Consider the following 144,179-nt stretch of genomic DNA (forward strand, 5'->3'; position numbering starts at 1 on the left):
AATACCCTTCTCCCTCCCTATGATGGTTCTATCACTTCAGAGTAATCTGTTTAGTTTGGGTTCTGCTTCCAACCAGCCATGTGTCCTTGGTTAAATCACTGAACCTCTTTCAGTGCCTCAGTTTCCCTGTATAATGCAGACGCAAAGTACATCAGACTTGAAGTCACAAGGTCTGAGCTCCTGTCCCAGGTTTACTCATTACTACCTCCCTGGCTTTGGACAAATCACTTTATCTCTTTGAGCCCCACCTTTCTAATCTGTACAAAAAGGAATAAGGAGCACTGTTTTCCACAGTTTTTATTGTTTTTATGAGGATTAAATGAGGGGTGTATATATACACACACACACATATATATATACACATAAAGATATATACACACACACACACACGTGATGCTCTTTGTGCACTGTAAAGTTCTGTGTGGCTATAAGAGATTGATATCACGATTGTTGTTTCCAGACCTAGTGATGTCCAGTCTGAGAGGCACAAGCTCTCCCCTTTGCTCCTACCCATTTCTTTGTTACAGTTTTGTACTAAAGCTCCTGAAGATGGATAGAGAGCCACATTCCTTGGCTGCCTATTAAGTCAACAACCACCAGATTTTATTCCTTTCTCAGCTGTTTTGCTTCTCAGGAGATTCCTGTAAGACAGAGGCATTAATATGACATAGATGATTGTAAAAATAGCCTTCCCAGACCTCATAAAGGAACCCATGCTGGGACCCCATACAAGCTTAGTTCCCAAAGCTTAGGTCAGAATTTCTGTGTTTAACTTGTACCCAGAAAGGCATTTTCATAAACAGAAATGAGAATTCTTTCTTGAAAGTTACAACACACTGTTAGAATTAAAAGAAACTAGAAGTAAAAATTAAATAGAAGCTTAAGTAGAAGGGTGTTTTCTTCCATCAGGACTAGTAGGTAAGTAACTCTTCAAACAGCACTTACTACTGAAGAAACCTCATTGAACTCCTTCTCATCTTCTTCCTTTTCTCTCTCTGCCTTTCCTTTTTTCCCTATCTCCCTCCCTTTCTCAGATACCTCTGTACTCACTTTTCAAGAAGGGCTATTGTATACCGCGGGAAAACTTTACAACTTTGCCAAAGCAAACTGATTCTTCATTTTGATCCTGTCTATCATCTCCCAGTTGGCGTGCTTTTACAGTTAAAGACAAAAGCAAAACCAAAGCTGCCTCAAGCCTTTTGCAGCAGGAATCCCAGTTGCAGGAATGAAAAATGCATTTCCCCTCCTCTGCTGTGAATGCCTGCATGCCAGGCTACCCCTCTATCTGCTCAGTTGCTCAGGCAAAGTGGCTTCCATTTTGGGAAGAACTGGCCTTCCTGTATCTATTGTCTTTGGTCTGTTTGCAAAGAGGTTTTGGACTTTTAGGTTGACAAAGCTCTTGGGCTACTTGAGTTGCCAGTCTCCCAGGCAACCTTTTCACCATTTATCCATGAAAAGAACACAAAGATATAAATCCCCTGAAGCATTTAAAGGGATTCTGATCTTATGCACTATCTAGAATCTGGGATTAGGGATGATTGCCTACAGGATCTCTTGAGTCTGAAAGGAACCAATTAGGTGGTTTCTAACTAGATCTTCTAACAACCCTCTCACTTGCCCAGGAAATGCCAACATGCCCTATGTCTGGTCTCAGCAAAGCAGCAAAGATCACCAACTTGTCTACAGAGCACTTCTTCATCTTCCTCAGAACATTCCTCTCTCTCTCTTCCCTTATCATCAGGGTTTATTACACATAGCTTACACATAATAAAACTCAGCAAATACTGTTGATTTCAGAAAAAAAAAAATTCCGATTTGTTTTTTTAAGAACATTGGGTGTAGGGTAAGAGGTGGAGGATTTTCATTCTAAGTCTCATTTCAACTATGAAATTAAAATGTATATAATAAATTTGTCTTTGTGAAAGTGATTTCACTAGAGAGTAGACGGAAGAAGGTTTTGAAGAGCAGGGGAATGCAGGCAGTGCCTCAGGGAAATAGTGAATGGAGGTAAAGTATGTGTCAGTCTTCTTTACTGGAAAGTAATTTGACACTGAAAGATGAGAGATCTATTGTGGATAGGGGCTCTTATCTCATTTTCCCTGTTAGTCTCCGTGAGAGTTGCCCAAAGTATATTCCTTGGGACAGTGATTCTGTGACCAGCATGAGAAACATTTTGGTCAGATGTTCTTGAGAAGCACTCAGTACTGGTTCTCCTTTCCATAGATTTGTAATGTGCTCTAGCCTATCAAAAGTCCTGTACTAAAGAAAACATTTTAACTTAATATTTCCTTAAATGCTGTTCACAGAAAGCCTTCTTTATGTGGTAAAAAATATAAAACCCCATGGATCAAGTATTGGCTAATGTTGGTTTGCATCATCTCTTTCAAGGAGAGTTAAACCATCCCCAGTTTAGGCCATCGTCAAACAACCAGTATCATAATCTGTTACAGAGGAACATGAGGCAGAATTCTGGAACAGGGTCAGATTGAGGACAGATATATAGCCTCCTCCAGGGCAGGGGCAGCCTTCCCAGTCACAGAGCTCCAGGGAAAAGGCCAAGTCAGGAAGCAGGATCTTCAGTGGTATCAGCTCAGCCCAAGAAGACACATCTGAGACAACAGCAGTGCTGACTCTGACACAGCTCCTGCGGTGGCAGATGCCTGGCCTTCTCCACTTACTGACTTGCTTCATGGGAAAGTGAGGAAATGCTTGCTGGCCACAATTCCTTCTGAGGAATATGCAGGAACAATAAGACACATACCAATAGCAAACACAACCTGTTCAGATACCGTGGTAGTCTTTATCACCCTTTGCACCCAGTCAAAACCTTGTAAAAGTATATGTATCTGGAACTGTATTGCCTACCTTTTAACCTGTAAGAGTAGTATGTTTATGTGGTATGTGATTTGAGTGTTTCAGAAAGATACTAGTGAGGCTACTGACAGCCAAACAATCTAAGTCTGCACATAAGAGCAGAGGACAAATACACAAGCACATTCCATAATGGTTCATATTCAAGGAGCTGGGCCAGGGTGCTATTCACATATATGAATAGCAGTTGGCCACCAACCCAGTGGCCTCAGTTGGGCCCTTGCCATTGCCACTGGTATCTCCTTATAGCTGAAATAGCCAAGCTACTCCTGTAACCCTGAAGCACAGGGGTTTCCCACATGAGACACCTCTTGACCAGGATCTCGGCTGATGAAGAAGAGCCCAGAGGATGGGACTTCCCTGGTGGTACAGTGGTTAAGAATCCACTTTCCATTGCTGGGGACACGGGTTCAAACCCTGGTCACAGAACTAAGATCCCACATGCCGCGGGACAACTAAGCCCACGTGCCACAACTACTGAGCCCTAGCACCACAACTAGAGAGCCCATGTGCCACAACTAGAGAGAAGCTCGCGTGCCGCAATGAAGACCCTGCACACTGCAACGAAGAAGACCTGACATAGCCAAAAATAATAAATAAATAAATATTTTTTTTAAAAAAAGAAGAAGAAGAACCCAGAGGAGGAGGGCTTCAGGGAATGGTCTAAGCTCAGCCCAGAGAGTTTTGTTTTTGTCTTTCAGTGTTTAGTAAGGAAATACTATTTGTTTTAAGAGGGCTATCAATGGCTTACAAGTAAAGCATGTATCATCCAGTCTCCTGTCTCCTTCTGGGTATGGTATTTCAATGAACTGTGTTTGTGTATAAAGAAAATGTAAACTTTGTGGCTCCACATCTCATAGGCTTGTTATTATGATGAAGATTTTTTAATTCTTTGTGATCTGCAGAGCTTAGGAGGAAAACCTGAGGTTGATGTATTTGGATGTGTGAAAACACATTTACAGATGGATACAAAGTTGTGATGTTCTTGTGCCAGGAGTGTGAGAGAGTCTGAGTGTGGGGTAAGGGTGCTCACAGTGAATATGTGCCCATAGTATATTCTAGATAGTCTATATATGTTATTTTACTTAAAACTAATTTTATAGAGTAGAAACATAAACTTAGAAAGACAAATGGATGTACCTAAAATTAAAGGCAGTAGAAAGTAAAAAAACTAGGATTTGGACCTGGACCCAGGGCCACATGTTCCTAAGCCCATGCTCTTTCTCCTGCTCAACATGGACTGAATCCAGTTGGATGTTACTTTTTTATGTGTTCAGAGTCCGACCGTGATGATTTGAGGTCAGCTGGTGGTAGCTATGAGTCCTTTTCTTGCCACTCAGTGGCTCTGGTGGTTGGGCTGTTATTCATGGGCTGAATTGTCAGAAAAGCATTGAGAGTAGTCCTGGGAAACTGGGCCTGGCAGTGAGCCACTGGCCTGTTTCTGTCCTGATGGGAGTCTCCTCATGTTCCTTCAGTACATTCTAACTTTGCTGGACTGTGTCTTTTTGCAAAACACTAATTCCTGGAGAGTCCTTGCTTCTAGACATGGATGATATGAAGGTAAGAGATGATATCATTAACCATGGCTCATAATCCAGGGAAGATGCAGAACTTGAGAGACAAAGACTCAGCCTGGAGCTTTGACCCTGACCTATGGTGCCCAGCCAGCATCTCTTATTCCAACCGTGTAAAGTATTTTGAAGACTAAGCTCTTTGGTCCTGTGGCCTTGAGATTTTAGTGTCTGTTGATTTTCTTGGGGGAAGGATCCATGCAAGGGTAAGAGAAGATGGGGCACAGATAAGCATTTAACAAGTCATAGACCGGGAATGTCCTTTGAAGAAAGGTTCTGTTTAATTGAAAGAATTTGAGGTTGATGCTATGACGTTTGACTTTATCTTGATTGAACAATGGACTGAAAACAAAAATTTGCTTGGAATTTGAGGTTAAAAGATAAAGGAACACAACTTGTAATGTGAAATTATCACCTTGAAAATATTAGACTTGTCCAGTGATTTGTCTATTGCTTTTCTCTTAAGAGCAGATGTGTTTTGGGCTTTGACTCTCAGAGTTTATGATAAAATGTTCACTGGACATTCTTATCCACTGAGAAGGAAACTGATCATGTCTTTCTAGATTTTCATTTTAAAAGAAACTTCTCTATCTAACATGGGTCACTTTTCACTGTGCTTACGACTCTCAGAGGAGCTATTCACTCAGGAGAGAAAAAGCATAGATGTGGTCTGAATATGGCCACTGGTCTGATTAATTTCCTTTTGTGTACACATTATTCCTGAGGGCGCTGGTGTGATCACACTATCTGGATATGGGCTTTACTGTTTGGTTGGAGTGTAATAATCTGTGTAAGTTCAGGTTGATTGTAAAAGGCAGGCAAAAAATGTCATGAAATACCCTGTGGCAAGTGTGTAATTCCAAGAGGAAAGTGAGGCATTTACAAAAGAACTGTATGTTTCCCTCCAAAGTGGATTTACAATCCTACCCTCACCTACTAGGTGAGTCCTTTGTGAAGCCACCTGGGCCTTTAGCTTGCTTTGCCCTTTACCACAGATGGATCAAGACCTTTAGGTTTGAGGACTCTATTCCTCTCCCCACAGTGATTCTGATACGCAGTATGCTTTCAAAGTCCTGGTCTAATGCTGGTATGTATTATGCCACAGAAGCAAACCATGGATGGGAAAAGATTTTGCAAGGAAAGAAATGATGCCTTTGGAGAGTTGATTTAACATTTCTGCACTGCCCCATTCATTCATTTGATATTCAAAGTTGTACTTTTCCATAGCCACTGTATACCTTAGATTCTGATAAGTGTTAGAGATAAAAAGATTAATTAGACACTGATCGTAACCTCACAAGGTTAGGATAGGCGAACTGTTACCATGCAGTATAGAATTGTTTACACTGTGCTTAGGTAATACAAAAGAGGGGGCCAGTAGAGATAGTGACTAAGTTGGACCTTTGTTAATATTTTATGAAAATATAAATGAAATAGAACCTGTCAGATACAATTACAGACCATTTCCCCCCTTCTCACTCTCAGTCTTCTCTCTAGTAGAGGAAACTGAGTTTGGAAGGACAAGTTCGAGTTAATCAAATACACCAATGGGAGCAAGTATTCTAGACTGAGAAAATGGTATATATCAGGCATGGAAGTGCCACTAAGGTAAATATGGCTACCAAGTATGGGAGCTTGATGGGGAGGTGGCAAGAGTAGAGTCAGAGAGACAGTTAATGGAGAACATCCATCTTTGGGTTGTCGGTGATGGGGAGCCATGGGGACATATTAAACTTAAGAGAAAGTAACAAGCAGATTTATAGTTTAGAAAGATTATTCTAGCAGAAGGGTAAAGGAGGGAGTGGAGGGACACCACTCTTACATTCTGGATAGGAATACCAAGGCTCTCAAACAGTGGTTCTCTATCCTGGCTGCATATTTGCATCACTTAGGGAGCTTTTAAAATCCTGATGCTGGCCAGGACCAGACGGTTTTACTGGTGAATTCTACCAAATATTTAAAGAAGAATTAATGCCAATTCTCCTCACACTCTTCAAAAAAAATGAAGAGGAGGGTACACTCCCCAAATCATTTTACTAGGCCAGCATTATCCTGATACAAAAGTCAAGCAAGGATGCTATAAGAAAAGAAAACTATAGGTCAATATTCCTGACAAATATAAACTCTCAACAAAATACTAGCAAAATGAATTAAACAGTACATTAAAAGGATCATACACCACAGGCAAGTAGGAGTCATCCTTGGAATGCAAGGATGGTTTGGCATATGCAAATTAATATGTATGATACATCACATTAGTAGAATGAAAGAAAAAATCATATGAGCATATCAATAGATGCAGAAAAAACATTTGAAAAAATGCAACATCCTTTCATGATCAAAACTCTCAGCAAACTGATTCAGAAGGAACATACCTCAACATAATAAAGGTCATATATGACAAGCCGCAGCTAACATCATACTCAGTGATGAAAGGTCGAAGCTTTCCCTCTAAGATCAGGAGCAAGACAAGGGTTTCCACTCTTACCACTCCTGTTCAATATATTATTGGAAGCCCTAGCTAGAATAATCAGGCAATAAAAAGAAATAAAAGATATTCAAATCAGAGGGGAAAGAGTAAAATTGTCTCTATCAGCAGATGGCATGATCTTATACACATAAAATCCCAAAGATTCCACTAAAAACAGTTAGAATTAATAAACAAATTCACTAAAGTTGCAGGATACAGACAAATATTGTATTATCTCACTTATATATGGAATCTAAAAAAAAAGTTTTCCCACTATCATTTATTGAATATACGGTCCTTTCCCCATTGAGTATGATCAACAACATTGTCAACAATTAGTTGACCATATATATTCTGGGGATTATTTCTTGGCATCTATTCTGTTCCATTGGTCTATGTGTCTATTTTTATGCCAATATCATACTGTTTTGATGACTATATTTTCATAGTATAGTCTGAAATCAAGAAGTGTGATTCCTTCAGCTATGTTCTTCTTTCTTAGGTGTTTTTGGGTTATTTTCGGGTCTCTTGTTGTTCCATATGAATGTCAGGATTTTTTTTTTCTATTTCTGTGAAAAACACCATTGGAATTTTGATAGGAACTGCATTGAATCTACAGATGGTTTGGGGCAGTTATAGACATTTTAACAATATTAATTCTTCTGATTTATGAACACAAGAATGTGTTTTCTAAAGAATACATAAAAATGACCAACAGGTAAATGAAAAGGTGCTCAAGATCACTACTTATCAAGGAAATGCAAATCAAAACCACAATGAGATATCAACTCACACTTGTTAGAGTGGCTATCATCAAAAAGACAAGGGATAGCAAGTGTTGATGAGGATGTGGAGAAAAGAAAATCCTTGTGCACTATTGGTGGGAATGTAAATTGGTGCAGCCACTATGGAAAACAGTATGGAGATTCCTCAAAAAATTAAAAATCGAACTACCATAAGGTCTGGCAATCCCACTTGTAGGGTGTATACAAAGGAAATGAAAAGGGATATCTAAAAGAAAAGATATCTGTACTCTCATGTTTAATGCAGCATTATTCACAATAACCAAGCTATGGAAACAACCTTAACTGATTCCATTAAATGGTTAAATGGATCAAGAAGATGTGGTATGTATGTAGAGAGTAGAATATTATTCAGTCACGGGAAAGAAGGAAATCCAGTCATTTGCAAAAATAGATGAAACTTGAGGGCAATATGCTAAGTGAGATAAGTCAAACAGAGAAAGACAAATATGGCACTATATCACTTAGATGTGGAATCTAAAAAAGCTGAACTCATAGAAACAGAGAGTAGATTTGTGGTTACCAGGGACTGGGGGTTGGGGGGATTTGAGGAGATGTTGGCCAAAAGATACAAACTTCAGTTAGAAGATGAATAAATTCTGGAGTTATAATGCACAGCATTGTGATTATTAACAATGCTTAGTGTATATACTTTAAAGTTGCTAAGAGACTAGATCTTAAATGTTCTCACCACAAAGAGAAATGATAATTAGGTGACATAATAGAGATGTTAATGCTCCAGTAGTAACCATACTGCAATATATACATGTATCAAATCAACACGTTGTATAACTTAAACTTCCATAATGCTGTATGTCAATTATATTTCAATTAAAAAGGTGTACAATGTAATGATTGATACATGTATACATTGTTGAAGGATGATTACCGCATGTTAGTTAACACATCCATCAACTCACATAGTTACAGATTGTTGTGTGTGATAATAACTTTTAAAATTTACTCTCTTACATTTCAAATATACAAGACAGTATTAACTATAGTCACCATGCTGCACATGAGATTTCCCAGGACTTATTCATCTTATAACTGGAAGTTTGTGCCATGCACAAACTTTATCTACTTTCAACTATTTCCCCCCACCTACCCCAACCCCTCACCCCTGAAAAACACTAATCTACTCTCTGTTTCTATGAGTTCTGTTTTTTTTTTTAGATTCCAAATATAAGTGAGATCATACAGTATTTGTCTTTCTCTGTCTGATTTATTTCACTTAGCAAAATGCCCTCAGATTTCATCTGTATTGTCTCAAATGACTAAATTTTCTTCTTATAGCTGAATATCTTCTTTATCCATTCATACATTGATACAAACACTTAGGTTGTTTCCATGTCTTGGCTAAGAAGCTCCACTGTTGTGCTATTTAGCTCAATTTGCAATATTGAGGAGAACAAATGCATCTCAAGACAAAAGTCTCCCTGAAGGGCTGCAGGGAACTAGCTAGTGAGAGCTGCAGGACACAAGCTGTTCTCAGAGTGCAGTCACTCAAGCCCCAGGCTGTATGGTAACCGGATTTATTTCCTAGTCATGTAGACAAACTTTATCTGATATACAGGCCTTAGACTCCTCTGAGGAGCTGCTGATTTATTCTTTTTTTAAAAAATCTTTATTGGAGTATAGTTGCTTTACAATGGTGTGTTAGTTGCTGCTGTATAACAAAGTGAATCAGCTATACATATACATATATCCCCATATCTCCTCCCTCTTGCATCTCCCTCCACCCTCCCTAAAGGACTGAGCTGATCTCCCTGTGCTGTGTGGCTGCTTCCCACTAGCTATCTGTTTTACATTTGGTAGTGTATATATGTCCATGCCACTCTCTCACTTCATCCCAGCTTAGCCTTCCCCCTCCACATGTCCTTAAGTCTATTCTCTATGTCTGTGTCTTTATTCCTGTCCTGCCTCTAGGTTCTTCAGAACCTTTTTTTTTTTTTAGATTCTATATATATGTGATAGCATATGGTATTTGTTTTTCTCTTTCTGACTTACTTCACTCTGTATGACAGTTTCAGGGTCCATCCACCTCACTACAAATAACTCAATTTCGTTTCCTTTTATGGCTGAGTAATATTCCATTGTATACATGTGCCACATCTTCTTGATTCATTCATCTGTTGATAGACACTTAGGTTGCTTCCATGTCCTGGCTATTGTAAAGAGTGCTGCAATGAACATTGTGGAACATGACTGTTTTTGAATTATGGTTTTCTCAGGGTATATGCCCAGTTAGTGGGATTGCTGGATCATATGGTAGTTCTGTTTTTAGTTTTTTGAGGAATCTCCATACTGTCCTCCATAGTGGCTGTATCAATTTACATTCCCACCAACAGTGCAAGAAGGTTCCCTTTTCTCCACACCCTCTCCACCATTTATAGTTTCTAGATTTTTTGATGATGGCCTTTCTGACCAGTGTGAGATGATACCTCATTGTAGTTTTGATTTACATTTCTCTAATGATTAATGATGTTGAGCATTCTTTCATGTGTTTGTTGGGAATCTGTATATCTTCTTTGGAGAAATGTCTATTTAGTTCTTCTGCCTATTTTTGGATTGGGTTGTTTGGTTTTTTGATAATGAGCTGTTAGAGCTGCTTGTATATTTTGAAGATTAATCCTTTGTCAGTTGTTTCATTTGCAAATAATTTCTCCCATTCTGAGTGTTGTCTTTTCATCTTGTTTATGGTTTTGTTTTCTGTGCAAAATCTTTGAAGTTTTATTAGGTCCCATTTGTTTATTTTTGTTTTTATTTCCATTTCTCCAGGAGGTGGGTCAAAAAGGATCTTGCTGTGATTTATGTCATAGAGTGTTCTGCCTATGTTTTCCTCTAAGAGTTTCATAGTGTCTGACCTTACATTTAGGTCTTTAATCCATTTTGAGTTTATTTTTGTGTATGGTGTTAGAGAGTGTTCTAATTTCATTGTTTTACAGGTAGCTGTCCAGTTTACCCAGCGCTACTTATTGAAGAGGCTGTCTTTTCTCCATTTATATTCTTGCCTCCTTTATCAAAGATAAGGTGACCATGTGTGTGTGAGTTTATCTCTGGGCTTTCTATCCTGTTCCATTGATCTATATTTCTGTTTTTGTGCCAGTACTATACTGTCTGGATTACTGTAGCTTTATATTATAGTTTGAAGTCGAGGAGCCTTATTCCTCCAGCTCTGTTTTTCTTTCTCAAAATTGCTCTGGCTATTCGGGGTCTTTTGTGCTTCGCTACAAATTGTGAAATGTTTTGTTCTAGTTCGGTGAAAAATGCCATTGGTAGTTTGATAGGGATTGCATTCAATCTGTAGATTGCTTTGGGTGGTATACTCATTTTCACAATGTTGATTCTTCCAATCCAAGATCACCATATTTCTCTCCATCTGTTTGTATCATCTTTAATTTCTTTCATCAGTGTCTTATAGTTTTCTGCATACAGATCTTTTGTCTTCTTAGGCAGGTTTATTCCACAGTATTTTATTCTTTTTGTTGCAGTGATAAATGGGAGTGTTTCATTAATTTCCCTTTCTGATTTTTCATCATTAGTGTATAGGAATGCAAGAGATTTCTGTACATTAATTTTGTATCCTGCTACTTTACCAAATTCATTGATTAGCTCTAGTAGTTTTCTGGTAGCATCTTTAGTATTTTCTATGTATAGTATCATGTCATCTGCAAACAGTGACAGTTTTACTTCTTCTTTTCTGATTTGGATTCCTTTTATTTATTTTTCTTTGACTGCTGTGGCTAAAACTTCCAAAAGTATGTTGAATAATAGTAGTGAGAGTGGGCAACCTTGTCTTGTTCCTGATCTTAGTGCAAATGGTTTCAGTTTTTCACCTTTGAGAACAATGTTGGCTGTGGATTTGTCATATATGGCCTTTATTATGTGAGATAAGTTCCCTCTATGCCTACTTTCTGCAGGGCTTTTATCATAAATGGGTGTTGAATTTTGTTGAAAGCTTTTTCTGCATCTATTGAGATGATCATATGGTTTATATCCTTCAATTTGTTAATATGGTGAATCACATTGATTGATTTGCATATATTGAAGAATCCTTGCATTCCTGGGATAAATCCCACTTGATCATTGTGTATGATCCTTTAAAGGTGCTGTTGGATTCTGTTTGCTAGTATTTTCTTGAGGATTTTTTTATCTATGTTCATCAGTGATATTCGCCTGTAGTTTTTTTTTTTCTTTGTGACACCTTTGTCTGGTTTTGGTATCAGGGTGATGGTGGCCTCATAGAATGAGTTTGGGAGTGTTCCTCCCTCTGCTATATTTTGGAAGCGTTTGAGAAGGATAGGTGTTATCTCTTCTCTAAATGTTTGATAGAGTTCGCCTGTGGAGCCATCTGGTCCTGGGCTTTTGGTTGTTGGAAGATTTTTAATCATAGTTTCAATTTCAGTGCTTGTGACTGGTCTGTTTATATTTTCTGTTTCTTCCTGGTTCTGTCTCGGAAGGTTGTGCTTATCTGAGAATTTGTCTATTTCTTCCAGCTTGTCCATATTATTGGCATATAGTTGCTTGTTGTAATCTCTCATGATCCTTTATATTTCTGCAGTGTCAGTTGTTACTTCTACTTTTTCATTTCTAATTTTATTGATTTGAGTCCTCTCCCTCCTTTTCTTGATGAGTCTGGCTAATGGTTTATCAATTTTGTTTATCTTCTCAAAGAACCAGCTTTTAGTTTTATTGATCTTTGCTATTGTTTCCTTCATTTCTTTTTCATTTATTTCTGGTCTGATGTTTATGATTTCTTTCCTTCTGCTAACTTTGGGGTTTTTTTTGTTCTTCTTTCTCTAATTGCTTTAGGTGTAAGCTTAGGTCGTTTATTTGGGATGTTTCTTGTTTCTTAAGGTAGGATTTTATTGCTATAACCTTCCTTCTGAGAACTGCTTTTGCTGCATCCCTTAGGTTTTGGGTTGTTGTGTTTTCATTGTCATTTGTTTCTAGGTATTTTTAAATTTCCTCTTTGGTTTCTTCAGTGACCTCCTAGTTATTTAGTAGTGTATTGTTTAGCCTCCATGTGTTTGTATTTTTTACACATTTCTTTCCTCTAATTGATAACTAGCCTCATACTGTTGCGGTTGGAAAAGATACTTGATATGATTTCAGTTTTCTTAAATTTACCAAGGCTTGAATTGTGCCCCAAGATATGATCTATCCTGGAGAATGTTCTATGAGCACTTGAGAAGAAAGTGTAATCTGCTGTTTGGGGATGGAATGTCCTATAAATATCAATTAAGTCCATCTTATCTAATGTATCATTTAAAGCTTGTGTTTCCTTATTTATTTTCATTTTGGATGATCTGTCCATTGGTGAAAGTGGGGTGTAAAAGTCCCCTACGGTGATTGTGTTACTGTTGATTTCCCCTTTTATGGCTCTTAGCATTTGCCTTATGTATTGAGGTGTTCCTATGTTGGGTACATAAATATTTACAATTGTTATATCTTCTTCTTGGATTGATCCCTTGATCATTATGTTGTGTCCTTCTTTGTCTCTTGTCATAGTCTTTATTTTAAAGTCTATTTTGTCTGATATGACAATTGCTACTCCAGCTTGCTTTTGATTTCCCTTTGCATGGAATATCTATTTCCATCCCCACACTTTCAGCCTGTATGTGTCCCTAGGTCTGAAGTGGGTCTCTTGTAGACAGCATATACATTGGTCTTGTTTTTGTATCCATTCAGCCAGTCTACGTCATTGGGTTAGAGCATTTAATACATTTACCATTAAGGTAGTTATTGATATGTATGTTCCTATTTCCATTTTCTTAATTGTTTTGGGTATGTTATTGTAAGTCTTTTCCTTTTTCTTGTGTTTCCTGCCTAGAGTAGTTCCTTTAGCATTTGTTGTAGAGATGGTGTGGTGGTGCTGAATTCTCTTAGCTTTTATTTGTCTTTAAAGGTTTTGGGCTTCCCTGGTGGCGCAATGGTTGAGAACCCGCCTGCCAATGCAGGGGACACGGGTTCGTGCCCCGGTCCGGGAAGATCCCACATGCCGTGGAGCAGCTGGGCTTGTGAGCCAGCGCCACTGAGCCAGCGCGTCTGGAGCCTGCGCTCCCCAACGGGAGGACCACAACAGTGAGGAGCCCGCGTATCGCAAAATAAAAATGAAAAAATAAAGGTTTTAATTTCTCCATCAAATCTGAATGAGATCCTTGCTGGGTAGAGTAATCTTGGTTGAAGTTTTTTCCCTTTCATCACTTTAAATATTTCCTGTCACTCCCTTCTGGCTTGCAGTTTCTGCTGAAAGATCAGCTGTTAACCTTATGGGAATTCCCTTGTATGTTAATTGTTGTTTTTCCCTTGCTGCTTTTTATACTTTTTCTTGGTATTTAATTTTTGATAGTTTGATTAATATGTGTGTTGGTGTGTTTCTCCTTGGATTTATCCTGTATGGGAATCTGCACTTCCTGGACTTGATTGACTATTTCCTTTCCCATATTAAGGAAGTTTTCAATTATAATCTCTTCAAATATATTCTCAGTCCCTTTTTAAATTTTCTGTTCTTCTTCTGGGATCCCTATAATTCAAATGTTGGTGCATTTAATGTTGTCCCAGAGGTCTCTGAGATTGTCCTCAATTCTTTTCATTCTTTATTTTTCCCTGCAGTATTTATTTCCACTATTTTACCTTCCAGGTGACTTCTCCATTCTTCTGCCTCAGTTATTCTGCTATTGATTCCCTGTAGAGAATTTTCCATTTCATTTATTGTGTTGTTCATCATAGTTTGTTTGCTCTTTAATTCTTCTAGGTCGTTGTTAAACGTTTCTTGTATTTTCTCCATTCTATTTCCAAGATTTTGGATCATCTCTACTATTGTTACTCTGAATTCTTTTTCAGGTAGACTGCCTATTTCATCTTCGTTTGTTTGGTCTGGTGGGTTTTTACCTTGCTCCTTCATCTGCTGTGTATTTCTCTGTCTTCTCATTTTGCTTAACTTACTGGGTTTGGGGTCTACTTTTCACAGGCTGCTGTTTCGTAGTTCCCGTTGTTTTTGGTGTCTGCTCCCCGTGGGTAAGGTTGGTTCAGTGGGTTGTGTAGGCTTCCTGGTGGAGGGGACTGGTGCCTGTGTTCTGGTTGATGAGGCTGTTTCTTGTCTTTCTGGTGGGCAGGGCCGAGTCCGATGGTGTGTTTTCGGGTGTCTGTGAACTTATTACGAATTTAGGCTGCCTCTCTGCTCATCGGTGGGGTTGTGTTCCTGTCTTGTTAGTTGTTTGGCATAGGGTGTCCATCACTGTAGCTTGCTGGTCGTTGAGTGGAGCTGGGTCTTATCGTTGAGATGGAGGTCTCTGGGAGAGCTTTCACTGTTTGATATTATTTGGGGCTGGGAGGTCTCTGGTGGAGCAATGTCCTGAACTTGGCTCTCCCACGTTAGAGGCTCAGGCGTGACACTGGCCATAGCGCCAATACTGTGTCAGCCACACGGCTCCGAAGAAAAGTGAGGGAAAAGAAAGAAACAAAGAAGGAAAAAATAAATAAATAAAATAAAGTTATTAAAATAGAAAAAATATATTAAAAATTAAAAAAAATTAAAGTAATTTAAAAACAGACAGTCAGAACCCTAGGACAAATGGCCAAAGCAGAGCTATACAGACAAAATCACACAAAGAAGCATACACATTCTCACTCTCAAAAAGAGAAAAAGGAAAAAAAAAAAAGTATATATATATATATATATATATATAAAAGGAAGAGAGCAACCAAATCAATAAACAAATCTACCAATAACAATAAGCTCTAAATACTAAACTGAGGTAACCATAAAACCAGAATCAAATTTGATGCAGAAAGCAAACCCCAAGTCTACAGTTGCTCCCAAAGTCCACTGCCTCAATTTTGGGTTGTTTCATTGTCTATTCAGGTATTCCACAGATGCAGGGTACATCAAGTTGATTGTGGATTTGATCCGCTGCTCCTGAGCTTGCTGGGAGAAATTTCCCTTTCTCTTCTTTTTTTGCACAACTCCTGGGGTTCAGCTTTGGATTTCACACCCCCTCTGCGTGTAGGTTGCCTGATGGCATCTTTTGGGATGTCTGAGGTCTTCTGCCAGCGTTCAGTAGGTGTTCTGTTGGAGTTGTTCCACATGTAGTTGTATTTTTTATGTATTTGTGGGGAGGAAAGTGATGTCCACGTCTTTCTCCTCTGCCATCTTGAAGGTGCCCCTTCTGATCTATTCTTTTGTATCTTGAATCTCATACTTTAAACCATCACCAAACAATATAAGTGACAGAAATATTCACACTGACACTAATACATACAAGCATTTGTTGAAAAATTATTATGTGCCAGACTCTGGGATATGCACTTTACATGCATAATCTCATTAATCATCAAAATCACTCTCTGAGGGGGATTCCCTGGCACTCCAGTGGTTAGGACTCTGTGTTTTCACTGCCAAGGGCCCTGGTTCAATCCCTGGTCAGGGAACTAAGATCCCGCAAGCCAGAAGGCATGACAAAAAAAAATCACTCTCTGAAGAATAATATTGTTATTATCATTTTATAGCACAGCAAACTGAGATGTTGAAAGGTTAGACAGTTTCGCAAGGTCAAAAAGTCAAGGAGCTAGGATTGAATCTAGGAATATGATCTCAGAGTGAGTACTCTTCATTTACTGCCTTTGCAAGCATTGTGGGGTTTTCTTTCTTAGAAATCCAAATATCTGAGTTTACTTCCTTTTACTCCAGGTCAAAGTATTTAAAATTGACTAATGCCACTTGGAACTGAACTAATCATGCTAGGTCCTCAATGCAGATCCGAGGGCACCAGGCCAGCAATGAGGGATGTCCTGGCACCCCTTGAGAGCTTCATACACTGAAGTCAAAGATGCCTTCAGAGCACAGGGAACTCCAAATTTTTAGGCTGGAGCTGGACTTGGGACCAATTAGGCCTTGAAATTAACCTAACCTAGAATAAAATATCTTAAGGAGGCTCATTCTAGCCCACAATCACAGTGTTGCAAGGATATCCTAGTTCTCACAACTTTAGGAGGTTTAATTCTTCAACGCAGTTTTAAAATGGTACTTTAAGGAGTCTTATAAAGCCTGGTGAAAACTCAGTGAAGAGAAGCATGTGTTAATGTAAAATGTTAGTTTGTGCTAGAATTGACCCCTCAAGTTAATCCCTGGTTCTAAGACCTGTTAAGGACCTATAAAGTAGGCTCTAGGTTATGAGGAAGACCTTCACTTTCGACCTTTTTCTTCTAACATCATTTGGGCATTTTATTACCTCTCTCCTTCACTGCTATCCAGAGTCATTAATTATTTCATTATGTATTTCATGCATGCTTAAAATAAAAGGCTCTTCTAATTGGCTCATATGTGAAATTTCTCCAGCTTGAAGGGAGAAGATAAAGTAGGAGACAAAGAGGTTCTCAGGTCGAGGAAAACTCAGAATGGGGACATTAGACAGGCTGGGAACACAGGAGTATAACCTATTAACAATCTTGCTCATTCATGATTTCATGCCATTGACAATTTATCCTAAGATAATGAGCTTTATATTATTTTTAAGTGAAGATCTGTTTTAATAGTCATAGGAGGAAAGTCTCTGAAGAAAATAAATATTACCATGACTATTGTAGGTGCAAGAGAAGCATGTGTCAGTGAACTTTTTAGAGTGGGGGAAAGAAGGCACTTTCATTTTTATTAGAATGAATCTATAGAACCCTTGGCAATCACTTGTCTTGCATTGACCTTGGCATCTAGCAATGATCTAAGTGACTTGATTTCTCTCTGCATCCCTTCTTCTGTCATCTCTCCTAATAATGTTGTGATATGAGAAGTAACAAACAGCACTATAGGCAAGAGCACTGGAAACAAGGCTCAACCTTCCAAATTTAAGATATATCACCAAGTCCATGACACTTAATCATTTTTAATGTGTATCCAAGCACATTGTAATAGCTTATCAATGCCAATGATGTAACTCATGAGAGTAAGTTAAAAATAGCACATGGGCAATTATGCAGCCTTCACTGGACTGTGCATATTATCCTCAGATTGCCCTGACAGCATGCTGTCCTGGAACAATTCCAGAGAAGTCATTTCTTTGTACTCTCTGCCGTCAGAACATCCCAGAAAAGCATGATTTCAGGTTCTGGTAACATGATGCTGCTACTATTATACAAAGCTCAGAGTTCATGGGACTTAGAGATAAGGTAATCAAAACAAACTCACAAATCGCATTTGGTTCATAAAAAGCTGAATCTCTCTAGAATATGCCAGGGATTTACTTTTACATTACTCCACTTCAAGGGAAAATATGCTGAAAACACTTATGTCCATACTATGGATGAATAATGGTACCAAGTGATTCAAATGTCTGTTTCCAGTTTCAGAAGTTCAGAGTTCTTAAGCCTCAAGTAGGATGAACTGATATTCACTCCAATTTTTCAGACCAGGGAGCTGGAGTCCACAAATAGCTCAAGATTCTCTCTGCCCCAGTGAGCAGCTTGCATTTAATAAATGTTCAGTATTAAAAGCATCCAAATGTGTGCTGATCTGAAACAAATCTAGAATGCCTGCTTCTGATCTTTGACTTTGCTTTCTGCAGTGACTTGAGTGATTCTTTTCCTGGCTTTCTCTGTTAGGTAATGCTGGCACTGACCAAAATCTCATTAGAACTCGGTGCACAAGGAATTCACCCAGAGCCTTCCTCAATTTCTCAATATGTAAAATGAAACACACATTTAAATATATCACTTTAACTATTGAAAGTCTGAAGTCTGAAATGCCTAACCATCCCTCTTTTCTCCACCTTTAAAAATCACCAGTTATTTTATGTTGTCTTTTTAATCTAAAAGGAATATTTTTATATTGGATGATAAAACGGTTGATTGTTAAACATCTTTATCGAGGAACAATTTGCATACCAAGATATTCACTCACTTGCAATTCAATGTTCTTAGTAATGTTACAGAGTTATTCAACAATCCCCACAATTTTAGAATATTTTCATTAACTTTAAAAAGAGTCTTCATGCCTATTTGAATTGTCTTTGCATCCTTGTAGGAAATCAGTTGGACATAAATGTAAGTGTTTATTGCTGGACCCCCCAGTTGTATTTCATTGATATATGTGTCTATCCTCAGGCCAGTACCACATAGTCTTACTCCTCTTTTTTTTTTTTTTTTTTTTTTTTTTTTTTGGTATGGAGGCCTCCCACTGTGTGGCTTCTCCCGTGGTGGAGCACAGGCTCTGGATGTGCAGGCTCAGTGGCCATGGCTCACGGGCCTAGCCGCTCTGCGGCATGTGGGATCTTCCCGGACCGGGGCACAAACCCGTGTCCCCTGCATCGGCAGGCGGACTCTCAACTACTGAGCCACAAGGGAAGCCCACCACATAGTCTTGATTGTAATAGCTTTGTAGTAAGTTTTGAAATCGGGAGGTATGAATTCTCCAATGTTGTTTTTTATTTTTTAAGGTCGTTTAGGCTATTCTGAATCTCTTGCATGCTCATATGAATATTAGGATCAGTTTGTCAGTTTAAGAAAAAAAAAGAAGCTGAGATTTAGACAGATTGCATTGAATTTACGGATCATTTTGGGGAGAATTTTCATGTTGATATTAAATCTTTCAGTCCATGAACACTGGATGTCTTTCCATTTATTTAGGTCTTCTTTAATTTCTTTCTATGATATTTTGTACTTTTTAGTATATGACTTATATTTCTTTTGTTACATTTATTCCTAAATATTTTATTCTTTTTAATGCTATTGTAAATGAAGTTGATTTCCTAATATTATTGCCAGACTGTTCATTGCTAGTGTACAGAAATACAATTGTGTTTGTACATTGATTTTGTATTCTGAAAGTTGCTGAACTAATTTATTAGTTAAAATATTTTTCTGCATTTCTCACATTTTTTAATATACAGATTATGTCATCTGCAAATAGAGATAGTTTTACTTCTTCCTTTTCAATATGGATTACTCTTATATATTTTTCTTGCTTAATCACCCTTTTTAGAACCTTCAGTACTGTGTTGAATAAACGTGGCAAGAGTGGACATCTTATCTTGTTTCTGATTTTAAGGGAAAAGCTCTCAGTCTTTCACCATAAAGGATGATGTTAACTGTGGTTATTTTGTAGATATCCCTTACTAGGTTGAGGATGTTCCTTTCTATTTCTAGTTTTCTTAATGTTTTTTAAATAAAAGGATCTTGGATTTTTGTCAAATGTTTTTTTCTGCATCTATCGAGATGATTGTGGTTTTTGCCTTTTATTCAATTAATATGTTGTAATTCACTAATGGATTTTTGTATGTTGAATCAACCTTGCATTCCTGGGATAAAACCCATTTGGTTATGGTATATAATCCTTTTTATATGTTGCTAGTTTGTAGTATTTTGTTGAAGATTTTTGCATCCATTTTCATAAGAGTTATCACTCTATTGTTTTCTTTTATTCTATGTGATTCTGTACCATGTAATGCGTTGGAAAGTGTTCCCTCCATTTCTATTTTTTGGAAGAGCTTGTGAAGCAGTAACGTTCATTTCTCTCTACATATTTGCTAGAATTCACCAGTGAAGGCTTTTGGATCTGGGTTTTCCTTTGTAATGAATTTTAAAATTACACATTTAATCTCTCTGTTATAGATCTATTAAGATTTTCTATTTCATCTTAAGTTAGTTTTGGTGCTTTGTGTCTTTCAAGAAATTTTTCCATTTCATCTAAGTTATCAAATTTGTTGGCATATAGTTCTTTTCAGTATTCCTTTCTAAAGATCAATAAATTGTTCCTTTCTAAATATCAAAGATTATTTCTGCAAGATCATGTTTCTGTTTCATTTCTGACTAGTAATATGGGTCTTCTCTCTCTTTTTTTCCCTTGGTTTGTCAACTTTTTTAATCTTTCCAAAAATCCAACTTTTTATTTAATTGATTTCCTAAATTGTTTTTCTGCTTCATTTTATTTCCATTTTATATGTATTTTCTTTATTTCTGCTCTAATCTTTGTTATTTCCTTCTTATTTCTTTGGGTTTAGTTTGCTTTTCTTTTTCTAGTTCTTAAGATGGATGTTTCGGTTATTGACTGAAATCTTTCTTCTTTTTGTAATACATGTGTTTACGACCATAAATTTCCTTCTGAGAATTGCTTGAGTTGAATCTCATACGTTTGGTACGTTGTGTTTCATTTTAATTCATTTAATTTTTTTCTAATTTCCCTTGTGATTTCTTTGACCCATTAGCTATTTAAGCTTGTGTTGTTTAATTTCCACATATTTTTGAACTCCCCAAATTTCCTTGTTATTGATTTCTAATTTCATTCCATTGTGGTCAAAGAACATACTTTGAATATTACAATCCTTTTAAATTTATTGAAGCTTGTCTTATGGCCTAGCATCTGATCAATCCTGGAGAATGTTCCATGTGTACTTAAGAAATATGTGAATTCTGATGTTTTGGGGTGAATTGTTCTTTAATGTCTTTTTTTGTCTTTAAAATGTTGCTCTAAAATGCAGTTGAAGTTTTATACATTCTTGTTGATCTTCTGAATAGTTGTTCTATTGATTCTTGAAGTCTCCAACCATTATTGTTGAATTATCTATTCTTCTTTTGTCCATTTTTCCTTTATGAATTCAAAGCTCTGTTCTTAGGTGTATATATGTTTATAATTGTTATGTCTTCCTGGTGGATTGATCCTTTTATCATTATAATATGTTAATATGTCATTCTTTATCTCTGTTAACACTTTTTTAAAACTTTAATTTGTTTGATATTAGTACAATGACTCTTGCTCTCTGATGGTTGCTATTCACAAGACATATCTTTTTCTATCACTTTACTTTCAATTTATTTGTAGTTTTAAATCTAAAGATTGCTTTCAGTAGACAGCACATGGTTTTTGGTGAATTTTTAAAAAGCCAATCCAGTATTCTCCTCATTTTATTGAATTGCTTAATTCATTCAAATTTAATGTTATTATTGATATGGTTGAATTTATGTCTGACACTTTTTTTCTCTATGCTTTATCTTTTTATTTCCTCCATTCCTCCTTTACTGTCTTCTTTTGAATTAAGTGAATATTTTCTAGTGTAACATTTCAATTACTTTAATAATTTGTTATTTGTTGTAAGTAAAATAATGGACCCCAAATGATGTCCATGTTCAAATCCCTGCAACCTGTGAATATGTCACCTTACATGGCAAGAGTTAAGGATCTTGAGCTCGGGAAATTATCCTGGCTTATCTGAGCGGGTTCAATGTAATCACAAGGGTCCTTGCTACACCCCTCTTATTACTTCTGGTGGCTGAGGGGGATTTTTAAGATTGTATACCTTCTCTTGATCCTACAAACCCAGGCTGAATGATCCTCCAAACCCAGGCTGAGTGCTTGAAGCCTCCTGTTCGTTTTTCCTAGGGCAGTGCCCTGAAATGGTTAAGTTTGTGTGTCTCCTACTGATGGCCCAGTTTGGCAGTCCACAAGTGAGGCATCCCAACTAGCTCATGGGAAGACTTCTTGATGGAGTCTGCACCACAGGTAATAGAATACATGGCCCTTTGTTGATTTCTAAGCCCTCCTTGCTGTAAGTCCTTGCTGCTCTTCTCTTATCCCAGCCTTTCCCAGCTACTCACTCATGCTGATCCCCCTCAGTATTCTGGATGGGGTGAGAAAGAGGTGGGCCAGTGTCCCGCACAACTGGGGAAGCTAGGCCCTCAGTCACTCTGCTCTCACATTCCCCCATGGGAGGGGTTAAGAGATGAGAGGGTCTCTCCTGGCACTAAACAGTGCCACCTTAGGGGGAAGGGTGATGCAGGTAACATAAAATTGTTCATTTTACCCTCTTCAGTGAGTCTATTCTGTGATCTTTTGCTCCAGTGATGTGCTGGAACTTCTCTGCTGAACTTCTGGACTCCCACAACAATACTCTTATCTGGGGATGGTTATCAAAATCGGTGCTGTGGAGAGATGACAATATAAAACTCCTATTCTGCCATCTTGCTGACATCATCTATACTAGTTTGATTATCAGTCTTTAGGGTGGTGAACATATAGTCTTTGGAATTACTAATCTTTGACCCTGAGTTCAGCTTTCTTATTTCTTTTCAGCTGACAAATATTTTGCCCTCTTCCTGATATTTTAGTTATTGTGTAGTAAGTTTAGCAGTTAGATTTGATTTAATACAAAACCATGGCTGAAATTTAATAAAGTAATATTTGCCTTTTAAGCCACAGATTCTTCCTCACCACCCAAAGAGAGCCAAAGTTAGACCTTCCACCAGCTGCTCCTATTATGAAGGACAGTATAACTTCATAGGAGGTGTTAACAATTCTAAACATAGTGCTAAAGAAATTCATTTTACTCCTCTGTTGGGAGGTGCTGGTGGGAGTAGGGAACCAATTAACAAGGAGAAAGGGGGTAATTATTAAGTGCATAAAAGTTTCCCAAATCAAATTAGCACTTAGCACTTAAACATAGAGGTGCATGGACTTCTCATCTTTAGACATATCACATGTTCCATTTTTAAAATGATGCAATGTCCCCATACTGAGGAGATTTAATTTGTAATTGCAGAAGATTCCCATTCTTATGAGAAAAGTAAAACCCTATTAGTAAAGTCAGTAAATTTGGTAAGTCTATTAAATTCAATCCTGGAAATTACCCTTTTTTCTTTTGTTTTCTCCCCTATTTGTCTATATGCATTAAAAATATATATTTACAGGTTCTCCTCTTGGGTATTTCATTCTTTCTCTGGTTCTGGAAAATTCCTTTGTTATTGTAACATGAAGTCTCCTCTGATTATTTAGATTACTCCTTTCTCATTTGTCTCTGAGTACTATTTTATTACTGTTTTATCTTGAGCCATCATTATAGAGGTCCTTGAGAATTTTCCATCCTTTCTTAAATTTCTGTTCTTTGCTGGATGTTTTTAAGCCTACATTATACAGAAACTTCCCTACCTACCCCCAGGCTGCTTTGTTGTAGCTGGAAAATGCTCCCCAGATGATTGGTATAGGGCTGTTCCTAGTGCTACAAATTTAATTAATCTTTGCTGTTGCCATACTTTCTTCCATGCTTATAGCTAATGACTTCCTGTTGGATAAACTCATGACTAGATCTTTATTTGCTTTCTTGAGTTTTGGAAAGTAAGGGTTCTCCTCTGTGAAGTTCAATTGCTTTCTGAAGACTTCTGGGTTCTGTCAGTGACACAGAATGTGGTTATCTAGTTAAAATTCTGAAAAGCAGTTCTTGAGATCCTGTTGTCCTTTTTAAATATTTGTCATCCTGGGTGAATTTTCATCTTTCAAATAATCAATATGTGTGCCTCTCTGTAATAAAAATATCTGCAAAGAATGTAGCTGCAAAGGGAACTTGGCTTACCAGCCTTCATCCACTTTATTGCCGCAGCTGCACACTTTATCCCAATGTTTGGAGAAAACCCTATTAACCCTCCCTACAGCATACTGACTCCTGAACTAGTCCTAGTCTCCCTTCCTTGCAGTGCCAGTTCGTCTTGGGGAACCCCAGTGGGGAGAAAGGGAAAAGTGAAGAATGTATGTGTCACTGTGTGTAACCTTTCCTAATTCCTGTTGCTCCTCTCACCTACCTCCATGTGCCATTTGGAGGCTGTATCATCACCCATTGTCCTGCTCTCCCTCCCCAAACCATCTCTGTTCTTTACCTCAACATAAGCTCCCACCCAGTGTCTTAACAACCTGAGAGCCTCCTGTGTTAATTAGGTGGGAAACTTTCAATTGCAAATTAAATGTCTTAGAGCAAACTGATAAACAGTACTGGGTATTTCATTTGCTGTCACAGAACTGAAAGGTCCAGGACTATATGGCTTCAGGCCAGTTTGATCCGGGTGCTCATATTCTGTCATTGAAAATCTGCCCCTCTCCAGCTCTATATTCTCATTACAGTAGTCTTACATTTTGACTGTGGAACTTGGCTAGGCAAGTTGTTTTCTCCTTTTTAACCCACAAAGGGAAAATAATTCACTTTTCCCTTGGTCATTGCCCTACAAGCTCATCTACCCTCACCTATGAGCAGAAGAATACTCACTGCTTAAAAGATGGGGAAGATGTATCTTTGAGGCATGGCTGAGTTAGATTTTTTCAAAAGCATTTTCTCACAGAAGTCTTGTACTTATTTACACTTACTTAAGTTCTGCCTTGTTCCAAAACTGATTTAATGTGGAAAAGAAAGATTGTTGTACATGGCACTGAATCTCAAATTGCTTCTGAAACTGTATTTCACATAGTTTATAAGTTAAACAGATTTCTGTGGATGGTCTGCCCAGTGTCTAATCACCATTTTTAACATTTCCTCTAAGGGGCATGGGTCCCAAGTGAAAAATGATTTACAGATGGAATTTTTGAGCACAATCGAGTCAGACTTACAGGGAACTGCCTTTAATTCCTTTCCATGTCAATGGCTAACTGAATTTCACTGGGCATTCTATGTTTGATTTTCTTATTATGTTCGTACAAGTGCCTTATTGAATGAGTATTTGGTCCCCTTTTTCCAAGCCAGATTCTCAGTCTAGATGAATTATATTGTTCCTTTTTTTAGCTAGCTCATTACTTCGGGATTGAAATTTCATGCGTGTACAACACTATTGACTAATTTCTGCTAATGCCCACATGCTTTTTTCCCCCAAATATAAAATACATGAAATATGTATTGCCCAAATACCCTCAAGGCTTATCAGTATGTGGAAATACTGAGTTTACACTAGAATTTACTCACAATTCCTGCTTAGACATTGTCTTCCCTACTCAAGCAGGGACTCAGCATCTCAGAAAAATCTCCTTACCACTGCCACTGCATTACTCATAAAAGTATTCTTGAAAATTCTTAGGGAATATTCTAATATGAGTTTGTAAAGTCTATGTTCCCCTAGAGATCCATTCTTTCACCAAATTTCTCTCTTTTAAGAGAGTGGGCTCTGAAGCTAAACTACCTGGGTTTGAATGCTAGTGCCACCATTTAGCTTGTGACCTTGGGCAAGTTGCTTAACTTCTCTAAACTTGAGCTTGTTATCTGGGAAGTGGTGATTGTTTTAAGAGATAATGCATCTGGAGTTATTGGAGAGTACCTGACATGTGTTAAGTGCTCCATAAACATTAATCTCTACTATTATCCACAGTATCTTCTGCTGCTTCTTCACTGTTTTAAGGTTCTTGCTGAGTATTAAATACATGATTCTCAAAATCTGAAAATCCAGGGGCCATCAGAAGGGTCAGTACCATTGTATATTTATCCCAGAAATGGAGAGAAAGGTCCTGCTTGCATTTGGTTCAAGTGCTTTCCTTGGAGCAGGTTGGGGTCAAGGTGGCTCAAGATCTCTTCTAGTTTTCATCTCTCCTCCGGGCTGTCATGCGTCAAAAGTTACCTTTTTGTGGGCACTCTTCAGCTCATGAAAATCAATCAGTAGGACCTGAAGCCTGAATGGAGATAAGGGTAGGCACTAAAATCTAGTCCAGCCATGTAACAACTTCAGTGACCTCCCTCTACCGTCCATCATGAACTCTGTACATTGGAAGGAACCATTTTGCCCATTGCATATTCTACCCACAACTTGTCTTAATTTTAGTTGTCTGTATATTAAGTGAGTTAGTGGACTGAATTCATGTAATTCAAGTCAGAACCTCTGCACTTGTATAGACAGTTCAGTGTATTTTATTTTATCAATCCTACAAAGCATTCTGCTTTTTTTTTTTTTGCCTTCAGAAAATATTTAAAAACAATTTAGTTAAGTGAAATAACTTGATTATTTCTAGAACAAAAGTGACAATGAATGTATTAAATACATTTAAAAAAACTATTCAAACAATTTAACTTTAGAATAACTATTTTTGACTGACTTAATATTTTATTTATTTTAAACCAGCTACAGGATACGCAATGTCTTATTTTAATATTATTTTAAGATCACCAGAACAAACTAGACCCATGTGAAATCTTTTGTTTTTTGAAATCTTTTTAATGGGTAACTAGCCACTATTGAAAATATTTGGAATATGCTTCAGTTTTTGATGTCTTATCAATTTAGACAAGTGTAGTGTCATGATTATGTAAGAGGACTAGGGGTAGTTTGCCTAGTTCGAATGCTGTTTCTACCATACAGTAGATGTGTATCTTGGGCAAGTTACTTAGCCTCTCTCTATTTTAGTTTCCCCATCTATAAAATGGGGAAAATAATAGTCCAGATGTCATAGAATTGTTGTGAAGATTAAAATAGCTAATATATATTAAGTGGTTACAGTGCCTGGTACATAACAAGTACTCAAAAATTGTTGGCTATTATAGTTAACTATGCCAAAAATAATGGACAAAAAGAACATGATTTTGACTCACTTAATATTTATTAAGCATCCAACTATGTAATAGGAACTGTGCTAGATTAAGGACTAAAAGGCAACTAAGACAAGATTCCTGCCCTCAAGAAACTAATAGTCTTGTGTTCTAAAATTTTTAGATGATTGTCTCCATTAAACATTTCATTCTGGAGAACATTCATGAATGAAGCTTATCAAAGAGATGAAATTTGAAAAGGAAAAATGTATCTCTTCAATAAATGAAGAATTTTCTAAAGTAATCTTTACTGCATAAAGAATTTTTATGCAGTAATCTTTATTTTTTTGTTCAAAATATCTAGATTTCAGGCAAATATGGCTATTTAGGTGAATAGATTTAATGGGATCAAGTGTCTAGGAAGAGTTAATGCAGATGCAGAGAAAGCTCTGTGCTTTATTTCTCCTAGAATTCATTAAAATAATTTTAAAATTAGCCTTTTGAAGATAAACAATTTCCATTTTTAATGCAACCTTTTATAATTAGCATTTTCACACTTATTTAGCATTTTCTTCCTTCAAAGAATAGAAAGCGTTATTTAAACTTGAGTGATACCGCTAAGTTTAAATAACTAGGAACAATACTTTTCTATCTTTTGCATAAAAGGCATATCATTTTCTTAAAATTCATCATCATCAAGAATTCTTAAAATGACACAAATTGGGAAATAATTTAGTTTCCCAATTATTATTGAGAATTTATGAAAAAGACTGCTAGTCAATCTCTTGGGATAAATAGAAGTGAATAGATAGAAAGGGCACATATGTAAGTTTTGAAGAGAAACTGACCTTGTGTCAATCTCTCAACCTTTCCTTAACAGATGAGTGTCATTTGCTGCGTCAGTGGTTTGAAGTCAATAACCATTGATACTTTCCTTTGGGACCTCTTATACTTACAAAGGCAATATTTTAGAATGAGGACACAGTCTGCTGATGAGTAAGTAAGTATCTCTAATGATGATAGGAAGAAATTTTACTTTGAAGCTCTAAAATTCAAAAGAATTATTGCTGCTCTGTTCTTTTTAGTAGCTACTGAACAATAATGGGGCATAATTCCCAACTACACTGAAGGAAAAAAAGGTTATATCCAAAAGGAATTTTAAAATGCTTGTGTTCTGCAATATATTACCCTTGCTCTGTTTGGAGAGCAATTTCAAAATGCTGACCCTGGTAAGAAACTTGGTAGAACAACACCTTTTCAAATTAGCCTGTTCATTTATGTCTAGGTCAGAAAGATGCAGAAGTTTAGTTTTCAGCCCAGATACATTCTCAGATATAAAATGTGTTTTACCCTTTCATTCTACCTTGCCTTTGGAGTCTTTACTATTTGGTTGCTTGCTTTACCTGGGCAAATTATGAACATTGGCCTCATGGTCAGTTAAAATCTGCTGCCATGTGTGGCACACAAGTGTTGACCTTTTAATAATCACTTCTTGGGCTTCCCTGGTGGCACAGTGGTTAAGAATCCACCTGCCAATGCAGGAAACACGGGTTCGAGCCCTGGTCCGGGAAGATCCCACATGCCATGGAGCAACTAAGTCCATGAGCCACAACTACTGAGGCTGCCCTCTAGAGCCCATGAGCCACAACTGCTGAACCTGTGTTCCACAACTACTGAAGCCCATGTGCCCAGAGCCTGTGCTCCGCAACAAGAGAAGCCACCATAATGAGAAGCCTGGGTGCTGCAACGAAGAGTAGCCCCCACCCGCTGCAACTAGAGAAAGGCTGTGTGCAGCAATGAAGACCCAATGCAGCCATAAATTTATATTTTAAAAAATCACTTCTTGGGCTTCCCTGGTGGCGCAGTGGTTGAGAGTCCGCCTGCCAATGCAGGGGACAAGCGTTCGTGCCCCGGTCCGGGAGGATCCCACGTGCCGTGGAGCGGCTGGGCCTGTGAGCCATGGCCGCTGAGCCTGCGTGTCCGGAGCCTGTGCTGCGTGACGGGAGAGGCCACAGAAGTGAGAGGCCCGCATACCGCAAAAAAAAAAAAAAAAAAAAAAAAAAATCACTTCTTTATTCTTTTGTCCTCACATTTTCCTAGTGGCCGTATAGTATATAAGAAAAATGATGGAGGATTTGGATAGCTCCTCAATCTTTGGCATTGAGGTCTTACAGTATTGCCAGACCTTGGTGTTAAAGACAGTTGGACTGGACAACTCATGGGTCTAATCATGAAAGTGTGAATACTAGTTCCAAGTAGGAGCTATCAGAGATGGTGGTAACCCCCAGTTGGATTCCAGGGACCTGGAGATATGGCCCATTGAATATGAACTTGTCTGCTTTTACCTTTGTTTTTTTTTGTTTGTTTGTTTTTTTCATTTATTTATTTATTTTTTGCCAAGGTGAAAGTGATTCCTGTAGCTGAATATACAGTATGTGGCTAAGAGTTCTCTTCGCCCCTAAAAGTTCATTTTATAGTACGTGGTAGAGTTACTGTTTAGGTAGTTTCACCTTTGTGCTTCATCTCTACCCCCAAAGGAATTCCTCTTAAACTGAAACAAAATGGAATTTTTAAAAACTTGATTGGATGATACAGCTACAATATGCTCTGTAGCACCCTGTCAAAGCATTTGTCCTACCATATTGTAACTTAACTTTTTATTTAACTGTTATAACTATATAACTTTTAAAAGTTATAACTATATAACTTTTTATAACTGTCTTCCCCTCCAGACTGTGACCTTCTTAAAGCAGGGATTGTGTTTACTGCTATTTCATCAGTGCCTAGCATAGATTCTGTCATATAGCAAATATTTAATGTTCAATAAGTGAATGAACCAGAATAAAATAAATGAATGAATGAGTACATTTGAAGTAGATCACTTCAAGAGATATTTTGTTAATGTGAACTGCAGAGGTGTCTCCTAAATCCAGTGAGAAAGCATGATCTTTCTCAATCTAATCAATAAATGAACAACTTGAAACACGCATATGGATGCTGTAAGAACCAGTTTCTTGAACCCAGAAGAAGCATCACGGAAGGGTATGAATGTTTTTGGTTTGCAGCCATTGTGTTTTTGAGATAGTTATGTCCTATCCAAAGTGAATATATTTTCCCCTATTATCAGAGTTGGTTTCTGAGTTTGGTTGTTATGAATCAACTCCACAGAGTCTGACCACCTTCTGAGAAGCTGATGAAATTGAGAGCCTGGGGATACCCTGGCAGTCCAGTGGTTAGGACTCCACGCTTCCACTACAGGGGACATGGGTTTGATCCCTGGCCGGGGAACTAAGATTCCGTATGCCACATGGTGCATACAAAAAAAAAAGAAAGAAAGAAAGAAAGAAACTGAGAGCCTGGATCAAGAAACCTTGGCTTAAAGACATATCTGCGTAGCCAGTCAGTATCACTCAGATCCATATGTATTTCAATTCAGAGTGTTTATAAGCACATTAATTTTACACGAGCCTTGTACAGTAAGTCCCCTACATATGAACGACTTCCATTCAGAGAGCAAGTTCATAAGTCCAGTTTGTTCGTAAGTCCAACAAAGTTAGCCTAGGTACCCAACTAACACAATCAGCTACATAGTACTGTACTGTAATAGGTTTATAATACTTTTCACACAAATAATACATAACAAACAAACACAAAACGTAGAGAAAACATTTTTAATCTTACAGCACAGTACCCTGAAAAGTACAGTAGTACAGCACAACAGCTGGCATACAGGGGCTTGCATTCAAGGGAACAGGCAAGAAGCGTTACTGACTGGAAGAGAGAGAGGAGGTGGGAGATGGTAGAGCTGAAGGATTGTCAGCAATGGGAGATGGAAAGCCAGCTGCAATTTTACTCACACCTGACGTTGATGGCACAGGTTCTAGTTCCTTGCTGGATTCAATTCTATCTACCCTCTTGAAAAAATGATCCAGTGATGTCTGGGTAGTAGCTCTTTTTCTCCCACCATAGATGACATGGTAGCACTGGATTGCATTCTGAATGGCTGCTGCCACCTTTGTGTACCATTCCACATTTGGGTCCTGGGCCTCAAAGACTAACAGTGCCTCCTCAAATGAAGAAAATCCCCTTGCCATTTCCTGCATCGTGACTCTCTTCAGTTCTTCAGTTACTTCTTCCTCTTGTCTCTCTTCGTCCTTTATCTGGGCCTCCAATTCCATCAGGTCTTCGTTAGTAAGTTCCTCCTGTTGCACGGCAGCAGTACTGTACAGTAAAGTACACAAAAGCACAACGCTTGTAGAGGATGCACTCATGTGATGATGTATGTACACCAGACACGTGAGCTAACTTACATGATTGGACATGCAAACACATGTATGCATCTTTGAAAGTTTGCAACTTGAAGGTTTGCATGTAGGGAACTTACTGTATGGCATTATTCAATTCAAATCAAATGAATCCAGAGAAATTTAGCTTGAGTTCACCTATAAAATGGCGTTAATCACAATTGGAAGCAAATTCCCATTAAATATGTGTCGATACCCTGATTTCATTCATTATGAGATGTAGTCATCTCATTGACTTCCCATTTTCTTAAGTGAAATGACCAGGTAATAAAACTTGATCTGATTGATTTCATTGGTTTGGCAATTAACTTATGTATATAGTTATGAGGCTCTATAAGAGACTTGCTCAAGGTCAAAATAAAATTTGACTAGTTAGAACAGTCATTTTGAAAAAATTCTTTTTATTCCCTCTTGAGTCCTATAATGAGCATATAAACACAAAACTCTCTGTTTCAGAGATAGGAGCCTCTTGAGGCCAATTCTCTTCCTTTGACTGATAGAAAGGAAATCAACATATACTAAGCAACCACTCTTCACCAAATGATACGTGAGATGAACAGATATAGACCAGGTTGTGCACTACTAGACTTTCACGGAGTCTTACCACTGGACCACCAGGGAAGTCCCAATGTACTACTAGACTTTATATATCTGAGTAGGTGAGCAGCATGCTGTGCTTTCACAATAGGTTTCTCTGTGATTTCTCATATAATCCAAGTTTATTCATTACAGAAAAATATATATATATACGCATATATATATATATACACAAGTATATATTGAGTATCTGCTATGTGTAATCCAGATTTCAAAGATAGCAAATCCTAAATTAAGCTATATAATTAATGCAGTCCTCATAAAATACCAACAATTTGAGACATATGACAAAATGATATTAAATTTAAGTAGGAGGCATAAATATTCGTATCTATTCTTAAATCCAATAGAGCTTATATTATTGTTGGGAGAGACACAAATGTAAGCACACATAAAAGTAAAATATATAAATTTTAGGTGGTGAAAAGTGCTCTGGAGAAAAGTTAAGTATAATAGGTGGATATGGAGTACTATTGGTGGGGCTTTAGTTTTAAATAAGGTCTACAGAGAATACCAATGAAGTCAGTATTATTATTTTCATTTTATCTTACAATTCCAAGATTTGTCCGTGGCTATCTGATATTCAGTAATGGTTCAGTAAGAGTTTGGTTTGGGTACTTGAGATATTTAAATTAAACTCCATCACAACCATCCTGAAATATAAAATCAAACCAACAAAATAAAACAAATGTCTCTGATAACAATTCATGAAATCTCTGTTAAATACCTCATTGGTCAAAAAGAAAATCAAAACCTTGATTGTGCAATGTTTGTAAAATAACAAAAGTAAAAACAGTAAGTTTCAGAACAAATAGGATATATCTACTATTAATTACAGCACAATTCCCATAGTCTTAAACTCTTAATTAAGAAAGATAAAAGGATGAATTAATTATTTAAATCAAGTTTTTGAAAAAGATCAGCAAGTGGGAACTAAGGAAAGTAGAAGGAATTATGTTTTAAAAATGAAAGCATAAATTTATACATAAAGCAGAACCTATAAATGGATTCAAGACCTGGTTCTTTAAAAAAAAAAACATAAAATATATTAGATTTGAAATAAAAATGAGGAAATAAACAACTGCACATAAAGAAAAAAATCAAATTAGTTATAAAGGAGTATCTTATATATTCTCTCTAATTCTATTTGAAAGCGTAGACAAAATAAAATCTTTTCTGATTAAAACATCCCATAAAAACCAGAATTAACTCAAAAAGATGTAGGAAAACTAAATAGTCCCCAAATCCAAGGTAAGAATTGAGAAAAGTGTTAATCCTCAGAAACATCACACTTAGAAGATTTTACATATGAAGTCTTCCAAATACTTTAAAGCTTTAGAAATTAATAATTCTAATTATGTTAAATAATTTTTCTCACATAAAAAGTTTAAACTGATATCAAAATCTGATTAATGATAATAGAAAGGGAAAAACAAAAATGAACCAGTTTATTAACCCATGAACACAAAAATGCAAAACACATTATTGGCAAATAGAATTAGAGCTATATGAAGGATGACTTAATTTTGGAAAAACTAGTGATATAATTTACCATATTAAAAGATGCAGAAAAATATGATCAATTTAATAGACGATAAAAATGCAGTTGCCTTAAAGCAATATTTATTTTTGATATAAAACTTTAAAAATGGAAATGGAAACTTCCTTAGCATGAGATAAATGCATGCCCAATTCAAAAGCAAGCATCAGGCTAAATAGTGAAACAGTAAGATACTCCTGTTACACTCAGGAGAAATACAGATATGCTCTTTTACATCATTATCATTTATTATTTTTCTGGAAATACATTAGATTCATTAGACAAAAAATAAATTTAGATTTATAAATATTGGAAAGTATGGGCTAAATTCTAATTTTGCAAATGATAACAATTTTAAACTTCAAAACCCTAAAAGGATCAACTAAGAACTATTATAAAAATAATTTAGTGAAATAATAGATTAAAAATAAATAACCAAAAAGTGTTCTATATACAAAACTATCAATTTAGAAACACATAGTTTCTATATGTTCTGTATAACAAATGGAAGAAGAAAAGTAGTATTACAAAGATATATTCCAAGAAGATATTCCTGCAGTGAAGAACTACATCTGCATGGTAAATGAACATGAAAATTAGGTATAGAATTCCTTACATGGATATATGTCGTTGTTAATGAATTTCAAGAATGAATAAATAATTATTCAGGCATCAGAAAAAGCTAATCACCTCCAAAAGAGACAAAAATCCAGACAGACCTCAAACTTCTTCATAGCAACACTCCATGCTCAACTATAAATGAGAATTGTCTGCACTGTGCTGTCCAATATGATAATCACTAATTATATATGGCTTTTGAGCTCTTGAAATGTGGCTAGTTCAAACTGAGACATGCTCTGAATATAAAATACATGCTGGATTTTGAAGACAATATAAAAAATTTTTTAAATCTCATTAATCATGTTTTATGTTGATTACATGTTAAAATGATATTTAGACACATTGGGTTGAATAAAATATATTATTAAAATTAAAAAATGTAATGGAATAAAATGTTTAATATACAATATCTGCAAATAATAATGTGTAGAACTAATGTAAAAAAAAAACTAAATCTTTTCAAGGATAGTAAAGAAGTATCAAATAAAGAGAAAGACATACTTTGGGTAAGAATAATCTATGTTAAAAATGTATATTTTTCTCAAATCTGTACATTTAATATACTCCTTTCAAAATACCAGCAAGATTGCTTTGAAGAAAATTTGCAAAATGATACTAAATTTCATTTGAAAAAATAGTGAGATTAAAATGAAAGATTGTAAATGGGAAGAGTAATGTTGGAAAATTAGCCCTACCAGATATTAACATAAAGTATAAAGCTAGAGAACTTTAAAGAGTTGGTCACTGATTTACGAAAAGACTGAAGGGTATGGAAGTAAAAGTCAAAATATATGAAGATTTAATACATGATAAAGGTAGGATTCAAATAAATGGGGAAGGAATGGATTATTTAGTAAACAATGTTCAATAAATTGGCTTAACATTTGAAGAACTAAAGTGAGATCTCTACCTCACTTCTTACACTAAACTGAATTTCAGATGAACCAAACATTATAACATAGAAAATAAAATCATAAAAGCAATGGAGTAAAACATTAGAATATTGCTGTAGTAAAAGCCTTCTAAGCATGGCACAAAATTTGGAAGTCATAAAAGGGAGACTGATAAATTTGAGGACATAAAGATTAAATCCTTCAGTCAAAACAAAAAATTGAAGTCAGAACATGAATAATAACCATGGGAAAAAGTAATCAGAAAAGCATATGAGAAAGGGCTAATTTTATTTTTATGAAAGGGTTCACAAGTTAGCAAGAAAAATAGCTCAACCCTATAGAGATATGAACAAAAACATAAAGAGGTAGTTCACTAGGATGACCTTCACAACACATTTGTAACAACCACACACACAAATTCTGGAAACAGTCTAAATATGTCAATTATGATTCACACAAATCATGAAGTATACTGAAAAAATTTTCCTTTAAAAATGAGGTATGGGCTTCCTTGGTGGCACAGTGGTTGAGAATCCACCTGCCAATGCAGGGGACACGGGTTTGAGCCCTGGTCCAGGAAGATCCCACATGCCGCGGAGCAACCAAACCCATGCCTCACAACTACTGAGCCTGCGCTCTAGAGCCCATGAGCCACAGTTACTGAGCCCTTGCGCCACAACTACTGAAGCCTGCGCGCCTAGAGCCTGTGCTCCGCAACAAGAGAAGCCACCACAATGAGAAGCCTGCGCACCGCAACGAAGAGTAGCCGCCGCTCACTGCAACCAGAGAAAGCCCGCGCACAGCAACAAAGACCCAACACAGCCAAAAAAATAAATTAAATAAAATAATAAAATAAATTTATTTTTTAAAATGAGGTAGATTTTTTAAACTGATATGGAAAAATATCCAAACTACATTATCGTATGAATAAGGGACCTAAAAATATACCCAAATTTATTTTTACCTGTGAAAAAGCAGGGAATTTCTAACAGGTATCTCTATTAACATTGCAGTATAGTGCAAAGTGTAACAAGTCTGTTCTATGATAATAGTTGATTATTTCAAAAGTCATCAAATTAGGGCTTCCCTGGTGGCGCAGTGGTTGAGAATCCGCCTGCCGATGCAGGAGACACGGGTTCGTGCCCTGGTCCGGGAAGATCCCACATGCCGCGGAGCAACTAAGCCCGTGAGCCATGGCCGCTGAGCCTGCGTGTCCGGAGCCTGTGCTCCGCAACGGGAGAGGCCACAACAGTGAGAGGCCCGCATACCGGAAAAAAAAAAAAAAAAAAAAAAAAAAAAAAGTCATCAAATTAGATAGAATTTAAAGGGAAAAGAAAGGGGAAGATAAAGACTGCAATGCACATAATTAAATGCATTATATTGATTTCCTATAAAACTGATTTTGTTATTTTTAAAATAGTATTATGTGAATTTAACATTTTGTTTTGGAGATAGGTATTTTGAAATAATGTAACTCATTGTGTAACTTTATAATAGACCCATATAAAACACGTAAAAGCTAAATTATTCAGTTTGCTATTCCACTGGGTTCCAATACCATATTTTAATGTAAGTATAAAGAGTCTAATTTAAAAACAGAGCCTTTTACAAATTACTGTGTTTTTTTAGCTTCGTGATTAATTTTTCTATAGCTATTCTTCTTTCAGAATAGAAGAATAGTTATCTTAAATTTCTCCGTAGTTGTACCTATTTCATCTTTGTTTCAAAATTTTAAAAAGATAGGAGTAATTCTCATTCCTTCCTTCTTTGTAGAAATATTATTTAAAAAATACTCTGCCTTCAAATATAAATTAAATATAAACCAGAAGAATAAAATTTACTCAGCTATGAATTAATAATAGGTTACTAAGAACTTGAAAATTGATTCAGCACCAGGCTAAGTTTTATCCTTTTCCCCTTTTTTCTCAAATCACTTTTATATAGCCACATTTTAGTGAGCAAATAGAAAGTTTCACAAAAGAAATTATTGTGCTAATTCTGTTGCTAACAGCAGGGCCCTAGGTAGTTTCAACCATTTTAAGTGGCTTCTATTTTTCCACAGGTTATTTGGAATTGGTTTATTATAACCAGGTAGGATGACACTATCCTTCCATTTTCTACCTAAGGACGTGGGGACCCAGTTTAGAAGTTGTCATCACTCTGAGGTGAATCAATTCTAGAGCAGAGTGGGTGCTGGGAGCCCTTCAGTTCTTCCAATTTTCTCTCTGGTTTCAGATTAGCATGGATGCCTCCAACTTGAATCTACCATCACAATTCTTTACTTCAATGACAAAACTCTTGGAAATTGAATAAAAAATTTTAATGAAATGAAGTGAATGTACTTATTTGAGGAAAAAAACACTTTTTTTTTTTTTTGCTGTGACTAATTTTCTCTATTGCCAAATTTTCTGAAGAACATGCATCTGTAAACAAATGTCTGAAAACTTGGTGGGAGAAATTAGTTTGCAAATATCAGAGTTAAAAAAAATTGAATACTTATATCTTTTTCTTCACTAAAAATCTTCCCTAGAGCTAATTCATATTCTAATTAGGATGGTGACTATCCCAGAGGGAAATATATCCCAAACTTGTTTGATCATGGAAGCTATTTTTTTCCCCTATAGAACATCTGTTTAGTAGAACAAATTTGGGTAATACTGATAAGAGCATATCTTTGGACATTAAAAGAAAAGAAGAAGAATTACCTTAATAATTTGACTTACAGCACAAATCTCCTGCTATATTAAAACAAATTTATACTTTAGAAAGTTAATCTGTAATATCACCTTTTATTGGTATAAGAATAACACATTTTATGATTTAAGTTAGAGGCTTCATAACTAACTGATAGAATTACTACACCTTGGAGGTGATGCTATCGAGGACTTTGTTGGCCAAGTTGCTGCTATGCATTTGTTTGAATAGAGCTTTGCTAATCATCGAAGGTGCTGTACATGATGGCTGGGCCTTGTGATGGTCTATAGGCTCTGTCCAAAATTGCAGTCACAGAGGCAGTCTGGATGTGAAGGCTGGCTCTAGAAGCCACGCAATTTACCCACCCTCAAGCAATGATTATTTTAACTATGCAATGAGCAGATGAAAAAGAAAAGTCATTTTCCTATGTGAACACTCAGTTCTGTTCACTCTTGGAAGGCTCAATACGAGTATAGTGATGCCTGTGATCAATTTTAAGCTCTAAGTTCCTTTGTCATTGCTCCTGGTATTGTTAGGGAATTTAAACTGTCACTGTTCTTCTGGTCTGAGGTTTTCCTTAAATAGCCCATTTATTAATGCTTATTTGAGGGAAATTTTAAAATTCTTTTCTATTTTTCCCTCCTGCATATTTGAAGTCAGCTTAACGTTGTGAGGACTCTCAGGCAGTTGAATTATTCTGCTATGTCATTTGGCGGCTTTGTTTTCTGCTTTTTCTACATACCTGTTAAATTTTGTCTAAATGACAGATTGCAGAATTTTATTATTTTATCCAACTGATAATTGCACTGTGTTCTCTTCTCAATTTCTGTGATCTACCACTTTCAATATGTCTACAGAAACCTTCACTCTTTACTGTGTCTTATATGCAGCAAATGGGTGATTCGTTCATATTTGTAAAATTTCTTAGATTCTAAAAACATCTTTGATATGAAGAGGAACAGAATTCCTATTATGATTCAAATAAGCAGAAGGGATATAAATGATCTGAAGCAGGTTTGTAAGTTTAGTTGGTGACTGTCTATGGGATGTAATTTCAGGGATCTCACAACACTAAGATAAAATGACTGAAAACATTCTGTTCTACATAATGGGATGTAGAACAGAATCTGTTCTACAGATTCTGTTTGTCTTAAGCCCTTTGATCAATGTTGAAATGTGCACAGACCTTCAGTTAGATATGTAAACATATTATATATTAAGGATTTCAAGCAAATTGATTTAAGAGGAAGATTGAGTAGGGTAAGAAACTACAGGAGGATTTGGGATAGCTAATGTCGGAAGCCGAGGAGAAGGCCATAGAGGAGAAGAGGCTGGGGACACCGGACACAAACAATTCCCTTTGATAAATGCCAGCTCTGAATATCTCACTAAATCTCCTGAAAAGGAAAATGTGGCCAGTAGTGCCAATGTGGATACACTAAGGAAAAGATGGCTCATAGTGTTGTCACTTTTTAGTCAGAAATGTGATGCATGTTTTAAATTGGGGGATAGGGTATGAGAAAGGAAAGCATCTTTGCTAACACATCGCTGAAACTCTCTCATGGATCTTGGGCTTCTTTTTACTTGAAGCTGGGCGGAATGACTGTGGTGTCTTCCTGAGCTGTCTGAGGGGCTTGGGTTTGGGATTCTTTGAAGCCAGAATCTCTTCTCTCATCCAGAGGTTCTTCCCCTGCCTTAATATCTATACCCCTTGTCACTGAATTTCAGGACTGTATGTTCCAGAGGGAGGTAGGCTGAGAGAAGGAGGCTGGAAGTGATGGAAATGGAAGACTGTGACTCTGTGAGGCTGAGTTTTTTGGACGGGGCCTCAGGGAGGGGATTCTTGTACTCTAACCCCAGGCCTTTAAGGCATAGCTGGTGGCTGCACCTGTTTGGCCTTTATCAAAAACACTGGTGCGCTACACACCACCGGGGTCTTTCTGAGAGGAGGTCAGTAGAAACCCATGCTGTTCTTTACCAAGCTTGTGCCTTTGAACTTGTAGGTATCTACTGATTGTATCAAAATGTCATATGTTCCTCATCTTCAGTTTAAATGTTCCATACCCCATGTGGTATGTTAATTCATGATCAGGTCTCCCCAAAAGAAAATCGATTAGGGTTGAATATACACAAACTAGAAATGCCCTTCTAGAAAAGGTTAGTATGCTTTTCTAGAAGGGCATTTTAGTAACTTTATAACATCACACTCATAGTATCTTAGGGGAAGGAACCTTTGAAATCATGCAGTCCTATTCATTTGGCTCGTAGATGAAGAAGCTGGGGTCTGGATGGGTGAAGTGCCTTACCCAAGGCTTCAGAGCTAGACAGGAACACAAATCTTTGAGCCCCAGCCCCATGCTTTCCCTACTACATCACACTGCCCTTGGTGCCTCTTTGCAGTGACTTACCCCACCTCAAATAAAAAGGCGAAAATGCTTCCCTTAAAGTACTCTAGAATGCCAAGTACTTGCTATAACTATTTGGCATCACCAATCAAAATATGCAAAACAATCACACTTCACTAAGGAAGATCGGCATTAGCTTCAGCATTCGTTACCTATGAAACACTATTGTAATTTATTTGGAATCTGAAAACAAATATTTAAATTTTACTAAAGACATAAAAAAATTGAAAATCTACACAATGAAAGTTGTCCTGAAGAAATATAACATAGGAATCCAAAGAGAAGACATCTGCTTATGTTAGTCCCTGCTTACTCAGCTATCTGCCTACCCACCTGTTCTACTAGTGAGCTTGTTCTTACCATGTCCCCTCCCTGCTCCTTCTTAGCTTGACAGAGGCTTATGAATTCAAGAGGTTGAATTCAGTTTATAGTCCAATAAAGTTCTGCTCTGCATGAGCAAAATGATTCTTTAATTAAATGCACTGTCATGCATATTTCACAGATTATCTTCACTTTTCCTGCTATGACTCTGATCTTCACTGCTTTCAAATCTTGAGATGGTTCTCTTGACTTTTGGTGTCTGATTCAGAAGACAGTCATTCCTCTTAAACCAGTTTACCTTGCTCAAGCCCTCACCTCAGTATTCTACCCTGAAGTGGCCTTGGAGCTTGAAGTACCCTGGGTGAAGATGTTTTGCATAAAGAAGACAATAGATATAGCAACATACTTTAAAACTGTTTAATTTATATTTTTCTAAAGTAATACTCAATGTTGCATATTAGATTCCCTGGGGAAAATATTCAGATTGAGATTTTGTGGGGAGTTTATTGGGAGTGCTCTTGGGAACCACACCTGTGAAAGAATGAAGGAAATAGGATGGCCTGGGGAGAAATTGGAGGCAAAAGAGCTAGGCCTTAATACTCTCACATTAACCAATATTGGATGTGAGTTGCCTCCAGAATTTGGGGGGTGGGGGGTGTCACCTAGGACAGGGAGGCTCTCTTTAGCTTAGATAGCCTTCTTCAGCCCAGGGTGAGGCCCAGAGATAAACTCAGGTAAAAGCATGAGTGGTAGATTGAGTCCAGAGCCCACCATTCATATTGCTCAGATATGTAAGTTTCATATAACACACTCAGGGAACAGCTCCCCCTGTATCCTCTTGGGCTTTTCCTAGGAAAATTACAAGAAAAGTTTAGTGGGATGAACTATAGCTCTAGCTCTTTCAGCTCTCAGGTCTCAAGGTTACAACGTAATGTGTCTGTATTCTACTAACCTTCCTAAGTTCCACTTACATTTGGCTTGTACCTCATAGTCTGGATGGCTTACTTGTTAGGATGACTCAGACCCTAATCTCTGGAGGCTCTGAGCCCTGGATAACATGTTCTTCACAGTACATGCCTGTGAATTTGCCCCTTTATAATCAAAATGGTGTGAGAGAAATGCTGATAAATTTCATCTGGGTGCCACCATGTTCTTCCATGCCTTCATTAAGTAATAGCTGTCCTACTTATTCCTGATGATTAGGCCAATTGTCCTGCCAGGATGTAACTCTTTTCCTTGCCAAGTGGTCTCAGTACAAGAAACATAAAGGGAATGGGCAGCACCCATAGCTTAAATTTCAATGGCACTCTTACTGTGTACCATGATGGAAGCATTCATACCTGGGAACCAGAAGTTTTAAACCTGCAGAGCCCTGTGTTGAAGGGAAGAGAAGCACACATTCCTCAGGTGGGTCACTGGGAGTGAGGGTAAGCTGAGCCACTCCTGTTTCCACCCTTTGTTTCCTGGACCTATTTTTCTATCCATTGGGAAGACAGCACAATTAATAGGTCATTGATTTAGAGTGTTCTATAACATTCTGTAGGAAGAGCCCCTATTTTCCCAGGGTGTTACTTGTGAGCTGGAACTTCAGCTGTGCCTTCATCAGGCCATTCCATTGCTCTACCAGGTCAGCATCTTCTAGAAGGCACAGTAAGCAATAGCACTAGTGGATTGCCTGGTCATGTAACCATTCCAAAGTCTATATAGGATTCTGTGTCAGTGGATCGAACACTGTGTAAGCTCTTGGAGCGTGAGGGTAGATAGGCCCTGCAGGCAGGAAAAGCAAACCCATACTTGGAAAGTATGCTGATGCCATTCAAGATGAGTTGCTGCCATTCCAGTGTAAAAAGAAAACTCCAGTCTGATCAACTAGCCAAATCTTTATCGGAAAGACCTTTTCCATGTTCCTTTACTGAAATTCTGGGGTTTGTTGTTAGGAAAAGAAATTACAACTGGGCCTTTCCTGCTTTTCTTGTGTTCTTATTTTAATTCTTCCACTTATAGCTCTGTAATTTTAGGCTAGTCACTTAACTTCTTTGACCTTAAGATTTTATATCAGTAAGTGCATCATCCTTCTCCTTCTTCTTCTTCTTCACACATTTATTGTGAAAAACCCAGACACTCTACTGATGTAGAAGGGATCGTTTTATAGTGATATCATGTCTAGGGATAAGAGAACAGTACAAAGAGGAGAGCTAGAGAAAAAACAAAACAAAAAACCTTTTCTTTTTTTTTTTTCTTTCAAACTGTGTCCCAATTTGCCTAGTGTCAGGATCATACACATTTTACAGAGAAATAAGAAAAACACAACTCATTGGTTTTGTTTCAGAACAGATGGGGCTGTGCCTGCATAGCAACCAGCAAACGATGGAGAAGGGCAGGTTTCAGATGATGGTCCAGATGCTTGCTGATATTCACAGTGTAAACAAAGCAGCTGGGTGGTTGACTGAGTCCCCCATTCATCACCAAGACCCTTGGCCTTGTGTGGACAAAATTGTAAGTTGATGATGGGGAGAAGAAAAAAAAAAACCCATATAGACAGAAAAACCGAATTATACATAATTCCAGTCTGGTATGTTTGAATGTAAATGTCTCTCTTTGTACTCTCATAATGAGTGCGAGTCTTAGGCAGTCTATTATAACAGCAGGGGCAGCCATAAAGACAGTAGGGATATAAATGATGACAGGAGAAATAGTCTTCTGTTCTACTGCAGATCATCGGAGGGGAGCCTTTTAAAACAGAGTATTCTATGAACATTCCCAAGTTGGTGTGTCTGTACTTATTTCATCTTACACTTTTTCAAACTATGGTCTCTCCAGAAGACATATAAATCATGGCAGTTACTAGAGGAGGAACCCATAGACCCTTGCTTCTTTTCATGGTAGCTGAAAATGACGAGACTGGAAACCCCTTGAGATGTGATGCTCATGAGTGAAAAGCCCCAGGCACCTGCTAAGACTTGAATCAATGCATCCAAATTGCAGAACGGGATGGATGCTTAAGGGATTTTGCTTCATTTATCCCCTACCTTCAACCATGCAGAGAGAGGAGGTAAACCAAATATTCATCCACAGGGAAGAGGAAGTAAGCCTTCTCAGTACCTTTTCTTTCTTCTCCTCTTCTACTTCTATAGCCTTGTGGGAACCTTGGAAATGTGATCGCTTATTTAAAAATTAATTTATCCAGGGTTATGATTAACCAGACATTTATCAGGCAATCTATATTTTCTTTTGAGGTTTTTTCTTCTGAGCTATATTTGTTAATATCAATTATTAAACACACATGAAATGACTTGACTTGAAATACAGTATAACTTTATTGTAAGTATTTGTTGATTATTCATTGTGTGCTTGTATATGTACTAGGCACCCAGGAACCTACAAACTGCCTGGAGAAATAGATCCTGGTACTTGCTGTCTCCTTTTCTCTCATTCACTAATCAACCTCCTGCAGTACAAGCTGATTGGAATTTCTCTTGGCAAGGTCAATGATGACATCTTTGTTGATAAATTCAATAAATAGTCCTTATCTTATTTGAACTCTCACCAGCATTCCACAATGTAGACCAGTTTCTCCTTTTAAAGCCTCTTCCCTGGTTTCTAGGATACCATGCTACCTGGCTTTTCTACTACTTCTCTCTGGTGCCTCTTTTCTGGTCCTTAGCATGTGTCTCCCTCCTCTGCCAATACCTAAAATGTTGGTATTTTCAGGGTTCTTCTTTAGGTGCCCTCCTCTCCTTTTTCCTCCCTCTCCTCTCTCCTCTTTTCATTCTACTCAACTTCCCTGAGTAATGAGAGCCATTCCAATGGCTCTGCAATCACTAATCCCATATGTACCATACAGCCCCTTATATATCTGCTTATTCTTAAATTTATGTTTTCATCTGAATCTTCACACCTGGACACCATCCTGTATATCAAATTGCCCCTTGGATGGCTTGCTTTGCTGTCCTACAGGTACTTCTATTATAATATAATCAAAGAAAAAATCATCTTCTCCCACAAATTTGACTCATCTGTTTTGCATTTTTCACTGAATGGCACTAAAATCCAACCCACATAATAAGCCAGAAATATGGGTGGCATGGTTAACTCTTTCTTCTCCACACATTTGACCAGTTACCGAGTTCTATGAATTTTAACTAAGAAACATTTTAAAATATGTTCACATGCTTCCTTTCCTCTATTAATACCCCAATCTGAGTCCCAACATTTCTCCCCAGATAAAGTCTTCATTTTAACATGCACAATTTGGAAGAGAGGACAGATACAGTCATTTTTAGGAAGAAAGTCTTAACGTTAGCCAAACTGGAATAAACAAGAATTTGTAGAATGGGCCACAGCATTTCTTCATGTTTCTCTTATGAGCACCTTTCAGTTCACATAGAGTCGGCTTCAGATGGAAATTTGAGAAGCTCTTCCATTTCTGATTTCCTCCTCTCTTTTTTATTCCACCAACTATCCCTTTGGTTCTTCTCTAGTACCTTCAACTCAAGTGCCTTAAATTCCTTGAGGTTCTGATAATGGCTCCTGCTTCTAATCTGTCTGAGTGGCTATAGATCCTCTTTGTGTCATAGATGGAGAAATTTTCAGGTATTTCCGATGCTTCAGACCATACACTAGACTACTGTTGTTTTGTCAGCATTGAGTGCCTCTCTTGGCATAACTTTTCTCTGTTACTGTACCACTCAAGTCTTTCTCTCTAGGACTCAGAGGATGAGGGAAGGCAATGTGACTTCAATATTCTGTTAATGGTTCTGCTCGCCTCCTGATTTGCTCCTGTTCAATATTCTCTTCCTTTTGCAGTCAGAATAAGCCTTCTGAAAGGTAGGTCTAATCATATCACTTCCCTACTTCACATTCCCATGGCATCCCGTTACCATTAGGGTAACCATCAACTTCTTAAAATAGACCTGTCTACTTCCTTTCACGTTGTCATTTGCCACACCCTTCTTCTTTCTCTCAGCCCCAGCTAAACTGGATTCTTTCAAGCTCTATGTCATCTAGTTCTCTGTTAGCTCCTGTCCTTTGCACATGCGCTTCCCTCTGTCCCAATGCAGACCTTGGAATCATTGCATCTCATTCTTTGGCTCATCTCTACATCTCCTTCTTTCTACAAGAGATAGGTGAAAATGTGAATTGCAGTCTCATTTGGGTATTTGTTTATATCCTGTTTTATGTTTTGTTTTGTCTGTTGAATCCTCCTAATAGCAGCAAGCCTGAAATTGAATTTCTGGTTTCTGGTGAATAAGAAAAGCGCCTTCTGCCTAGGGAACACTATTCTTTTCTGTGCTCTGTTGGCTGATGATTGGCTTCAGGTGAGTGGCAGGATGTAACTTCCAGCTAGGGTCTTGCCAGGAGGTCTCCCAGCTGTGGGAGTAAAATCAAGGGCCCCTCCTGTGTATGTGCATATGAGGACAGCTATAATGAGCTAGGAACTGGTACTTTATTCTCAGTGTTTTTGTTACAGAGATGTGGATGAGGGATTGTTTTAGCATAAGGAATTAAATACCTGTCAAGATACTCTGCAGCATTAGCATGGAAAAAATTCACTCCTAGAAGTTTTCTGAGCTTAGATTCAATAATAGTTATTGGTATCATTATTTAGTAGGAGAATTTTGATCCTAATTTAAATGTGTGTTGTTTTTCTTTTTCCTGTTAGCAAGAAGGATGTTATTATCTGTTAGATTCAATGGTGGAAGCAAAACAGAAGGAACCAGAAAATACAGCATTGTGAGTTCAAGCAGTAACACTATTTAGGAAAGAAAGCAATCTCAGAAGAAAGAATTGAGTAAACCTGATAGGTTTTCTGATTTATCCTCTTCACAGACGTATTCCTACATCCCTAACCAATTTCATTTTCTCTCTACCTTCTCTATGATATGCCTTAAAATCACTCTAATCCTTAAAGAAGCAGAGTTAGCACAAAGGACTCTCTTTTGGCCAGCTTTATGAATGATTCTCATGATTTTTCCTAGAGGTATGATGGGTCTGAAGGAAATTAGCAACAGAAGACAAAATGGGAGACACCATTTTACATCTAGGAAATGGTTTATTTAAATCCTTACTTTTTTTAAAGTCCATGTTAGCTTCTTTCTTAGGAGGTGTTGGAACATGAAAAGAAATATGAAGAGGTTTTACGCATTTTTCTTCTTTCTTTTTTTTTTTTTTTTTTTTGACTTAACCCTCATTTCAGAAGGTTGTAATGAACTCCGACCCCTCAGCTCTGTTTACCAAGGAGATTCAAGTGATTCTCGAAGCTCCCAACCGGCTCCTGAGAGTTCGGCAGTGTTGAAGTTTTATGTCCAATTTATGATTATATTACACAGAGATACTGAGCTAACACAGGCAATGAAGTCCAGAGGCATTAAGCATGTTCATTTAGGCAGTAATTTCTGTCTTATCTATTAACAACCTTTAATAGAGGGGTTAGCAAGTTGCTAAAATGAGACCGATTCTGGCTTAATTTTATTTCATTTCCCTTGTCTCCGCTTAAATGAAGGGCATTAACTAGCAATAAATTGTCCAGGCCTCTGAGAGAGGGATGGAAGGAGAGAGAAGGAAAGCAAATGTCCAGTTTCTCCCTGAGACTGGACAGACCTCCTCTAGGTAATAGGCATTGGCTCTGTCTTTGTGGGAGAAGCCGCAGTTTTATCTGGAGAGTACAGGAAAATACATAATAAGGGAAGAATACCATATATTGTTTTCATTGCAGTTGAGACAGTCTTGATTGTTGTTCCTGTGCTCCTTAGGCTCGGAACTGGAGGGCTGGGAGCGCGTGCAGCTTGGGAGTAGGATGGAGCATCTGCGTTGTATGTACACAGCATTATGCAAAAGTCTTGTATGCCCACACTTCAGACAATTCTGACAGCTGCTGGGACAAACTATTTTCCAGTATAATTATTTAAAGCCCAAAGCAGTCAGCAATCGTACTTACCATTGTGAATTGTGTTCCAAATCTTATTCTCTCTGAGATATTCATTTTAATGAGCTGAAGATGCTCACTTAAAAAAATAAAAGGTTTTGCATGTAAGCATCTTCAAAAAAATGTTTTTATACTGTATACTAGCCTTACCACATTTCTTCCAGAACATATTTTGATTCCTAAGTTAAATCCAACTATAGCCAAAACTCAGGTTTGCAATATGTCAAAATGCTCTATTACAGGTAGCTCTCAAGACTTTGTTGTCTTGATCCACCAGGAGTAGACTGGATTTTGGAAATTATGGCAAATAGAACCTTAATGATATATGTCTTCAATCTTTCTGAAGATTATAGGTTTCCAGATGAATGAAATGACATGATGATAAAGATGTTTTTCAGCCTAAGTTTTTGAAACCAAGGATGCTACGAAGCAGAGGAAGCTCAGAGAATTGACACTCTTACGGAATCCATCTATCCATTAATTTTAGATTTCTTTGCTCCCTTTAAACTTCTCATTCTTTCTGCCACCTTGTAGGAAATGCTAACCGATGGCACAAATAACTAATGACAGGAGCTAAATGAGGTATCTTTTCCCTTAGTGCTCACTGAGAGTTGTGTACACCTGCATTGTAGCCATAACTTTGCTGTCTTGTAATTGTGTGAGTCTTCCCTCCATACCAGGGCTTGACATACTATGGTCTGCAAACCAAATCCTGACCACTCCCTGTTGTTGTTTTTTCAATAACGTTTTATTGAAACACATCTCTATGCATCTGTTTATGTATTTATTGTCTATGACTGCTTTTGTGCTACAGGGGCAAAGTTGAATAGTTGCACCAGAGACTGTAGGGTGAGACCCCAGTGGGAAGGAAACAAGGAGAATAAGCATGGCATCTTCAGGGATTCAAATCTTAATGCCTGTACTATCTGAGTGATTAAAGAAAAGTCAGTATAGTAAAGCAGAGGAACTGAGTCACCTACAAATTACATCAGCAGAAAGGGTTCCAGGAAAGATATATGCTTAGGGCCACCATTGTAGAGAGCTGAGCCTTTGGGAGAAGATGAAAAAAGCCTGCTTGCTTATAATTTTGGTCCTCTCTTTCAGTGGTAGTAGTCATTAAAGGTCTGAGTATGTCTTTTGCCAGGCAGGGCTTAATGGAGGGTTAACCTCAGCCAAGGTGAGGCCTTGGGGGTGGGGTGGGGATACAGTGGAAGGAAGTAAGGAAGGCTGCTTGACTATCTCTGGGTCAAGCCTCAGGGCTCTTTAAATTCTCTGCTTGTCGGCTTAGGTGGATAGGGGGAAGGTGAGTATTTAGAACAGAAGCCCTGGTTGTGGTAAGGACTGCACATTTGGTCGGTTTGGATCCTGTCATCTCTTGGAAATCACATTGAGGCAGTGAGGATGTGGATTTGGGATGGTACTAATTGAGCTGAGGGAGCCCGAACATCTGCCAGAGCCAGCAATAGGAAACATCAACAGCTGGCAAATGACCTACAAATACTGCCTGTCTGAAATTACAGTAACGATAGCTTTTTCACATAGTGGGTAGTAAATAAAAGAAATTTATCCACTACCCTCCAAAGGTTTTTATGAGAAGAATAACAAGTGACAGTGATCCAAGAAATAATCACTTATTAAAGGGGAATAATGTGCTCAGAATATATTTATAAAATGAATATATTGTAGGGTCACCGAATATACTGACTATGGCAAACACTCAGCCCTCTAACAAAATATTATAGCTTCTGCAGCTAAACATGTACACTAGTTAGCATATATATATATATATATATATATATATATATATAGCAGGGTGTCTCATTGATTTGGCTCAGCATAGAATTTAATTTTCTATTATACATTTTTTTATTTTTAAAGATTAACTAGAGTTCTAACATTATGAGTCTCAACCAGGAGTTTGAAGTATTATAATCAAATGATTTCATAGCCTCAAATAACCTAAAGCTGTTCCCAGATTGTTTATTGATTCTTACTGATATACTTCCTGGTATTGTTATTCTTCTCATCTGCCACTGTTCCTCCAACCAGAGAACACTGTGGCCAATGTATATCCACAAGCAAGCACTGAGAGGAGATAGGTAACCTGGAAAGCTTCATTAAATTTCCAGGACAACAGAGTCAGAATCACTGCACCAGGTTAGTCATTTACTGAAAGGCAAAACGATTTTGCTTTGGATTCTCTGGTTACCACCTCAGGGATCCATAGAAATCTTCTGAGCCCTTTGTTCTCACTCATTCTGTTTTTCTTGAAGGATGAATGCACTAGGTTTGTTTTTATTACAATTTGACTCAGTAAACTCTGAAATTATGGAAAACATATAATTATGGAAGCAAGCAAAGCAATAATCATTTTGTATAAGACACCAAAAGCCTACAACTGTGGCAATTAGTGTGGCACACCCAGCTGAGATTACATTTGCATAGTGTTAATGCCAAAGTGATGCTTCCATGTGGCTCAAAGAATGGAAGGAATTATCATCCAGAATTACTTGCAAATGATAAACTACAGAAAACCAGCAGGGTCTCTTCAGTGACCTGGCAAATTTATGTATCTTCCCTTCTGAAATCATCACTTGCTTTAGGTTTTGTGTGTGAGTGTATGTGTGTGTGTGTGTGTGTGTGTCTACACCAGTGAAGAATGGCTTTCATAATATTTCTACTATGAGTTTTTAAAGCATTGTTCGTTCAGATAAACATCATATACTGTTGTGTTCTCAGAACATCTCTTTAAGGTGAATATGAAGATATTTTTGCTTTCAAATGTCTTCAGTGTTCTAGATAATTCAGGCCTAAGACAGCCTGACGTTGTTATCACTGAGTGACATGAACTCAGCTTCTGATTCACATTTTTTCCCTAGTGCAGGAAAAATCACTTTTTCCCTGCCCTTAACGTCCTCTGTTATTTTTCTATTTTTTATCCTAGCTCTAAATGGATACAATTTTTTAAAATACCAAATTATATTTAGTCTCACTTTACAATAAAGGTGAAGCAGTTTATATCTGAGTCCTTCTCAGCTTTGGTTTAATTACTTTTTAAAGTCTTTGGAAAATAATGTCTGCATACAGTGAGAACCTTTCGTTAATGACAGCAATAGTGAATGCTTAGGAATCTACTGCATCCAGAATACTCTACTGAACCCTGTAAGGAAGCTTGTATATAAGAGGAAACTGAAACTTAAAGAAATTCAAATGATTTATTCAAGGCTACATTGCCTAGCAAGTGTCAGAGCTGGGATTCAAACCCAGGCATTCTGGCCCTAGTGCCTATATACTGAATATTGCTTTGCTAGAGCTTGGCTGCAGTTTTTGCTAGCGTGGTTTTTTTTTTGTTTTTTTGGTTTTTGTTTTTTTGGTTTTTTGTTTTGTTTTGGGGGCTGTGCTGTGCAGAATGCAGGATCTTAATTCCATGACCCCTGCAGTGGAAGTGTGGAGTCTAACCACTGGACAGCCAGGGAATTCCCTTGGCTGCATTTTCTACATGTAGGTGGATGGGAATTTCTGTTTAACTAAGTAGTGGTTGGCATAGCAGATAGGTAAGAGGGTATATGGGCAGGTGGGGAGTATATGTGGGTCTTCGATGCCTTCCAGCCAGTGTGTGCAGAAGGGAGTGTCAGAGGGTTTCTACATAGTTCTATAAAGGTCTTCTAAACCTCATGATCATCCTGGAAAACTTTGAAAGAAATAACAAAGGGAAGCTCTGTAGCTGCTGGATGTCTTGATTTTGTAATCCTAATTAGAAAATATTGTGCTTTTGAGGGATTGATGTTGGTCTTCCAAATTCTCCTTTCGCATCTTCACTGAAACGTGACCAACGTGGTCTAAGGCCAGTTTGTACCTTTGGTAAGTGCACAAAGTCCGCCTTCTGTTTTGACAAGGTCACGTAAGTCTTGGTGGTAGTTGTATTTCTATATAGGCTTATAACCTATTTTCTTGTCTTTTCCATTATATTCCCCTTCTATTCTTATGCTTTTCCCTAGCATGTTTTTATGCAGATGTTGTGCTAAACAGTAGCAAGGGAGTGAAAAGAATCTATAGGTCCTGTGTAGCCACCAGGATAACTCAAGCAGGCTGTCATGCTAGGAGTGCTGGCCATGATGTAGCCAGCCATGCACCAGACATATGGACGTGAGACTAGTCGTGCCTATCAAAGCATGGCCCAATAATGATGACTTAGAGGTCCCACACATGGAGGGCAGTGCACCCGTGCTCCGTGCCACCACAGTCATTTAGGCAGACCTACTTTAATGTCATTGGAAAAGGTAAACAGAAAGTACTCTAGGCTATGGAAAAGGAATGTTGTTCTTAAAAAATGCTATTCAAGATGCCTCCTGGCCAAACCAGTATACTCGTGAAAAGTTTTGTTTCCACTTTCCAGGATTACACAGCTCTTTGTATTGTCCTTGCCATAACATTTTTCAACATGTAGTGGAACTCATGTAAAAATTAAGCTATCTGATATCATGGGATCCTATCTGAGCCCTGTAGCAATTCTGTAATTACCAGTTAGTAAATGCCTGTTCTGCTCTGCACTTGTGTTTACCTGACCATAGGGCTGTAAGAGGCCAGAAGAATATGAAGTATCCTCAAAATAATCCCAGTTTGATATTTACAAAGACAAATCTCATGATATGTTTGTTCCAAACAAATACACACTTTTAACCCTTTAAACTGCACTAAATATTTTTGCCATTCCGACTGAAGCCAAGAAATGAAAAGAACTATAATTTCTTTATTTTTTTATTTTTTTATTTTTTTTTTTTTTCTGTAGTACGCGGGCCTCTCACTGTTGTGGCCTCTCCCATTGCGGAGCACAGGCTCTGGACGCACAGGCTCAGCGGCCATGGCTCACGGGCCCAGCCGCTCAGCGGCATGTGGGATCTTCCCGGACCGGGGCACAAACCCGTGTCCCTTGCATCAGCAGGCGGATTCTCAACCACTGCGCCACCAGGGAAGCCCAAGAACTATAATTTCTTATGGCAGGGAGTTCCCTGGTGGTACAGTAGTTAGGACTCAGTGCTTTCACTGCTGTGGGCCTGAGGTTCAGTATATATATATGTGTATGTGTATGTATATGTGTATATATATGTATGTGTGTATGTGTGTGTGTATACATATATATATATATATATATTTCTTACGGCAGTAGACATTTATCCCTGGGAGTTTTGTATAAATTATTTTTGACAACCTCAACGAGGGAATAAACTTATTTCAAAGAATTTGTAAACCTTGCCTCATGTTTAAAAGCTGGAAATAAGTCACTTTTTTATTTTGGCAACTGAAAAGTTTGGTTTACCTTGTACTCAATTAAAACCAGATCTTTTATGCAAAAGCATTGCTCTGTGATGATTTCTTACACCTATCTGTATTAGTGGTATTGTTTTGTATTGTACTATTTTGAGGAGACAATTTGGTGTCATACCCTTTCAAACTTCTGAATATCTATTTTCGTTTAGTTATCTGGCAGTCTAAAGTGGGGCCCTAATCTAGGCAGTATGTATTTGTCTCTGTAAGTTGTGTAGATCATATAGTTTTTTTTTTTTTTTTTTTTTTGCTTTATATAGAAGTCTATTTATTTGGAACTTTTGTGGCTCTAGTTCTGGAGCATGAAAAGGATTAGTAGAAGCAGGGCCTACTATTAACAAAATTGGAAAAGTCTAGAACTTTACAGTTAAATCCTTTAGCTTTTTCTTTCTTTTCTTATTCATTCAGTAAGGCCCCATCTTACTCATTGAGATACGTCAGTGAACAGAGATATCTGTATATCAGCTTCCTCATAACCTTTTTTTCATTTTTTGCCTTCACTCCCTGTCTCTGTCCCTCTTCTAGGTTCATCATTCACAAAATAGATTTTTTTTTTTTCTGTACGCGGGCCTCTCTCTGTTGTGGCCTCTCCGGTTGCGGAGCACAGGCTCGGGATGCGCAGGCCCAGCGGCCATGGCTCACGGACCCAGCCGCTCCGCGGCATGTGGGATCTTCCTGGACCGGGGCACGAACCCATGTCCCCTGCATCAGCAGGTGGACTCTCAAACACTGCGCCACCAGGAAGCCCCAGAACAGATATTTTTGAGTATCTATAATGTACTAAGTACTACCCTAGTTCCCCGGTGGTTTTGTAGCTTTCTCAAACTGCTTTTAGAGAAGGAATTGCAATAAGTCATATAGTCTGAAATGTGAACTAAAGTCAACTTTAGCTCTCTCTTTCAAGGATAATAAATCTGAAGTCTTATTTGATTATAGAGGTATTGGATTTTACTAATGGAATTTGGTATTAATTAGGAAATGGCTAAATTATTGTTCTTAGTATCTACTGTCTATGGGTAAGTGCATAGCCTCTCTGATATTCACACCTAATCAGAAGCTTGAGTTAAAGGAATTTCAGGAATCTTGCTCTGTTCCACTTTTACTTAACAGGGTGGAAAAGCTGACATTTTATTTATTTATTTACAACTCTATGCCCTTTATTTTATTTATTTATTTATATATATGGAATCTTAAAAAAAAAAAACATGGTTATGAAGAACCTAGGGTCAGGACGGGAATAAAGACGGAGACCTACTAGAGAATGGACTTGAGGACATGGGGAGGGGGAAGGGTAAGCTGGGACAGTGAGAGAGTGTCATGGACATATATATATACACTACCAAAAGCTGACATTTTAAATTGCCAAATACCTCACATCAAATTTGTATGAAGGGCTTCCCTGGTGGCGCAGTGGTTGAGAGTCCGCCTGCTGATTCAGGGGACACGGGTTCGTGCCCCAGTCCGGGAGGCTCCCACATGCCGCGAAGCGGCTGGGCCTGTGAGCCATGTTCACTGGGCCTGCGCGTCCGGAGCCTGTGCTCCGAAATGGGAGAGGCCACAACAGTGACAGGCCCGCGTAACGCAAAAAAAAAAAAAAAAAAAAAAAAAAAAAAAAAAATTGTATCAAAACGCCTGTCAGAACCTGGCTGGTTTTTTGTTTTGCTTTTTTGTTTTGGGTTTTTTTTTTTTTTTTTTTTTTTTTTTTTTGGCTGAGCTCCGTGGCATGCGGGATCTTAGTTCCCAACCAGGGATAGAACCCATGCCCTCTGCAGTGGGAGTGCGGAGTCCCAACCACTGGACCAAGAATCTGGGTTTCCTGACTCTCAATCTGATGAGTTTTACTCTACCATGTTGAGTATGAGGAGAAGCTAAAGCAGAGTGAGCCCAGAGAGAACTAAAAGGTGGAAAATTAGACCCAACCTGGAATTTGTAAGTATTTGTTCTGGACAAGAATAGGCTAATGGGAAACTTCAAAGCTAGCTGCATTTAAGGGTATAAACAGCTTTTACAGTAAGAATTGTGATGACCAATACTATTGATTGAAGGCATAAGAAGAACAAATATATTTAAGTTATACCATGAAGATTTGGGTGAGCTATAAAAAATTCCCTGAAATTAAATGTAAGAAGAAATTTCTGGTAGAAAAGATGGACCTATATTTTTGAGAGATATTGAGATATTTTTTAAAAATAACCTAGATATCTAGGTGTGTTTGTGTGTTTAGTTGTAAACCTGTTCAAATGGAAGGAAGCACATTTTATAAGTCAGGTGAAAGTGGAGGTGGACTTAGAATCCCACTTGCTTGTGGTTCCCTGAATTCTGCAGAGCACAGTCTGAGTGAAAAGCAATGAGCCAGATCATCATTTGGCCAGAATGGATTTATCTTAGGGCAGAGAGTAGCTTTTATGACAGTGCTCCAGCTCTGATATTCCAGGAAAGGCTCTCTGCCTGCATATCAAGAGGTAGTTTGGCAATGTACGTGATATTCGGCAATCATTGACTCATACCCTTTCATTTCAACTAAATTGAATAATCAGTGCTCAACATAAGGCCTTGCACACAGTGGATTCTTGACAAATATTTGCTGAACAAATGCTGTACATTGGTACAGTAGAGAGCTTTAATTCTCTAAATGATATGGTGAGAAGCAGTGACAAGTCAGTGGCACAGAGTAAAATTTGGCTTCCTATCCTCTCTAGACAGTATATTGGATTTCACCCATGAGATGGCTGCCAAAGATATAATTTTCCCAGCTCTGTTTGTGCTTATAGCCTGGGCAGAAGCTGGGATGGCTGCCGCAGCAAAAACATGAGGCACAGACCCAGGGCCAGCCTGACTCAGTCAATATCTTCCCGCTCAGCACCTCAAAAATGTTTCCTGTGTTAATCTCTTTGGACGGTAATGAAGGAACGAAGGATATTTTTAAAGGAGTAACTTATCAATATGAAGCAGATACCCAAGTATGCTCTGGATTGGATGCGGTTTACATCAGAACTTTCAGAATTGATTTTTTTCTTTTCCTGGCCTTATATATATGTGGGGAGGTGATTCCAAGGCATTATGGATTTTTGGATGTTGACAAGTCAATCTACCATTGAATGTGCAGCTTTGGAGAGCAGTAAATAGTTTTCCTGGGTTCACTGACTTTTAGGGGCCTGACAAATATTTTCAGAACTGCCATATAAAGAAGATTGTATCATTATGACAAAAACATTTTGCAATTCCCACACTCCCTGCTCCATCCCCATGAAGTATGTTTTCTCGTTGTGCTTTTATCAGCATATTTTCTTCTCTTTATTTATCATGTAAATAGCATAAAATAACAACCAAGACATAAAGAACAAAGAAGGAAGTTATCTGAAATATCACCACTCAATTATAGAAAATGTCTTAAATTTTCATTTTTCTTTATAGACACTGTGTTATACAAATACTATATAGTGTTAATAAAAATGTAGATAGAATTGTGTCTTCATATGCTAAAATTGATGTTATGTATATTTTCCATGTTGAATGATTTTCATAAGTCATCATATTAGTGGTTATATTCTTTTGGTAGATACATCTTAAGACTTTCTCTATTATTTGATGCTTATTTAGAGAGTTTCCAAGTGTTTCTATGATAAAATCACTGAAATGAGTAATTTAACATATATCATTTTTTCCTTCTTTTAAAAGCACAGCATAGAGATAATCCCTTGCCTAAAGAAATTTACATTTTAGTGACGATAGACATGAAATAAAACAAGTGGGTAACAGTTGCTATAGCAGCTGGGTACAGTGAGAGAATGACAATGGTAAATTCCTAAAGGGTCAGAATGGTTTCTTTCTTTTTTTTTTTTTTTTTTTTAAAATGTATAAAGGAAGTGATGCTGTTACTAAGTCTGGAAAATGTGTTGATTTTAACTAGTTATGTGAAAGCGGAAGGAATTAAAGACATAGGGAAGAGCTTGTGCAAGGGCATGGAAGTCTGGGAAATTCTGGGACCTGTCAGTCATTAGCAACAAGGCAGTATGAAGGAGGCTCAACTCCACTCAGGTGAGACAGAGATGAAGAAGGGCCTGTGCACCCTTCAGAAAAGGTCATGGAGGCTGTATCGAGAAATGGGGGACACAGGAAGGCTTTTGTACCCAGGAGCCCCACAGCGTCCTGCTTGGTATCACCTCAAATTTTGTGTATTGAGCTCTTTCTGGCTTAGAATCCATATGGATTTTCCATATCATGTAGATATTAGCTCTTTGTAAGTCATAGTTGATATTTATTCTTCCTAGTGCATTTTTAAAGTTATTTATTTATTTATTTATTTTTGTCCAGTGTGGTTTTTTTGTATTTAAAAATTTTCAGTTATATCTATCATGAATTCAACACTTTTAAAACAGTTTAATTGTGATGCTTTTCCTTTGTGATTTTTTTTCTTTTGCATTGAAATACAGACAGATTAATTAAGAGGAATTGAAGGGCTAGTGGTAGGGAGTCCAGTTAGGAAGCTATTATGCCAAAGAGATGATGTCCTGAGGGCCTGGAATAATGAAAGGAGCAGCAGGAATGGAAAAGAGGAGATGGATGTAGGAGTTACTACAGAGGTAAACTTTATATGTTTCCATAACCAACTGTAAAATTAGGCAGGGATGTTTGGAGGCTGAGGTTTTAGACAGTGGATAGAAGGAAAGAAAACCAGCATTTTAAGCTTTTACTGTATTTCAGAAAATTTATGTTTAAGCATTCAAAAGAATTTATTGAGTACCTGCTATGAGCCTGACATTGTTCTATGTGCTTGGGATGTATTAGTGGACAAAGCAATGATTCCTGCCCTTGTGTAGTTTACTTTTTAGGGGTGAATACAGATGATAAACAAGCAAAAAATAACCATGGCACATAAGTAAAGTATACAGTACATTAGAAGTCAGTGTGATGGATATTATCTCCTTGCTTCTCTAGATTTATTTTATCTTTTCCTCTTCCTGCTCAGAGCTCTGGAAGTCTGACTTTTACAGATGAATCAATGGGTTCTTTTGCCTTTGGGCCTCCAATTAAGTTTAACCGATGAGAGGCAACAAAAGGAGATCAGAGCCTGGGAGGAAAATGAGTGTTGTTCTCTCCTCCTGCTGGACAAAGTGTTGATAATGGCTGGGCTTATCTGGCAACAGGCTCAACTTCTGTAAGATGCCTTCTCCTACAGGTTTCTCAAGGTTCCAGCAAACTGCTTCTCCCTTCCTCGCTGTTTTAGCCAAGACTGGCACTAGAATTCTGCTGTTTCTCACCCTGATGTGTTTCAACATTTGTAGTTAATTTCCCATTTATTTGCCCAATAGCACCTTCAATACCCTCACACCCCATTTGAGCATACCATTTGTTTTCTACCAACCTTGACTAGTGTAAGTGATAAGTACCAGGTGAAAAAAATATATATAGAGAGAGAGCATGGTAAGGGGGGGTCAGGATTGTCAGAACTGAGAGGATAATTTGAAGTATGAATAGGATGGTTAGTTGGGTTTCATTAAAAATGAGACGTTTAAGCAAAACCTGGAAGGAGTTGAAGGCATCATTCAAGTGGATATCTGGGGTAGGATAATTTCAGGCTGAAAGAGCAACTATAGGTAATGTAGTAAGAACGGTGTGTCCTATTATGTCAAGAAACAGTGGAAGACAGCAGGGCTGGGGCGTAATGAGTGCACTGGCTTGTAATAGTGAAGATCAGAGACCATGCAGGAATTGAAAGTCATTGCAAATAATTTGGCTTTTACTCTGAAACTGGGAGTCACTAAACAGTATTAAACAAAGGAGTGACATGATCTGACATACTGAAACAGGATAGCTTTGGATACCTAGTTAAGAAGAGCTGCAGGGCTTCCCTGGTGGCGCAGTGGTTGAGAGTCCGCCTGCCGATGCAGGGGACACGGGTTCGTGCCCCGGTCCGGGAGGATCCCACATGCCGTGGAGCGGCTGGGCCCGTGAGCCATGGCCGCTGAGCCTGCGCGTCCGGAGCCTGCGCTCCGCAACGCAAGAGGCCACAACAGTGAGAGGCCCACGTACCACAAAAAAAAAAAAAAAAAAAAAAAAAAAAAAGAGTTGCAGGCAGGGAGAGGGATTGAAGGGAGGAGAACTAGTTGGAGATGATCATCATAGTAGTTTTATTGGAAAATGATGACGACTCTATCCCTTGTGATATCAGAGAATGTGGTGCAAATTGGTCAAAGCCTAGGTCTAATTTGGGGTATGAGAGAACAGAAAGATTAAGGGATGTCTCCCTTTAGGTGGACTTCTGTCACTTCAGATAGAGTGCAGGGAGATCAGCTTGGCTTTCGACATGCAGAATTATACATGCAGAGATGTATAATTGCTATCTCCAATTGGAAATCACAAGTAGACAGACAGATATGTGATCTGGAGTAATAAATTGGGAGTCATTATATAGATCTGCAATACAATAGTCCACTTGCCACATGTACTAGCGCATGTAAAGTGCTCAGCAGTCTCATGTGGTTAGTGGTTGTTGTATTAGGTGGTGCACATATAGAATATTTCCACCATAGAAGAAAGTTCTAATGTACAGTGTTAATCTAGATGGTATCTCAAGTAATTAGACTGGACGAAATCACCAAGGGAGTAATAAGAGAAGAAGAGAAAAAACTGAAACCTGGGGCAATAAAATATTAAGGGATCAGACAGGAGATGGAAGCAATAAAGACTTGAAAAGGAGTGGAAGTATAAGGTAAATCAGAAGTATCTGGTTGAAGTGTATCATTTCATCCTCATAACAAAATTAAGGGGCTTCAGTTATTTTCAATACTATTTAGGTGAGGAAACAGGCTCAGAGAGTGAAAGCACATGTTTTCTATCACACAACTAGTTTTGGAAAAGTTGGGATTTGAGACCAGAAAGAATGGAAAGCCCCCTCTGGGAGGGATCTAGCTGTATATAAATATGATGATGGTGATTTCTCTTACACCATGACAGCTGGGGTTTTCTCGCCAAAGACGTCTGTTCTGGTAGATTCAGGATGTTGACTCAGGTCTCAAGGATCCACCCAAACCTGTTGAATGTATTATACTGACAACAGCTGTCTCCAATTATGACCAGATGAGAGAGAGTGTTTGCTTCCCTCCCATCCAGTTTTATTGAAATCTAATTGCTATATAGCATTGTTATAGTTTGAGGTGTACAGCATAACTATTTGATATGTGTATATATTGCAAAGTGATTACTACAGTAAGTTCAGTTGACATCCATAACCTCACATAGTTACAAACATTTTTTTCTTGGGACCAGAACTTTTAAGATCTACTCTCTTAGCAACTTTCAAATATACAAAACAGCACTGTTGATTATAGTCATCATGCTGTACGTTACGTGCCCAGAACTTATTCATCTTATAACTAGATGGTACCTTTTGACAAACTTCACCCATTTTGTCCACCTCTTACCCACCACCTCTGCAACCACCAATCTGTGCTCTGTGTCTACGAGTTTGGTTTTTTTTTTTTATTCCACACAAAAGTGAGTATACAGTATTTGTATTTTTCTGTTTGATTTATTTCATTTAGCACAGTACCCTCCATTATGCATAAGGTCCAATGATGTGTCACAAATGGCAGAATTTTATTCTTTTTTATGGCTGAAAAATATTCCATGGTATATATGTATATATCATGTTTTCTTTATCCACTCATCCACTGATGGACACTTCACTTGTTTTCTGAAAACATGTCTTGGCTATTGTGAACAATGCTGCAATGACCATGGAGGTGCAGATATCTTTTCAAGATAGTGATTTCATTCTCTTTGGATATATACCCAGAAGTGGAATTACTGGATAATATGTAGTTATACTTCAAATTTTTTGAGGAACCACTATACTTTTTCCACAGTGGCTGCATCAATTTATATTCCCACCAACAGTGCACAAATGTTCCCTTTTCTCTACATCTTCACCAACATTTATCTCTTGTCTTTTTGATAATAGCCATTCCAAAAGATGTGAGGTGATATCTCATAGTTTTTATTTCCTTAATGATTAGTGATATTGAACATCTTTTCATGTACCTGTTGGCCCTCTGTATGTCATCTTTGGAAAAATGTCTCTTCAGGTCCTCTGCCCAAAATAAAATCAGATTTTATTTTGCTATTGAGTTGTATGAGTTCTTTATATATTTTGGATATTAACTCCTTATCAGATATATGATTTGCAAATATTTTCTCCCATTCAATAGGTTGCCATTTTGTTGATGGTTTCCTTGGCTGTGCAGAAGCTTTTTAGTATGACGTAATCACACTTGTTTATGTTTGCTTTTGGTGCCTTTGCTTTTGTGTTAAATCCAAAATCCTCTTGTCCAAAATATTATTTACAATGGTAAAGTGTCAGTGTTTGCTTTTGAATGGATCATCTTCCCTAGGTTTGTCACATAAGAGGGTATGTGCTTTATCTTACTGACCCACAAAGTCCTAAGATTGCTACGTAAGGGGCTTAATGTTTTGCCCGATTTGATATTTCTTATTATAAAATCTGTAACATCATTTATGTCTTAGTTTGCATCTCCTTGAAGTCATAGACTGAAATAAGGATTTGGATGCAAGTGACCTATTTGGGAGAAGATCCTGGGAAGCAGAAATGAGAGAGTGAGGAGAATGAAGCAGGGCAAGGAGAAAAGCTAAAAAGGGTTAGTTACCTCCATGGGCAAATGGAGCTTAATCTATGTGGGGTCAGTCTGATTCCTCTGACTCACACTACCCTTAGTCCAGAGTTGACCTTGGGGTAATTACCCATAATTCTGGGCTATGCTTATGTACAATTTAAGTTGTGTTCCCAGCTTCCCCCTGAACCAGAAAAATCAGAGATGTTGCAGCTTGTGTTTGAGGTGAGACACAGACACTGTGCATGAAATTGTCCACTAAAGCCATACTGAAATCACAGGGGTGGGAGGTGGCATGCAGCACTTGTAAATGTGTAATACAGTTGGGAACTAGCATAATTTAGCTGTTGGTAGTTACTAATGAATACAGAATTACATTATCCTCCCTTAAAATGATAATGTAAATATACTGTCTGACACTATCATTTGTCTCTGAGACAAAATAATTACCAATAAAACTTAAAAAGAAACTCTCCACTCTTTCAAATTAGATGCATCATTTTGGAATCAGAGAAATTGGGTTAGAGTGCTAGTTTTGATGCTTATTTTCTCTCTGACTTTTGAGAAGCTAGTTATTATTACTGCACATCAATAGTGTAATCTATATAGTAGAGATAAATGTATTTACCTCATGGGATTATTAGAAGAGTTATAGAATATATACACAAACATACACATACGCACACATATCAGGCATGGAATAGGTACTTAATAATTGTTAGTTTTCCTTTCTTTTGAAAAATTGTATTTATTTAATTCATTTTATTCCTGAGCTCCTTTCTTTTTTTTGAATGCAAATAGAGACATATGTTGATTGGTATCAATGGTGAAAAAACAGAATAAAAGTGATACAAAATTCCATTTGATTAAACAAAGAATATTGGACTTTCATGAATAATTTTGGTATTTAAGTTGTGACAAAATGAAAAAATATATGAACAAAGAAAAATATCATCTTATCCAAATTTTGTACTAAAAATTCATATACTGCAGCCTAATTTTTCTTTTTATGAGATTTTAAAAGATGCAAGAAAAAAAAAGCAAACTGTATTAGGTAGTACACATATAGAATATTCCCACCATAGAAGAAAGTTCTGAGGTACAGTGCTAATCTAGATGGTATTTCAAGTAATTAGACTGGATGAAATCACCAAGGGAGTAATTTCTACTTCCATTTACTGTAATGGGAATATTGTTGATTATAAGCTTTGAATTTTCTATTAAATGTCTTCTTATCTCTTTGCTTTATTGAACACTAATTCCTCATTTTTTGTTTATGACCTTACTATCTAGAGATGAAGAGAGAAAATAAATGCTAACAAGTCTAAATCTTGAAAGGTCAGGGTATTCACACACACAGTATTTCACTTTTCTGAATGCATTAGCCATTATAAGTCTAGTATCTCCGTCAACTTTCAGATATCAAATTGATGTTGTGCCATTTTCTCCCCTGGAGGCAATTTTGAGATCATAAAAGTGTGCAAAGGACAAGAAAATGGGGCCTGGGTGACTCAGAATTGAGAAGATGTTCAGTTCATGGGTAGTGAAAAAGAACCAAAGTGCTGGTTTCACTGGCTGTTTGTTTTTGTAGCACTTCAAGTAATAAAACCATCAACATAAATTCTGGGTTGGTTTTGTTCCCCATTGAACTTTTGCTCTAGGGACTGATGAATCTTTTTGCACAGCTGTGTAAATACTATGCTGCCATTTGGCACAAATGGGAGGTTGGTCTTAGAAATCTTCACTTGTGAAAAATGAAATAAGCACAGGGGACCAGAACAGGTGTGGATTAGGAAAGGAAGAGAGGAGCTGGAGCTCTACAGTCTGAGATTTTTCTGTAATAGATATTTGCTGCTTCTCTTTGCCTAATATATTTTCATTTGGGTACCTGCTCCTTCTCTACATCATAATTTTGGTCAGGCTGTCAGGTACCCTCACTTCTGTCCAACAGAGTAGCTACTAGGGGTCCAACAATTGTAAAATTAGAGGCAATAAGAAAAAAAAACCATCTTGATAAATTTGACTATACAAAATTTTTCAAATGCATAAAAAAATCATAAGCAAAATCAAAGACATTTGATAAATTTGGAGAAAATATTTTCAAGGAATATCATATATAAAGGGTTCATAGCCCTAATTCATAATAAACTTTTAAAATTAGAAGAGGAAAGAAATGTAGTAGAGATTAGCAAGAAGATATAAACAGATAATTCACAATAAAAATAGCTGTTAAACATAAAAACGTTTCCAATTTCTTCACATCTTTGCCAACATTTACCTTTTATTGTTTCGATAACTGCTGTGAGATGGTATCTCATTGTGGTTTTGATTTGCATGTCCCTAATGATTAGTAATATTGAGTATCTTTTCACATATATATATTCATTTATATGGCTTTTTTGGAGAAATGTCTATTCAAGTTCTTTGCTTATTTTAAAATTATTATTATTGTTATTATTATTATTATTGCTATTGATTGTAGCAATGAACCTGGATGAGATTCAAGTGAAATAAGTGAAATAAGTGAGTCACAGTAGGATAAATACTGTATAATCTACTTATATGGGGTACCTAAAAAAGTCAAACTCATAGAAGCAGAGAATAAAACAGTGCTTACCAGGGACCAGGGGAGAGAGAAATGGGCAGTTGTTGTTCAGTGGGTATAAACTTTCAGTTATGCAAGATTAATTAGTTCTAGAGATCTGCTATTCAACATAGCACATACCGGTCAACAATACGTAATGTGCACTTTAAAATTTGTTAAGAGAGTAGATCTTTTATTAAGTGTTCTTACCACAGAACACAAAACAAAACAGAACCAAAAAACCCAAAGGGACACAGAGAAATTTCTGGAGATGATGAATATGGCTATTACCTTAATTGTGGTGATGGTTTCGTGCATATGCATATATCTAAACTCATCAAATTGTATACATTAAATATGTGCAGTTTTTTCTATCTCAATTATACCTCAGTAAACTTATTTGAAAAACAATAAAACAGGACAAAACAGAAACATAAAAAGGCATCCATGCAACTTCAGACATAATTAGAAAACTTAAAATTATACTGTGATACCATTTATAACCTTTCCTAACTGGTGAAAATTAAAAGTATGACCAGATTCTGTTGGCAAGGTTGTGAATCAACCAGCACTCACATATATTGCTGGTGGGAATGCAAATGAACACAACTCTATAGGAGGGGAATTTGTCAACATCTAACAAAAGTATATATTCATTTAACTTTAGACTTAATAATGCCACTTACAGGACTTTTCCTTGAAGATATACATCCAGTAATATAAAGATACATATGCACAAAGTTATTTAGCATTATTTGGAATTGCAGACTATGGAAACATAAGAAATTGGTTAAATGAATTATGATACATCGGCACAGTGGAGTATAATGTATCTTTAAAAAAAAAGAGAGAGGGCTTCCCTGGTGGTGCAGTAGTTGAGAGTCCGCCTGTCGATGCAGGGGACACAGGTTCGAGCCTTGGTCTGGGAAGATCTCACATGCCGCGGAGCAACTGGGCCCGTGAGCCACAGTTACTGAGCCTGCGCATCTGGAGCCTGTGCTCCTCAACAAGAGAGGCCAGGATAGTGAGATGCCTGCGCACCACGATGAAGAGTGGCCCCCGCTTGCCACAACTGGAGAAAGCTCTCACACAGAAAAGAAGACCCAACACAGACAAAAATAAATTAATTAATTTTATTAATTTATTAATTATTAATTTTTAAAAAACTACTATGTAGCAATTTGCAGGATGTATTATCAAATTAAAAAAAAGAAACTTCCCAGGATATATTATGCAGTTGGGATCTCTACAAATTAGTAGGCTATCATTCATGAAAGAAAGAAAGGGAAATAAGAAAAGGTACATATATACACGTTTATTCATTTTAGGGAGAAGAAACACTGAAGACATACAACAAAAACTACTGATATAGACCTTATAGAAAGTAGGTGAAAGTGGCATAGAAGGAAGGGACAATTAAAACAGCATAGAAGGGATGGGGGTAAGACTTCTCTGAATATCATTTTTGCTTCAGTTCTGACCTTTAGAAACATATGAATGCTTCATATACTCACAAATAAATTATTAAAATTAATATGGATATAAGGAACCCAACTTGGAAAACAAACAGAAACAAATGACCCTAAATATATTACAGTAAATAGCATAACCACAGTGAAGGAGAGAAAGAGGAAGAAAAGAATTAACCTAAGTAACTTTGAACAAAAGTATTTTGACAACTATACTCTAAGGCTAAAGATAAAAAGAACTGTACACAAATATTGAACCCCAGTTAGTAGAATTGTTTTTCACAGGGGTATATGTAAGCAATTCTTTTGTGTGTATTCTAGTTACGTGAATAAACAAATATATTGTGCATAATGAGAGCCAGATATGTCTCTGTCCGAGAAAGGAGTTAGAGTTAAGGAGAGGTGGAAGGTTAAAATAAATCTTGTTGCTGTCAAAGCCCTTCAGCCAGAGACCACGAGGAACATTCCTATAATTGACAAGTTTGGTTTATTTTTTGCATTAAGGGAGAATGCACACTATGGGGAACCATGGGGTGTCTCAGAAAATGTTAGAAAGAACCTACCATAGGATCTGGACATTTGTTGGCGCTGAATTGAGTGAAAATCTAAGGAAGTGGGGGTTTTCATTTGGGAACCTGCTCCTTCTCTACCTCATAGTTTTGGTCAAGCTGTCAGGTACCCTGACTTGGTCCAAAAGTTGTAAAATCAGAGGCAATATGAAAAAAAAAAACAAAACTTGATACATTTGACTATACAAAAAATTTTCAAATGCATGAAAAAATCATACGCAAAATCTCATGGTCTCAGAGTAACCTTTTCTACTGTTGATATTATGTGAGATTGTTTATGTTCAACAGGAGGATAATATGGCCTAGCTGTAAGTGCTTGTCCATCGTCAGTAAATTAGAATTGGAGGAATCTGTATGAACTAATGGTTCTTGCACATCAGTATATATTTCTTAGCTCTGACCCTGAAAGGATGTAGAAGCAATGACACACCAGCACAAATAAGCACACCTCTCAACGACATCTTGGTTTCTAAATATTTGTTTCCAATAAAAGAAACGAACTCCTTGGAAAGTGCCTGGTGCTGAGGCTGGAGCCTAGAAATTGCATGATGAGACTAGAACAAAGTGTAGTGTCAGAAGTTAAAGAAATGTTTGGAAAAATGATAGAAATGTATCAAAAAGACACAGGAGCCATCTTGAAGTGACTCTCAATGGCCAAATCTATGGCAATATGAACAGCAAAATAATGTTAGTAATGGATTGTAATCCACACAATAAAATATGAATTGATGAGACTTACTAGTATACATAAGTAATTTAATAAATAGATGGATAAATAAATGGAGAAGGAAGAGAAAACACTTTGTTATAGTTTAATCCAAATGTAGAAGGAATGATAGAAATAGAAATACCACTAAAGGATGTTTTTAGACAAGAATCATCAATGGATGCTAAAATTAGTAATGAGAGACAGGATATTTACATAGTCTCAAATTATCTTCCCATAAGATACAATGGGAAAGTTGTAACTTTATTGTGAAGTACCATGGAAGACACTACCAGTGATAAATAAATTGACATCATGTGTCTCCTAATATGATACACACTGAGAAGGAGATACATCACTTCCCTATTTTTACAAAAAAAATGTATAAACTCAGTTCAATAATGAGAAAATAGTAGACAAATGCAAACTGAAGGACATTCTACAAAATAATTGGTCAGTACCCCTTAAACATATCAAGGTCATGAAAGAAAAAGAAAGAATGGTCCAGATTAAAGTAGACTAAGAAAATATGACAATTAAATAAATGTCTTCCTGGATTATTTTGGAAGAGAAAAAGGATATTACTTATCAGCTGACAAAATTAGAATGAGGTCTTTACACTTGATAATAGTATTTCACCAATATAATTTTCCTGATTATTATGATTCTACTCTTTATTTATTTATTTTGTGGTACGTGGGCCTCACTGTTGTGGCTTCTCCCGTTGCGGAGCACAGGCTCCGGACGCTCAGGCTCAGCGGCCATGGCTCACGGGCCCAGCCGCTCCGCGGCATGTGGGATCCTCCTGGACCGGGGCACGAACCCGTGTCCCCTGCATCGGCAGGCGGACTCTCAACCACTGCGCCACCAGGGAAGCCCTATGATTCTACTCTTTATGAAAGATGTAAGCATTTGGGCAAACTCAGTGATACACACATACATCTTTTGTGTTATTTTTGTACCTTTTAATTTCTAAAAGTACTTAAAAATTAATATTAAAAAATCAGTTTCATTTCTGAAACTTCAAAATGGTAATCGCCCTCTACAGCCTCTAGAAAACATTTCTATGCTTGCCACATGCTCATCCCATTCATGTAGAACACTTTCCTTTGATATTAATGGAATGGACATGAGTTGAAGAAAACAGCATATTTTCAGGAAATGCTATTACTCAGTAAATCTTAGTTTAAAGATTTAAGGTACTCTTAATATAAAAGAAGTGGAAGTCTGCAGATATCATTAAATAATTTATAGTCATCAAACAGAGAAGACTTCAATATTACATTAATAAAATGTTTTATTTTGTTTTTTTTAATAGCATGGGGAAACCCTTTTTCTATGAAACAAAATTTTCCAACATACTTATAATAGATGCTTTGGGGTAAAGGTATGGTAATTTTTTAAATTTAAAACTTTATTTTCCATATTTTTTATGGAGATATAATTTACAAATGCATAAAGTTATGTAACAACCACAATCAAAGAACAGTTCCATCACTGCCAAAAACTCCCTCTGGCTGACCATTTAATCTCATTTAAGTAGAGCTATTATATTTAGCCCTTTGAATTTGGCTTGTTTCACTTCACTCAAAGAATTTGAGAATCATCCATACTGTTACATATATCAGAATCTCATTCCTTTTTATTGCTATTAATAGTATGCATTGTATGGATGTACCACAGTTTATTTGTTTATAAATCACTTGAAGGACATTTGGATAGTTTCCGGTTTGGGCTTATTATAAATGCAGGCACTGTAAAAGTTTGTGTAAAGCTTTTTTGTGTGTGTGAGCATTGCAAAGATGGTAAAGTATGTCTTTAGGGCTTTCACCTTACCTGTTGGTAGCATTCATTCAGGACTGGATATCCTTCACCACCTGTTGACTCTTTATCAGCCAGGCTCTCCATTAGCTCAGCTTGCCTGCCAGAAAATAATTAAATTCAGTAAATATGTGATCCCTTCCTGTGGACTGGTTTATCCAAGTGCCTCAAAGTCCTTTCAGAAATACCATAAACACTATAGGTTACAAATTATAGGCAGAATTTTATATCACACTCAATAATCTCTTCTACTTTCCGTCTCAATTAATAGCATATTCATCTTCCTATTCCTTTTAGAAACCCAAAATCACCTTTCATTTGAACTTTTATTAATATTCTCTATGAAGTTACCAAATGTTGTATAGTCTCTTATTATTTCAGCCTTATCACTTGCCTCCAGATTCACAGTCTACGTTTTCCTCCTGCTTTGTTTATGGTTCTCCTGCTATTCAGTCAGATCATCACAATGACCCAGTCCTTCTACTGCAATATCAGTGGGGTCCAGTCCATGACATTCAAATAAAGATCTTATCATTATTCATCTATAAACAAGTTCCTGACAGTTTCCTGTTCCCCCAATGGATAAAGAGAAAACTCCTTATCATGGTATACAAAGGTCTCCCCAATCTGGTATCAACTATCTTTCCAACCTTATCTTTTGCCCTTGCAGTCAATGTATTCACATTCACAATATTGCTCTTTCCAGAGTTCCCTGTGTTTTGGTCTTTGCATATTGCTGTTGGCTATACCTATAATACTTTCTTTTTCTTTTCTAACTGGAAAATGCTTACTCATCTTTCATAATCCATCTTAAATAGCCCCTCTGATGTTTTTTCTCTATTCTCTCTATTCCCAACCTGGGCAGGTTAAATCATTTTCTCTTTTCTCCATAACATCTCCACACATTTTGCTATTATCAAACTCATCAAATTATATTGTGATTTTTATGTCACTTTTTCTCTAGTAGACACCTAGCAAAATTATGGGGTTCAATAAATGGTAAGTTGAATGAATATAAATGAATGAGTGCACGAGACGTAAGGGAAGTATTTTTGCTGTAGAAGAAAATCTTCTGCTACCACTCACATGTGCACTAAAATACAAAATAGTCTACTCTGATTATGAGGATGACTATTCTTAAGTAATTTATATGACTTCTATGTTGTAAATAAATTTACTTTTAAATCTGAGTTCATTCTTCGTATGCATTTTGTCAGGACACTTTCTAAACTCGAAACCACATTCCTCTCTATAGCAGTGATATGAAATGGCTCTAGGAAACTACACATTTAAATAATGACTTAGGTCAGATGGTAAGAATAAGAAACTATATTGTATTGGTCCAATTAATTTAATAAGGCCTTTAGTTTCCATAATAGACAATTAGAATTACAGAATTCTATAGAAATAGAATTATATATATAAAGCTTTTAGTAATATTATATAATATTTCACTTTAAACATGCTATGCTTTTGAATGTAAGTTACTGTGAAACTAACTGGAAAAAACACCACCACCTCATCAGACTCTTAAGTGTTGAAAATCTTTTTCCTCTATATAGAAACTATATTCCTGTAGAAACTATATTCCTCTATTAGAAGTAGATGGCACCATTTTCCAGGCTGAAATTATAAGCCAGTACACCTCCAGGCATTTCTTAATGGAGAAACTGAAAGGTAATCACATCTGCACAACTCTGTGTGCCGTAAGCTTGACAGATTTGAGTGCACTGTATTGTTTTCTGAGAGATTATTTATACTCTTATCATTAAGATACAGAGATCCTTACTCTGAACTGGCTTTTTAAAGGATTTGCACTGAAACAGCACCTGCATCTGTAAAATGTGCAGGGAGGAAAGCCAGGTTTGTTTAATGTCTTATATGCTCTTCAGGTACTTAGACAGAGAATGCATTTTTTCACGTTCCTTTTTGTTTACAAAAGTCTCATCATTGTGACTTTATGTAAGGCTGTTTATACATTGTGTGTGTGTGTGTGTGTGTGTGTGTGTGTACATTCAAGACAACACAGATGTTTGCGTGTTGCTACAGAAATGTTTTGTTACATGCTGTCTTACATTATTAACCCTCAGCCTCTGGATTTATATTTTTCTTTTCACAGTTAAACTTGTGATTAAGGCTAGAGAGGCGTGATGAATCCTTGTGCAAAGTGATGAAATTATAAAATTGCAGTGGCTTAAACTGATGTTCACAACACTGAATTCATTTGGCTCTAAACCAGGCTTATTCATAAATTTCTTGTACTTGAAGGGTCGGCAAACATTTAATATACCTAACTTTTTTCTTTCCAGGTATAGTTTGATCTTGACGTCGACTAAAAAATAAACCAAAATAAACTAAGGGAAAACCAATCTGTTGTTTTTTTTTTTCAAAGTCTCCCTTACATTCTCTTGCCAAGAGGGTATGAAACCTAATTATGTATTTTCTATGAAGCAGTGATCATCACATTGAAAAGTGAAACATCCAGACAGTCTATGAGACCTAATAGTCCAGTGATATGCTGAGAAGGGAATTTTATATATTTGACATTTTCTTTGCATTTTGAGGACTGCATTTAAGAAAGGAGACTTTAGTGTAGTCTCAGAGATGAGGTGAAAAATGCCTCCAGGCCTCCTAAAAGTTTTAATGACCTGAGAAGGTTTCTTAACTTTTCCTGCTGGTAATAGTGTTTCAGCAAAGCACTTGATACTTGGGAGCTTCACTGACCCAGAGAAATAGGAGACGAGATCCAGGGATTACACTTTCCATTTTTATTAAAAGTAGTCTGTTCTTTCAGAATCTATCTGAATCTTTGTGTGCTGAGAGACCTCAGCAGATTAAAGCTTTCTAGAAGGATTTCATTGAGGAAGAGGATTGAGATACATATTTTCATAGCAAAAGGTGTTTGAAATGATACCTATTTTCTTCTGAAGCCTTAACATGCATATTTACTTACTTAGTGTGAAGAAAATACCACCATCTCATCTCTGGTAAGATGGGATGAAATTAATTTCATATGGGATAACTTTTTCTTCTATAATGAGAAAAAAGAATGAAATATAAATGTCTCTGGGGCAGGGGGCATTTTGATTCAAGTTCATACTAGGGTATAAAAAAATGTTTTTCCAAGAGCAGTTTCTGATGGATGGAAGAAGAGTAAAGAGAGCAAGAATACACTAGATGGAAGGAGGAAAAAATATCATAAAGTTGGGGGAAATAAAGAGGAATGGAGATATGGGAACATATGTATATGTATAACTGATTCACTTTGTTGTAAAGCAGAAACTAACACACCATTGTAAAACAGTTATACTCCAATAAAGATGTTTAAAAAAAAAAAAAAAGAGGAATGGGCTGAGAGGCTGGAGCACTCACAAGCCAGCCATGATGCCAATTTTATAGATGTGTACCCTGGCCTTTCCACACTGCTTATGCTTAAAGCTGGCTATCAACTCTGTGACTAGAGCCATGGCTAGTATTTAAATATTAGCATCATAGATGGCTAGGAGTATTTGCTAAAATAGTGCTAGACTAGGGCTAACTGTGGTAATTTTTCCCCCATATAGAATTTGGAAACATTAAAAAAAAATCATGCTTGAGGACATCCTTCTAAATACTTCTTTCTACTTGAATTTGCCATTCATAGGACAACACAATGCCTAGAAAATTCATATTTCAGCTCACTTGGCAATTAACTAATTATATTTAAAGATGGGGATCATGATTCTTTTAGACCTCTTAGAGCCACTTGGACATAATGGAAAATTCCAGAAATCAATTAATACATACGAGAAACATAAGTATAAAAATAATATTTTTAAATTGTAAGATAAAATACAATAGGCTTGGTCCTATTGGTGGGAAAATTATTATTAGCAAAGTGTCATTTAAATGTGATGATTTACCTTAAACTATTTACAATTCTGTTCTCATTAGAGATTTTTCGCAATTGAGGAGTCTACTTTTTAGAAAAAATATTTATTTATTTTGGCTGCACCAGGTCTTAGTTGTGGCACGTGGACTTCTTAGTTGCAGCTTGTGGACTCTTAGTTGTGGCTTGCAGGCTCTTAGTTGCGGCATGCATGCGGGATCTCTTTCCTTGACCAGGGATCGAACCCAGGCCCCCTGCATTGGGAGCACGGAGTCTTACCCACAGGACCACCAGGGAAGTCCCTGAGTAGTCTACTTTCTTTTCCTTTTAGGGGACTCAAAATCATGAAACCAGGAGCCTGTGCTAGGATTTCTCACCACCTTTCTTTGAAGCCTTTGCGCAGTCCCCTTAGTTCCTTCCTCTCCATTCTCCTCAACAGAGGAACTGCTGCTATCTCTACTGAGTCATAATAAGTGAATTTGAACACAGTTTAAAGTAGACAAGGTACCACTCACTAGTCAGCTTTTCTCATTTTCCTTGGTCTCCTTAGTCTGTCTTTAAAGGTGCTAATAATGAGAGCAAATCTTCATTCCACAATTTTTTTGAAGTCTTTGCTATTTCCAAGGTACTATGCTAGATATCCAAAAATAGAATATTCTTGTTTTTTGAAAGCTGGGAGCTGGGAGTGGGGGGGAGGGGTAGTTAAAATACATTCATAAATAACTTGGATACATAAGCTGAACATAATACAGAACAATGAGATATTTACTGAGATATTTACTGATATTTACTATGTGCTGTATACTCTGCTAGGTGCTGTGAGTGATTAAAAGAAATGAGTGGAGCCCATGAATTAACTGGAGAGATGGTGCATACACACATGAAACACAGGCTGGTAGGAATCAAGATAAGTAGAATCTGATGAGAGGACATCAGAGAGCTAGATTTATGGTAAATATGTAATAAATGTTTAGAGATAGTTTAAAGAAAATTGGGAGTAAGCAAGGACTATGGAGTAGCTTTAGCTGGTGCTTTAAGAATGACAGTCAGGTAGAGCAGGGGAGGAAGCACTCTGGGTAAGCAGGAGCAAAGGTAAAGAATTAGGTATGTACTGGCATGATTGGAAATGAGAGAGGCTAATGGGAAAAATACAAGCAGGGGGCAAGAAGGAGACCTGGAGGTCAGGCAACTTGTCCAAGGTTGTACAGCTAAAAATAAATGGGGTTGGGATTTGAACCTGGGATGTCTGATGCTGACTCCCCTAGGTGAGAGGTCAAAATTGGAGCATAGCCTTCACTATGGAAAACAGTATGGAGTTTCCTCAAAGAGTTGCCATATGATCCAGCAATCCCAATCCTAGGCATATACCCAAACAAAACTATAAGTCGAAAAGACACATGCACCCCTATGTTCATAGCAGCAATATTCACAATAGCCAAGACATGAAAACAACCTAAATGTCCATCAACAGATGAATGGATAAAGAGGATGTGGTACATTATATACAATGGAATACTACTCAGCCATAAAAAAGAATGAAATAATGTCCTTTGCAGCAACATGGATGGACCTAGAGATTATCATACTAAATGAAGTAAGTCAGAAAGAGAAAGACAAATACCATATGATATCACTTATATATGGAATCTAAAATATGACACATATGAACCTATCTACAAAATAGAAATAGTCTCACAGACATAGAGAACAGACCTGTGATTACCAAGGGGGGAAGGGATGGGGAAGGGATGAATTAGGAGTTTTAAATTAGCAGATGCAAACTATTACACATAGAATAGATAAACGACAAGGTCCAACTGTATGGTATAGGAAAATATATTCAGTACCTGTGATAAACTATAATGGAAAAGAAGATGAAAAAAATATATATATATAACTGAATCACTTTGCTGTACAGCAGGAATTAACACAACAATGTAAATCAACTATACTTGAATAAAATAATTTTTTAAAATTGTGGCAGCCTTGAATTTGGGCACAGAGATTTGAGTTTAATTTTGTAGATACCTGAAGATTTATTCAGTGTTATGTTCTTGCCTTTCTACTATGAACATTAGCAGCTGCTTTAATATTGGAAAAGAGCACTCAGAATTGAGAGAACTCAGCTTTCTGAAATGATGGTCTTGTAAATGACCTCAAGTACTGGGAAGTAACTTTTTTAACTTTCAAAATTCTAATGTTCCAATATGTGATAAGTAACATAAACTTCTGTGATATTATTGGGTTTCTGCTGAAGACTCTTGAGATTCATAAAAGGAACACTTTTAAGCTGAGATGTGACTTGTTTGAGGTTCCTATTATGCGGAAAACTTATTTCTAGAATTTCAACTAAACCTAAGACGTGAGTGTTTACAGATTGATTTGTGTCTCCTCAAAGTTCATATGTGGAAGCCCTAACTCTTAATGTGACTGTATTTGGAGAGACCGCCTTTAAGGAGGTATAAATAAGGCTAACCGAGGTTATAAGGATAGGACCCTAATCTGATAGAATTTGGTGCCCTTAGAAGAAGAGGATATGACACTCAAGCTCACTTTCTTTCTCTCTCCTCTTGCACACAGGAGAAAGGCCATGTGAGGACACAGTGAGAAGGTTTGCAAGCCAAGAAGAGAGTCCTCGCCATAAACCAGCCCTGGTGGTGCCTTGATCTTAGACTTGTGGCCTCTAGAACTGTGAGAAAGTACATGTTTGTTGTTTAAGCCACCCAGGTACTTATATTTTGTTATGGCAGCCCTAGCAGAATAAGACAGTGAGAAAAAAGTAGGAAAGAGAAAAAAGGAGAATTCTATCTCTCAAATTAATAAAAGGAAATTGAGGGGAAATACAATATACCTAGAAATATGTTATCATTTAAGGAGGCATTATTAGGTCCTAACTTAGAAAGCTCATCTTCATAGGCTGTCTGGATTGACATACTGTGAAACATCAGGAAGTAAGTTAACTGATTTTCTTGGAGAGAGAAGTCACCATGAAAATTATGGACAGTGTCATTTGGGGTTACCTATGTTTAAAAATAAATGTAATTGTGGCCAATGAGAAATATTTGAAAACTATTGGCCATTTTTTGTTTCACTCTGCTGTAGTTTATCAACACAAGTTTTAATAAACTCCATTGGCAATATTATTTTTCTCTTGCAGCAGCTGACTAAAAACTCTAGGGCAAATTCTGGCAATAATTGTGTTGAATCTCTTCAGGGAAAAAGTGGGAGAGATAATACTTATAAAACTTTGCAGTGGTTTGCATTAGCAGATTTTTTTCAAAGACTGAATATTTTCACTTTTTACTCATTTGAAAGCAAGCAAACCTGAGTTATCTGAACGGGAAGAAAAGTTTCACTTTTCACATGGGGAACTTCTTAAAACGAGAGAAATTATTTTGAGGAAGATGCAAATTCTTGGGTATCTGTGTGTCTAAGCTTATTTACTAGTTCAATGTTGGGTGATGTAGCACGTTTCCTATTCCTGTATCCACAAATACTGAAACTGTGCTTCAGCACTGCAATGAAGACATAACAACTTATACTCTTCTATAGTTTCAAAGACTCTGGAAAAAAAAAAAAAACAATCTAGGCCATGCCCATATATAATAAAGGGCTTTTAAATTTTTTCCAGGTTCATATAAAGCCATTTAAATCATTTGGTTCCTCTTATAAAAATACAGAAAATTGAATGTCTTGCTCTATATAATAGATAATACATAAATTTGAAAGAAAGCGTAAATAATTTTATGCTGATAGAGTCTTTCAATATTGCTAATTTCTTCTTTTATATTTCTCCCTCTTACATTTAAGCTAAATAAAATTGCCCGTTTGATACAGATATTTAAACCAAGCTTCCAATTGTGAAAAAGAAGTTTTTAACTTGATTTCCGAAACAGTTGGAGGTTTATTCATTATACATTTCTAGATTTTATGTTATTTAAAATTACTTCTCCACATAGTACTGGCTATCAATCTGTATAATAACTTTGTCTATCATGCTGCTGTAATCAGATTTTTTAGATTTACTCTTTTATTTTGAAACATATTTCCATTCAGGTAAATGTATTGGGTACTTGATAGGTAAAGTTCAATAATGAGTTCTAATTATTTCAAGCAAAGTAGAACACTTAACATGATTTCAAAGTTTCCTGTAGGGAAAATGAGTCTTATATGAGCATGCATTGTTTTTGGCTGCTCAACATTCAAGGATCCAAACATCTTTCTTACTATGGGATAACTCTAACAGTGGTGGTAAGCAGGGCCCTACCTCTCACTACAGAAGTGAAAGAGGTACATAATTCTTTGACTTCCTGGAAGCTAATGTATAAGCAAGTAACACAGGCTTGGCTAGGTAGACACTACGAACATTTAATATTAAGGGAATCATTCAAAAATAAGGGAGTTGAGTTTACTTATAGAGTTGTCACAGTGAATTTTCAGGGGCAAGTGTCCACTGCTAAATTGGTGTTAGAGATGACAACATCCATCCAGACTGCTCCTGTGTGCTATCTCGGCTACACCTTGGTTTCCTTTATTTCTTCTCATCCTTTATATCTTTCCAGTGTTTCTGTGAACTCTCTATTATCCTTTCCATAAATTTGTTTTATGTTTAATGAGAGTGGATTTCAGATATTTGCAATCAAGTAGCATGACTATTACCTTCCATCATCAGAGATTATTATTTTCTTAAACTGTAGGTGAAATTAACTAAAGTAGTGATAACTTTCATTTGTACAGTCCTCTATAATATTTTTGAAGCACTTACACATTCTTATTTAATTTTATCCTAAGGAGATTACTATGAACTGGTCAGGAACTAGTATCTCTGAATGATAAAACAATAAGCTATGGCATGGAAATGTTAAATGACTTGCCTAAGGACACCTACTCAGGCATAGAGAAGAATTTATAAGCCAGAGTGCCTGACTCTCAACATCACATTCTCATATTTGTTTCATATTAGATGATATCAGGATTGTGCTAATAAAAATCTTAAAAACCTAAAAGAATAGCCTAGATAAATTTTAACTCAGCAAATATTTATTGAATAAATTTCTAACCTGAATAATTTATTTTTTTAAAGCAATAAAAACAAAATTATTAACTGATGAGTAAAGCTGTCTCTACTCTCCTAGGAACTTACTATTGAATCAAGGAGGTAGATCTACGTAAATAACATATTTCAATAGGTACTTATGGGGTCTGGAAAATTCTTGAGGCATAACTTCTGAAATGAATGAAGGAGCTAAGTGAAGGGTGTGTGGCAGGATTTTTCAGGGGAAATCATGGAGTTGGTTTTGTAGGAACTTAGCAAAGAGTATGCCCTGAGAGAAGAAAATGGAGATGGGGTTTAAGACTAGGTCATAGTGAGCCTTGAAAAAGCCTTATTTTTGAAATGTATTCTCCAAGACAGCAGTTTCAAGCAATCTCCAAGGAAGTGTTGACCTGACACAAATAGACTGCCAGATATTTCTCCAGCAAAGATGGGTTTATTCAGGATCAGCAGAGAATTGCAATTTGGACTCTGCAACCATGGTTATCCACCTGTAAGTCCCTGCAGGCAAGGGATGGAGAACACTTTTATAGAGATAACAAGTAAGTTGGTAGGGCTACAGGAAACAGAGTCCATGGCTTTCTATTGGCTGAGTCCTTGCCAGGAAAGAAGAGGCATCTCTTTTCTTCCTGTTGGGCTCTGCTCTCATTGCAGAACATGAGAGATCCCCCTCTGGCCTCCCAACTCTATTTAATTGGTGTTTCTGTTTGTCAACTTTTTACTGAAGTTTGTTAAAAATGTGGTTTCCTGGACCTCCTTTGCAGAAGTTCTTATTTTTCTGCCTGGGCTAGAGCCTAGAATTTGAATCTTAACAATAACAAATTCAGATGGTGTGCAGATGCTCCCCAGTGAGAAACGACTGGCTTATGTCTTGTAATACATTGTTACTGTTCATGTAACTTCTAATAGGTCTAAGTGTATGAAAAAGGGGCAATGAAACAGCCTACCTTCAGTCTTGCCTAATATTATTGTCAAATAATATTCACTCATTCAGGTGTGTAATGGGTTCTGTCCCATTACAGTTGGAGGGTTGGTAGAGGACGAAACAAAGTGCCTGCAAGCATAGAGCTCGTGTCCTAGTTGGAGGCAGGGTAGAGACTATTTTGTATCTTATATCTTCATTACAAATCAGAGAAAAACAAGAATAGGAGATGTGTCGATGGAGGGGTATTGTTTTCATAGCAGTGATCAGGAAAGGGCTCTCTCGTGTGATACTTGAGCAAAGTCCTGAAAGATGTTGACATGAGGAGGGAGTTAATCTGAGGAGGAAACTTCCAGGCTGAAAGAACAGCAAGTATGAAGACCCTGAGGAGGAATTTGTGGTGGGAAAACAAGAGTCCAGTGTGGTTAAAGAGGAGAAAGGAAAGGAACTAAAGAAAACCAGTTCAAAGATGTAGAGAATGTTTGCTCTTTTATGCTGCCGTACGGTGGTCTCTGTGTTCTCAGTGTCATGGAGAGAGAAATTTGAGCAGGTGATTTATGATTTTAAACGATCACTTTTGCTGCTCTGGGGAGAAGGGACTGTTGAGAAAGCAGAGTGTTGAGAGATAAGAGGTGATGGTGATCTAGACCAGGCTGGCCTCGACTGGCATGGCTATAATGGTCCTTCAACCTAATTACACAATATATGTCTTCAAAACATGTTTAAAGGGTTCTGTGGTATTTTCCAACATCAACAGCCAAGTCTCTGGTTCTCTGGACACCAACTATGTCCTACAATGCAATTCAGTTCTGGTAGTAACTCCTTGGATTTAGCACCAGAGTCCACAGATTTAAGGGTTCAGACTCACAAGAATGTCCTCACTTTAGATGCCAGTCACAAATATTGGGTCCCCAGGTTACACACATTCTGGCCAACTTGGCTGCAGATTGGGGTTTCCACCCCCCCCCAAGTTCAATAATTGGGTAGACTGGCTCATAGAACTCAGGAAAACAGTTTACTTTCTATAACTGTTTTATTATAAAGGTTACAACTCAGGAAGAGTTGTTACCAAACCTAACTTGTGTCCACTCTCCTATCTGCAGCAAAGCCAACCTACTGACACCAGTTGTAGTGAAGGAAAGAATAGCATTATTTCAGGGTGCCAAGCAAGAAGAATGAGCAGCCCATGCTCAAAAGACCTGAACTGCCTGGTGGCTTTCAGGAAAGGGTTTCTAAAGACAACATTTGAGGTGAGGTTTGCAGCTTGTGGACTTTCTTCTGATTTGGTTGGTGTTCAGGTAACAGGGTGATGTTTTGACGATCTTAACCATCAACCTTTTGGTTCAAACCAGTTTGGGGTCTACATGCCTGTGGTCAGCACAGAGGTACCGTCCTCCACCTAGATTGGGGGGGGGGAGTCTTGGTTTCTGCAGAACAACTCACAGATATGCATCAAATTATTATGTATATCTCTTAAGGAGGATCCAGCACTCTGTTTTCTGGATGACCAATTGTTTAAGTTATCACTTTTCTTGCTTGACTGCTTTCCCTTTGTTTCTGTGTTCCCTCACTTCCCTAATTAGTAACTGCTTGAGTCTGCTCTTTGGAACTCAGGGAAGGCCTAGAAGACTAAAGCCTTTTTCTACAAACAATAAACAGGGGACACGGAGGTGCTTTTGTACCTGGGAGGGCCCACAGATCCCTGCTCTGTTTCAATCCCTGCTTTTCTTTGATACTGTTCAATCCTGAGGGTAGCAGAGGTGGGACAAGAAAAGGAAAAGTTTTGGACAGAGAGGTTTATCATAAACTCATCAGGGGAACTCAGTTTTAGTGGAACTCGGTTTCACAGGCAAATGGAAGAGATGCATAGGGCAAGTTATAGGGGAAGGGGCATAAAGTTTCCCTGCCATCTCACTGTGCAACACCATCCCAACATCTGGATGTGTTCACCAACCTGGTAGTTCTCTGAACCCTATCATTTAGGAGTTTTTATGGTGTTCCCATTACATAGGAATGATTGATTAAATTATTGACCATTGGTGATTGAACCCAATCTACAGCCCCTCTCTCTTCCTCAGAGGTCTGAGGGGAGGGCTGAAAGTTCCAGTCCTCTGATCATGTGATTGGTTCCTCTGGCAACCATCCCTCATCCTGAAGCTACCTAGGAACCCAGCAAGAGTCACCTTGTTAACAGACACTCAGGTATAGTTGAAAGCAGCTTGTTACAAATAACAAAAGGTGTTGCTATTACCACTCACTCAGGAAATTCCAAGGATTTTAGAATGTCTGTGTTAGGAGCTGAAGAGAAAGACCAAATAAATATGTGTTTACTATAAGTACATATAATGGTGGAATCACATGTTGGCTGAAAGCCAGCCCAGTTTAGGGATACATTTCTTTAATACTGTATTGCTTTTGACACCCCAGAGTTCACACTATGTAGATGGCTATGTATGAAGGAAAAGGAACATTTTAACATTTCTATAGAAGGACACTTTATAATTTCTATAATTTAAATTTTAAAATAACATCCATTAGGAAATATCATATTTACTCTAAATTCTTCTTGCTGAGATCCAATCTACTGCTTTCTCTAGAACCATATACTTGTTTTATAGGATCTAATAAAATGATCTCATAATTATGTTAGGATTTCAGCTGCTTTACATGAGATAGTTCTATTTGTGGAATTAATGTCGATTCTAGTTATATTAGAGAACATGTCTCAAAATCGCAAAAGGAGATGAAGATGGCCATAACATTTCTAGAGCATGAAGGACAATTTGACTTAACCATACAATAATAGTCACTGAATGTTAGTGTTTTTCAGTAATGATACAGGAAACAAACTTATTTATATGTTGTTAAATGCTTTCCACAAATGAGAGAATTGACGTATGTGTTAACTGTAGAAATAGGCAAGCTTTTAAGACTGAGAGAATGGATAGAAATAAAAGCAATCATGCCCTTCTGTGAACAGAAATGCAGTTGCCAATGATAATGATTCCATTCAGTTTGAGAAACTATGATACAATGTTCACCACATTGAAAAATGAAACGTCCAGTCTGGCATTATCTGTGGCACATATCCAGTGATATGGGACAAAAAGGACTTAGTGTGACATCTTAGAGTATCTATGAATTTATGAAAGAAAAAAGTGGGATGGTTTTCAAGTTAGGCAAAATTGTAATAGAACATTCTCTTCCCCAGTATAATAAAACTGGAAATGAGACAGGAGGGAAGAGAGCAGGGCACAACCATCAAAAGAATGACATAGCATTGAAGATATGACATAAACTGGTTAGAACCAACTAGGTTCAAGATGGTGGAAGATTCAACTTCCAGTGGACCTTGAGCCTCATTATGCATTCATTGTAATACATTAGCTAAATGACACACCCACAGGCACCATGATAGTTCTGAGGCTGACCATAAAAGGCCAAAAAGTGGGCTGTGGCCCAATTCCTGGAAATCCCCACCCCTTCCCCCTAATGGTTGGAATAATCCTCTCACTCATCAGCCTATGAAATCACCCAGCCCATAAAAACTACCACCCCTGCACCACGCCACCCTCGACTTCTAAGCCAGCCCATACTGTCTGTGGAATGTGTATCTCTTTAAATAAATCTGCTTTCACTTTACTATGGCTCCCTCTTGAATTCTTTCCTGCGTGAAGCCCATCCCAGGGACTCAACTGAGAACTGACACGTGTGGTCTTCTCCCCCTCCCCCATTTTTCCTTTGATTATAAAACTGTAGCCCACTTAGTTACCGGGGCAGAGCCCTCTTGTTTGTCCACTTATATCCTTCACAAGCAGCCTATATTAATCTACTTTTTACCTATCACTTTGTCTCTAGCTGGATTCCTTCTGCAACGAACCATAAAGAACCTGAGCTTAAGTCCTGAGACAAGTTGTGTGGTTTCAGTTGGAAGATTGTGGGTTCAAGTCCCTATGTGAGGTGCAGTTTCATAAAGAGAAGAAATAGCAAGATACGGTCACGTTTAAACTGGCACGTTTTACTTTCTATCGTGGAGGTTGGGCGGTTCGGAGAGGAGGCGAGACTACGGGGCTAGAGAGGCTGTTCCGGCGGCTGCACGCATGGCTGGAAGTGCTGGGTCCCGAGCTGCAGCTCCAAACCTCCCGTACAGGTATTCTACCTCTAGTTTCTTCGCAGACTGTGTCAGAGTGGAGCTGAGACGTCTGGACAATTCCAGAAGAGCATCTCACTGTTTTCGCAGACTTGCTGGCCTTGTGGCTCTGACTGCTTGTTCTCTATCACTAAGTCGTCGTCAGGACCCCAAGAAGCAGGAATGAAAGTGGTGCTTTCTCCGGCCCAGGGTTCCAGGACACAGTCCTAGGCTGACTGTGGTTATGAGGCCGACTGAGGGTATGAGGGGCCTTCACACCTCACTGCAAACTTTGCACTCGTTGTAACATACAAAGAAACGACGCCTGGATTTTTCCAAACAACAGTTTTTCCTCAATTTCTTCCTTAACTTTATGGAACAAGAAGCTGAGTAGGACCCAATATAGATGCTGCTTTCTTTTCTACTCCCCTCGTATCAATATACATATATATGTAAGTATGTATATATATTTCCTATGGGTAAAAAAACCTATGATTAATTTTAATCTATTTAGTGCACAGTGTAAGCTTAGTTGTGAGGAGCTCAATATAAACTGGGTAATATGGTTAAGAGCTCAGGCTCTGGAGTCAGCTGGGTTTTCAGCCATGGTTCTACAACTTATTAACTGTGGAACCTTAGGGGATGTTAAGGACTGAATGTTCTTGTCCCCTCAAAATTGATATGCTGAAGTCCTAACTCCCAGTGTGGCTGTGTTTGAAGATGGGACCTCTAAGGAAGTAATTAAGTTTAAATGAGGTCATATGGGTGAGGCCCTGGTCCAATAAGCTTAGTGTCTATATAAGAGACACCTGAGAGTTCCATTTCCCTCTCCACCTGTCTAGGATTCAGCAAGAAGGCCACTATCTGCAAGTCAAGAAGAAAGCCCTACCTGAAACTGAAGCAGCTGGAACCTTGATCTTGGACTTATAGCTTCCAGAACTGTAAGAAAATAAATTTCTGCTGTTTAAGCCACCCAGTCCAAGCTATTTTGTTATAGTAGCCTAAGAAGACTAATACAGGAAAATTATTTAATTCTCTGTGCCTTAGTTCCCTTACTGTAAAATGAAAGTAACAAATAGGCCCACTTCCTAGTGTTGCTTTGATGAGCTGAGTGTAAGAAGCTCAACTAATGTTAGTTATTCATATTATAATTATTGAGAATGCAGTTTACTGTTGTCTTTATGTATCTAGAATAGAATGAGCTAATTTTATTTGGTGAATGAGTGTTTTTTTTTAATGAATTAAACTCATTAGGTATAAGTATTTATACATATTTTGTATGTAGAAGAATGTATATGAACCTGAGACAGATTTAAAGCTTTGTCAAAGAATGCTAAAAAGAGAGGTCTGTGGAATGTAAGAAGAGTAAATTAAACAAATTTTTTTATATGAATTTTGACTTTTTTTTGAAGGTGTGACTCAAATGTGACCAGACAGACTTAGGTGAATATTGTTTTAAAATTTTCAAGGCTCTTAAACTGTACCCTAGATAACTAAATGCAAATTGTTAGTCTGAGGTCTTTTCTCAGACAATGACAAGGAGAAAAACAAAAAGTATAGACTATATGGTTCATTAAAATATTTTAGCCCCAAACTACAATCTGAAATTTTGATTGCAACGAGCTCTTTTAGTGTCCTGGAGACAGAGATTCAGTCAATTTAGCAAAGCAAAGGTGAAGTCAATTATTTGTTGTCCTAGAGAGGAAATTGAGTAATTGATTTAGTTAATATTATATTTCTTGGGCTTCCCTGGTGCCACAGTGGTTAAGAATCTGCCTGACATTTCAGGGGACAAGGGTTCGAGGCCTGGTCTGGGAAGATCACACACGTCATGGAGCAACTAAGCCCGTGCGCCACAACTACTGAGCCCGCGCGCCTAGAGCCCGTGCTCAGAAACAAGAGAAACCACCAGAATGAGAAGCCTGTGCACCACAACAAAGAGTAGCCCCTGCTCGCTGCAACTAGAGAAAGCCCACACTCAGCAACAAAGATCCAATGCAGCCAAAAATAAATAAAAATAAAAATAAATAACTTTTAAAAAATATTATATTTCTTTAATCTGGTAATGCCTGTGAGTTTTAGACAAAATCTCAATGAAATCAGAATTTTTCTTTCTACTAGTTAATACCTCAACACATGTCTTTGTTTTTTTTGTTGTTTTTTTTGCTGTACGCGGGCCTCTCAGTGTTGTGGCCTCTCCCGTTGCGCAGCACAGGCTCCAGACGCGCAGGTTCAGCAGCCATGGCTCACGGGCCCAGCCGCTCTGCAGCACGTGGGATCTTCCCGGACCGGGGCAGGAACCCGTGTCCCCTGCATCGGCAGGCGAAGTCTCAACCACTGCGCCACCAGGGAAGCCCGACATATGTCATTTTATAGACAAATTGCTTACTGCAGTAGGTTCTTCAATAAAGTGTTTGGGACCTAGAATTAAAAGTAGATGTGCTTGTATGGGTTGAGCAGGAATGGAGGGTGGGGAAGAGTCAAATGTCTTCAGACATTTGACTGACTGATCTAACAAAGTTCCTACTATTCCTAAAAAAATTCCTAGGTTGTTGCTGATGGCTTCGAGGACAGAATGCAATTCTTATAAGAAAATAAACCCGAGAGTACGGGAAGAATATTGATAAAAAATCAGAAATAAGGTAAGTAAAGCAAATTTCTCCGAAAAAATATCTCTTTTTAAATCATATCTCTCCCTCTTAATTATCAAATCTGGTTAGAGGTAGAATAAGAAGAAAGTAGGAGAGAGACGGTGAATACAGAATTTCATTGTCATCAGTAAATAAGTTGTATGTGTCTATTTACATGTTTTACTGTAATCTTATAAAACTGGGGCTTAGTAGCAGGAAATTCTATAATGAATCATAAATATAACAGTATTTTAATAGTATAAATTGTATTCTCATGATGCTTATAATAGAATACTAAAGTCTTTTAATAAGCTCTAGAAAAACCTTAAATGTAAAACCGAGTAATGAAAAACTATAGGTTTAAAATAAAACACTTTGTAATAATGTAATCTGTTTGGCATCTTTTTTTTATTTTTATTTTTTTGCGGTACACGGGCCTCTCACTGTTGTGGCCTCTCCCACTGCAGAGCGCAGGCTCAGTGGCCATGGTTCACTGGCCCAGCCGCTCTGCGGCATGTGGGATCTTCCCGGACTGGGGCACGAACCCGTGTCCCCTGCATCCGCAGGCAGACTCTCAACCACTGTGCCACCAGGGAAGCCCTGTTTGGCATCTTAATTAAGTTATCTGAACTTAGTCTTATAAGTTCAGTGTGTAATTATAGAATTCCTTTGCCTAGGAAAAAAGATTTTTCTTTTTTTTTTAAGGAATATTTATTGTGTGCTTATTACACATCAGACATTGCTGGCATTTTTAAAAAATTTTTATTGGAGTATAGTTGCTTTATTTATTTATTCTGTTAGTTTAGCATATATGTGGAATCTAGAAAAATGGCACAGATGAACCGGTTTGCAAGGCAGAAATAGAGATACAGATGTACAGAACAAATGTATGGACACCAAGGGGGGAAAGTGGTGGTGGGATGAATTGGGAGATTGGGATTGACGTGTATACACTGATGTGTATAAAATAGATAACTAATAAGAACCTGCTGTATAAAAAATAAAACAAAATTCAAAAATAATATAAATGCAAAAAATAAATATTCTGTTAGTTTATACTTTACATACAGCATTCATTTAAAAAATTTTTTAAAATTTATTTTATTTATTTATTTTTTGCTGTGTTGGGTCTTTGTTGCTGCGCACAGGCTTTCTCTAGTTGTGGCAAGCGGGGGCTACTCTTCGTTGTGGTGCGCGGGCTTCTCATTGCAGTGGCTTCTCTTGTTGCGGAGCACGGGCTCTAGGCACTTGGGCTTCAGTAGTTGGGGCACACAGGCTTAGTTGCTCCATGGCATGTGGCATCCTCCCCAACCAGGGCTCAAACCTGTGTCCCCTGCATTGGCAGGCGGATTCTTAGCCACTGCACCACCAGGGAAGTCCCAGCATTCAGTTTTGATGCGTCTTCTGGAGGCTGCAAGTCCAAGATGAAGGTGTCAGCAGCATAGTTTTTCCTGAGGCCTCTCTCTTTGGTGTGCAGATGGCTGCTCTCTTAATATGTCTTCACATAACCTGCCCACTGTGGCCGCACTTCCCTGACTCCAAAAGACAATTCTTAAAAAGTTCTTTCTCACTTAAGTTATTATGAATAAGAAAATATTAATGTAATTTATATGCACTTTTAAGTAGTGCATAGGCAGGGACAGAGAGAAAATTAGAACTCTTAAAAAAAATGAGTGCTAAAAAGTGAAGCAAAAGCTGTTTTGTATTGAATTCCCACCCAAAGATATCTGAGAAAGAATAGAAGTAACTAATATATCCAGTTTTAAAATATTGCTTTAGGAATAGTTTCAGTTGCTGGAAAATAGTGAAAAGATAAGGAACAATATATTTCTCAGTAAACTGAGAGAGTATATTTGACTGCAAGCTTTTAGTATCTACAAATGCTATTTAAAGAGGATATTAATATCCATTAATGTCTCCCAAGCAAAGCAAAGCAAATCAATGGGAAAAATATTAAAGCTAAGAACATTTGGTAAAGTGGCTATTTTCAAATAAATATTATAAATAAATAGCTTTATCAGTAATAAACATTAAAAAACAAAAAATTACATTGAAGTTGTAAAATATGAAATTTCTAGGAATAATCTCAACAAAATTTGTCATACAAACAAATTTGAGACCTATGGACGAAATAAATTTAAAACCTATGGAGGAAGTAAATAAAAGACTATTTTTCCTCTTTTGTATCCCTAATGCTTTGAATAGTTCTGGACTCAGCCATGAAATATTTGTCAAATAGCTAACAAATCAACCTTGTGGAATATGTAGAAAATACTTTGGGAAATGCTTTTATGATGTAAAAATATTGCAATGTTGACATTCAATGTATATATACATATATAATGAATATGTATATATGTTTGTGTGTGTTTTCTATTAAATGAATATTATTTTTTAAATTGCACCCAGCATTCTACATAACAGAGAAATAATAGGCATGTGATTCTAGTATTTAATCAGAGAGTCAAGGGTTGCAGATTTTTTTTTTTTTTTTTTTTTTTTTTTTTTTTTTACTTATTTTGCTCCTGAATTTTAATCCCTAGTTGTTATATACTCTAGTTTCTGGAAATATAAGGCCAGAATTCTGAATTACAATAAAAATAATCAAACACAAGCACTCGTACACACATGCATGCACACATACATAAACACACCCTACAGTCAACCAGTCAACCACAGAACAAAACCTAGTGTCTCAGTTCAAAGTCATATCATGTTTCATCCAACTACCCATCCATTGATCCACTGATCCATCAGTCCATTGATCCATTGATCCATTGGTCCATCCATCCCTACATGCATACATAAAATTAAGTTTATTGACCTCTATAAACATAAACTAGTATTAGCAGCCTATTTCAGTAAAGGAAACATAAAAGATAATCATAGAAAGAGTAGAAAAAATAGAGTATTGCAGTGAAAGTCTAGGAAAAGAAGTGTTTCAAGGAGCTGGGAGGAATTTATGGGGATGATACAGAGGGATTATGTTTTGGTAGTATTCTTTTGGATTCATTGCTTAGGATGCTACTGATGAATTTCAAGATCGCAGTTTTAGTAGGTTCATTAAGTACAAGCCAAATTCAGTTAGACTGAAAGTAAGTGTGGTGAGACGGAGGTAAGGAGTTGAATGTGTGGCATCCTTATCAGTACCACTCTTAAGACTGGGAAAGAGTGGCCCCTGCTCTCAGACCTGCATTATAAAAGGACACACACATCACAAGCACACAGACTCACATGTTTATTAAAGAACACATGGGCAGTACTGTTATCAGAGATCTGGAACTCAGTGCTCTTTTAACACATACAATGAACCTAAACATCCTCTTTTTTGACATACCATTCGGTCTTCAGGGAAATGCTCCTTTTCATCTCTTGCACCATGTCTTTGAAACAAAAAGTGACAATGTCTGAATGCCGTGAAATTTGTGCATCAGGTTAATGTCAAAATCACCTATACCTTCAAAGTGCAGGAATGACCTGAGCACCAAAAGTGCTTAGGTAAAAGGAAAAAATATATATATATTAATTAATTTTTCAAATTCTTCCTCTCACCATGGAAGAATGTTGTAGATTTTTGCATGACAAAATATCCTTCCCAGAAGTTCTGAGCTTCTATTCTCTGTTCCTCTGTGTTCCAATTCCTGGTTCTGGAGCCACTCAAAAATAGTGCAGAATTTGTAGCATTTGCATGGCAGCTGAGAATCAATTTGTAATGTTAAACAAACCACATTATTATAATGATTTAAAAATTATTTTTACTTTATGTTTTTTGATGAAATATATTCAAAATTTGAATGCTTTGAGAACAATAACATTTTATATTTTAATTTTTAGATCATTCCAGTCAGTAGAACAAAAATAACACTATAATATTACTTATAAAAACAATTTGTGGGACTTCCCTGGTAGTCCAGTGGTTAAGACTTCGCCTTCCAGTGCAGGGGGTGTGGGTTTGATCCCAGATCGGGGAGCTAAGATCCCACATGCCTCAGGGCCAAAAAACCAAGGTGTAAAACAGAAGCAATAAGGCTTCCTTGGTGGCGCAGTGGTTGAGAATCCGCCTGCTGATGCAGGGGTCTCGGGTTCGTGCCCCAGTCCGGGAGGATCCCACGTGCCGCGGAGCGGCTGGGCCCGAGAGCCATGGCCGCTGAGCCTGCGCGTCCGGAGCCTGTGCTCTGCAACGGGAGAGGCCACAACACTGAGAGGCCCGTGTCCCGCAAACAAACAAACAAACAAAAAACCAGAAACAATATTGTAACAAATTCAATAAAGACTTCAAAAATGGTCCACATTAAAAAAATTTGTGATTTTGATGAGATAAAGGCAAAAATATTTTGGAATATACTCTGTGAATTAGGTATGCCTTTGTCTATTACACGTCCAAACATTGCAAGCTCAGCAAGAGAATGCCCAGACACATACAATATTTATTAAATTCAATCATCTTTGATATTTTGATAATTTCAGTCACAGAAAAACCATAGTTTTATCAATATATTTCCATTTTAAAAAGTCATGAAGGTAGATTTGTCAAAGAAGAAGAAAACATTTTTATTTAGCAGTATGTTAGCTTGGTTTATAACTTTTAAATATTTAGACATATGGTTTGTGGGCTTCATTTGTACTCTTGCTTTGGGTCTTGTAAATTTTAGGGGTGGGTCTAGTGTGAATATATTCTTGAATATTTGTTCACTTACATAGTTTCTTAAGATAAATTTATAAAATAGAATTACAAAGTCAGAGAGACCTTTTTTTGTGAACATTTAGATTTGTAATGATTTCATAGCAAAAGCCCCTTTAATAAATGATAATATTATTTATTGAGTACTGTTTACTACCCTTCTATCAGAACATCCCTCATAATTTTGTTATTGAATGTGTAAGTTATTACAGTGTTGCAAAATTCTGCAGAACTATTGCAGAGGTCCTGAAGAGGCAGAGAGGAAATCAGAGGAGAGCTGGGGAGATACAGGGCAGCTGGAGGAGGCTTTCTTTGGGTTCAGATTTTATCCGTGATCTCTGTGCTGCAGTTTAGTTACAAACCAAGCGTGCCTCAGCCTGGAAACTTGGTGGTGGGCTCCGTGGGTCATATACATTCTTCAAAACAAATTGCATTTTGAAAGACTATATACACAAATATGTTTTTTGTTACAAAATATAAATCAGAAAATTTATGAAAGAATGGGGAGAATGATAATTGCCTACAATCATATATCAAGAGAAAAATTGCTATAGTTTTGATACTTTTGTATATATATTTTTTCAGACTTATATGTATGTGATTTTATATATATTTAAATGTGTATATATAATATATATATACACACACTTTTAAAATTTATCCCCCATTTAATATACTGTGAACATCTATCCACGTCAGTACATATCTAAGGTTGCATTGCATTGGTATATGTATATACCTTAATAGATTCATTTATAATTTATGTCACATTCTTAGACATCTAAGATGTTTTTGCTTCCATAAATAATCCCAAGACAAATATGTCTGTACATAAATCTTTAGGATCTTGTCCATTTATTACTTTAAAGCATGTTCTGTGAAGTGGAAGTACGGATTTTAAAATAAATACACGTTAAAGCTTTTGGTAGATATTGTCAAATAACTCTCCACAAAGGGTATATGTATTTTACCCTGCAGTATATGAAAGTGATTAATTCCTCAATTCACTGTTATTTTGTTTTTGCTCTTTACCGGTCTCTATGACAATGCAAATAATTTTTGTTTTATTGTGTATGGTTGCAAAATAATTTAGATAAGCTTTCATATATTTATGGACAGTGCATTTATTTGTGAATTGTTTGTTCATATAATTTCCATATTGTTGTTTGATGTCTTCAAACTGTTCTTTTTTAAAAATTTTATTTATTATTTTATATATTTTTTTGGCTGCATTGGCTCTTTGTTGCTGTGCGGGGGCTTCCTCTAGTTGCGGTGAGGGGGGCTACTCTCCATTGTGGTGCACGGGCTTCTCATTGCAGTGGCTTCTTTTGTTGGGGAGCATGGGCTCTAGGCATGTGGGCTTTAGTAGTTGCGTACAGGCTCAGTAGTTGTGGTTCCAGGCTCCAGAGCACAGGCTCAGTAGTTGTGGCACACGGGCTTAGTTGCTTCGCGGCATGTGGGATCTTCCTGGACCAGGGCTCGAACCCGTGTCTCCTGTATTGGCAGGTGGATTCTTAACCACTGTGCCACCAGGGAAGCCCCAAGATTGTTCTTATATATACACCTTATACAGAAAAAAATACTAAAGCTTTGTCTCAATTTAACAACATTTAGAAAACTATTTATTGACCAATACTCTGTTTAGTGGAGGACACTAAATAGACACATTGAACAAAATAAACATGATGGCTGAGCTGAGTGACTTATTTAATGATCAAGCCAAGGAAGACAGAAGAAAAGGAAAGATGGTAGTCACACCCAGAAAGCTGTTTTAACCAAGACAGATAGTGATAGCATTCACATTGCTTCAGTGAAAGCAATCTGGCTCCATAATTCATATTGCTGTGTTTTCCATTTTTTGCTTTATATTAATTTATTACAAGTATAGTGAACACATTTTAAAAATTCAAATAGTATTAAGCAGCTTATAACTAAAAGAAACAGTATACCCTGCCCTGTTCCTCCCCATCCTCTAAACAACTGTACAGAAGCAACCACTTTTATCATTTTTAGTTACTAGAACATATATTTGCCTGTATATTTGTAAGTAATATATTTAAACATCTATTTTCTGATCTTCAAATTTTAGATATTATAAATCAATTTCCTGTTAAGAAAGGCTTTAGCTTTGTTACACTAACTCTGTCTTATACATGCACACACACATTAAACACCTACATTTCTCCTCCTATATTTCTCAAAATTATAATTTTTTTTAAGTCATTGTTCTTAGTTTCTAATATATAACTGTTACCTGAGATTTCTCAGTCTCAGCACTATTGACATTTCAGCTGGATAATCTCTTTATTGTGAGGGGCTGTCATGTGCATTATAGGGGTGTTTAGCAGCATCCCTGACATCTACCCACTAGATGCTAGAAACACATCCTAGTTGTGGTAACCAAAAATATCTCCAGACATTGCCAAATATCTCCTGGAGGACAAAATTGCCTCTGATTGAAAACCACTAATTTCATCTTACAAATGATGATCCATGTTATTATGTATTGTTCACCACTGAAATTTCATGTCATACAATTATTTTACTGTCTTTTCATATAAATTCTGTTTTTATTGGAGTTAATAACTTCATTATGTGTGTGTCTTTGCTTCATTATATATGTAAATTCACTGACAGAATTATAAGACACCTCTTAATATGTCAAAGACATCTGTTAACCTGTCAATTCAGTTTTCTCTGGGAGGTACCTCTATCCTCCTGCTCCAGGATGGACTGGTTGCTCTCAGTCAGATGTATTACTGTCATCTTGCAACATCTCCTTGTCATACTAAGAATTTCCTTTGCCTCACTAATCTGGTGAAGCCCTGGATTCATATGTATTGGTTATAAATTGTACTTGGCTGCTTATAAAAGACACAAAACAACAGTGGCTTTCACAGCAATAAATTAACTTTTTGCTAATATAAAAGTAGTAGAGAGCTAGTTCTGTGCAGTTATGGTGGCTCAAAAAGTCATTAGGGATCCTAACTGCTTTCTCTTTCTGTTACACCATGCTCATGCATGGTCCTGATGGTCAAAAAGTGCCTGCTGGATCACTGCCATCACATCTGCGCTCAAAGCAGGAAACAGGAGGAGAAGGTGGGGAGAAAATAGAAAAGGTTCTTGTATAAACTTTGACTTTATAGAAAATTTTATGTTGGAAATCATGTTTTCTTAGATTAAAATGTTGAAACCATTCCCTCAATGTCTTCCTGCTTTCAGTGTTGCTACTGAGAAGTCACATATTATTTTGATTCCTGATTCTTTGTGGTCATTTTTTTCCCCCTGTAGTTGCTTTTAGCATCTTTCCTTTATCTTTACTGTTTTTAAATTTCATGACAGTCATCTTGGTTTGGATCTTTTTCATTCAATTGTGCTGGACACTTGGAGGAGGTTTTCAATTTGGAAACTCAATTTCTTTTGGAAAATTTTCTTATATTTCCTTTTTTTGAAAATTTTTTTTTCTCATTTAAAAAACTAGAAAAATTTTATTGAAGTATAGTTGATTTACAGTATATTTCTTCGATAATTTACTCCCCTCTGCTTTTTTTTATGTTTTGATTCTGGATGTTAATGCTCTAATTCATTGAATGCTGGAATACTTGGATTGATCCTATAATTTTCTCTTTTTTATCCCTCTCTTTTATTTTTCAGTTATTTTCTTTTTGGTTCTGTGCTTCTGATAATTTTTTCAATTTTATCTTCAAACCCCTCTCTTGAATTTTTTATTTCTGCTGTCCACTTATATTTTCTTGCTTGTTCTCTGTTTCTGTTTTATAGCAATCTCTTTTTTACATCCTGATTTCAGTAACTTCTCTCTGAGATGATTAATGATAAAGTTTTAGTATTTTCTTGTGCTTCTCCAAGGTGCCTTACTCCTGTTTGCTTATTTTCTTTTTTATTTTCATTAAGGGATATTCCTCAAATATCTTGTAATGCTTTGATAGTCTATTTCTCTTTAAGAGTGGGGTGCTTAATGGGTAATTAGAAGCTCTGTACAGAGCTCATCATCTTCATATAGCACTGTTTGGTAGGGACTTCGCCATTTCATAGGGAAAAGTCCAAAGTTAATATCTGTAGATATGGGTTTTTTTCCAGTTTTATTGAGATACAATAGACATATAACATTGCATCAGTTTAATGTGTATGACGTAATGATTTCATATATGTATATTGTGTTTTCTAGTTCTGATCAACTCCCTGTGGAAGACTATTCTAACCCACTGCCCAGGGGAGGGATTTAAACTTGACTATTAGCATTCTGGGAGTGGAGCATGAGAGGTGGAATGCAAACCTCCTTTAAGGATGTGTAATTGAATTAATTTTTCTGTTTTCAAAATGGCACTATATCCCTGCCCTCATTTGTACAGCATCAAATCCACAGGTTCTTAAGTTCAAATTTTCCAGAAACTTTACTCCAGATGGTATGATAGGGGAGCAGATCTGAGGATCTAAATTCTCTTTATAAAGACTTCCAACAAATTCTCACTTTTTCAGACCCATCTTCTACTTCTTCCTACATACCTGCTTACTCCAGTTACTGAGCTTCTAGAGATTGTCTGGCTGGAATTGGTTTCAGATGTCTTTCTTACTAGAACAGTTACCACTCATGAATCTTATTTTCATCTTCTACCTCTTTTTTTTTTCTTTTTTTGCGGTACTCGGGCCTCTCACTGTTGTGGCCTCTCCTGTTGCGGAGCACAGGCTCCAGACACACAGGCTCAGCGGCCGTGGCTCACGGGCCCAGCCACTCCACGGCATGTGGGATCTTCCCAGACCGGGACACAAACCCGCGTCCCCTGCACTGGCAGGTGGACTCTCAACCACTGCGCCACCAGGGAAACCCCATCTTCTACCTCTTTATTGATACATCTTGTATACTCTAATTAACTCTTTCATTTGCTTTGCCCCTGTCTTTTATCTATTTTTATTAATTTATATACAATTTGGTAGTATTCTTGGAGGCTGAAGATAAATAAGTATGTTCAATCTGCCATGTTTATCAGTTCCCATTCATTTGTTATAGCTACCCTAGGTAATATTTAAATGGTCTCAAATGTATAAATCAAAGGACATTTTAATGTGGCTAGGTTAGGACAACAGAAAGAACTAGTTACCCTGAGTTGACTTGGGGGGCTGGTCTAGGTTTGGGACTTTGACATTTGGTGCCATGAATTGTTTGGCCAACAGAACATAACGAGATTGTATGTTTTAGTCTCCACTTTATGTGTTCCCTATCATGATAGCTCATACAACTGCTACTTCTATCAGGGTGAGTAAGTCAGATATGCCGAGATTGGAAAGATGCTTATGTGGTTATCTGATAAAATCTAATTTGTAGCTAATGTATTTTGTATCACTTGAACCCTTCACTTCCAAACCAATGTTCACATTAGCTGTCATGAATAAAGAATATGTTTTATCTTACCTCATTCCTAATCTTGAGTTGAAATTCAGTGAGAACCATTTGTGATCTTCCAAACAGTTCCTTTTAGTGGAGAAGTTCCAAATGAACAGGCTACACCTCACCAGCACAGCATAGCATCGGTAGGAAGAGGCAGGAGTAGGAGGAGCAAAGAGGAATAGGTCTGCAGTGATCAGAGTATTTTTCTAATTTTCTAGTATGTGACTAATGTGGAGGATTTCGTATTCAAATTATTTTTAGGAATTACATTGCCTGACTTGTGAGGCCCTATACAGCATGCCTCCGTCATAAATGTAGTGACATGGCTTTATTATTTGGATTGTACTAAATATATAGTGCATTTTGCACTTTTCCTCAACTTAACTCAGTATCTGCCCATTAGCTGCAAGTCACTTCTCAGGTGACACAGCGTTTGAAATACCATATGGGAATAAATAGTTGCATTTGATTTTTGATTATTTCCAAAAGGCATCAGTGAAAAGCTGTGGTAAAATATAAGGTTGAGTCCCTGGGTAAAGGAAATTACTGCATTTCAGCTACTGTATCACGTGTCTTAGGGAAATGCTTACTCATATCCTTAAGAGGTATGTTGCACTATATATCTTAAGAGTAGATTTTTTCCCATCCTAATTAAACAGATTGTATATTCTGGGTTAAAAGCAGAAATGAGATAACAGTGATGAGAATTGGTTTTAAATTTTCAGATGTTAAGGAAAAGAAAAAAAGTAGAAATGCAGAGATTTATTTGTATTTTTTGACAAAACGAAGATGTGAGGACAATTTCTTTTTCTTGCAAAAAAAAGTGGAAGTTTATTTCTTGCGTCTTTATACAGAGAACATCTAGGAATAAAATCTTCAAAACCTAAAGAAACATTGCCCAACTAATAGTTCCTGTATCGACCTTCATCAGAGACAAAGAACATTACATTAAGTTGTGCCTTAGTGAAAGCAATTCTTTGAAGGGCTCTGGTAATGTGGTAAATGTGCTTTACTGTCTGATGGTTTAATACAGGAATGGATCTTAGGCAATCAGACAAATGGATGTAAGCACATCCATTAGACACTTTCCAGTGTCATGAGTAGAAGGAAGCATAAGATTCTATAGAATTTCTATAGGAAATTCAGTTCTTCCATAGATATTCAGGAGTATGGGAGGGTTATTTATCTCTGAAGTAATCGTGAGTATAACCCTGTAACTGAAATTCTTTATACCTTATGATATAGTCTCAGATTCACTTCTCTGTTTTCCTAGGTATGGGTAAAGATGTCCATTTTTATTTGATTGCACATATAGGAAATTTTATTCTTGTTGATATCCAGGAAGCTGAATATTCAGAAACTAGATGAATGGATTGGATACATACCTATATTCTTTTAAAATAACCTCCCAATTCAAAAACATAAATTCAAAGATTTATGGTGAGCAATTTATAGCATAATTATTATTTTCTTCCAAATTCAATGCTAAAAAATTTAGACAACTATCTTCATCTACTTGGGCTACCATAATAAAATACTATAGACTGGGTGGCTTAAACAAAAGAAATATATTTTGTCACAGTTTTGGAGTCTAGGTCAGGGTATTATATGGTCAGATTCTGATGAGGACTCTTCCTGGCTTGTAGAAGGCCTCCTTCTCTCTGTGTCCTCACAGGGCAGAGAGAGCAAAGTCTCCAGTATCTCTTGTTTTGAGAGCACTAAGCCCCTCTCTCGTGACCTCACTTAAACCTAATACCTCTCAGAGGACCCATCTTCAGATGCCATTATATTGCGGATTAGGGCTTCAACTTATTAATTTGGAGGGATACAGTTCAGTCCATAGCAACAATATTACCTGGGTTTTCATGTTGAGTATTGTAGTTGACTCCTCCAGATTTCCCAGTAACCAGTACTTTCAAACCATGATGTGTAGCCATCTGTCCATCTGACTGAAAGTACCTGGGCTCATTCAAGAGGACCTATGTCTCCTATTTTGGCTGTCCCTCCCCTTATTTTTTTCAGAAAGAACATGGTCAACAAAGACTCATTTTTGAAGAAATCGAGGAATTCTTGGTTAAATGACTGGTAGATCTGATGGAAAAGGAAGAAAAAGAGAAAGTTTAGAAACAATGCAGAATTTTTAAACAAATCCTATATCAAACATCTTTTCTTACCCACTTTCCATTAAACATAAAAAAATTGATACATAAACTCATAATTCTAACTGCTTAGTAGAGCTTATTCATTTATCTTTCTGACTAAACATATCCATACATATAGTACAATGTATAGCCCCTGATCCTTTCATTTTGCAGATTACATGTGAATCCATACATACAGTGGTATAACATTTATCACATTTGTTTGAACAGAATCTCAATATGTTTTATTTCTTTGCCACTAACTACAGCTGGAAGCTAGAACTAAGTATGTTCGGCATAGGTTAACTGTATCTGTGAATGACCTTTTGTCCCCAGAAAAGCGACTTGAACCATGTCAACAGGATTGGCTACATGTAAATGTAATGCTTGATCCTTGAAGTAGAAAATAGAGTGTTAGCTCTAAAATAGGCTTCTATCATTTTACACACTTAAAATACATTGTTTAAGCTTTTGAGACCAAAGCAATGAAAGAATGTGAGTGGTTTCATTTCTATGTGTACTCTCTGCAAACTAAAGGAACATTGTTTTGTGGGTGGTAATAAATATGTCTTAGAATTCATGTACTTTATTATTGTGTTTATAAGATACAACTAGTTAGGTTAGAGTGAAGAATTGAGCTATATTCATATGTGTGTGTCTCCTTGGACTGTGAGTTCTTTAAGGGCAGGCTCTATAACATATTTGACTCTGTGTGCCCAGAATATTTGTATAAAGTAGGGGCTGCATAAGTGCTTAATGATTGACGGACTGAATAAACATCTCCAAAATATCTGGACCACAGCATAATTAATTCAATGTTTTAGTTTGATTTAATGACCAATAGGGATTGCTCATGGTCAAATAAATTGATGTGCATCAAATTTATAATAAAAAATGGTGAAGCAACTTATTTTGTTTCAGTGATAATTATTTATAAGGCTTTCTATTCATCTGACTTAAAGATTAAACCCATATTTCAACCAAAATATTAGAGAACTTTATTTTCTTGTTGCTAGTTTATTTTCTTTCTCTTATATTACTTCATTTTTGAAGATTACCCTGAACTAAAAAAATATTTCCAACCTCATTGAAGATTCTGGATGACAAGCCCTTGACTGAAAAATGCCAATGGCAGTTAGTTTTGGTTATTTTTAATGCACTTGCAGAACATTAGAAACCTCAGGTCTCTTTTTAAAAATTTCAAGTGCATTTTCACAGAAACTCTCAAAGATAGACCAAGATGATTACAAAGTCAAGGTTATTTTGCAAGGGTAAAATTCCTTATTGAATTCTAGTTAACTTGAGGATTCTGGTCAAATGCCAAGTCAGATAATTGCTTTATTCTCTGGTAAATTTCCTTCCTGGATTAGAATGCATTTACTTAATTTTATGATTTCTTCTAGGGGTGGATAATTGGTGAATATTATTGATGCTTTATCACAGACATAGTTCCAATTTGATTATGTGGGAAATGATATGTGTGCAAAAGTTACAGAATTTTGCGTCTTTTTATATTTAAGTTTCTGGGAGTTAATGAATTCATGGCAGTGTGCTTTCAGTCTGGTGGAGGAGGATCCAGAAAGAAATACTTTATTGCTTTATCTTAAAATGGAGACTTGGGGCACCTTCGGATGAAACGAGACAGTATGTGATAGCCATATCATCATAGCCATTATTTATAAACAAAACCAAACAAAGCAACCATCTATGCAGGTGTTAGTTGTGGCAGAGTCAGGAGTGGTTGAAAAGAGTTTATTAGATGACTAAAAAGTGCAGGCAACATTGCATGGTGGAGAGCTTCAGCTTTGGAGTCGTATAGCATTGGTTTCAATTCCCAGTTCTCCATTTCAGTAGTTTTGTTCTTTTCATCTTTTCAAGTTACTTTTCAGTGTCTGGCATGTAATAGTTTTAATATAAGTCGTAGTTATTGTCATTAGCCACTAAACAACTAAGGTATCTTTCTGGAATATTCACACTTTTTCAATCAATATTTGTCTTAAGCATTTTTGGTGATGTGAGACTGAACGTTTTGTTGTGGTGAAGTCTTTATCCTGTGATTTTACCTACTCAACCAGATAGCCTCCACTCTTGGTTTAAAAAGCAGAAACTCTAAGGGTTAGAGACACAAATATGTGCATACTATATCTCATTTTTGTTAGATGTTTTAAAAGAAACAACGTTTTAAAAACTCCCTAACAGTAGGGGCATGGCCATTCCTTTTAAACTTTGGTCACATATTCAGGAAGATAGCGATGGTAGCTGATAGGGAAATTAATGGTCCCTGAAGGGCTGGTCTATGTATCTTGGGACATATTCAGATTTACCTTATAGACTGGTTAATTTTACATAATGGAGGCACAGGTCGTATTGGTTGTGAAGAGGAGTAAGATCCTGAACTTTCTCACTCATCTTTTCATTTGTTAGGGAGTAGGAAGGCCATATGTAAATTAATTAAGTCTAAAACATATGTTTGGTCTATTCCTGAGATTGTATTGAACTTAAGCCTTTGATTTTGAGGTCAGAAATGCTAGCTTTGCTATTTATTACCACTGTGTCCTCCTGTGAGTTACTGGACCTCTCTGGACTTAGGGTCTTATCTATAAAATCATAATAATATGTCCCACATCATTATAAGTTTTATCTGAAACTTTATTACCTAGATAATGCAAGGAAAGTCTTGTTTTAATTCATAGTGCAAAATATCTGTTCAGAAAATGTTTGATTCTCTGAACCAAGTTTTTGAGACTTAAGAATGCAAACAGGCAACTGACAATTGTTGAGTATGCACATACTGTGTGCGAGATAGATGTTGACCAATTATTATATATATTTATCTCATTTAATCGGCATAGCAGTCATATTGAGTTGGTCCCCTTACCTTCACGTACAAGGTGAGGGAACCAAGTCTTACGCTGGTTTAGTAGCTTGTTAAGTCACACAGCTAGAGGCTTATAATGCCAAAACTTTATTGAGTTTGTCTATTGTCAGACACCAAATTCTATTCTCATGGAATATATTATGTTCCTGGGTCTGTGTTCTTTGCTACCACCAAAATATCTTCATCTATTCTTGTTGATTAGTTTATTCCTTCTAATGCTGAGCCTGTGTGCTTTACTTTAGACTACATACCTGCTTGATTTAGGGTTTTTAAATATGTATCTATCCAATTTAGGTGTCAGGAAATCCATGCTGTTGATTTTCTGGTTAGCAGGTATAGTAAAGAGAAATGTGATTTACACAGGTTATTTTATAGCATTATTGTTTAACTTCAAAAGCAAGCACATTTGTTTTATATGTATTTAATAAGCAAAAGGCCGATGGTCTCAGATTCCTTGATATCCTCTTGAAAAAACATTAAATGTAACAGATTTACTAATATTTTTCTCATTAAATCACATATGAATTTTTTCTGTGCAAAGGCAAGGCCTGTATATCTGTGGCAAAATCAGGCATGACTGAAAGATGAAGTCATTCATAGTTGCCAGAGAATATTAATAATATTACTCCTAAGAGTGGAAACGCTGTTATCTCTCTGACAACCTGCCAAAAGGATTGCAGAGAAGGCACAGAAATCCAGAAATTCTGCAGCTGCACCAATAAGACAACTCCAAAATGATCTGAAAGTAGAAAAAAACAGAATTATTGATTTTGAGGTCTTCTGATACGTCAGTTCCAGCCTTGACCAAATCCAGTCTTTAATGAAAAATGGAGAATTCAGAAACAAATTTAAATTAAATTGTCATTGTCCCTCCAATTCATAGCTAAATTTATATTTTCTATTTGAAGATGGTGGATATGTAATGCAAAACAGATATTTCGTAAACTTAAGTAGATAAACCTGTATACAGAAGGCAACTAAATTTGCTGTTTAAGACAGCATTTAAGGTTGAAAACCTTGAAAATCTTTAACTTTACTTAAAGACTTAAGCAACACAAAAATAAGTTGCTTTTATTTTTCAGGTTACAGATAATATGAAAAGAAAGTTGCCAATCATTCCAGAGTTTTATTTTAATGCTTCATGGATAGTGTTTTTTAAACTGTGCTTATCTCTCATTTAGTGGAATTTATGTAACTCTAGAGAACACAGTGGTGATCATGGCTATTTGGATGTGGTCCTTTTGAATCCATGCCCTTTACCACTTGCATACCCAGCCCAAATCTCAGCAAATGACCCTGTGTCAGAAGGAAAATAGAAGCTGCCTAACATAAATTCTCTCAACTTTCTACCCCACCACCCATAAATTTATCTACTTCTATGTACTCCAGCTACAAAGGGAGAGGGTCAAGACTGGTTGTTTTCTGGTGTTCTGTAACCCATCTGCTCCTGCTGTCTACCTCTAGTTTCTTATTACATTTTTTTTTTTATCATTAGATCTCTTCTTTGCTATTAATCTCTCATACTTCACTGGTTCCTTTTTTTCAATTTATAAAGGTTCATTAATTCAACAATTATTTATTAAGAATCTGACGACAGTCTCTCTTCTAGGCACTGGAGTTACAGTATTGATTGAAATAGACAAAAATATCTACTTCCATAGAAGTTAGATTCTGGTGAGTGGAGAAGAGATTTTTTAAATAGGTAAATATGTAATATAGCAGATGATGGTAGGGACTAATGAGGAGTTCACTATAATATAAGGTAGTCTGGAAAGGCTTCATTGAGAAGATGATATTTGTACAAAGAAGGTTAGAGTGTAGAACGTGTAGATCTGGGGAAGAACATTTTAGCAGAGGAAACATGAAGTAGAAAGATCTTGAGAAAGGAGCATGCCTGCCATATGCAAAAAACAACTAGGTCAAAGTGGCTGGAGCAGTCAGTGAAAGAAGATGGTGCAGATCCTGCAGAGTATTTTGTCAATTATACAAACTGAAAAAAATTAAAATGTATAATTGATAAAGAAAGAGGGGAGATAGAATCATAAGAATGCTCAGTTAATATAAAAGAAGGCAAAAAGGAAATAAAAAAGAACAGATGGAATAAATAAAAACAGCTAGAAAGTTGTAGATTTTAGTACAACCTATTGATAATCACATAAATGCTCTAAACCCACCAAGTAAGATATATCGTCAGACTGCATATAACAAAAAGACCCAATTCTATGCTCTTTACAAGAAGCCCACTTTAAACGTAGAAAAAATAAAAAGGATAAAATATTAGGATTGAAAAATGTATACCATGCAAATAATAAAAAGGAAAGCTAGAGTAGTTGTACTAATATCAGATAAATAAGACTTCAGAACAAGAAATAGCACCAGAAATAAAGAGGGGTGTTTCATGATACAAAGGAGTCAATTCTCCATGAAGGTCTATCAATTATAAATAAGTATGCACCAAAAAAAAAAGAGCAAAAACTGATAGAATTTAGGAGACAAAAGCAAATATACAATTTTAGTCGAAGACTTCAGCAATCCTCTGATTAACCAATACGAGACAGAAAATGAGCATGCATATAGATGACCTGAATAATATCAAGCACATTGATCTAATTGACATTTATAGAACACTCCCCTCCAAACACACACACATACCCCCCCGCACTCACACACATACACACAGCAGAATATACATTTTTTTTTTTGCAAATGCACAAGGAATAATCATCAAATTTACCATATTGTGGGCCATAAAATAAATCTTACAAATTTAAAATAGTAAAAATAATACAAAATGTGTTCTTAGACCCTAGAGGAGTTAAACAAATAATAACTTTCCAGAAAGTACCCAAACTTCACAACTCTCTGTTGACTTATCTGTGGCCCCCTCTAGGTATGCTTCTACCACCACCCTCACATCCTGTGGCTAAGAGCCAATAAAGGACTATTATTGATTTCTCTGATCCACTGCTCATTGGCTTTAGCTCTTATTTTCAGTCATGCGCCTGTATTTTTGACTTGAGATTGATCTTGATTTCCTTATCCTGACCCTTGGTATTATTCAGGACTTTGGCTGAATCATACCATTGCCTCCTTTTGCTCTCCACTGCTTTGAGTTGGATGCCCCACGCTGCTATGATACCCTAAACCCAGTTGCTACCCACGTGCCTGACCAAGGCCCATAAAGTTAACACTTCGTAGTAAGGTTTTCCCAGAAGAGTCAATCACTCTCTAGTTTACACTCTTACTGTATCTTGCCCATGATTAAATGAAATATGGTATATAAAGAGTTTGTGCAATCCTTGGCATGTGGCAAGTTTGCAGTAATACTAGTTAATATTAATAAAATTTTTGGTCTTTTTCTTATTATTATATAGACATATCTGTTTTATTTCAATTTTTAGCTTCTCTCCTCAACTTGTTTTATTCTTTGTATATACTATTGATAAATATGACCACCAGGCCCCAAGTTACTCAAATTATAAAACTGGAGTTGTCTTCAATTTCTCTATTTTTCTCCAGTCGTTAACTACTATAGAGTCTACCTCTTGAATGCCTATCGTATTTTTTATCATCCTCTCAGTTCCTGTTGTTCCTATCTCTTTATACCTTGCCTGAGCTAGTGCAATATTTTCCGAACTAGATTCCTTTTCTCAGAGTCATCCCCTACCATGAGTCCAGAAGTATAATTCCAAAATGCAGGTATCTCACATTTAAGACACATTATTCATTGTCATTGGGAAGTCCATGAATCCCTTCATTGTATACTTCTGAGTAACAAGTCTCATTTCTGATTATTTCATCATATGCACTCATCAGTGCCACACTACTTGCAGTTCTTCCAAATTATTTACATCTTTTTGCTTTTGTACATATTTTTTGACAGGAAAACTCTTAACCCCCAGTTTGTTGGTGTGAACACAGTTTAAATTCCTCCTCACTTCCAAAGCCTTCACTGATAGCTAACTGCCATTCTGTCCTCTCTAGTGACAACACACCACATATCCCATCCTATGTGGTGCTCCTTTTGGTACTTAACCAGGGTGTTATCATTTTAAATTCATATGTCTATTTTCTCCACTAGATTTTGAGTTCCTTGAATTCAGGCATGGCTGACATCTTATTAATCTGCTTCTTCAACCCTTTGTCCAACCCTGGACACGTGGAAGGTTTCATACTAGAATGGCTGACAAAATAGAATGAAATAGAATGGACTGAGTTAGGTTCAGTAATGTCCCATGGAACTTTCCAGACTTATGATTCCATAATGCATTAAAAGTGAATGAAAACAAAGATCAACTTTTTAAATTTGTTCAAATTATCCAGATGTACAAAACATACCAAATATTATGTCGTTTCTTCACTTTCAAGGCATGAAACTCATCAATAAATTTTTTGTCTGGATTTTCTAGCATTGTGCCACATGTAGTCTGTAGATGTATGTGGATTTAAATATTTCTGAATTTTATATACACATGATTTATTCTTTTACTTCAAAAAATTGGTAGAAATTTGAACTGGCTATCAATCCTTAGCTACAGAAAAATGCCTTCTGTGTATAAAATGTCATTCTATACATTGTATTGAGGGTTGAAATTTTATGTACTATAAATTTATCTGAACATGTGCTGAAACATTGTCAGTGATGAAATCCTTAAGCAAGAAATCTTGAAAAAAAATGAGATAAAATACCCCCAAGTTGTCTGTTGCTTACAGGGGCTATTTGACCTCTTGATTTGGTCATTCCAAGATCCAAAATTGGATACAGAGTGGATTGCTATTGGGTGTATACAAATTATATTATGTAAGCAGATATCTTTTTGCCCCATATTGAATGGACTGGGCTTATAATTCTTGCTTCTGAATAGCAGTATTCCCAGACTCAGTAAATCAACATTTTTGAGTTCCTACTACGTGGAGTACATTTGAGGGAGACTGATTTAGAAAGAGTCGCTGCTTCCTATATGCTTACAGCTTGATGTCAAGGCAATACCATTATTACTGCTCCTAATTTTGAGATTATCAACAACAATATTTTATGTTGATGTATGTGTCTAACACTGTTCCAAGGAATTTATATCTATTATTAAAATTTAATCATTACAAAAAACCCTTTGTAGTATAGTTATTATCCCTATTTAACCACAAAATAAAGTCCTAAAGACTTTAACAAACTTATCCAAAATCATACAGTTATTAAATAATAGAGTTGGAATTACCCAGTCTTATGCTGGAGTTTGTTCTCCTTACCACTATAGCCTACTTCCTCCCTAAGTTTCACAAGCAAAAAATATGAACAGTTAAAAAGCATATGAATTAAATTGCAGTTCTGTGTAACAACCTAGAAATATTGTGGGCAGTGCATGATTAATTGCCAAAAGAATGGTAAAGACAAAGTCTTTGGGTTTATCTTGATACTCAAGAGTACTCCAAGACCATCTTCTATCTCTTCTCTTGTATCTCCTTCTTTAAACAATCCCCTTGCAAGTCCAATTTGATAGCAAAGTCCAGAATTATGCAAGTTTAGTCAATGTATTTTTCCTGTACACATTTTAAAAAAGGTACTGATTAAAGTTTTGCTTTTTTCAGAATACATACACAAACTGAACCCCTGCTTGTATATATAAACCAATTAGCCTACCCACTTATGCATCATCAGGCTTAAAATGATGGCTTTTGTTGAATTTTTGCCAAATGAATTGGACTAAAATATTCTCAATATCTAGCAAATGTGTGCCAATCAAATAGCCATATGGTAATAATAAATGTCTGGCTGTGACCCATAAAAGACAGCTTTTTAATATATGATCTTGCACTATACCTTCATTTTTTACCTTATTTTAAAGTTCTTCTCCATGATACCTTGGATATTCACAAAATTCTGAAGTAACTGCATTCATTCTGAATGAATAGGACTGAAGATTTATGCTGCGGCCATATGACTATATAAAAGTGAAGTCATGTGATGATGATTTTCTTTGACTGTAAGAAAAAATGCTTTATAGAAAATCAGTTGAGCAGTTTTTTACTCCCCATTTCAATGTAGATCATCACTACTTTAGTTACAGCTTACATTAGGTTTTGTATAGAAAGAGGTAAAGAAAAGTTTTGTTTGAAAGTGCCTCCAGTGGTTGATTTATTGAAAGAACCACCTCAGTAGGAATAGTTTTAACTCTAGACTTCCCAAAGAGTCAGCAATTTTAAAATATAGGTAGCCTTCAAATAAAGACATATTAATTCCATGAATACTTTAATTTCAAGGTAGATCTATCTATCCTTTCAGGTGGTTTTATGTGCATACTTCATAAAATCTGTAATATATATGGGGGCATAAGGCAGGGAAGAAGTAAGTCTCAGCTTCATAAAATAACTTTTGTTTGCAACACAAGGTTTGAATAGGTGGGGCACAAATTCCCAGGCAAAAAGTATACAGTCAAGTTTATTACTTTCTGAAACTGCTTGACTGTTGGAGTTTATTTTGAGCATCACTGATTTGATTTTCTCTTTGCGAATCTGTTTACAGAGAAGCAAGAAGCCCTTGATGTGACCAATTTGATACTTCCCAAAATACCTTAGTATATTTTAGATATGGTGATGGCTTGATTGACTCCAGTATCTACTGTAATATGTAATTTAATATCTCTAGTACCCAGATTATATTAAACATTGAAAATGCCGCATTGTTTCAGAGGTTTTAAAAAAGAAGAACCTCATCCATAAGAATTTCTAGAGTGCATGTCCTTGCCTGTTAGTATATAAGTGTAGATACAGAACCACTGATTTGTGAGTCACATGGCTTTGGTTCTAATCCTGAGGTCTTTGCCTCTCTGAACTTTAGTTTCTTCTTTCCTAAAATAGAAAAATATACCTATATCATGTGGTTTTGAGTAAATAAATTTATGTCAAAGAGCATTGCAAATTGCCCTTATTATGCAAGTGTTAGTTATCATAGTCATTATTCATAATAGATATATAATTATTAACCTGAACTTTGTTTAGCCAGAAAATCGTTTCTACTTTCCTTTTAATATCCAGGTTTTCTCTTGCTTGGTACTAGAGCAAGTTTTCCAGATCTGGTTAATTCTTTTTTTTTTTTTCCTTAACATCTTTATTGGAGTATAATTGCTTTACAATGGTGTGTTAGTTTCTGCTTTACAACAAAGTGAATCAGTTATACATATACATATGTTCCCATATCTCTTCCCTTTTGCGGCTCCCTCCCTCCCACCCTCCCTATCCCACTGAAGGTCGGCTCTTCACAATGTGTCACTACTTATTTAATCTTCTCTAGGAAACTCCCAAACTTCAGTCATCTACCTCAGTAACTTCTGGTTGAGTTGAATGAAACCTATGTTTGAGACAACTGATTGTTTGAAACACACAAATTCCTTACAGATTTGAAATGAATCCTAAAGCCAGAGGGAGAAAAATTAAATATTTGAGCTTGCCATCTTTCACTAGGATACCATCATTTAATATAATATTTTATGGTTTCTTATTTGATATGGTAAAAGAATCTGCAACACATCAACAGATCCTAACAATCTTTGCAACGGATTGCTATAAATAAGTTATGAAAACACTACCAAAAGACATTTTTTATTGAATTCTCTTTGATCTGAACATCAGTTGGTATCTATAGAGACCTGATATGTCAAAAAATTATAGAAGAGTTGATTAACTCTTCACAGAAGTAAACCCAGATTACCTGAAGAGTAAAATCAAATTAGAGGTAGCAGCTGAATTTCATAACTTTAAAAGCAGTCGGGAAAAAACACAATTTTACAAAAATGTAATAGTCATTTTGAGGTATCTAAAGCTGATATAATGTTTAACTGTATTATGCCTTACAGAACACAATATTTATCAATTTTCTTAATTTATCAATTAAATGATTCTAAACCAGTAAAGCAGAACCTATGTGGTATTAGCTTTTGGGTCAGGAATGAAGAAAGTGCTATTTTAAAGTTAGCTACATTTCATTTACATGTTTTCCAAAATTTTTCATTACTAGCATGTACCATACAATCATAAAATGTTGATAATAATGTGTCTCAATGTGAACATTTCAGTGTAATCCACTTTTATGGTTTACTCATCAGAAATTCACCACCAAATAACATTGACTTATTGGGTCACATAAACGAATTCTGAAGCTTTGAACCCCTTTGTATCCAAATGAAATGGCATCATCTGTTGAGATGGATAGGAGAATTCTCTGGATGGTATTACTTGGTTGCCTAGCAGCCAGTTACCTGATGTGTTTGGGGAATTAGGCAATGAGCAAGAAGTCTGCCAAAAGAGAGAAGCGATAAGATCTTTTTACAAAGGCTAGTTATATGTACATTAGCATCTGTTTTAACTTCTGCTTGAGTGTATAAAGTAATTGAAACTAGGCCAACAGTACCTTTGGATAAGCTTCACTATGGAAAAAGAGGGATCTGGTAACATATATTGAGTGGCTTATATGATTTCTTTAGAAGATAAAGATTATATTCTTAGGATACTCCCAAGAAGATGTTCAATGTCTATAATCTGAATTATAATGACCTTGGGAAATATCCATTTGAAAATGTGTTCTTTGGCATTATTAGCAGTAGAAAATTTCAATTTATGTGATTGATTACACTTAATTAAGCAAGTATAACTCATTTTATTGCACTCGCTTCGCTTTATTACAATTCACAGATATTGTGGCTTTTACAAATTGAAGGTTAATTGAAGGTTTATGGCAACCCTGGGCTGTCAGATGATGGTTAGCATTTTTTGGCAATAAAGTATTTTTCACTAACATATGTACATTTATTTTTTAGGCGTAGTGCTATTGCACACAATAGACCACAGTAGAGTGTAAACATAACTTTTATAGGCGCTAGGGAACCAAAAAGTTCTTGTGACTTGCTTTAATGCCATATTTGCTTTATTGCAGTGGTCTGGAACCAAAAACACAATATCTCTGAGCTATGCCTGTATTTATGTCTTCAGATTAATTCTCATCACATGCAGTGTTTTTCCAGAAATTTTGTGACTTCTTTATATAAAAAAGTTTTGTGACTACAGAAGTCATCTAATACAATGCTACTTATTATACTCTTAATTGTGTCTGAATTATGTTAATGCTACAATTCTTAGTTTCTGTAACAGTCAGCATTAACTCTTCTCTACCAATGAGAGTCTGATGTGTAACTGTATCTAATACAAGAAGGTCTCCTACTCCTTATGACCTTCTTAAATCCCCTGGGGAATAAGGCAGGTAAAATGAAAGAACTAATATAACAATTGATTAATATATTAAGTTTCTGTAAGAACCATCATGAAAAGATATATAAGAAGTATTTAGCAAAATCTCTAATCCAGAATGTTCTCCCTGTATAACTATACTGTAAAGAAGGTCTAGAACATATGTATTTCACTCTCATTAATATTAGACTTATCTATGTTTAACTTAACTTACTTTTTAAATATCATGAATATTAGGACTAAAAAAATTGAGACATTTGCATAATATAGAATTTATTGTTTTAATAATTTTAAAGTATACAATTCAGTGATTTTTTTGTATTTTCACAAAGTTGCACAACCATCACCACTAATTATAGAACATTTGTATCACCCCAAAATGTAACCATTTATTTATTAGCAGTCACTCTCCATTATTTCCTTCCTCCCAAGCCACTAGCAAGCACTAATCTACTTCCTGTATCAGTGAATTTGTTTAATCTGAATATTTCAAATAAATGAAATCATTACAATATATGGTCTTTTATGTCTGGCTTCTATCATTCAGCATAGTGTTTTCAAGATTCATCCATGTTGTAGCATGTATCAGTACTTCAGTCCTTCTCAATATTGAATAATATAAATATTTCATTGTATAGATATATCACATCTTTATTCATTCACTGGTTGATGGACATCTGGGTTGTTGTCACATTGTGGCTATTATGAATAATGCTGATATATCACTCATGTACAGATTTTTGCATGGTTATGTGCTTTCATTTCTCTTAGGTGTATACCTAGCAATGGAATTGCTGGAGTAATGTTGACTCTATGTTTAAATTATCGAGGAACTGCCGAATTGTTTTTCGTAGCAGCTCCACAATTTTATATTCCCACCAGCAATGTATGAACTTTACAGTTCATTTACATCATTGCAAATACTTTTTATTTTCTGTTTTTTTTTTGTTGTTGTTTATTAATAGCCATCCTAGTGTGTGTGAAGTGGTAACTTAATGTGGTTTGATTTTCATGTCCCTAATGAATAAAGATATTGAGCATCTTTTCATGTTGGCCATTTTTATGTATTCTTTAGAGAATTGTCTATTAAAAACTCTGCCCATTTTTAAATTGGGTTATCTGTCTTTTTGTTGTTGAGTTGTAAGAGTTCTCTAGGTATTCTGGGTGCTAGACTCTTATCAGATATATTATTTGCAAATATTTTATTCCATATTGTGGATTGTGTTTTCACTGACTTGATGGTGTCCTTTGGTTCACAGAAGTTTTAAATTTTGGTGAAGTACAATTTATCTGTTTTTTGTTTTGGTTGCATATGCTTTTGATGTCATGTTTAAGAAACTATTATCTAATCCAAGGTCATAATATTTATAACTCTGTTTTCTTTGAAGACTTGTATAGTTTTAACTCTTACATGTAGGTCTTACATTTATTTTGAGTGAATTTTAGTATTTTGTGTGATGCAGGGATATAATTCATTCTTTTGCAGGTGGATATCTGGTTATCCCAGATCCATTTGGGGAAAAAAACAAAAACAAAAACAAAACAAAAAAAATGCCTTTTCTTTTTTCTATTTGAATGAACTTAGCCCCCTTGTTGTAAATCAATTATATGGATTTATGTCTGGACTCTCAATTATATTCTATTGATCTATATGTCTATTCTTATGCCAGTACTATATTGTTTTGACACCAGTATATTCGTAGAAAGTGTTAAAATTGGGAAGTGTGAGTACCCCAACTTTGTTTTTTTGTGTTTTTATTTATTTATTTATTTATTTTTGGCTGTGTTGGGTGTTCGTTGCTGTGCGCAGGCCTTCTCTAGTTACAGTGAGTGGGGGCTTCTCTTGTTGCGGAGCATGGGCTCTAGGCGTACAGGCTTCAGTAAGTTGTGGCTCACAGGCTTTAGAGTGCAGGCTCAGCAGTTGTGGCGCACAGGCTTAGTTGCTCCGTTGCATGTGGGATCTTCCCAGAACAGGGCTCGAACCCATGTCCCCCACATTGACAGGCAGATTCTCAATCACTGAGCCACCAGGGAAGCCCCCCAACTTTGTTTTTCATTTTCAAGACTGTTTTGGCCACTCTGGGTTCCTTGCAATTCCATAGGAGTTTTAGAATTGGCTTGTCCATTTCTGCAAAACAAGGAAGTCAGACATTTAATAGGGAATGCATTGAATCTGTGCATAAATTTGGTGATTATTGCCATCTTAACAATATTAAGTCTTCAATCCATGAACGTGGGGTATCTTTTCATCATTTTAATTCTTTCAACAATGTTGTGTAGTTTTTAGTGTCTAAGTCTTACACCTCTTGGTTAAATTTATTTTTTTAAGTATTTTATTTCTTTTGATGCCTTAGTAAATAAAATTGTTTTCTTGTTTACATTTTAAGACTGCTCACTGCTAGCATATAGCAATACAACTGCTTTTTATGTTGATCCTTGTATCCAATTTTGATGACTCTTTTATTAGCTATAATAATTTGTGAATTCTTTCGGGTTTTCTATATATAAGATCATGTCATCTGTGAATATAGGATACATTTTCTGCAAAAAATACGTTGGGATTTTGACTGGGATTTCATTGAATCTGTAGGTCACGTTGGGTAGTATGAACACCTTAACAATGTTAAGTTTCCGATGCATGAACACAGCCTGCCCTTCCATTATTTGTGTCTAATTTGTTTCAGCAGTGTTCTGTAATTTTCACTGTATGAGTTTTTCACCATCTTGGTTAGGTTATTACTAAATTTTTTGTTGCTTTTTTTTTTTTTTGACACAGTTGTAAATGAAATTGTTTTCTTAATTTCCTTTCAGATTGTTCATTGTTATTATGTAACTTTTGATTCCCTTTTATAATTATTTCCTTTTGTTGATATTATCAATTTGGTGTGTCATTCTCATGGTTTCTTTTTATTCATTGGGCATGATTTCATTTAGTTTTTGAACATATTTAAAACAGCTATTTAAAATTTTTGTCTAGTAATTCCAGTGTCTAAGCTTCCTCAGGGAGAGTTCCTGTTCATTTCTTTTTTGGTTTGGTATGGGTCATACTTTCTTGTTTTCTTATTGCCTTGTAATTTTCATTGAAAAGTTGACATTTTGAATATTATGATTATGCAGACTTGTAAATCACATTCACCTTCCTCCCCTTGGCTTTTTGTTGCCGCTGGTTGTTGTATGTTTGGTGGCTTTTCTGAATTAATTTTGTAAAGCCTGTGTTCTTTATTATGTTTGGCCACTGAATTCTCTGTTCTGTTGCCTTAGTGATCAGCTGATGATTGGACAGAGATTTCCTTAAATGGCTGGAATTAAAGTAAAATCTCTCAGTTTTCAGATGGGCTTGTGTGTCATTTTGGGGGATATCTTCAGTACTCAGCCAGGCAGTTTACAGCTTTGCCTTAGCCTTCCTGGAGATCAGTCAGAGGGGAGAATTTAGGGCCTTCTCATGTCTTTTCTGAACATGCATACATGGTCTTCTAGATTCCTAGTATTATGTTGGAGCTTTTCAAAACCTTTATTCCTCAAAGCATCTCATTCTTTAGTCTTTCTTCCCAAGCTTTTTGGTTAGTCTGTTATTTGCCTCAGCTGTCATCCATTGCCCTTAGGCAGCCATGACTAATGTCTTTGCTTGTATATTTGACAAATCCCCCTCCTCAGATAGCCACCTCAGCACTGCAAAAGTTCTGAATTAGGCAAAGATGAAGGCAAACACTTTGATCCAAGGAGTCACCAGACAGGTCAACTGATCACCCACATCTCTTTGTGAATGAAGTCTCTTCTAGTCCTTCTAGTAATGCTCTCTGTATTGGGACTGTGAGCTCTTAAGTCAAGTTCACATCTGAATCCAGAATTGATTAATGGGACCAATAAGTAAGAGCACATCTGGGGTCTCTGTTTTTACAAAATCCCACCAGTTTTTCTTGCTTAAGCATTATCTTAGTTGCTGCAAGCTTCTGGTTATTTTCCAGAATGCCAAAAAAAGTTCGTTCTGATAGATTTGCCAGTGTTTTTATTGATTTTATGGCAGGAAAGATTTTTAGATTTTCTTACTATGCCATTTTTTGTTAACAATATTCTGTTTAGGATTTTAATAAATTATAACATTGAATATCTACTAATGAGAATCCAAACTAAAAATCAATATTTTAATGCAGTGTGTACATTTTATTATATATATATATATATATATATATATATATATATAAAACCTACATGATACTCCACACCTTGACCCATTTTAATCTGTATCTATTTGTCTTTCTCAATATGAAATAGAACTTAGTATAAGAAACAGGAGCGTTAAATCCTATTTGACCTACTTCATCAGTGCCCTTCCTCCTTGCCAAGACTCAGAGTTGGTGGAGTTAGTTAGCAGTTACCATTTAGATACAGAGTTTCCATTTAGCTACAGTTACCTTCAGTATTACACATTAATAAATACCAAATGTACAGTGCTTCTCTCTTCTCTTCAGGTACTTCCCCAGCATTACTGACTCTCAAATATGGCAGCCTCACATAAGACTAGGAGAATTGTGTGGGAGATGTATATTGACCTAAAATTAAGTGTTTATCAAAAATATAATTTTTTGCAGCTATACAGGGAGATACTAAAATGGTAAACAGGGATTTTGCTACTTTGAACATTAAGTGTCATTTGCATATTCTGCGTGTGTTGTGTATGTGTTTAAAGGAATTGTTGACTGTTGTTGAAAGTAAAGTTCTAGAATACTGTTTCAACTTGTTTTATTTGAGTAAAGAAGGTTTGGAAACTTGTTCCTATCTATTACTTTAGAAAAATATACTCTAGATATCAGTAACTAACATTGGTATAGAAATTTATGGTTTATAAGTTTATGATTATAAATTTGGATAGTTTCTCCATATTACTGTCTCTTTAAATATCATAAAAAAGATAATCACAAAGGGTTAAAATGTTTAGAAATGTTGAGGATAACCAGAGGTCAAATGTATAGTAATTGGCCAAATTGGAACTAACTATAAATCATATACTTTTTTCAATACCATACATTTAAAAATAATGTGTACAAGCTTGAGTGACAGATGCTTAGTGTGAACCATTTCTGTAACTAACTAAGCAGTTCGTGGAGTTGGTTCAGTGTAATTCTGAAGTTTTACCTTAGTATATCATCTCAAGGGGACCGTCATTAAAATCATTCCTTAAAGTAATGGTATAAATGGGTTCTCCAGTATTTCAGGCCTGTCTCTGAGGAAGGACTTGCCTGAAACCTTTGATGTTTTATAATCAGAGAGCCTTTTTTATCTTGCTTGGTTATACCAATTTTGCATAATATTCCCCAGTCAGTAATAATTCTATCATACAAAATTACTCTGCTTTATCCTTTATCCTTTATGGTCATCAAAGAATATTTGTTTCAGCCAAATTAATTGCCTCTGGTATAAATGCAACCAAGGGATTAGTTTCTGTGAGAAGTTTAAAAGTTGTTTCATTATCTAAATTTCAAATATCTATCGGGTTAAATTTATTTAAGCCTTTATTTCCAACCTTGGGGGAGAACAAAAAGTCATATCACTATTCAAAATTGCCTTTAATGTATCAGAGTTTTGGAGATACCAAAGTATATAAGTTTAGAGAAGTGAAGAGAATAGAAGTGTGCTTGATTTAAAATTAAGCTATTGATATTTGAGTTGTACAAGAAATGAAATAACCTCTGTGTGAACCTAAAGAACATTTACTAAGAAGTCAGTGTTCTGAATCTCTGTGAGAACAGTAATCAGAAGCAATATTCTGTGAAAAAGCATGTCTGGATGGATGGGTGGAGGGGAAAAATGGATTTCAAGTCAGACCCTTTTGTCTTGGTTTTCTAATCTGCGTTAACTGTTTACAGGGTTATTGTGAGTATTTTCGGGGAATAAGTATGAAAGATTTGAAAAATAAACTGAATCTTGGACATAAAGTGCTTTTATTACTTCCCATTAATAATTTTAATAATTCTTAAGAGAGTGTATCAATGTGCCACATCAGATATAGATATAGACTCCCTAGTTGCCCCTTCTGAAGTTGTTTGTCTGCCATCACAGCAACAATTCCAGCCCTGTCACTAGTTAGGGGAGAGGAAGGCATAATTCTTAGCTCTCCTTCTAATTCAAGTGATATTATAGGCTCAATTGAGACAAAGTAGACTAAAGCCGGAAAAAAAAAAAAAAAAAAGAAAAGGTTTTTGAGTCACATAGCCATATCTCAAGAACAGTGTTGTATAACTAGAATCTGGATGTAGACAACAGCATGATTTTCTTGACATTTGGCTCTTGATTCTCTCTCAGTATGTTTCTTCATATTGGTTCTACCCTCATGACCTCATCTAATCCTAATTACCTCCCAAAGGCTCTCTCTCTTAATACCATCCCATTGGACAGTAATGTATGAATTTTGGAGAACAAAAGCATGCAATCCATAACATTTCATTCCTGGCTCCCAAAATGTATGTCCTTCTCACATAAAAAATACCATCTCAACAACTCCCAAAGTCTCAACTCATTCCACCATAAGCTCTAAGTTCTAAAATCCAAAGTTTCATTTAAATAGCATCTAAATCAGATATGGGTGAGACTCAAGGCGTGCTTCATCCTGAGGCCAGTTCCTCCTCAGCTGTGAATCTGTGAAACCAAATATGTAATGTGCTTCCAAAATACAACTGTGGGATGGGCATAGGGTTGGCATTCCCATTCCAAAATCAAGAAGTAGGAAAGAAGAAAGGGATAACGAGTCCCACGTACGTCTAAAACATAACAGGGCAAAGAGCATTAAACCTAACGGCTCAAGAACAATCATATTTGGCTTGATGCTTAGCCTTCCAATTCCACTGAGGGGAAGTATCACCCCCATGACTTTGTGGGACAGTCTTAGTGGCTTTCTGTAGGGGGCCTGCCCCCACAGCAACTTTCTGTCTGGGCTTTATGGTTCTCTAGGGGTGGGTCACGTGCCCGTGGCTCTCCTAGTCTGGGATTCCAAGCCTGTGGCTCAGGAATGGCTGACCCCATCCTTTGAAATCTAGATAGAGGTAGCCATGCCCCCCATAGCTGTGCTGAATACAGCCCATGCTAATTTCTCCGTGATGGCCCAACCTCTGAGGCACTGGGCAGGGCATCCTGGACTGCCTGGTGACCCCCTCCTTTGAAACCATTCTTCCCAATCCTTCACCCCTCCCAGTCCCCCTCCACACTGGGCCTATGATGGGAGTAGCAGCCTTGATGATGTTCGATTCACCTTTGGGGTCATTCTTCAATTGTCTTAAAGAATAACTTCTGGCTTCTCTTGAAATGGCTGATTCATACGAATCTTATCAAAGGGTTGCCTGGCCACATCTTTGGTGTTCTCATTTTTTTGCAATATGGATAAGATGAGAATTTTCCAAATCTTTAAATTCTGCTTCACTTTTTGCTCAACAATTCCATCTTTAAGTCATTTCTCTTTTCTCACATTTTATTATAAGTAGTCAAGAGAACCCAAGCTGCACCTTCAACTCTTTACTTAGAAATAGTTTCAGCTCGATATCCAATTTTGTAAGTTCTACCTTCTACAAAACACTAGAACATAAACACAATGCAGCCAAGGTCTTAGCCAGTTTATAACAAGGATTGCCAGTTTCCAACAACATGCTTCTCATTTCTGTCCGAAACTGCATCAGAATGGCCTTCATCATCTATATGTCTACCAACATTCTGTTCAGGATTACTTAAGTATCCTCTAAGAAGATTAAATCTTTCTCTACAGCTTTTCTTGCTGAGTTCTCACCAGAATCTCCCTTAATGATTCATTCATGGCAATGTAGGCTTTTTCTAGCATGGACCTCAAAACTTTTTCAGCTTCTACCATTACCAGTTCCAAAGCCACTCCTACATTTTTAGGTTTTTGTTACAGCAGCATATCTATTTTTCGATACTAATTTCTGTTTAGTCAATTTGGGCTACTATATCAAAAATACCATTGACTGGATGGCTAATAAATAACAGAAATTTATTACTCACAGTTATGGAGGCTGGCATTCTGAGATCAGGGTGTAAGCATGGTCAGGTTCCAGTGAGGGCCCTCTTCTGGGCTGCAGACTGCTGACTTCTCAATGTATCCTCACATGGCAGAGAGCAGAGAAAAACCAAGCTTTCTTGTGACTCTTATAAGTTCATTAATCCCATTCATGAGGCCTCTACCCTCATGATCTCCTCTAATCCTATTGCCTCCCAAAGACTCCACCTCCTAGTAGCATCCTGTTTTTTTTCCTATTGAAATATATTTGCTTTACAAAACTATATTAATTTCAGGTGTACAGCATAGTGATTCAGTACTTTTATAGATAATACCCCATTTAAAGTTATTACCAAATAATGATAATATATCCTTGTAGCTTATCTGTTTAATACATAGTAGTTTATATCTCTTAATCATGTACAGCTATTTTACCCTTCCCCCCTCCCCTCTCCCCATTGGTAGCCACTAGTTTGTTCTCTGTATCTGTTTCTATTTTGTTATATGCATTCATATATTTTCTAGATTCCACATATAAGTGATAATATGCAGTATTTGCCTTTCTCTATCTGACTTATTTCACTTAGCATAATACTCTCTAGGTCCATCCATGTTGTTGCAAATGTCAGAATTTCATTCTTTTTTATGGCTGAGTAATATTCCATTGTGTGTGTGTATGTATGTGTGTGTATATATCTTCAATATATAGAATATAAATGTGTATATATATATCTTCTATATCTATAGAAAATATATATATACATCTTCTGTATTCATTCATCTGTTGATGGATACTTAGGTTGCTTCCATATTTTGGTATAGTAAATAATGCTGCTGTGAATGTTGGGGTGCAGTGTACCTTTTCAAATTAGTGTTTTCATTTTCTTCAGATATATACCCAGTATACAAGGGTTCCCTTTTCTCCACATCCTCACCAGCATTTATTTGTAGTCTTTTTGATAGTCATTCTAACAGGTGTGAGGTGATTATATCATTGTGGTTTTGATTTGCACTTCTTTGATGATTAGTAATATTGAGAATCTTTTCATGTGCCTGTTGGCCATTTGTATGTCTTCTTTAGAAAAATGTTCAGGTCTTCACCTATTTATAAATTGGGGTTATTTTTTGGTATGATAAAGTTTCGGCATATGAATTTTGGGGCAATACAAGCACTTAGTCCATAACATATGGATATACCACATTTTATTTATTCTTTCATCCATTGATAACTACTTGGATTGTTTCTACCCTTTAGTTATTGAGAATAATACTACTATGAACATGGGTGTACAAAACCTTTCAAGACCCTGTTTTCAATTATTTTGGATATATATAACTAGAAGTAGAATTGCTGGATCATATGGTCATACTGTTTTTAATTTTTTGGGGAAACCTCCAGACTGTTTAATGTAGCTGCACCAACATCAAGCGCCCATGGAGTTGGCAGCCAGCTGGGCCAGAGCCATGGTCTGGGCTCTAGGACCCCAGCGTGGCCTCACGAATTACCTCACCTCACCGCTGCCCTCCTGCCTCGGGCCCAGTCTGAGCCCTGGCACCTTCCAGGCCGGTACCGAGCCGAGGTGGGAATGCATCCATTTTATTGAATGTGATATAACTTTCTACGCAGAACTGTGTGGAGTGTGCCACCTCGAGGTGCTCACCTTTTACTCTGCCAAGCTGTGTGGCTGACAGGGTCTTGGTGCTCTGGCCGGGTATCAGGCCTGAGCCTCTGAGGTGGAGAGCTGAGTTCAGGACATTGGTACACAAGAGACCTCCCAGCTCCACATAATATCAAACAGCAAAAGCACTCCCAGAGCTCTCCATCTCAACGCTAAGACCCAGCTCCATTCAACAACCATCAGGCTACAGTGCTGGACACCCTATGCCAAACAACTGGCAAGACAGGAACACAACCCCACCCATTAGGACAGAGGCTGCCTAGAATCATAATAAGGTCACAGACCTCCAAAACACACCAACAGACATGGCCTTGCCCTCCAGAAAGACAAGACCCAACCTCATCCACCAGAAAACAGGCACCAGTCCCCTCCACGAGGAAGCCTACACAGCCCACTGAAACAACCTCACCCACTGGGAGCGGACACCAAAAGCTAGGAATCTGCACCCTGCAAAAAGGAGAACCCAAACACAGTAAGTTAAGCAAAATGAGAAGACAGAAATACACAGCAGATGAAGGAGAAAGGTAAAAACCCACCAGACCAAACAAACGAAGAGGAAATAGGCAGTCTACCTGAAAAAGAATTCAGAGTAATGATAGTAAAGATGATCCAAAATCTTGGAAATAGAATGGAGAAAATACAAGAAACGTTTAACAATTACCTAGAAGAACTAAAGAGCAAACAAACAATGATGAACAACACAGTAAATGAAATTCAAACTCTCTAGAAGGAATCAATAGCAGAATAACTGAGGCAGAAGAACAGATAAGTGACCTGGAAGATAAAATAGTGGAAATAACTACTGAAGAGCAGAATAAAGCAAAAAGAATGAAAAGAATTAAGGACAGTCTCACAGACCTCTGGGACATTAAATGCACCAACATTCGAATTATAGGTGTCCCAGAAGAAGAAGAGGAAAAAAGAAAGGGACTGAGAAAATATTTGAAAGGTTTATAGTTGAAAACTTCCCTAATATGTATAAGGAAATAGTCAGTCAAGGCCAGGAAGCTCAGAGAGTCCCTTACAGGATAAATCCAAGGAGAAACATATTAATCAAACTATCAAAAATTAAATACAAAGAAAACGTATTAAAAGCAGCAAGGGAAAAGCAACAATTAACATACAAGGGAATCCCCATAAGATTAACAGCTGATCTTTCAGCAGAAACTCTGCAAGCCAGAAGGGAGTGACAAGAAATATTTAAAGTGATGAAAGGGAAAAACCTTCAACCAATATTAGTCTACCCAGCAAGGATCTCATTCAGATTCGATGGAGAAATTAAAACCTTTACAGACAAACAAAAGCTAAGAGAATTCAGCACCACCAAACCAGCTCTACAACAAATGCTAAAGAAACTACTCTAGGCAGGAAACACAAGAGAAGGAAAAGACCTACAAAAACAAACCCAAAACAATTAAGAAAATGGTAATAGAAACATACATATTGATAACTACCTTAAATGTTAATGGATTAAATGCTCCAACCAAGTGACATAGACTGGCTGAATGGATACAAAAACAAGACCTGTATATATGCTGTCTACAAGAGACCCACTTCAGACCTAGGGACACATACAGACTGAAAGTGAGGGGATGGAAAAAGATACTCAATGCAAGTGGAAATAAAAAGAAAGCTGGGGCTTCCCTGGTGGCGCAGTGGTTGAGAGTCCGCCTGCCGATGCAGGAGTCACGGGTTCGTGCCCTGGTCCGGGAAGATCCCACATGCCGCGGAGCGACTACGCCCGTGAGCCATGGCCGCTGGGCCTGTGCGTCCGGAGCCTGTGCTCCGCAACGGGAGAGGCCACAACAGTGAGAGGCCCGCATACCGCAAAAAAAAAAAAAAAAAAAAAAAAAAAAAAAAAAAAAAAAAAAAAAAAAAAAAAAAAAAAAAAAAAAAAGAAAGCTGGAGTAGCAATTCTCATATCAGACAAAATAGACTTTAAAATAAAGACTATTACAAGAGACAAAGAAGGATATTACATAATGATCAAGGGATCAATCCAAGAGAAGATATAACAATTGTAAATATTTATGCACCCAACATAGGAGCACCTCAGTACATAAGGCAGAGGCTAACAGCCGTAAAAGCAGAAATCAACATTAACACAATCCTAGTAGGGGCCTTTATACCCCACTTTCACCAATGGACAGATCATCCAAAATGAAAATAAATAAGGAAACACAAGCTTTAAATGACACATTAAACAAGATGAACTTAAGTGATATTTATAGGACCTTCTATCCAAAAACAACAGAATAGCCTTTCTCTCAAGTGCTCATGGAACATACTCCAGGATAGATCATATCTTGGGTCACAAATCAAGGCTTGGCAAATTTACGAATATTGAAATCATGTAAAGTATCTTTTCTGACCACAATGCTATGAGACTAGATATCAATTTCAGGAAAAAAATCTGTAAAAAATACAAACACATGGAGGCTAAACAATACAGTACTTAATAAGCAAAAGATCACTGAAGAAATCAAAAAGGAAAGCAAAAAATACCTAGAAGCAAATGACAATGAAAACATGACAACCCAAAACCTATGGGATGCGGCAAAAGCAGTTTTAAGAGGGAAGTTTATAGCAATACAATCCTACCTCAAGAAACAAGAAACATCTCAAACAACCTAATCTTACACCTAAAGCAATTAGAGAAAAAAGAATAAAAAATCCCCAAAGTTAGCAGAAGGAAAGAAATCATAAGGAGCAGATCAGAAGTAAATGAAAAAGAAATGAAGGAAACAATAGCAAAGGTCAGTAAAACTAAAAGCTGGTTCTTTGAGAAGATAAACAAAATCGATAAACCATTAGCCAGACTCATCAAGAAAAAAAGTAGAAGACGCAAATCAGTAAAATTAGAAATGAAAAAGGAGAAGTAACAACTGACACTGCAGAAATACAAAGGGTCATGAGAGATTACTACAAGCAACTATATGCCAATAAAATGGACAAGCTGGAAGAAATTCTTAGAAAACCACAACCTTCCGAGACTGAACCAGAAAGAAGTATAAAATATAAGCAGGCCAAACACAAGCACTGAAATTGAGACTGTGATTAAAAATCTTCCAACAAACAAAAGCCCAGGACCAGATGGCTTCACAGGTGAACTCTTTCAAACATTTAGAGAAGAGCTAACACCCATCCTTCTCAAACTCTTCCAAAATGAAGCAGAGGGAGGAATACTCCCAAACTCCTTCTACAAGGCCACCTTCGCCCTGATACTAACACCAGACAAAGATGTCACAAAGAAAGAAAGCTACAGGCCAATATCACTGATAAACATAAATGCAAAATTTCTCAACAAAATACTAGCAAACAGAATCCAACAGCACACTAAAAGGACCATACACCATGATCAAGTGGGGGTTATCTCAGGAATGCAAGGATTCTTCAATATATGCACTTTAATCCATGTGATACACCATATTAACAAATTGAAGGAGAAAAACAATATGATCATCTCGATACATGCAGATAAAGCTTTGAAGAAAATTCAACACCCATTTATGAAAAAAACCCTCCAGAAAGTAGGCATAGAGGGAGCCTACCTCAACATAGTAAACGCCATATATGACAAACCAACAACCAACATCTTTCTCAATGGTGAAAAACTGAAAACATTTCCTCTAAGATCAGGAACAAGTCAAGATTGTCCACTCATAGTTTTGGAAGGTTTAGCCACAGCAATCAGAGAAGAAAAAGCAATAAAAGGAATCCAAATGGGAAAGAAGTAAAGTTGTCACTGTTTGCAGATGACATGATACTATCATAGAGAATCCTAAAGATGCTACCAGAAAACTACTAGAGCTAATCAATGAATTTGGTAAAGTAGCAGGATACAAAATTAATGCACAGAAATCTCTAGCATTCTTATACACAAATGATGAAAAATCTGAAAGAGAAATTAAGGAAACACTCCCATTTACCATTGCAACAAAAAGAATAAAATACTTAGGAAGAAACCTACCTAAGGAGACAAAAGACCTGTATGCATAAAACTACAAGACACTGATGAAAGAAATTAAAGATGATACAAATAGGTGGAGAAATATACCATGTTCTTGGATTGGAAGAATCAACATTGTGAAAATGACTCTACTACCCAAAGCAATCTACAGATTCAGTGCAATCCCTCTCAAACTGCCAATGGCATTTTTTACAGAACTGGAACAAAACATGGCACAATTTGTAAGGAAACACAAAAGACCCTGAATAGCCAAAGTGATCTTGAGAAAGAAAAATGGAACTGGAGGAATCAGACTCCCTGACATCAGACTATACTACAAAGCTACAGTAATCAAGACACTATGGTACTGGCACAGAAACAGAAATGTAGATCAATGGAACAGGATAGAAAGCCCAGAGATAAACCCACGCACATATGGTCACCTTATTTTTGATAAAGGAGGCAAGAATATACAGTGGAGAAAAGACAGCTCTTCAATAAGTGGTGCTGGGAAAACTGGACAGCTACATGGAAAAGAATGAAACTAGAACACTCCCTAACACCATACACAAAAATAAACTCAAAATGGATTAAAACTTAAATGTAAGGCCAGATACTATAAAACTCTTAGAGGAAAACATAGGCACAACACTCTATGACATAAATCACACCAAGATCCTTTTTGACCTACCTCCTAGAGAAATGGGAATAAAAACAAAAATAAACAAATGGGACCTAATGAAACTTAAAAGCTTTTGCACAGCGAAGGAAACCATAAACAAGACAAAAAGACAACCCTCACAATGGGAGAAAATATTTGCAAATGAAGCAACTTACAAAGGATTAACCTCCAAAATTTACAAGCAGCTCATTCAGCTCAATAAAAAATAAAAAAAAAACCAATCCAAAAATGGGTAGAATACCTAAATAGATATTTCTCCAAAGAAGATATACAGATTGCCAACAAACACATGAAAGGATGCTCAGCATCACTAATCATTAGAGAAATGCAAATCAAAACTACAATGAGGCATCACCTCACATCAGTCAGAATGGCCATCATCAAAGAATCTACAAACAATAAATGCTGGAGAGGGTGTGGAGAAAAGGGAACCCTCTTGCACTGTTGGTGGGAATATAAATTGATACAGCCACTATGGAGAACAGTATGGAGGTTCCTTAAAAAACTAAAAATAGAGCTACCGTATGACCCAGCAATGCCACTGCTGGGCATATACCCTGAGAAAACCATAATTCAAAAATAGTTGCAGCTCTATTTACAATAGCCAGGACATGGAAGCAACCTAAGTGTCCATTGACAGATGAATGGATAAAGAAGATGTGGCATATATATACAATGGAATATTACTCAGCCATAAAAAGAAATGAAGTTGAATTATTTGTAGTGAGGTGGATGGACCTAGAGACTGTCATACAGAGTGAAGTAAGTCAGAAAGAGAAAAATAAATACCGTATGCTAACACATATATGTGGAATGTAAAAGAAAAAATAAATGGTTCTGAAGAATCTAGGGGCAGGACAGGAATAAAGATGCAGATGTAGGGAATGGACTTGAGGACACAGGGAGTGGGAATGGTAAGCTGGGACGAAGTGAGAGAGTGACATGGGCTTATATATACTAAGAAATGTAAAATAGGAAGCTATTGGGAAGCAGCCACGTAGCACAGGGAGATCAGCTCAGTGCTTTGTGATCACCTAGAGGTGTGGGATAGGGAGGAGGTATGGGGATATATGTATATGTATATTTGATTCACTTTGTTATAAAACAGAAACTAACACACCGTTGTAAAGCAATTATGCTCCAATAAAGATGTTAAAAAAAATAGTGGCTGCACCATTTTGCATTCCCATGAACAGTGTACAAGAGTTCTAATTTCTCCATATCCTCAGCAACACTTGTTATTTTTTGTTTATTTTTTTGATAGTAGCCATCTTGATGTATATGAGGTTATTTCTCATTGTAGAAATATCTCATTCTTAAGCTGTGTCTCCACCTCTTTTTCTCCCACTTAAGAATGTGTGTTATAATGTGAATGAATGAGTTTGATTTTGTTATGTCTAATCATGAATCTGTTCTAATTCATTTTTAATCTTTAACGAATTTAATGATTTTTTTGTTGTTACTAACAAATAGCATGCCGTGTACCTCTATCTCGTATTGTCTGAAAAGAATTATAAGTGGTGGCTCTGAATTACAGTAATATAATTGTAGTGTGTATAGAAGGCTGAGTTCTTAAATACACTTTTACTTCTTTGCCTGAAAGTGGTGATTCATATTCTCCACTTTCTATTAGCAGTCCTTCTTTGCTACATGATTTTTTTATTCCATATATATTTTAGCCTTAATTCTTTAGAACTATTTAATCTGAGCAATTGAATCTATATTTCATAATGCTTACTGCCTAGTTTTGGAAGTAGACATCAATACCAAATAGTTATTTAATTACAATTGTGGTAAATTATATGAAGGGAAAGCACATGATGCTGTGAGGGCTATGATGGGGACTGGAATTAAGCAAGAATGGGGTAGGGAAGATGGGCTTCTCTGAGAACTGACATTTCTGTTAAACTTGAAGTTGAGTGATGTTTGGTTAGATGATATGGTGTGTTGATAGACATGACTGTATGGATGGATGGGAGTAGATTCCAGGCTAGGCTAGAAAATATTTTTGAAAGTCCTAAAGATGGAAGGACATTTGATTTAGGAATAAAATGTAGGCCCATTTGAATGAAGCATAAAGAATAAGAGAAAAATGGGTAGGAGCATAGGACAGAGAGATAACCAAGAGCTAAATCTTGCAGGCTATGCTAGACCGCATTTTCAAAGAATGTTTTTGGGCTTTTTTGATCAAGATTGTACATAAGTTTATATGAAGTCTTTCAATTTTAAGCAAATAGCAGTGATATATAATATATAAAAACAGTATCAACCCCCCCCCAGATATGTAATTGGGCTTCAGAGCAAAATAGATATTTTTGCAATCCAGAAACAGAATAGAAACTCAAGTAGTGATGAAACTGAAGTTGTGAACTTGCTCGTATCTGATACAAGACACTGTCATTGGTGGCACAAGAAATTGGCTCTGGTAGACTAATGGGCACCAAATTCCAAAAAATAGGAAAGCATGTGATGGCAAATTAGCCTATCAAATCAATAATCTTTATGTGAATTTTCCTCCAGGGAACAGAAGAAGGAAATTAGCAAATTCATTCTAATGAGTCTAGTATAATATTGAGATCAAAGCTAGGCAATAAAAGTTTAAGAAAAAAATTATAGAAAATCTAACCTATGAATTTGAACGCAAAAAGTATCCAAAAAAACTAATATATCAATATTTAAATGAGCAGTACATAAAAAAGATACATCATGACCAAGTGCAGTTGATCTGAGGAAAGCAAGAATGCTTCAGTATTTGAAAAGCTATCAAAATAATATATGATTAATAGACCAAATCTAAAAATCTATATGATTATCTCCATAGAAACAGCAAAAATAAATGTACTTCCATACTGCTTCATAGATTAAAAAATAAAATCTCTTAGCAGATTAAAGGCAGATAAAATATGTGGCTTCTGTTGATTTGTGTCTACCCATACTCATTCCTAAACCCTTTTTTCTTACCCACTTTTCACTATCAAGATGAAAAAGCAACTATTCACATTCCTAGTCTCTCTTGTGTAAGGGTGGTCATATGACCCAGTTCTGGACAGTGAGGTGTAAAGAGGATTCTGATGGGGATACTAGGAATGACTTTCCTCCCTGATAAAAGAGATATACAATCCTATTTTTTTCCTCACCCTAGCTACCCACTGTTTCTTCCCTATGACCATGGTTGTAAGTGAATGTGATGCTTGAAATTATGCCATAAGAAAAGGCCAAAGATTCTAATCCCATATACTGATATTAATAAGCTGCTGCCCAAACCTGGAATTACTTACCTTAAAATTTCTTGCTGGGCTTCCCTGGTGGCGCAGTGGTTGAGAGTCCGCCTGCCAATGCAGTGCCCCAGTCCAGGAAGATCCCACATGCCACGGAGCGGCTGGGCCCGTGAGCCATGGCCGCTGAGCCTGCGCGTCCAGAGCCTGTGCTCCACAACGGGAGAGGCCACAACAGTGAGAGGCCCGCATACCGCAAACAAACAAACAAACAAATATATATATAATCCATACATTGAGAGCAGATATCTGAAATATGTAAAAATATTTGAAATACATCTAACAAAAGTTGGGATGTAGAATTAAGAAAGGATTCCTACATATAAATAAGAAAAATGTAATAACACAAGTTAATGAATAAAGGAGAGGAAGAGGGGACAGAAATGGAAGCCTAACCCACACCCATAAACATATCCTCAATCTCACTGATTATTTGGGGAATTCCATTTCACAGCCATCAAGTTTGCAAAATTAAAATCTGGTTTGACAATTCAGTTAGTTGATGAGGATACAGAGCTACATGAACTCTCATTTATGTTGGTGGAAATGCCCACTGATGCTTTGGAGTAGAATTTAGCATGATTCAACAATGTCAGTGATGGTCATACCCTTCATGCTATTTATACATCCTAGAGAAGAGTTTGCTAACTCAGGATTTAAAAAGATGTTCTTGGCAATATTGCTGCCACAGGGAAGACTGAAAATGACTTAACTATCCGTTAACAAGAAAACAGATAAATGCTATTACTTCCCAGTAGAATACTTACTACACATTGCTCAAATGAATGAACTAGAGCTACATAGTTATACCTCAAAAATATAACACTAAGCAGAAAAATCAAGTTTAACAATGGTGTGCAAGTTATACTGTTTTGGTAAAGTTTGAAAACAGGAACAACCCTTCTATGTAATGTTTATTCACACATGTACAAGTAGTGATAGATTAAAATGTGCATGGGAATGATGAATGCCAGAAAAGGCCAAAGATTCTAATCCCATATACTGATATTAATAAGCTGCTGCCCAAACCTGGAATTACTTACCTTAAAATTTCTTGCTGGGCTTCCCTGGTGGCGCAGTGGTTGAGAGTCCGCCTGCCAATGCAGTGCCCCAGTCCAGGAAGATCCCACATGCCACGGAGCGGCTGGGCCCGTGAGCCATGGCCGCTGAGCCTGCGCGTCCAGAGCCTGTGCTCCACAACGGGAGAGGCCACAACAGTGAGAGGCCCGCATACCGCAAACAAACAAACAAACAAATATATATATAATCCATACATTGAGAGCAGATATCTGAAATATGTAAAAATATTTGAAATACATCTAACAAAAGTTGGGATGTAGAATTAAGAAAGGATTCCTTAAGAAAGGAATACATCTAACAAAAGTTGGGATGTAGAATTAAGAAAGGATTCCTTAAGAAAGGATTCAACACAATGTTACCTCTGGGGAAAAAGAAGGGAAGAGGATGGGGGAGAAATGCATAGGGGCTTCAACTGTTCAAAATATTTTATTTCTTAAGCTGAGAGTGTGTTACATGGATGTTTATTATATGATTTCTATGTTTTTGTATGCCTTAAATGTTTCACAATAATCTGTCCTATCATCCATCTGTCATCTATCTGTCATCTGCATATCATTCATATATCTATCGTCTCTTTCTTTGTCAGTCATCATCTGTCTGTCATCTGCCTGTCTGAAGCACGCATGATAAAATGCATAATAGATCTATAAGTAGATATTCTTATTACTCTGCTACTATTTTAAATATGTTATTTACTTAAAGATTTTACTTGCTACCGTGTAGGTAATAGAGTATATAAGAGGGGATGTGACATGCCACTGAGTTTTATTGCAGTAGCAGATGGAAGAACATAGCGAATCTGAAGACCACTTAGGAAGTTGAATGGATGTCTATGAGACTACTTGAAAGTGAAAGTTTAGGGAAAGGCTGGTGCAAGGATGGTTCTAATGTTTCTGTCATGAACCTCTTAGTGGACAATAAAATGACTTCTATTGCTAGAAAATACATGTGGAAAGGGTGATGTTGGTGGTTGGGGCAATATGATTTTAACACTCTTAACAAATTTTAACAAAGAATTTATGTTTCTTGTAACATTCCTTGATGTGTTACATATCCAAAAAAGTGCATCCTGAAGCCGTTGTCAGAGTCCAAGAGAAGAAATGTTCTGATGTGGCTTGCCTCCTCCTGAAAAGTCCAAGTTAAAAATCTCTGTTTAAAGAAGTAAATCCTTCATATGGCATATTCACAGTTTCTATAGAACAGGCTAGCATGAGGTGGTTTAGGAGAGATCCATTACTTGGTCCCATTTGTGGCCAGTATGGGCTTTGGACTATGAAAATGCTGATTGGGTTGAAATAGGGTTTACAGCTGAGAATCACCTGTTAGGGCAGGGATGCTGCCTAAAAATGCTGGCTGAAGATTGCAGAATGTGCTGATCTGTATACTGGAGAGGGCCCTAAAAAGCACAATGTGCAAGACTTTCACTGTTGCTAAGAACTCAGGTGAAAAATGTGTGTTATAGGCATTTTTTAACCCAGCATGACTTCTGTGGATGCTGCTGATTGATCAGAACTTGCTGCATATTGCTTTGTGGTCGTTTAATTTCTGTACTAGTTCTGGATGTAGGATCTTTACAAAAATTGTTATACTTCTTCAGCCATGGTAGGAAGTCACAACAAACAGTTCATTCTCACCTTCATAATCCAAAGTTATATAAAATTTTGCCATAGCGCTGTTTATTTGTGCCTGATTGAATTCTTGGCAAATAACAGAAACTGATGCTTCTGTTCTTATTCCTGATGCTCATTTCTATATTAGGGTATGAAAAGAGCTAATGGATAGTATTAAGCATTAATAAAGTGAGCAAGTGAGGTTGCTTAAGAATGAAACTGCTTATGAGATGTCCTATGTTCAACTTTGTGTTAGTTTTATTAGATAGGTGTCACTTTTCCAATGTTGATTTTCATAACCACATCCTTTATTCTGAACCATGAAAAGTGAGTATATGTTTAAAACTAAAGTAAATATAATATTTAGGTTTTTAGCACTTTTGTACCATCTATGAAGAAAATAAATAAGCCTGGTAACCTGAGAGTTCATTTCAGTTAAGAATAAAAATTACTAAAATGTTTTGTTCACTGAACCAAACACAGACTATATTTTTGTTAGTTAGGTTCCAAGAATTCACCAGTGGGAAGCTAGAGAAAAAAACAAAATTAAATAAAACAAAAATCAAATGAGATCTTGATAGTAGAAGAGGGAAAGGCTCAAAGGCCTGTCTATTCTTTCCTTCTAAGAAAGTAAACCTTTTATAAACTTTCTACAAAGAAATTTTGCAAAATTATAATCAGACATTTCAGGGGCAAGGTGGTGTTTCTGATTTGCATTCTCGGAAATCACAACCAGGATCCAGTTTGCTAAAGGGGAAGTTTCAAGAAGAGTTAATATTAATGTTCCAGGACTTCGATCCTAGGTTAGCAAGATTCTGGGGGCACCTCGTAGATCGTCTGTTTCTATTCTGTTTATTATGAATCTCACACATAATCAGGTACACTCAAGCAGTCTGGAGCTTGCTTATACTTTTGGAAAAAGTACAGATTTACAAAAATAATCGTCCCTTGGACCTCTCTCCATCTCCTTTCTAAAATCACAGATAGGTTCACACCTGCCAGTCTCCCCTGCTTGGTTCCTCTAGAGCAGTTTCTCAACCCTGGCACTTTGGTTCTTTGTTGTAGGGGTCTGATCTATGCACTGTAGTATGTTTAACAGCATCCCTGGGCTCAATCTACAAGATGCCAGTAGTACTCATCCATACAACTGTGACAAACAAAAATGTCTCTAATTCTTCCCAAATGTCCCCTGGGGGCAGAACTGCTCCCAGTTGAGAACAGCTGTTCTAAAGAGAAGTTTATATGGGTCTCTAAGAAGCAATGGTGAAAGACTAATTCTGCAGCATCACTGATATGTGGATTGGGTTTTCATGCAGATAGATGTGTCTGGGGGTTATCCTAAAACAATCATGAGATGATTGTATCAATTATACTTAAATAAAATAAATTTTTAAAAAATCATGAGTTGGGAACCTCTTTTTACAGAAGCATTATTCTGCTACAGGATATACTTTCTATTTTCTGACTGACAGCAGTTTCAATAAATGGATTGCTTTTCTATGCTAGATGCTGAAAATACTAGTGTGAATGAAAATCAATTTCTCCTCTAAAGGAATAGGCACTCCAGGGACATTTGGGAAATCTTTGACCAAAATGAAACAATGTAAGTTAGCATTAACTGTGGACCCTATATTAATAACAAACATTACTACTTTCTTTTTTTCTTTTTTGTGGTACGCCGTGGGCCTCTCGTTGTTGTGGCCTCTCTCGTTGCGGAGCACAGGCTCCGGACACGCAGGCTCAGCGGCCATGGCTCACGGGCCCAGCCGCTCCGCGGCACGTGGGACCCTCCCGGACCGGGGCACGAACCCATGTCCCCTGCATCAGCAGGCGGACTCTTAACCACTGCACCACCAGGGAAGCTCTACTACTTTCTTTCATTAATGAAAGACACTTCATGTGTATATATTCATTCCTATATGTAAGAATCTGCCTGACTTTGCTATTCTTGTATCATTATTAAAGGATAAATAATACCCAGAGAGGTAGTTAAAGCCACTTAATTGGCATATGAATGAATGAAATGTTCAATTAAGAGGGCCAAATGCCAGAGATGAATTCGTTTTATGCTTTTTTATGACTTGACATGATGCATTACTGGTGACTAGCATCTATAAAATGCTCTGCTTTATAAGACACAGGGTTAGTTACTAAACTTTAGCTTAAACCACTTCATTCTATTGTCACTTTGTTTTGTATTTTCTTGTGTTGTTCATTGCTTAAATTCTTAAAGAATAGTCCTTATTTTAGCAAACATATTTCCCATCTTAGGATAATCCAAGGCTTTATTATTCACTGATGCTCTCATTTGATGCCAAGTACCATGTATTTTAATATACCATACAACTACTAGATTGAGATGATTTCTTAATTGGCTCTTTCAGCCTTCCAGCAGCTTGCACAAATTAAGAAGATTCTACTCTGCTTATCAGAAGTGAGCTTGCTGTAGTTGGTGACATTTGTGCTGATCTTAAAAATTATCAGACATAAAATCATTTATTGTCTAATCAAGTAAATTGGACAGCTTCTATCTCTGACTGAACTTTCAGGTTTTTGTGAAATAAAGTAATAAAATGAATAGTAATGAAAACCAAGTGGCCTGATACATGATATAAATCTTTATTGCTCTTATTTGTTCTGTTGGTCATTCCTCCCACTACCTATTTCAGAAAGTCATCTAAAATAGAAACCTAGTACTCTGAATCTTATGGAAAATAGTCCTTTAAAAGAGAAGAGCCTTTCTTTATTTTGATGCATGTATATTTAGAATCCTTTGAATACTCAAATACAAGACTATAGATGGAATCGTATTATTTAGAATAGACAGTGATGTTACAGGTAATTCAGCACAATGCCTTTATTTTTTCATATAAGGACACTGAAAATCAGATTGGATAAGTGACTTGCCCAAGCTCTCTCAGATAGAAAGAGGCAAAGTAGGCATAATAGTACAGAATTACTAATTCCTGGTCCAGTGGCATCAGTTTTCTAGCATATGGTTTTTCTATATGAACTTCAGAATTATTTTTTTCTGGTCATATGATTATATGATTTAAAAGTTAAGGAAAAAGTAAGCTAAAATAATCTTTTCTCCACAGCCCCAAATTTTGTATATAAGTTTCAAGAGTTGTTCAAATGGTTGGTATTTCATGGCCTCTGACATTTGGAGACTCACTGTGAACATCACAAGAACAATTAGACACATGCGACTTGTATGTTCCAAATGTTCTTGGATCAGATTCTTATTTCCATAGGTGTACCTTTTGAGATTTATATTAAAAAAGATACCTTTAGCATTGTTAATTTACATAAAAATAAAATGTTAAAAAGTGAAATTACATGTTTTCATATATTAAGTAGAGGTTTCTTTTTGCAAGTAGGAATGAAAATGTTCTAGTTGTAATAAAGCAAGTGTTGCAGAATTGAGTATTGTTTTCTTATGATATTCAATACAATTTCAAGGAATAGAAACTTGCTATAATGAGCATTCATATAGTGAGAAAAGAATGAAATTAATGTAGAGATTATATATATATATGTAGATAGAGATATAGTGGATGTGAGAAGTATCTCATTGTAGTTGGAAGTTGCATTTCCCTAATGACTAATTATATTGAGCATCTTTTCAGGTGCTTTTTAGCCATTTGTGTATCTTCTATTCAAATCCTTTGCCCATATTTAAACTAGGTTAGTTTACTCCTAAGTATAGACTCAAGAGAAATGAAAACATATGTTCAAACAAAATTTTGTGAAAGAATGTTCATGTTAACATTATCCATAATATCCAAAGTTGGACACAATCCAAACGTCTGTCAACTGAAGAATAAGCAAATGTGGTATATCTATACAATCAAAAACTATTTGGCAATAAAAGTGAATTATGTACTGATGCATGCTATAACACAGATAAACCTGAAAACATACTAAGTGAAAGAAGCCAATCATAAAAAACCATATATCATATAATTACATTTATATGAAATGGCTAGAAAAGAGACGGAAAGTAGGTTAGTGCTTGCCTAGGGAGAGAGAAAAATGGGGAATGACTGCTAATGGGTATATGCTTTCTTTTGGGGTGATGACAAGTTCTAAAACTAGGTAGCAGTGGTGGTTGCACAACTCTGTGAATGTACTAGAAAACACTGAATGGTAAACTTTAGTTGGGTAAATGTTATGGTATGTGAATTATATCTCAATAAAGCTTTTGAATAAAGAAAAACATGCTTATAAAAATTACACACTTTTACTCTTTTGTAGTTTATAAAATAATAAATTTCAAAATAAGGCTTTTAGAATCCTTACTATAAGTTGATTACCAGCTGGTCAATAAAATAACCATTTGCACTTTAATCGTTAAAAGTAACATCTCCGTATTACAGACAAATGTTTTCACTTCTACTGTCAGTATATAGCACATCATCTATCTAGTTGCCCAAACCAAATACTTCAAAGTAATCTTTCATTTTCTTTTACCTCCAACCTGTAGGAAAGCACAAAGTTCTACTGACTTCACCTTTCACATCCTGGTATTATTTGGCATTCTTCCTTTCCAGTCATGCTGCTTTAGCCTTAGTTGGGAATATTTGGCCTACTCTATTTAAAAAAAAATTTTATTGGAGTAGAGTTGATTTACAGTGTTGTGTTAGTTTCAGGTGGGTGTACAGTAAAGTGAATGAGTTATACATATACATATATCCACTCTTTTTTAGATTCTTTTCTCATATAGGTCATTATAGAGTATTGAGTAGAGTTCACTGTGCTATACAGTAGGTCCTTATTAGTTATCTATTTTATATATAGTAGGTATATATGTCAATTCCAATCTCCTAATTTATCCCCTGGTAACCATAAGTTTGTTTTCTACATCTGTAACTCTATTTCTGCTTTGTAGATAAGTTCATTTGTACCCTTTTTTTTTAGATTCCGCTCCACATGTAAGCAATATATGGTATCTGTCTTTCTCTGTCTTACTTCACTCAATATGACAGTCTCTACGTCCATCTGTGTTGCTGCAAATGACATTATTTTGTTCTTTTTATGGCTGAGTAATATTCCATTGTATATATGTACCACATCTTCTTCATCCTTTCCTCTGTTGATGGACATTTAGGTTGCTTCCATGTCCTGGCTGTCGTAAATAGAGCTGCAACGAACATTTTGATACATGACTCTTTTTGAATTATGGTTTTCTCAGGGTATATGCCCAGCAGTGGGATTGCGGGGTCATATGGTAGTTCTATTTGTACTTTTTTAAGGAACCTCCATACTGTTCTCCATAGTGGCTGTATCAATTTACCTTCCCACCAGCAGTGCAAGAGTATTCCCTTTTCTCCACACCTTCTCCAGCATTTATTGTTTCTAGAGGTTTTGATGATGGCCATTCTGACCAGTGTGAGATGACATCTCATTGTAGTTTTGATTTTCATTTCTCTAATGATTAATGATGTTGAGCATTCTTTCATGTGTTTGTTGGCAATCTGTATATCTTCTTTGGAGAAATGTCAATTTAGTTCTTCTGCCCATTTTTGGATTGGGTTGTTTGTTTTTTTGTTGTTGAGCTGCATGAGTTGCTTATAAATTTTGGAGATTAATCCTTTGTCAGTTGCTTCATTTGCAAATATTTTCTCCCATTGTGAGGGTTGTCTTTTTGTCTTGTTTATGGTTTCCTACGCTGTGCAAAAGCTTTTAAGTATCATTAGGTCCCATTTGTTTATTTTTGTTTTTATTTCCATTTCTCTAGGAGATGGGTCAAAAAGGATCTTGCTGTGATTTATATCATAGAGTGTTTTGCCTATGTTTTCCTCTAGGAGTTTGATAGTGTCTGGCCTTACATTTAGGTCTTTAACTCATTTTGAGTTTATTTTTGTGTATGGTGTTAGGGAGTGTTCTAATTTCATACTTTTACTTGTACCAGTCCAGTTTTCCCAGCACCACTTATTGAAGAGGCTGTCTTTTCTCCACTGTATATCCTTCCCTCCTTTATCAAAGATAAGGTGACCATATGTGTGTGGGTTTATATCTGGGCTTTCTATCCTGTTCCATTTATCTATATTTCTGTTTTTGTGCCAGTACCATACTGTCTTGATTACTATAGCCTTGTAGTATAGTCTGAAGTCAGGGAGCCTGATTCCTCCAGCTCCATTTTTTGTTCTCAAGATTGCTTTGGCTATTCAGGGTCTTTTGTGTTTCCATACAAATTGTGAAATTTTTTGTTCTAGTTCTGTAAAAACTGCCAGTGGTAATTTGATAGGGATTTCATTGAATCTGTAGATTGCTTTGGGTAGTAGAGTCATTTTCACACTGTTGATTCTTCCAATCCAAGAACATGGTATATTTCTCCACCTATTTGTATCATCTTTAATTTCTTTCATCAGTGTCTTATAGTTCTCTGCATACAAGTCTTTTGTCTCCTTAGGTAGGTTTATTCCTAGATATTTTATTCTTTTTGTTGCAGTGGTAAATGGGAGTGTTTTCTTTATTTCACTCTCAGATTTTTCATCATTAGTGTATAAGAGTGCCAGAGTTTTCTGTGCATTAATTTTGTTTCCTGCTACTTTACCAAATTCATTGATTAGCTTTAGTAGTTTTCTGGTGGCATCCTTAGGATTCTCTATGTATAGTATCATGTCATCTGCAAACAGTGACACCTTTACTTCTTCTTTTCCAATTTGGATTCCTTTTCTTTCTTTTTCTTCCTGATTGCTGTGGCTAGAACTTCCAAAACTATGTTAAATAAGAGTGGTGAGAGTGGGCAACCTTGTCTTGTTCCTGATCTTAGTGGAAATGGTTTCAGTTTTTCACCGTTGAGAACAATGCTGGCTGTGGGTTTGTCATATATGGCCTTTATTATGTTGAGGAAAGTTCCCTCTATGCCTACTTTCGGGAGGGTTTTTATCATAAATGGGAGCTGAATTTTGTCAAAAGCTTTCTCTACATCTATTGAGATGATCATATGGTTTTTCTTCTTCAGTTTGTTGGTATGGTGTATCACGTTGATCGATTTGCGTATATTGAAGAATCCTTGCATTCCTGGAATAAACCCCACTTGATCATGGTGTATGATCCTTTTAATGTGCTGTTGGATTCTGTTTGCTAGCATTTTGTTGAGGATTTTTGCATCTATGTTCATCAGTGATATTGGCCTGTAGTTTTCTTTCTTTGTGATGTCTTTGTCTGGTTTTGGTATCAGGGTGATGGTGGCCTCATAGAATGAGTTTGGGAGTATTCCTCCCTCTGCTATCTTTTGGAAGAGTTTGAGAAGGATAGGTGTTAGCTCTGCTCTAAATGTTTGATAGAATTCGCCTGTGAAGCCATCTGGTCCTGGGCTTTAGTTTGTTGGAAGATTTTTAATCACAGTTTCAATTTCAGTGCTTGTGATTGGTCTGTTCATATTCTCTATTTCTTCCTGGTTCAGTCTCGGCAGGTTGTGCATTTCTAAGAATTTGTCCATTTCTTCCAGGTTGTCCATTTTATTGGCATACAGTTGCTTGTAGTAATCTCTAATAATCTTTTGTATTTCTGCAGTGTCAGTTTTTGCATCTCCTTTTTCATTTCTAATTCTACTGATTTGAGTCTTCTCCCTTTTTTCTTGATGAGTCTGGCTAATGGTTTATCAATTTTGTTTATCTTCTCAAAGAACCAGCTTTTAGTTTTATTGATCTTTGCTATTGTTTCCTTCATTTCTTTTTCATTTATTTCTGATCTGATCTTTATGATTTCTTTCCTTTTGCTAAATTTGGGTTTTTGTTGTTCTTCTTTCTCTAATTGCTTTAGGTGCAAAGTTAGGTTGTTTATTTGAGATGTTTCCTCTTTCTTAAGGTATGATTGTATTGCTATAAACTTCCTTCTTAGAACTGCTTCTGCTGTATCCCATAGGTTTTGGGTCATCATGTCTCCATTGTCATTTGTTTCTAAGTATTTTTTGATTTCCTCTTTGATTTCTTTAGTGATCACTTCGTTATTAAGTAGTGTATTGTTTAGCCTCCATGTGTTTGTATTTTTTACAGATCTTTTCCTGTAATTGATATCTAGTCTCATAGCATTGTGGTTGGAAAAGATACTTGATATGATTTCAATTTTCTTAAATTTACCAAGGCTAGATTTCTGACCCAATATATGATCGATCCTGGAGAATGTTCCATGAGCACTTGAGAAAAATGTGTATTCTGTTGTTTTTGGATGGAATGTCCTATAAATATCAATTAAGTCCATCTTGTGTAATGTATCATTTAAAGCTTGTGTTTCCTTATTTATTTTCATTTTGGATGATCTGTCCATTGGTGAAAGTGAGGTATAAAGGCCCCTACTAGGATTGTGTTACTGTTGATTTCTGCTTTTACGGCTGTTAGCCTCTGCCTTATGTATTGAGGTGCTCCTATGTTGGGTGCCTAAATATTTCCAATTGTTATATCTTCTTCATGGATCGATCCCTTGATCATTATGTAGTGTCCTTCTTTGTCTCTTGTAATAGTCTTTATTTTAAAGTCTATTTTGTCTGATATGAGAATTGCTACTCCAGCTTTCTTTTTATTTCCATTTGCATTGAGTATCTTTTTCCATCCCCTCACTTTCAGTCTGTATGTGTCCCTAGGTCTGAAGTGGGTCTCTTGTAGACAGCATGTATACGGGTCTTGTTTTTGTATCCATTCAGCCAGTCTGTGTCACTTGGTTGGAGCATTTAATCCATTAACATTTAAGGTAGTTATCAATATGTATGTTTCTATTACCATTTTCTTAATTGTTTTGGGTTTGTTTTTGTAGGTCTTTTCCTTCTCTTGTGTTTCCTGCCTAGAGTAGTTTCTTTAGCATTTGTTGTAGAGCTGGTTTGGTGGTGCTGAATTCTCCTAGCTTTTGCTTGTCTGTAAAGTTTTTAATTTCTCTGTTGAATCTGAATGTGATTCTTGCTAGTTAGAGTAATCTTGGTTATAGGTTTTTCTCCTACATCACTTTAAATATGTCCTGACACTCCCTTCTGGCTTGCAGAGTTTCTGCTGAAAGATCAGCTGTTAACCTTATGGGGATTAGCTTGTATGTTATTTGTTGCTTTTCCCTTGCTGCTTTTAATATATTTTCTTTGCATTTAATTTTTGATAATTTGATTAGTATGTGTCTTGGCGTGTTCCTCCTTGGATTTATCCTGCATGGGAGTCTCTGCGCTTCCTGGTATTGATTGACTATTTCCTTTCCCATATTAGGGAAGTTTTCAACTATAATCTCTTCAAATATCTTCTCAGTCCCTTTCTTTTTCTCTTCTGGGACCCTATAATTTGAATGTTGGTGCATTTTATGTATCCCAGAGGTCTCTGAGACTGTCCTCCATTGTTTTCATTCTTTTTTTCTTTATTCTGTTTTGCAGTAGTTATTTCCACTGTTTTGTCTTCCAGGGCACTTGTCCGCTCTTCTGCCTCAGCTATTCTTCTGTCGATTCCTTCTAGAGAATTTTTAATTCCATTTATTGTGTTGTTCATCATTGTTTGTTTGCTCTTTAGTTCTTCTAGGTCCTTGTTAAATGTTTCTTGTATTTTCTCCATTCTGTTTCCAACATTTTGGATATTCTTTACTATCGTTACTCTGAATTCTTTTTCACTTAGACTGCCTATTTCCTCTTCATTTGTTTGGTCTGTTGGGTTTTTACCTTGCACCTTCATCTGCTGTGTGTTTATCTTCTCATTTTGCTTACTGTGTTTGGCGTCTCCTTTTTGCAAGCTTCAGGTTCCTAGTTCCCGTTGTTTTTGGTGTCTACCCCCAGTGGGTAAGGTTGGTTTAGTGTATTATGTAGGCTTCCTGGTGGTGGGGACTGGTGCCTGTGTTCTGGGGGATGAGGCTGGCTCTTGTCTTTTTGATGGGCAGGGCCATGTCTGGTGGTGTGTTTTGGGGTGTCTGTGAACTTACTACGATTTTAGTCAGTCTCTCTGCTAATGGGTGGGGTTGTGTTCCTGTCTTGCTAGTTGTTTGGCATGGGATGTCCAGCATTGGAGCTTGCTGGTCATTGCTGGGTCTTAGCATTGAGACGGAGATCTCTGGGAGCGTTCTTGCCAATTGATACTATGTGGGGTTGGGAGGTCTCTGGGGGTCCAGTGCCTCAACTCCGCTCTCCCACCTCCAAGGCTCAGGCCTGACACCCAGCCAGAGCACCAAGACCCTGTGAGCCACTCAGCTCAGAAGAAAAGGAGAAAAAAAAAAAAATAAAATAAAATGAAAGTTATTAAATTAAAATGTTTTTAAAAATATTATTAAAATTAAAAAAAAATTAAAAATGATTAAAAAAAGAGAGAATAACCGAACCAATAAACACATCCACCAGTTATAACAAGTGCTAAAAAGTAAACTACAATAAGCATATAAATCAGAAACTAATCAGTCGCATATAGCAAACCCCAAGTCTACAGTTGCTCCCAAAGTCCACTGCCTCAATTTAGGGATGATTCCTTGTCTATTCAAGTATTCCACAGATTCCGGGTACCTCAAGTTTATTGTTGAGTTTTAATCTGCTTCTCCTGAGGCTTCCCAGAGAAATTTCCCTTTCTCTTCTTTGTTAGCACAGCTCCTGGGGTTCAGCTTTGGATTTGGCCCTGTCTCTGCATGTTGCACCCTCTCACATCTGCTCTTTACTCAGACAGGAGGGGGTTAAAGGAGCAGCTGATTAGGGGGCTCTGGCTCACTCAGGCCAGTGGAAGGGACGGGTATGGTATTAGGGCGAGCCTGAGGCCGCAGAGGCCGGCATGACGTTGCAACAGCCTGAGGCGCACTGTATGGTCTCCTGGGGAAGTTGTCACTAGATCACTGTACCCTGGCTGTGGCAGGCTGCACAGGCTCCCAGGAAGGGAGGTTTGGATAGTGACCTGTGCTTCCACACAGGATTCTTGGTGGATGCAGCAGCCGCCTTAGCGTTTCATGCCCATCTCTGGTGTCCACGCTGTAGCTGCGGCTCACACCCATCTCTGGATCTCATTTAGGCGGTTCTCTGAATTTCCTCTCCTTGTGCCCCCACGAAACAATGGTCTCTTGCCTCTTAGGAAGGTCCAGACTTTTTCCCGGACTTCCTCCTGGCTAGCTGTAGTGCACTAGCCCCCTTCAGGCTGTGTTCACGCAGCCTACCCCAGTCGTCTCGCTGGGATCTGACATCCGAAGCCCAAGCCTCAGCTCCCAGCCCCCACCCACCCTGGCAGGTGAGCAGACAAGCCTCTCAGGCTGGTGAGTGCTGGTTGGCACCAATCCTCTGTGCAGGAATCTCTCTCCCTTGCCCTCTGCACCTCTGTTGCTGCGCTCTCCTCTGTGGCTCCGAAGCTTCTCCCCCACCACCGCCTTCTTTGTCGGTGATGGGGCTTCCTAGTGTGTGGAAACTTTTCCTCCTTCACAGCTCCCTCCCAGGGATGCAGGTCCTATCCCTATTCTTTTGTCTCTGTTTTTCTTTTTTTCTTTTGCCCTACCCAGGTATGTGGGGATTTTCTTGCCTTTTGGGAAGTCTGAGGTCTTTTGCCAGCATTCAGTAGGTGTTCTGTAGGAGTTGTTCCACATGTAGATGTATTTTTGATGTATTTGTGGGGAAGAAGGTGATCGCCTCATCTTACTCCTCCACCATCTTGAAGGTCCCTCCAGCACCATTTTTTGAAGACTTATTCTTTCTGTGTTGAATAGCCTGTGCTCCTTTATCAAAGATCAATTGTCTATATTCATGTGGGTATATTTCTGACCTCTTTATTCTGTTCCATTGCTCTATTTGTCTAATTTCTTTGTCAGTACCACACTGTTTTGATCACTGTAGCTTTATAGTAAGTGTTGAAGTCATATAGTGTCAATCCTCTGACTTTATTCTTCTTCAATATTATATTGGCTAATCTGGGTCTTTTGCCTTTCCATATAAACTTTAGAATAAGTCATTTGTTGTAATTTGATTTAGATTGCATTGAATTTATAGATTAAGATGGGGAGAAATGATATTTAAGAATATTGAGTCTTCCTATCCATGAACATAGAATATCTGAATATCTGTCCATGTAGGTAGATCTTTTTTCATTAGCGTTTTATAGTTTTCCTCATATGTATCTTGTACATATTTTGTTAGCTTTATACACAAGTATTTATTTATTTTTTCGTACTAATGTATATGATATTTTTTGATGTCAAATTTCAGTTGTTCACTGCCAGTATAAGGGAATACAATTGACTTTTGTGTATTAACCTTATATTCTGCAACCTTGCTGTAATTGCTTATTAGTTCCAATAATTTTTGTTGTTGATTCTTTGGGATTTTCTACATATAGCCATGTCTTCTGCAAAAATATAATTTTATTTCTTCCTTCCCAATATACTTTTTTTTGGTCTTAAATCATTCATTGGCCAGGACTTTCAGCACAGTGGCAGGAATAGGAGTGGTGGGAGGGGACTTATCCTAGAATGCAGTTTCTAAATTAACCTTTAGAACCCACCTCAAATATCACTACCTGTATGAAATCTCCTCTAATTTCCTGCCCACCTGTACCCTTAAAGGATTAGTTGTACTTTCACGTGGTTCCCCAAATATCATCCAAAATATTAGAATATATTTACTCTAATACTTATTTTTTTACTAATGTACATGTTTGTATCTTTCATTGTGAGCTGTATATTTAATTCATCTCTGTATTCTAAGTATTTAGAACATATGCCAGTATATAGTACACTCTCAGTAAATATTTAGTAGATAAATTTATCATCACAAATTACAAAGCTTATTTTTGTGTGTCTCTCCATGTTTACAAAACCAGCATATCCATGATTTTTGGTCCAGTTAACCATAACCTAATATGGCATGAGGAAGCCTCACTTACCTGGCTATCTATATTCCTTCCAACTAGAACCTTATAACTATATAGATAGCTGCTTTAGGTTCTGCCAGATATTTGACATGAGGACAACTGAATTTATGTTCTTGTTCTTTCTCCCACTTTAGGTGATAGTCAAAAAGATTGAAAAATTATAAAATGGAAGGTTTGATCACAAGTAGTTTAATAAAAGAAATGAATTTTTTGAAATATGAAATTTAATTATAATATAATTTACAAGGAAGCTGCTGAACATCATATGGTTTTATGTAAAGCTCATTTAAAAAATATGTATACATCTCTCTTTAAGTGTAGTGCAGCTTCCTTGTGGTAAGGACTGTATTTTATCTCACTTTTCTCATCTAAAGCACCAAATAGAGTGACAGGTGGACATTAGGCACTCGAGTCATTTTCATAAGTAGTCATTAATCAGTTAGGCTAATGTTCAAAATAAACTGTTTTCTGTCTTTTGAACAGTATCATAAAATTATTACTGTAAATGCCATCTAACATTTGAAACTCTATTAGACATCTTTATGCAAAGTAAGGCATCCCCTCTGGCCTGCTAATTACTGGCTCTTAATAGAATGTCAGTTTCTGAACCTGTACATCAGGAACATCATTTTGGAACATGGAAACATGACAGACTTTATAATAAAACACTGTGGGTGTAGTCCCCATATACATATATTCTACTATATTAAAATTCTCAATTGTTTCACAAATAAAAACAGTGCTTTTAGTGGATCGGCCAAAAGATGACAATTTGAATTATTTATGGATGATTTAGATACTGGGGTAATTTCCTGCTTGAATATTTCATGTAATTGACTGTAAATATGAAAGTAGAGAGAATTGTTAGACTGATTTTTCTCATTCTGAAACAAATCTTTGCTTTTACATCGTATAACTTCCCTTGGGAATATCATCAAAATGAATGGGTTGGAAGCTGCATTTGGATAATGTTTTACATTATTTTTTTTTTTTTCATGTTTTCTTATCTGCTTCCGTTTATCTCAGTTCCAGTCTCCATCCCTCAGAACGGTCTGTCATTCATCTGTTTCCTGCAAGTTAGTGAGACTGATCATATAGGAAAGATTCATCCATAGTAGAGAGAACTTCATTTGAGGAACATTTATGATTGACTGCAACTTGAGAGACAAGATGACCTCAATATACCAGTCACAGTGTTATAAAATTTTCTAGCAATGAAAGATCAAAATAATATAAAGATAAAAATACCCTGAAGGAGGGAGAAAGCTTATATGAACATAGAAAAGCAAAAGACTAATTTAGAAGCCTTCAAATCTCCTGGATTCATTTGAGTCACAGTATTAGGCAATAACTCTAATAATAGTAGCATTCGTTTCAACTGAATTCAGGTGTACTTCCAATCAGTCCTAGTTGTTTCTTAATAATGGCTCAGTCCAAGCCTGCATCCTCTTTCACTTTTTTGAGACAGGCCAGGTATCTGGCTTTTTGTTTCTTTCTATTTTTTCTTTTTTTTTTTTTGCTGGGGGTGGGGGATTGATTTAAATATTTTATTTGAAGAAGTCTTCTGAAGACTATAGTTTATTGGTAGGAAAAATATAAAGCATACTTTTTTTTTTTAATTTTAAGGAGTTTATTTCAAATGCAAGTAATGAACAGAACTATTTTAAAACTACTTTTGACTACTGGATTTTATTAGTTTGAATGTAACTTTTCCTGGAAATCAGGTTACACTGCATTGTTGAATTTATTTGGGTAAGATATACAAACACCTCTTCAATATGTAAGACATAGTG

At 36.7% G+C, this 144,179-nt stretch overlaps 1 long non-coding RNA gene across 1 annotated transcript; it reads left to right on the top strand.

Moving 5' to 3' along the window:
- The first annotated feature begins 27,892 nt into the window (after nt 1–27,892).
- On the top strand, nt 27,893–82,257 carry LOC136792087 (uncharacterized). Its single transcript, XR_010835249.1, has 3 exons — nt 27,893–27,968; nt 74,821–74,967; nt 82,074–82,257. It is a non-coding gene; the product is annotated as an uncharacterized lncRNA (long non-coding RNA).
- The last annotated feature ends 61,922 nt before the right edge of the window (nt 82,258–144,179 follow it).

Source organism: Kogia breviceps, chromosome 11 (genome assembly GCF_026419965.1).
Source record: "Kogia breviceps isolate mKogBre1 chromosome 11, mKogBre1 haplotype 1, whole genome shotgun sequence".
Classification (NCBI taxonomy): domain Eukaryota; kingdom Metazoa; phylum Chordata; class Mammalia; order Artiodactyla; family Physeteridae; genus Kogia; species Kogia breviceps.